Here is a 144,179-nt window from a genome sequence, read left to right on the forward strand (position 1 = left end):
AGTCCCCTCTCCCTTCCCGAACCAGATCTCACAGCAGTAACAGATGTGTCACTCCTGGGATGGGGCAGCCATCTGGGAGAAGTGCAGATCAGGGCACACTGGTGTCCAGCGGAGTTGAGGCTCCATATCAATTTGTTGGAGCTTTGAGCAATTCTCCTGGCATTGGAAGCTTTTCTTTCCTCTGTCAAGTGGAAGTTAGTGCAAGTATTACCGGATAACACCACCGGCATGTGGTACTGCAACAAGTGGGGTGGGGTGGTGGACTCTTTGTGAGGAGGCCCGAGTCTCTGGACATGGCTAGAACAGTAAGGCATAACCCTGGTTGTTCAATACCAGGCTGGTTCTCTGAATGCCAGGGCATACTAATTCAGCCATCAATGCCTAGCGGATCACAAATGGCGTTTCAATTAGGAGGTGACGCAAGCTCTCTTTCAGCAGTGGGGAGAGCCTTGGTTAGATCTGTTCACCTCCAAAGAGAACGCACAATGTCAGTAGTTTTGCACGACGGAGTTTAAGACAGCTATCATCATGGAGCTCTGGCTTCCTGTATGCTTTTCCGCCCATATCACTTCTGCCCAGAGTTCTCAAGAAGATCAAGAATGACCGAGCCCAAGTCATTCTTGTGGCTCTGGACTGGGCATGGAGAGTCTGGTATCTAGAGCTTCTACAGATGAGCATCGATCTTCAGATCAGGCTGCCCCTTCGGAAGGATCTTCTGCCGCATCAGGGGAGGGTCCTCCACCCGAAACTCTCTGCCTCATTGCGTGGAGATTTAATGGCAACAGTCAATACGTTTCGACCTTCCTCCAGAAGTATGTAATGTTATTTTGGCGGCCCTACACTAAGACGGTATACGGCTGCTGTTGGCAAACATTTACAACACTACTACTAACACTCTTTCTGCTTCGCGGGCTACTATTCTTCTCTTCATTCTTACCCATGCCCAGCAGGGCTCTGCTTTGGGTACTCTTAAGGGTTATCTTTCGGCTTAGTCTGCTTTCTTGCAGCTGCTGGATCAATCTTTTTCATTCAAGTATCCTATTGTAAATAGTTTCTTAAAAGGGCTTAAACATATGTTTCCACCTATGCCCTTTGTCATGCTGCAGTGGGGCCTTAGTTTGGTCTTCATATTTCCCATGTGTGCTCTCTTCGAGCCATAACATAATTGTCCCCTAAGCTGCTTACCATCAAGACCGCTTTTCTGGTGGCGATAACATCTGCCCGAAGGGTGAGTGAGTTGCAGGCTTTATCATGCAAGGCTCCTTACATGATGACTTTTGTGGATAAGGTGTTGCTTCGTACCTGTGCTTTATTCTTGACAAAAGTGGTGACCCTATCCGTCTGGGTCAATCAATCAAGCTGCCCACCTTTTTTGCTCACCCAAATCCCTCTAAAGAAGGAGAGCGTCTCCACCGTCTGGAACCCAAAAGAGCATTGCCATTTTACCTTGACTGCACAAAAGAGTTCTGGGTGGATGACCAAGTCTTTGTGGGTTACGTGGGAGGTAAAAAAAAAAAAGTCCGGGCACTGCAGAAATGGACCATTTCGTGCTGGATTGTTATCTGCATAAAGATCTGCTACACCCTGGCTAGGAAGCAGCCTTCTGAGGGCTTACGGCCCATTCTACCAGGAGAAAAGCTGCGACCACGGCGTTGGTTCTGATGTCCCAGTCCTGGACATCTGTCAGGCAGCAACGTGGTCGTCTTTGCACATGTTTGTCAAGCACTACTGCCTACACAGTCAGGTCGGCAGGAACGGGCATTTTTCCCATGCGGTTCTGCAGGACTTTTAAGTGTAGAAAATCTGCCGCAGTCCTTCGCCAGGATGGTATTGCTTGGGTATCTAATTCAAAGGTAAGGTGTAGGAAGGTGGATATCTGACTATGGTTACCCCCAACTTTTTGCCTAGTGTTTTGCTGGTTTTCAACATAGTTGGCCTGGGATCCTGCTATTCAGGACCCCAGGCTTCCTGCTCTCTCTGTAAAAATGGACTCCATGTACCTTAGGTACATATCTAATTGGCATTGGGTCACTCTTGTAAGTCCTTGTACAGTGTACCATAGGTACCCAGGGCATAAGGGCACCCAAGGCCTACCAGGGGCTGCAGCAGGTATTATGCCACCCCTGGCTGGCCATCCAAAACAGACACAACTGGCTGGTAACACAGCTGGGGCAAGGTGGTGTAATCACCCTTTGCTTGAGATATAGTATACCTATATCTAACCCCTAAAATGGACACATATACTACTATAAGTCACTCCTATGGCAGGCCTTAACAATCCTGGAGGCTGAGTGCTTGGAATTATGTGAGATGGTGCTCTGGCATGAGCTGAGCCTGTCTGCAGCTTTCGGAACCAAGATAACGCTATACCATATACTCTTAAGTGCATTTTAATCCTCGCGGTTATTGCTAACTTTGGCATAGCATTATCAAAACATGTCGAGTAGGGTTCATACAAATTGGAATACTACCGCCTCACCAGTTCTGGTGACGGGGGTAGCATTCCACCCTTTTAGAGGGACACGACATGTATGTAACTGTGAACCCCGGTTAAAGTTAACTCGAGCCTCAGCATCACAAAATGGATGCTGCCACCACTGACACAAGTCTGACCTCCTGCTGCTGGGAGTCTTTCCAGCGAGGGAGGCCTGGACAAAGGGTTTCCTGCCTTGGGAGATGCTAGCACCACCAAAGACAGGATTTTGTGTATTGGGTAGGACAGGCCTGAAAGGAATGAGACATGCCTGGGGCGCACAAGGTGTCCCTGTGCATACATCGGTTCAGACCAGTTGCTGGGGCACTCCAGCCCCAGCTCTGGCGCGAAACCGGACAAAGGATAGGGGGTGTAACCACCCCTCCTTCCTGGTCCCACCCATAGGAGGGACCTAGTGATAGTACAGCCCCCTTTAGGAGAATAAAGGTAGGAGCTGGTCCCATTCCAAATTAGATTATCCTGAATTGATTTTACAAGAAGAAACTCTGGACTTCGACGTTCTGCTCCACACAAGACTGAAGAAATCTCCCTTGTGGCCAAGGAGTGACCACCCTGCACAAGCAGGCACCATCAAGCGTTCCAGCGGTTCACTTTGTCATCTTCCCTGGTGGATCCATACTTCAGAACGCGACAAGACCCGGACTTCCAGACCTCTCCGAACTCAACTCACATCTGCAGCACAGCTGAGATCCATGGGTGCGACGAGACACGTGGGACCGGCCATCTTGAAGAAACTGCACTTCGCTTCAGAGGCATCATCGACAAAGTGCTTTGGGGATTGAGAAGCCCCAGCCCCGAGCAGCTCCTGCATCCACGAGATCTGCGTGGGGCCTTTTTGCTTGATTGCTGCTCGACGTGTTGTCTGGTCAATTGCCGGCTGGCTAGTGGCCTCCCAGACGAAGATCCTTGAAATCCACACCGCTGGTCTGGTTGCTCCAGACTGGCCCTTGCTTCCCTGCAAAGGAGAAGCACCCCGGACCCTCCTGGTCCGCACCAGACGCCTTTTCCATTCACCGCATGGGTTGCCTTTGCCAAGGCCTGTTGACGCCGAATCCGGAACCAACACCGCCGACAGTGAGAGCCTCCGTGGGACAGCTCGTGCCTCCATCCTGGTCGTCGAAGACACCTCCTGGTCCACGTGGCTGCAGAGTCAAGCGTCCACTCTTCACCTGATTGCGACGACAGCATCTGGTTCCTTCCTGGTTCCACCCCAGTCACTGGCTAGTGACTGTGAACATTGTCCCCTCTGCTTTCAGGTCTTCATCTTCCTTGATCCACCCCTTGGATCACTCCGGACAGCTTCCTCCTGGTCGCCTGCAGTATCTTTCTTCAAGGCTCCATAGACTTCAATGCGGAAACCCGACACACTTTGACATCTACGCACCCGCAGCCCGTGGGTGAGGTAACGGGAGCATTTCGGTGCTCAAGGGTAGATTGACTCTCCTAGTGTCCAGATTTCCAGTCGTTTTAGTCCTAGCTAGTCGGAACTGTCTATCACTTACCTTTTCGTAAATAGTACTGTCCATTGACTTTGTTCCGCATCTCGCGTGTGAGTTCACACTCTGCACACGCGTCCCGTGGGCCTCCTATTACTTACCTAAGATTAGGGTAGTGTAGTCCCTGCGATCCTACAGCCTCTGGACAGCTCCATTCCTTCCATCGATTTCCCTATACCACTTGTTTAGTATGTGGTTTCTCGTGCCCCTAGGGCACCATTGTAAATCGTGCAACTTAAACGTACTTTTCCTAAGAGACTTGTCATGTGCTTGGACCTCTGACCTCATAAAGAGTTCAGAAGTGTTTGTTATTAATAAATATATTGTTTGTTTTCATAACCTGTGTGGTGTCTTTTCACTTGGTATTTAAGGGGTTATATGTGGTAAAACAGCTGGCTTCACATGCCAAAAGAGTTTAGCCTAAGACTGCTTTGTCCATGCTACCATTAGGATAGCAGGTCTATAAGGTTGACCTACAACCAATCACCATAAGGGTTGTTTGGACTGATACAAGGTGATCACTAGAACTAGTGAGCATCATATATCAGGCCAACTTCTCACATAAGGAATCTGCAGCTAGAAGTCTATCAGATGAACAAGTTACTTACCTTCGGTAACGCATTATTTGTTAGAGACAATATCTAGCTGCAGATTCATTACAGACCCCAGCCACGACTCTCCGCTCAGCGGATTCATTTGATAGGGATAGGGTTGTTCCCTTTTCAGGGCCCTATTTGTGACATCCACACGTCAATTCACTTCATGGCTCTGAGCTTCAGGCATGGGGACATTCAAAAGTAAGGAATATACAGCTAGATATGGTCGCTGCCAGATAATGCATAACCAAAGGTAACTTGGTGCCCCAGGCTCAAAATGGGCCTCAGTGACCTGTCCTTTTTGGGAATCAGGAAGTAAATAGAATACGCCCCTGATGTTGTGAAGGCACTGGATGATGGTGCCTTTGCAGTAGAGCGATCATATCTCTTCTTGGAGCAGTTTTATGAGGTCCGAGTTTGTGACTGCGGGGCAGTGTAGTAGGGGGTGTGGAAGTTGCTCCAGGCAGTAACCATGATGTATAACACCAACTGATCAGAGGTGATGGTCCGTCAAGTGGGCAAGAACCCTTGTAGGTGCCCCTAGCAGGTGTTGTGTGATCGGGGGAGGAAGAGTATGCTTGGTGGTTGTGGCAGAGGCTTCCTTTGAAGAGGGACCTCTGCCTTTTCCTCTGGAATTATTGCCTCAATAGGATCCTCTGGAGGAACTTCTACCTGAGGGTGAAGCTGTCTGTGGGTGGATGTAGCCCATGGTGGTTTCTGTTGATGTTTGTTTTGAACCACCATGCTAGGGCGTATGGTGAAATGATCACTGAATGGTAGGCGTCTGAAGGGTGCCCAAGGTTTTAGCCATTTCAGTGACTTTTTTTTTCATGGATCTGGTTGAACTGTGGTCCGAAAAGATGTTGGCTGTCAAAAGGAAGGGGTAGCAAGTTTTGTTGTACCTCAAGTTTAAAACCTGAAATACGAAGCCATGTATAGTGTCTAAGTAGGAGGCTGGATTAACACCCCAAGCAGCAGTGTCAGCTGCATCAAAAGCACAATGTATTGTAGTATTGGCAATTCATTTCTCCTCTGAAACCATTTCAGGCCCTCTTTCTTCTGTGTGCCTCAGGGAGTTACTGAAGAAGTTCCCCCATCTTATCCCAGGTGGCTCTGCTGTATCTGCTCAAGAGTCCCATAGTTTTGGCAATGCACCAGTGATTTACAGACTGAGCTGCTACTCTTCCCCACTGAGTCAAATTGTTTACTTTTATTATCCAGCAGGGGTGCGGAAGGGAGTCTCCCAATTTTTGAGGAGTTGACCCCTTTTTGCGTCATATGGACTATTAGGGTATCTGGAAGAAGCTGTCCCTGAATATATACAGGGTCTGATGGCGACGCCTTATATTTTTGTCAACTCCGGGAGTAATTACCCGAGCCCAAACTGGATCCTGAAAAATGGCACATGTGTTGCAACATACCCTTTAGCATGGAGAAGTATTGAGTAGTGCATTGTGTGGAGGAAAGGGTTTAGAAGAGGAAATCCTCTTCAACTGGTTCTGAATGGAAGGATCTTTATGGTATGCTGCTGCCCTGTTGAGGCGTTCTTGGAATATGGAGGAATAGTCTGGGGGGAGGGGGGTTTGGATGAGTGATAAGTCATGGTCAGTATCCCCTTGAGGCCCTGCATCGTAGGTGTCCTAGGGATCTGGCTGTGGGAAAATGGGAATTGAGTCCTCCCCCTCTATGTCCACTCTGTATGGAAGAAGTGACCCTGTGGGGAGTGTACGTTTGCGGGTTTCCATGAGAGGAGGGCAGAGATGTATAGCAGTTCCAAGTGGTCATGTGATATCCGTCCAGTCTATAGGTGGATAGCCAAATGTTTCTGTTGAGCTACCTATTTCCTCTTGGAGCCGATGGAGGAGGGGCTTGACTGTTTCAGCACCAATGGTGGTGGGGATCGACTATGGTGCCAAGGGTTTCTGCACCGACGCGGTCTTCAATGCTGATGGTTTCTGCTACAATGATTTGTTCGGCGTAGAACCAGATGCGGACGGTGCCAGGCCGTCTGGCAAGGGATTTTTCTTTGGTGTCGAGCTGGGTGTATTGATTGAAATTGAAATTGTAGGTCGGTTCAGACCATGGCCTGAGCGCAGTGGTGGACCAGCGGCCTGCCCCTGGTGTTCCAGTATGGCTGAACGGACTGTGGGAGGCCTGCACTGCCTGCGAATGGTAACAATGAGAATAAGTCTGTACTCATGACATGATGGGTTGATGGAAGTTCTTCAAAATCCAGGTCAGAGCTATTCTCAGGTGGGAAGGCATCCTTGTCAGCTGCAGACGCCTCGGCATGATCTACTCCAGCCTCTTCCACGCCAAATGGGGTCCACCAGATTTGTCTCTGAACCACCAGAACATCTCCAAGCATAGGGCCCGACAGTTCCGGAGGGCCATCTTCGATCTGAAGTAGCGGCAAGTGTTGCACACAAGCTCGTTATACTCTGGCGAAAAGCAAAGGTTACAGACCTGATGAAGGTCGGTCCGTGGATATTTTGAGTGGCACCGAGGAGAATATGTAAAAGGCGCTCGCTCCATTACGATCGTGGCATGGCATAGAACCAATTTTAAGTCCTGAAAAAAAGGGTCCCACGTGGGGGCCGAGATCTAGCTGAAGATCGCCCGGGTGCAGCTGTATTCTTCGACCCGGAATGGGTGGAAAATGGGAGTCGTATTTTAAAACACAATAACGGTGGCTAAGAGTTTCCCGTGGGAACCGAGAAAGTACTGATGGCTGTCTGAAAAGGTAGCACATGTCTGAACCAGATGGCGGAAGAAAACAATCTAACAATGGACTTAATGCCCAAGCACATTACCAGCAAGAGGAGTAGTCACCAAATCCCGGGACTCTAAAGACTTCTTGAAGAAAAACAACTTGCACACATCCGATGTATGCACAAGATGTGCATCTACGGCCACACATGCCTCGAACATAGTGTTACTGAAGGGAAGCACCTTATTCTACTGCATTACGGTCATATTGTTGATTTGTGACCCAAAATACTCATTGCTGAGACGTGGTGTGGGCATGATGTATTACACATAGCAATTCCACCTAACTGCAAGATTGTCTTCTAGACTTCATGTTCTTAGAAGTGACTCTTCTGCAGGTTTCTCCTCTGAATGACAAATCCTCTTTGTAAGATATAACGACCTCTTACAGTTTCTCACTACTTTCTCACAGTTTATTGCCTCCATTCTAACTCAACATTCCATGACTATTTCAGTGACTTAATTGCATCAGTGGTTATCCTCACCACGCCTTAATCACCCTTGGCAACTTTAGTCTGTTTTGACCACCCAGAGCACAACACAGGGATATCAATATTATCTAACTGGAACACCTGGATGTCTCTGGAAACTTATCCACACATCTGGACATACCTTGGAAGCCACCTTAAGACAGAGCAGCACATCAAGCCTACTCTCTCCTCTAGACTGACCACTACAATATTTTTTCTCTTGCGAGATGAATACTAGAGAGATCTGTTTGGAATGCACTTATCACCTCCACCTAGCCCTAATGCAACCCATATTACTTCAGCCTAGAGGTCTCTTTATGTTCTTAGTCCCACCTACATCTTTGGTTAAATGGAACTTTCAATCTTGGCAACCAAACATAATATTGCTAAATCAACAGCTCAGTTGTCACCAATCCCAAAGCTCTATGTTGTAGGTACGCCACATAACTTTCTTTCCACTCTTCAATCAAATACTCTCAAAATAAAACACAAATGGAAACACAGTACCAGCCCCAATGGGCTATACAACCAACAATATATACATTAACGGTCACTAATACAGAAAAGTGATATACCTCCCATCTTGTAGACACCAACTCCCTTTCATAGAAACTCTTAAAGTGGGCAAATTCCACAAGCCCACCTCTCAACGTTTAGCAACACTCTGGTCCCTCACTTAATCAAAAAGCAAGAGACTACGAATTTGACCTTTCCATGGAAATGGCCACTTTAGACCAACTAATGATACTCACACCTCTATCCCATTCTGGCTGCTAGAAGACTTTAGAATGATCATATTATTCCAGTCAACCTTCATGGATTGAACCATTTCAAGAAGTAATGCACAAGTTACTATTTGTGTAACGATATATCTGTAAGAGACATTAGTACGTGATAGATTCCTTACCTTAGAATATCCCCAGGTGTCAGACTGGATCCGGAAAGTTTTTCGGCAAGAGTACTCCTGTACTTCGGTAGGTGGCGTAGTTCACCTCTGTGTCCGTCGATAGCGTCGTAAGCACCGAGATGACATCACGGAGACTACTTTGGCGCCACCCATGTGCTCGGACGTCAGTTCTGTACACTACTTTCCGCATCAGGAACGCCGAGCCATGCAAGAAACTACCACTGGTGCCATGAAACTAGGGCCCGGAAAGAGATGACCTTAACCCTAGAAATCAGTTTGCAGAACGGGAAGGATGGGTGGGGCGGTAAGGAATCTATCACTAACTAATGTCTCTTACAGATATATCGTTACACAAGTAGTAACTTGTGCATCTGAAAGAGACACGTTAGTGAAAGATTCCCTACCTTAGAATAGATACCCCATCAATACCAACCCCGGTGAAGGGTCTGCGAACAAGATTACACCAGAAAGTCACGGAGAACAAAACGGCCAAAGAAGCCATCTCTCTGGACTGGACTGTCAAGGAAGTAATGTTTGGTAAACGTGTGCAGCGAGGCCCCCGTAGCTGCCTGACAAATGTCCTGCAAGGGAACGCTGTGTCATAAGGCAGTAGTGGCTGCATTCGCCCTGGTAGAATGGGCACACAGCCCCACAGGAGGCTCAGTCTTAGCCAACAAGTAGCATGGTTTGATGCACAGAACGACCCACAGAGAGATGGTCCGTTTGTGCACGGCCCGACCTTTTTTGGCGCCCACGTAGCCAACAAAGAGCTGGTCATCCACGCGGAACTGTTTGCGCTTCAGATAGAAAGAGGTACAAAAGGGGGTGGTGATGGACGGAGCATCTGAATCAATCAAACACTCACACCCAGTCAAAAGATCTTGGTTTAATCCATCACCGTTCTTTAGTCCACTCTGCCACCCCAGTTCAGACATGGCTATATGCAAATCAGTCTGATCCTGTGCCTCATGGGAACAGTCCTTTTTTTAAGCAACAGTGGTCCCATGCATAGATGGGTACAGGAGAAATAAATATAGACACAATGGAGCTATATTGAGTAACGTGATTTGTCCAGCCGGACAGGGATCACAAATTTTTTACTATAAAATAAATTCAACAAGGAAATACCTTACATCCAAAAGAGTGAGACACAAGCCTGTGCCCTCACGCTTACAAATTGGCAAAGTGAAAGGATAGAAAAGGCAGAAGGGAGAGATTTTTAGGCAAAGAGTAAACGATTTCTGAAGAATAAAAAATGACAGAAATTCAATTACACCATTATACGCATATCACATACGGTATACATTCAAATATATGGTGTTTCAACAAGTCGACGGCGTTTCGATCCCTTAAACATAATACATGGGATCATCATCAGGACAAAAATTTAAGCCTAAAGAGTTTATTACACAACAGCCTAAGGAGAAGGAAGGAAAAAATGGAATTTATCAATAAGAGAGAATATCACAACAAAAAGTATTGAGTGACATCCAGTGAAAAGTGAGTGAAGATTCCTTAAGGGAACCAATGATCTAAACACATGTGCAACCCTGTCAGTGAAAGTCATACGAAAGTACGGCGAGTGTCTATGAGAGTATTTAAAATCCTGGCGTGCACAAGTCGTTACGAAGATGCGCGAGAATTTACAGTATTGGTGAAAGTGAACACTTATGATGGTCATTGCAAGTGCAGAAGCTAGGAGGAGCGTATTGAAAACATCACATGCAACACTGGTGTGCAGAAGTCGTTACGAAGATGCGCGAAAGTTTACAGTATTGGTGAAAGTGAACACTTATGGTGGTCATTGTAAGTGCAGAAGCTAGGAGGATGTGAAGAAAACTCACAGGATGTGAGCATAACACCCCAGTGAATATTGACGAAAGTAAAGGTCGGCATGGCTACCTGTTCCGTAGGGCCAGATAAGGAGCAGTTCCACTCCTGTTGTGGAAGGGGCAGATAAGCAGTTCATACAATGATGGAAGCTTACTACGCACGGACGGTGGCCGTGTGGGGTCCAGGGGTTGGTGCGTCACATTAATACGTGCACTACTGGAGGAAGAAGGGGGAAAGATTACTTATAACCCATGCAGGAACTGGGAAGGTTAATAAACACATGGATCTGTGGCACGCGTCTCACCCGAACACAGCCCGCAGTGGGCACTGGTTAAAGTTTTAACTTGTTCCGTGGCAGATCGGCAGTTCCACGAAGGGGCAAACAGTAAAACGTTCGGAATCCCACATTGGGGAGAATTCCAGATGCCAATGTGAGGCGTTAGTACATGAGCCTGGAGTAAGAAAAGTACATGGGACGTGAGATTAGGGGGTGCAGTAAGAAGGTAACAGCACACGGGGATACCGATGGTGACATAACTCACCAAGGAAAAAAAGCTTCGCGTGTAGACCTTTGTATCACAGGAAGCCTGCAATGGGGAAACAGTTTCAACCGCCAAAAGTAAGGCGCGAGTACACGAGCCTACAAGGGAAGGAGACAGGAGCCCGGCTGGTCAGAAGGGCAATCACATAGTGGCTGTACAATTAGCGTCCCCCAGCGTTTACAGGACTTACCAGTATTGAAGGCTTTGTGTATAGACCCCGGTGTGTTCGAGGTTTGCAGGGAAGCAGGAAGTTAACGTAGGGAGTGAGAGCTGATAGGTGGATGGAATCAGCCTTAATGGGCATAAAAATAAATAAGGGACTAGCGGTGGCCATCTTAAGTGAGTCTAAGTGAGTGAGAGCATGCAAAGAGAGCCTGCAGTTGAGCAGAGTGATTCAAATAATTTTATAAACACAGATACAGGTAAAGCAATCAGGATTTGGAATTACAATTGACCCAATTACAGTAGGCTGGTCCAGTCCTCCTGTAAATTAAGACCTGTATTTAGGCTGTCAGTTCTTAATATCCATTTAAGTTCTTCTTTGTTGAGCAACCTGGACAAATCACCTCCTCTGGGTGGTACAGTAACTTGGCTGATCACAGTCCATTTCATTTGGTTCTCCGAATGTCCTTTTTCTAAAAAAATGTTCACGCAGTGGAGCATTGGCAGTTTTGCACCTGATTCTGCTCCGATGTTGGGATATCCTGAGTTTGATCTTTTGCTTCGTTTGCCCCACATAAACCATGTTACAAGGGCACAGAATTGCATAAATTAGATTACAGCTGTTACAATTAGTGAAAGTGTTCAGAACATTTTTGACATCTTTAAAAACTAATTCTTTACTTTCAATGCAAAAGTCACACACCACACATGCGCCACATTTAGAGTGGCCCCTCAAAGGGGAAGTGACCAAAGATCATGTAAGGTAGTATTGGTCATTTTGGATGGGGGCAGGGCTGCTCTAACCAGCTGGTCCTTTAAGTTTTTATTGCGTTTGAAAGCAAATAAAGGTGTTTCCAGGGAGAGATTTCCAGAGTTAATGATATGCCAGTTTTTTTTGATACTTTTCTTTATCTTACTAGATACAGAGGAAAAGGTGGTAACACAAACCAGTTTATTGGATTCTTTTTTGGCTTTAGGTTCAAGTAGTCTCTCTCGGGGGCAGTACCATGCCCTCTTCATAGCATTCCTAACCAGACGTTTGGGGTATCCTCTGAGTCTAAGTTTATTAGCCAGGGTGTTAGCCTCCCGAAAGTAGTCAGTTTTTTGGAAACAGTTTCTTCTCAGTCTTAAAAACTGTGAATAAGGAAGACTGTCTCTAAGGGGTCGAGGATGACAGCTATCATAACTAAGTAGTGTATTTCTCTCAGTTGGTTTTTGGAACAAAGAGGTGAACAATAGGCCATCTTTGTGTTGGACACACAGATCCAGAATTGGGATACTGGTTTTACTATGATCTATAGTGAAAGTCAGTCCGTTGCAGTTGCTGTTCAGCCAATGAATAAAGGTAGGGAGGATTTCCACAGGGCCCCCCCATATCATAAAGACGTCGTCAATGTAGCGTTTCCACATGAGGACGCCCTGATGAAAAGGATTAGTGACTGGGAGAATGATGGTACATTCTAGCCAATCCATGTAAAGAACGGCTAGCGTGGGAACAAAAATTGCCCCCATCGAAGTTCCCTTGTTTTGTTGATAATACTCTTCTTCAAACATAAAGTAGTTACGGGTCAGGCAGCTTTCCAAAAGCTGAATTATGAACAGAGTCGGCACAGGGTGTGGACGGGGATGTTTATTCAATATTTCTTCCATTACCAATAGGGAGTCTCTTTGGGGAATGTTGGTGTAAAGTGACTCGACGTCTAACGTACACAGGGTTTCAGAATCAGGGTCAAAAGGATGATTTTCAATCAGGTTTATCATACTCATGCTATCCCTAACATAGCAAGTTGTAATGGGTACAAAATCTCTCAAGAAGAAGTTGGCATAGTGACCAAGCGGGTCTAACACCGAGCCCCATCCAGATACAATTGGACGGTCTGGTGGATCAAAGAGGCGTTTATGGATTTTCGGCAGTGTGTAAATGACCGGTATCTGGGGATGACTTACATTAAGAAAATTGAATTCATGTTTAGAGATAAAACCTGTTTATAAGGCCTCAGAAGTCACCTGTTTTATCAGGGTTTGCAGTTCTTTGGTAGGGTTGGTGGGGAGTCTACTGCAATGATCAGTGTTGGAAACTTGGCGAGATAGTTCTGTTTTGTAGCTATCTATATTTTGTAGTACAATGCCAACACCTGTGTCCGCCGGTTTAATAACCAATTCACTTGAATATTGACGAAAGTGAAGGTCGGCATGGCTACCTGTTCCGTTAGGCCAGATAAGGAGCAGTTCCACTCCTCCTGCCAATGCTCCACTCGTTGAACATTTTTTAGAAAACGGACATTCGGAGAACCAAATTAAATGGACTGTGATCAGCCAAGTTACTGTACCACCCAGAGGAGGTGATTTGTCCAGGTTGCTCAACAAAGAAGAACTTAAATGGATATTAAGAACTGACAGCCTAAATACAGGTCTTAATTTACAGGAGGACTGGACCAGCCTACTGTAATTGGGTCAATTGTAATTCCAAATCCTGATTGCTTTACCTGTATCTGTGTTTATAAAATTATTTTAATCACTCTGCTCAACTGCAGGCTCTCTTTGCATGCTCTCACTCACTTAGACTCACTTAAGATGGCCGCCGCTAGTCTCTTATTTATTTTTATGCCCAATAAGGCTGATTCCATCCACCTATCGGACAAACCGGGGTCTATACACGAAGCCTTCAATACTGGTAAGTCCTGTAAACGCTGGGGGACGCTTATTGTACAGCCACTATGTGATTGCCCTTCTGACCAGCGGCTCCTGTCTCCTTCCCTTGCAGGCTCGTGTACTCGCGCCTTACTTTTGGCGGTTGAAACAACTGTTTCCCCATTGCGGGCTTCCTGTGATACAACGGTCTACACGCGAAGCTTTTTTATCCTTGGTGAGTTATGTCACCATCGGTATCCCCGTGTGCAGTTACCTTCTTACTGCACCCCCTAATCTCACGTCCCATGTACTTCTCTTACTCCAGGCTCATGTACTAACGCCTCACATTGGCGTCTGGAATTCTCCCCAACGTGGGATTCCGAACGTTTTACTGTTTGCCCCTTCGTGGAACTGCCGATCTGCCACGGAACAAGTTAAAACTTTAACCAGTGCCCACTGCGGGCTGTGTTCGGGTAAGACGCGTGCCACAGAACCATGTGTTTATTAACGTTCCCAGTTCTTGCATGGGTTATAAGTAATCTTTCCCCCTTCTTCCTCCAGTAGTGCACGTATTAATGTGACGCATAAGCCCCTGGACCCCACACGGCCACCGTCCGTGATTAGTAAGCTTCCATTATTGTATGAACCGCTTATCTGCCCCTTCCACAACAGGAGTGGAACTGCTCCTTATCTGGCCCTACGGAACAGGTAGCCATGCCGACCTTCACTTTCGTCAATATTCACTGGGGTGTTATGCTGACATCCTGTTAATTTTCTTCACATCCTCCTAGCTTCTGCACTTACAATGACCACCATAAGTGTTCACTTTCACCAATACTGTAAATTCTCGCACATCTTCGTAACGACTTGTGCATGCCAGTGTTTTAAATACTCTCATAGACACTCGCCGTACTTTCGTATGACTTTCACTGACAGGGTTGCGCATGTGTTTAGATCCTTGGTTCCCTTAAGGAATCTTCACTCACTTTTCACTGGATGTCACTCAATACTTTTTGTTGTGATATTCTCTCTTATTGATAAATTCCATTTTTTCCTTCCTTCTCCTTAGGCTATTGTGTAATAAACTCTTTAGGCTTAAATTTTTGTCCTGATGATGATCCCATGTATTATGTTTAAGGGATCGAAACGCCGTCGACTTGTTGAAACACCATATATTTGAATGTATACCGTATGTGATATGCGTATAATGGTGTAATTGAATTTCTGTCATTTTTTATTCTTCAGAAATCGTTTACTCTTTGCCTAAAAATCTCTCCCTTCTGCCTTTTCTATCCTTTCACTTTGCCAATTTGTAAGCGTGAGGGCACAGGCTTGTGTCTCACTCTTTTGGATGCAAGGTATTTCCTTGTTGAATTTATTTTATAGTAAAAAATTTGTGATCCCTGTCCGGCTGGACAAATCACGTTACTCAATATAGCTCCATTGTGTCTATATTTATTTCTCCTGTACCTATCTATGCATGGGACCACTGTTGCTTGAAAAAATATGTTCCCCGAGGTCCTATGCTGACTCGTTTGGGTGCCCTAGTTGTTTTTGATATGTCATGGGAACAGTCCAGCCCGAACTGCCAAGCCATGTCTTCCCTGGACGGGAAACAAGCTTCCGAGGACCGGTTTCTGGTATTCCAGCCGTCTTAAGCCAGGCTTGCTTGAAACCAGTGGCAAAGTGAGCAAGGGACTCACGTCCGAGCATACCCTGCCCCCCTTATGGTGACCAAAAGCGGTACAAAAGGGGGTGGTGATGGACGGAGCATCTGAATCAATCAAACACTCACACCCAGTCAAAAGATCTGGGTTTAATCCATCACCGTTCTTTAGCCCACTCTGCCACCCCAGTTCAGACATGGCTATATGCAAATCAGTCTGATCCTGTGCCTCATGGGAACAGTCCAGCCCGAACTGCCAAGCCATGTCTTCCCTGGACCGGAAACAAGCTTCCGAGGACCAGTTTCTATCAGCTATCCAGGCCGAAGAAGGCTGATAGCAGAAACCGGTCCTTGGATGCTTGATTCCGGTCTAGGAAAGACATGGCTTGGTAGTTCGGGCTGGACTGTTCCCATGAGGCACAGGGTCAAGGCTGATTTGCATATAGCCAGTGTCTGACCTAGGGTGGTGTGGAGTGCAAAAAAACTTTGGATTTAGTCCCAGATCTTTGTACTGGGGTGAATGTATGACATTGTTCTGCATTCTGTCCATCAACTGTGTTTTTTGCAATCAGATAGAAAGAGAGCGCACGTTTTGGGTCCAGACGATGGAGCCTCTCTGCTTCTTTTGACAGAAGCGAAAAGAAGGTGGGCAAAGTGATGGTTTGCCCGATGTGGAAGGGCGTGACAACCTTTGGCAAGAAAGAAGGAAGGACGGGTCCTTAAAACCACTGTGACCGGATGAACAGAAAGGAAAGGAGGTTAAGAAGAAATAGCCTAGAGCTCACTCACTCACTCACTCTTCTGGCAGAGGTGATAGCTACCAGGAAAGCTGTCTTTAGAGTGAGAAGACGTAAAGGACAGTTATGAAGGGGCTCAAAGGGAGCGCATATCAGACAGGTCAAGACATGATTTAAGTCCCATTGAGGCATTATGAACGGCACGGGAGGAAACGTGTGTGTAATGCCTTTCAGGAAACAGCTAACAGGCAACTTAAAGAGAAAAGGCTGATCTGGAAGCCTTAAAAAGGCGGAGATGGCCGAAAGATAACCTTTGATAGTGCCCAGAGAAGAGCCCTGCTAGGCCAAGGATAGTAGGAGCAGAGGGACCTCAGAAAGGGGATCCACAGACTTCGCTGTGCACCATGCCACAAACTTGTTCCACCTGCAGGCATATACCGTCATTGTAGAGGGACGACTGGCTGCGAGAATGACATCACAGACTTCGGGAGGAAGATCGAAAGCTGTCAACGGTCGCCGCTCAATCTCTACGCATGGAGGTGGAGGCTGGACAGGTTTGGGTGGAGGACCGTGCCCTGCTGCTGCGACTGAAGATCCTCCCAAAAGGCAGTCGGATCGGGGGATCGATCGCCATGTTGAGTAGCTCGGGATACCAGTATCTTCGTGCCCAATCCGGAGCCACAAGGATGACTTGGGCCCGGTTGCGTCGAACCTTCTTCAGCACTCTGGGCAGACGTGGTATAGATGGAAAGGTGTACAACAGACCGCAATTCCACTCACGACGAAAAGCGACGCAGAGTGAGTGCCGCCTTGGAAATTCCAAAGCGCAGAATTGATGACATTGCGCGTTCTCTTCGGTGGCGAATAGATCTAACCAAGGCTCTCCCCACTGCAGAAAAAGACCTTGCCAGAGTTCCGACGCCATTCGTGATCCATCAAGCATCGACGGCTGAGTTAATCCGCCCTGGCATTCAGAGAACCTTTCATGTGCAAAGAAGAAGCAGTTGCACACCTGCTTGTCGCTTTCCTTTTCTTTTTATTCAAGATGGACTCCTTTTTGCGTGCAGACTGGGCCTGTGCCTCGCCTCAAGCACGGATATGTATAAGAAAATACTGATTGCAGCAAAACTGTGCTACATCCCCAATCGCACAGCTGTAACAAAATACGATGCAAACTGCTCTTGTTCAAGTTCATTTTATTTGGTGCTTTTCACTTTTCATCCAGCTCTACTTTCAACACGATTGAAACCATCCAAACGTCCCTTTGTTTCACATAAATTAGTTGTGCCCATCCAGGCCTCTTACTACATCACGCCAGGACATTAACTTCATGAATTACAGCAAAAATCTTTATCCCAATGCATTTCAGGCCTTTTAATTGCCCTTCGTCAGTTTTGCTGCAATCAGTGTTTTCTTATTCAGAGAATCTGCCAGGTGTTGAACCACCAAGGTAATGCCTTGATGTTTCAGCCATGTCCAGAGGCGCACAGCCTCCTGACACAGGGTCCAGGACCCCACCCCTCCCTGTTTGTTGCAATACCACATGGCGGTGGTGTTGTCCGTGAACACCTGCAGTACACTTCCCCAGACAGAGGGAAGGAATGCCTTCAGTGCAAGTCGGATCGCCCGAAGCTTCAAAAGATTGATATGGAGCCGGGACTCCATCGGAGACCAGAGGCCTCTGATCTCTGCCTCTCCCAAGTGGCCGCCCCATCTCAGGAGGAACGCATCCGTCACCACTGTGTGCTCCGGTTGGGGAAGGGAGAGGGATCTGCCATTAACCCAATCACAATTCATAAGCCACCACTGCAATTGTCGTACAGTGCGCTCCGAGATCTGGACATGATCGGACAGGTTGCCCTGATGCTGTGCCCGCTGGAACTTCAGGTCCCACTGCAGAGCCCGCATGTCCCACCTGGCATGTTGCACTAGTAGAAGGCCATCAGGCCCAAGAGCCGGAGGGTCATCCTGAAACCTGAAACTGCCTCAATTCCAGAACCGCTCCGATGAAGGGGAGTTTCTGAGAGGGACTCAGGTGAGACTACGGCACATTGATGGAGAACCCCAGCAAATGCAGGAGGTCGGTCAGCCATAGTCTGAAGGTGGGTGACGACTGCCTGGGGCGAGGTAGGAGAAGATGAGCTGCGGCCACCGCCATACCTTTCGTGAACACCCGAGGGGCACTGGTAAGGCCGAAGTGGAGCACGGCAAACTGAAAATGCTCCTGGCCTACCATGAACCGCAGGTAACGCCGGTGGGCCGGCAGGACGGGATGTGAAAATATGAGTCCTGCAAGTCCAACGCTACCATCCAGGCTCCAGTGTCTAGGGCAGCCAAGACCCGAGCCAGAGTCAACATCTTTAACTTATCCTTTTGGAGGAAGCGATTAACGTTCCTGAGATCCAAGATGGGGTGCAGGCCCCCTTTCTCCTTCTTGGGGACCAGAAAGTAGTATGAATAACAACCACGTCCTACTCCTGGCCCAGAAACGTGCTCGATGGCCCCCTTGGCCAAGAGGGCCGCGACTTCCTGTTGGAGAACCGCAAAGTGATCCCCTGACATGCGGTGGAACTGAGGTGGCATGGCAGGGGGGGTAGACTCGAAGGGAAGGAAGTAGCCCCTTCGGAAGATTTGCAGCACCCACCTGTCCGAAGTGAAGGGGGAGGTGATGTTGAATCCTGCCGCCCACCGGCGTGGGGTGGACCCCATTGCTTAGACTAGGAAGGCTTTGAGGCGGATGCTGCGGGAGCGGAGGTGGATTGACCCCACACGCTGGCCCCCTGTGCTGCCACGGCAGCCACCACGCCAGCGCCACGCTGAGGTTGGTTCTGCGCAGGCTTCTGGCTGAACGAATGTGTAGAGACGTCCCTTCTGTGGCCACGAAATGTAGACATGGCCGGGTGTGTGGTGGAGAGACCCAAGGACTTGGCCGTAACCTGAGAGTCCTTGAAACGCTCCAGCGCCCTGTCTGCCTTATCGCCAAACAGGCGAGTACCATCAAAAGGCATGTCTATGAGGGAACTCTGGACATCCCCCGAAAACCCTGTGGACCGCAGCCAGGCATGGCGATGCAGGGCCGCCGTCGTGGAGATGGCTCTCCTCAAAGAGTTTGCGGCGTCCAGCCGACACCGAATGGCGAACTTCGTGGCATCCTTCCCCTCCGCAACAGCTTGGGAAAGTACAGCCCCAACCTCCTCCGGTTACTGGGGCAGGGTTTGCGCCACCGTGTCCCACAGAGCATGAGAGTAGTGGCCCTAGAGGCATGCGGGGTTGACTGGCAGCAGCCCCAGGCTGGCAGAAGAAAACAACTTCTTGCCAAACTGCTCCAGCTTTTTTGATTCCTTATCCGGCGGAGCGGTAGGGAATGCACTTTGAGAAGTGGAGGCCTGAATGACCAAGCTCTCCGGGGGTCGGATGATTTGTTAAAAAGGCGGGGTCACCCGGTGCCGGGCGATGACGCCTGGCCAGGTTTTTATCCACAGGAACCCCTGTGGCTGGTCTAGACCAGGTGCCCATCAAAACATCCGTAAAGGCCTCATTGAACGGAAGCAGAGGTTCCATAGAACTTGCCGCCGGCTGAAGCACTTCAGTAAGGAGGTTAGTTTTAAGAGTAACAGTAGGCAGATGAAGGTCAAGAGCCTCAGCTGCTATACGGAACACCACAGTGTACGGAGTCAGGGCCAGAGCCGCCGGCGGCAAGCAAGGGCCCTCAATAGGGACCACAGGGACCGAAGGCATGCCGGCGGGAAGCCTAGGCCTGAAAAGGCGGTCCATGGCGGCAAGGAACTCTTGCACGTGGGCCGGAGTCGCCGACTGACCCGGGTAGGCCGTGGGATTTTCAGGCTCCAACGGAGCCCATGGGGAAGGACCCCTGGCCCCCTCGTCCGCATCTGGAGACCAACGGGGGGGAGGTCGGAGAGCGTACACGCTTCTTTGACTTTTTCTTGTGACGTGTCTTACCCGATTCCGAGGGTGAAGACTTGGGCCCCGAAGAGCGATGATGGCTCCGCGGTCAGACCCTCGAGCAACCCATGGACCTCGAACAGCGCGGAGACGACTGCCGGGCCTCCAGCAGCTTTTAGGACCACTCCCACAAAGCCTTCAGAGCCATGGCCAGACAGTGGGAACATGACAGGGAGTCATGGTCACGCTCCAGATAGTAGAGACAGATGCCATGGGGGTCGGCCGCCGACATCGTACGGCGGCAGGCCCTGCAGGATTTAAACCCAGGCATATCTATGTGGCACCAGGAGTCAAAGACTCAAAGAAGTAGAGCCAAAAGTCTCAAAAAAGTTAGTGAAAAAGTGATTAGGGTACGTGCTCTAACCGCATCTGCGCTTGCTGGCGCAGAAAAAGAAAGAACTGACGTCCGCCCGAATGAGTGGTGCGTAAGAAGTCTCTGTGACATCATCTCAGCGCTTACGGCACTGGCGACTGACGCAGAGCCGCACAACGCCACCTACCGATGCGCATGGGGTACTGCTGACGAAAAACTTTCCGCATCCAGTCTGACACCTTGGGATATTCTACTGTAAGGAATCTATCACTAACGTGTCTCTTTCAGATATTCCTGTATGGCTGACAGCCTAGCAAACAAGATCAACTACAAGTATATCCTTTCTGAGAATTCATTCACATAACTTAACTCATCAGTGCCCAGATTGGTTTTCACTCTTGAGTTGGGACAGACTCTTCCAACATCACCAGCAGATATGGCCTCAATAAATAAGTAAATACGAATAGGACTGCTGGCTTTTTGTACTTCCTTACTTTTTGGGTGAAACTGATAGTCTGTGACCATACCCTCCTTCAAGCCTCTGTGACATTGGAATTGAAACTCCTATTTTATTTCTGAAACTGAATAAAGAAGATCTTGCTCCTCTACATTTTTTCGCCTCTGCTCCGATCTGGTGTATTCAACAACTTGTACTTACTGTAACTCAGACAGCTTTCATACCTCTTTAAATCGTTTGACTTAATCTGCTGTTGGTATGTGAAAAATACAGAGTTCCTGCTCAAACTGGAAACTAATTCAGGCATTAATAGGCAATTTTTATCACCATTCATGACTGGATGACCCAAAACAAACTGATACACCAGCAAAACACAGATGACCTGTGATCACTGGCTTTCGATGACCCATGGTTTGGTGCCCCACCCATCCCAGCCCTGAAAGTGAAAATCTCGTTAGGCTCTGTCCCTGCTTCAAATTCTAAATCAACACAGTTGCTAAGATTTCTTGCCATTAGCTGAGAATGCACAACAGAATCTTCCTTTTCTTAGGCTGCCCTCAATGGGTCCAGACAACAACTGCTTTTGTGCTTACTGCAAGATTTTTCCTGCATCATAAGCCACAGGCACACATCTGGCCATCATCTGAGACAACTGCTCTCTCTCTCTCGATTCAATGAATTAGAACAATCTCTTTCAAAGACCTTTGCATTATTCACCACAGTCTATGTGGAATAAAATCCTCCTCTGTTCAAATGAAAGTATAGATAGACCCATCCACCCAGATGCTATGACCGGTCAAAGACCCAGCTCTAAACCTGGAATCAAGATAAACAAAGTTGCAGTTGCCGGGAGAAACAAGCACTATCAAAGGTGCCGGCGTTACGACTTAATCAGGGGTCTGGGTAATCGATTTGTGACAGACATTGGCCTTTAAAGCCTCATTCATTTTCAAGGCAGCTGTCTTGAACAGCAAAGACTGTCCTGCCAAACATGGGTCCTAGAGACCACTGCTCTAGTGCTTTTATGTTTAGAGTATGCCCTCTAACTCACAACTTCAAAATATCAGTTTCATAGACTCCATTCGATTCAGAACAGTATAGTTGAATAGAATAGAATTGAAGTAGCATTTGTAAAGCGCAAGGCTACCCATGGGCATCCCAGCGCTGGAAGTAAGGAGAGGCCTGTGGGGCTTATCTGGGGAAGAGCCAGTTCTTCAACAGCTTGCGAAAAATCAGATGATTGGTTTCTTTTCGTAGCTGGAGATGAAGAGAATTCCAAAGCTTGGCAGCATTGTAGGAAAAAAGCTGACCTCCACTTCTGGCTCTTCTAATCCTTGGGACACAGGCCAAGTGCAATTCATCCGATCTGAAAGGTCTGTATGCTTGATAGAATTTAGCTAAAAGGGGAGATAATCTTTGGTCCATTCCCTCCAAGCAGTCTGTGAGTAATACAAATAGCTTTGAAATGGATTCTCTCCCGGATGGGCAGCCAGTGTAGGGCTTTCAATGCAGGTTTAGCGGACTGTCGGTAGGGAGTTACCATGAGGGTTCCTGCTGCACAGTTCTGGATTATTTGGAGTTTAGAAAGCACTGCTTCTGGGGCACCCAAATAGAGTGCATTCCTAAAGTCCAGGCGTGATAGAATGAGCGCTTGGACTGCAAGTTTCCTAGCCTGAAAAGGAAGTAGAGGCAACACTTTACGGAGCTTTAAGGGTAAGGTCTGAGTCCAGCCAGAATCCCAAACTCTTTATATTTGCTTTGGGAACAGGTGCTGAGCCATTGCCGTCGGCCACATCTCAGTTGGTTTGAATAGTAAAGGATTACCAAGGAGCATAAGCTCAGTCTTATCCCCATTCAACTTCAGATGAGAATAATTAATCCATTTGGCCACTTCCTCAAGACAAGTACAAATGCGAGAAGTAGATGAGTCAGACTGGTTGAGTGAAACCACCAGCTGAGTATCATCAGCATATGTCACAATATTTACTCTATATGGCTGAATTATTTCTGCCAATGGGGCCATGTACGCATTAAAAAGCGTAGGGCTTAACGAAGAGCCCTGCCGAACTCCACATGAGAGGGGCCAAGACTTAGACAAGGTTCCACCCTCAAAAACTTGGAAGGAACGCCCTTCCAAGAAGGACCTCAACCAGGTTAATGCTGTTCCCGTCACCCCTAGATTTCTAACACTGTCAATCAAGATCCGGTGGTTCACCGTATCGAATGTCGCACTTAGATCAAGTAAAATAATGGCAGAAGTTCCTCCAGAGTCAAGAATTTTTCTTGATTCTTCTAGGACAGCTAAAAGAGCTGTCTCAGTGCCGTGACTGGGACGGAATCCTATTTGAGTTGGATGGAGAAGATTATTCGATTGTAAGTGGGCAGAGAGAGTAATATTTATATGTTTAAGATTTTGCTAGTTCCAGGAAGAAGAGAAATCGGACGGTAGTTAGTGAGACAGTAAGGATCCAAAGTAGGTTTCTTCAGCAAAGCCCTTACCATGGCTTTTTTCCAGGGCGGAAAAAATAGACACAATAGAAGAGTTAACCACTTCTAGAAGGACAGGACCAACTGTCTCTATTACCTGCTTAAGGATAGTAAGAGGTGCGGGGTCATTAGGTGATCCGCTTTTTACTCTGTCAACCATCGCTCGCAGACAGTTGTAATCCATTGTAGGGAAGGTCCCAAGACTTATTTCCTTGCCTTCTATGAAGAACTTATCGTGATGGATGGAATGAAGTTCTTCGGTGGATGAAAAACATTCGTAAATATTCTTAATTTTATTATGAAAAAATACCACCATTTCATCACAGCGCTGGTCTGATGAGGCCGAGAGATCAGAGGAGAAGGGGGAATTCATTAGATTCTTAAGAGTTTTGATGGTTTCTCGAGGTGAATTAGCACCCGAAGCAATGGTCTTCTCATAGTAGAGAGCTTGGGTGTTTCTGATTTCCATTTTGTAGATTTTAATGGTATTCTTATATTCCTGCTTCTTTTCTAAGGACAAATTCCTTCTCCAACTTCTTACAGCTTTCTTACACAATTGTTTCAGTTCTCGAAGCTTTGGGGTATACCAGACAGCTTTATTAGGAAATTTATGGAGATTAATAGTAGTTTTAGGGAGGGCTAAATCCAAAGAATTATTAATCCAATTGTCAAATTTCACATTGGCCACTATTGGATCTGATATATAAGTAGGTTTGGATTTCTCCAATGTTGCCATCCAAGAGTCCAATGGGAGTTTTGACCGGCATCGGGACTTAGTTTGAACTAATTGGGTTGGGGGAATGACATAGGCAGGGGACCATGAAAAAGGAATAAAAAGATGATCCGACCAAGGAATAGATAATGGCGATTGGCAGGATAGTTCCTTCAGACCAGAAAAAATGGGGTCTAAGAGGTGTCCTTTTGAATGAGTTGCTAGTCGAACTATTTGGGATAGCTGTATAGCCGATAGGTCAGAGATCAGTTCATTTGTGTGCTTACAATTCATATCATCAAAATGGATGTTAAAATCTCAGAGAATGGTAAAGTTAGTGGTGGAAATTGCTAATTTAGAGGCCGTGTCTATGAGTGAGTCACAGAATTGGCCTGCGGGTCCTGGAGGGCGGTAGACCAGAATCCCTGAAAAAGTTAGCGTAGGAGTAAGTCCAATTGAAAAATGAAGGTTTTCGTAATTCGAAAGAGGACACCCCAAGATTCGGCAAGTGAAATGATTCTTTAAGATAATGGCAATTCCACCCCCTTTACCATGGGTTCGATCAAGTCTGAATTGTGTAGCCAGGAGAGAGAGCTTGTACAATATCAGGGACAGGAGCTGTATTCAGCCACGTTTCCGTTAGGAACAGAACATCCGGACATTTCTCCATAAGGAGCAGAGATATTTCCACCGAATGTTTCGGTAGAGAATGACAATTCAATAGGAATAGCTTAAAATTTTGATACGATTTCACTACATATGAAGTGATATGACTGAGGTCCTGAAAACTATGTAAACCGTGCTTACACCTATGATTCCATTGGTCAGGGTCGATGGAATGAAGGCAAACCGGGTCTAAAGGCAAGTTAAAAGATTTAAGTAAGTTTGGGCTGTACCTTAGTTTTCCTGATGTGAAACTAACAGGGGGTCTGGCCCCTGGTCCCGCAGGGGCACAGACGGGCTTGCCTTTGGCGCGCCAGTGGCGCACCCGCGCAGTGACTGGAGCGCTAACTTGCAAGATGGCGGCAAGTTAGATTGCAGGAGTTCCCACCTCAATTCAATTCCCACTAGTACAGCAGTTTGTGCAGCAAGCGAAAAGCTATGGTATCAATTTTAAAATTCTATAAAACAATTTTAATTCAGTTTTCTAGTGCTATTCAAAACGCAGTTTTCTAGTGCTATTCAAAACGCGGTTCTCGCGCCAGCTAAGATTCAAGCAGCTTCTTACTTGCTGCGCGGTCTTGCCGTAGGGCTTAATATAGCCCTGGTGATGTGAGCGACTGGAGCGCTAACTTGCAAGATTGCGGCAAGATAGATTGCAGGAGTTCCCCCCTCAATTCAATTCCCACTAGTACAGCAGTTTGTGCAGCAAGCAAAAATCTATGGTAACAATTTTAAAATTCTAAAAAACAATTTTAATTCCGTTTTCTAGTGCTATTCAAAACGCGGTTTTCTAGTGCTAGAAGAGATGGGCCAGAAGAGATGGGAAACCCCTCTATTCCTGTAACGAAGGTTAAGAACCTGGGAGTACTGATCGATAACTATCTCTCCTTCAAACCCCAAGTAAATGCGTTGACCTCTTCCATCCACTGGGCTTTGAAAATCATTTGGAAATTCCTTCCCTTCCTACCGGATGGTTGCAAGAAAACAGTGGTGATGGCACTTGTGCTCTTCCGCCTTGACTATTGCAACAGTCTATTCCTGGAGGCCCAACAGGGGCTGCTTAACAAACTGCAGGTTCTGCAAAATGCGGCAGCCCGTCTTATTACGGGTCTATCCAAGTTCACATCCGTCTCTCGGGAGCTGAGGAAGCTACACTGGCTCCCAGTGCGTAAACGGATTATGTTTAAATAAATGTGCATAGTTTTTAGGGCGGTCCATGGTTTGGGCCCACTGTTTCTTCAGCAGCATTTCCAATGGTACAAACTGGGCAGACTGCTTAGGGCTAGTATAGAGCTGATTAAGACTTCCCGTATTAGGAAGGCACGCTGGGGGCAGAAGCTTCGTCAGAGGGGCGGGCAATGCCTGGAATGCCTTACCTTTGGTACTGAGACAAAGCATGGACCTGATGGCCTTTCGGAAAAATCTTAAAACATGGCTCTTTAATCACTAGACAGGAGGCTTGAAACAGACGGGAGCTATCACTACAGCGTCAGGACACCGGTTGGTAACAGCGCGCTCTACAAATGATATAATAAAATAAAATAGTGCTATTCAAAACGCGGTTCTTGCGCCAGCTCAGATTCAAGCAGCTTCGTATAGTAAGACTTCTCCTGAGCTACAAGACATACATCAGCCCACCACTCTGCCCAGATGCAATGTTCACTTAAAGAACTATCTGTGTATTAGAATCCAAATTAACAAGCTTCCAATTCCTTGCAGTGCAATCAAAGGTACTGATGTTTCCACCTGACCAGTACCCTGGATAATATATCTGTGATGGAACATTAGCCTTCAAAACAAATATTCTCTATGCCAGCTACTATGGCTTAGCTCAAACACTGGGTGTGTGTAGTAGATGTTCTGTACAACGCCATTTGTAAAGTACTACACCTAACCAGGACACGGTGTAATTTATCTGTGATGGAAAATTATCCTTCAAAGTCAGATTCACAATCGGGGTAGAGTCTCTACCTGAAAAAACTAACCTCAAAGAAAGTTGTAGGATTAATTATGTACTCATACTCAAGACAACAAGATTATCATAATTTTACTAAAGATGTAAATAACCTGCCAGGGTTGTTATTATACAACATTTAAAACCTATTTCAAAATATATACATACAGTAAGGATTAAAGACAGTAAAAAGCACATAAATCAAAAACACAATGGAAAGAATGCAGCAACCATATAGTAATAAACCAGGGCCTATGCGTATAAACACCATATATTGATCACAATCAGTAGCTGATTGCAAACACTTTTAAAATAGAACATCATGTAGAACTAATGAAGTTACAATAAAATATGTTAAGTTGTTCACAACCTGTTTCCAGTCATTACATCTTACTAAAGAAAATCGAGAATCACAATCCTCCCAAAACAATAACTATTGGTGTAGAGAGTATGCTCCTTATGCAAAGACACTCCAAAGTTACCAGAGTCGGACTTCTTTCTTGGGGAGAGCACTCTTTTGGTTGCAGGGGATAAGGACGTTTCTAGTATTTGTGTCCGCCTCCGGAATTAAGCCGTCTAACCTCAGAAGTCAGGAAAGCTCTTACGATTTCATTTGGATCACACACACACGCCTTCTACAAAGGTGGATATAATTTATGACCACAGTCTCCTGAGATCGGTCACCCTTTGGGTAGTTTATAAATCCTCCACAAAGGTACATTTCAGATTTCACAAAGATCAATAAAATCATTGCTCATGCCTTTAGCCCAGGGTATTGCTATACGAAGAGCAACGGTAAAAGTCAAGTACTACACTGCATTCTGGGTTGTAGTGCGATTCAGTTCACTCTGGGAATCCTTGTCAAATATGAAAAGTTTAAAGACTCATAGCACACAAGATTGACCCCAACATTCCTTCTACCTGTTGGTCCTGTGCTAGTTGATCCGCAGACCTCAATCATATGTTATTTACCTGTCCACTAATTCATACTTTTTGGACTCGTGTCTGGCAACATACTAACAATATTTTTCATACTCATATCCCATTTTCTTTCACTCATATTTTTCTTGGAAGCATTTCTGAAGATTGGTCATCCCAAACTATTGGGGTGCACATTTTTGATTTACTCCTTGCGGTTGCCTTTCAACAAATTACAAAATCATGGAAAGATACCTCTGTAGTCTCTTTTCAGGCATGGTGGTACAGAATCTGCTACAATCATAAAAGAGATAGAGCCTATGTATTTCCCATCTCACTTGCAATTTAAAGAGATTTACTTTTTAAATGTATCTGCCAAAAAAATGTCTTTGCATGAACCCTCTGTGGAAGAAGCACTCAAACCACCTTGACATCCAGTGTTTTTTAAATTTTGTATTTTATTGTTTATATGCTGCTATAATGCATTAGGAACAATTTATTGTAATACTGTTTTGCTTTTTCAATTAGTATATCTTCCCCCTTTTCCTACTCTTTTCTCTCTCCCCCCGCTTTCTTCTTCTTCTTTCCTTTTCTACTTTTCTCTTTTTTGATATAAAGTATCATCATCCTTTTCTAGTTTTAGGATATTAATCTTGCATTATCTGTATTGTGTTTTACTTATTTTTATCCATCAAATAAAATCTTTAAACTTAAGATAAGGGAGCTTTAAGTGTGAATAAACTATCACAAAAAGCCATCCTAGAACACAAATAGCAGCACAAGCAAATCCTTTATTTTACTGTATAAAATGAAACACCCCTAAACAGACATGCTGTTGACTTAACAAAACAAATTGTGCAAAACTCCTGCAGGTGGTGCCCCTCTTGTTATTTATGATTAAAAGAACACAAAGATATTTACAAACTATTGGGTCAGCAATCATAATCAGTCTTTTGAACTTCTTCATTCTCCCTCAAAAGACTTTCACATGTTCTATAAACCCAAATCCATACCCCACCACCCATAATCATAACTTCAGGAACTATATGTCCGACAATAAAAACGGATTCTCAGATGAGTCGAACAGAAAGCATTGCAGTCATCTCAGCATCAGGCGTGCAAAATTGAAGCGTGAGGTATTCCTTTCTACTGTGTGACAGTGGAAGGGAGCCAAGGGCGGACCTAGACAACTCCCTTTCAAACAAGCTTCATAAATACTTACCACATTCCAAAGTCATTCTCCCCAAACCATCAGTGTCCAGAGGAAAACAAAAATATGCCATTATGGTTCTGAGTGTCTGCCACAAGGGCTTGGGTCACTTTGATCACTTATTCTTGGCTTGGAAAAGTAGGAACTGCACACTCTAGGCCTTCTCCGCCGCTCTGTCTGCCTGTTGTACCCCCTCAAGCTGGGCATAGGTGGTACAAAGCAAGTGTGAAAGAAATGCATTGCTTTACCATGTGAAAATAATATTGGAGTTCAACAGAGGGGAATAAACGCATATATTGTCCTCTGAAAAATGTGTTCCCACTCCACAGCACCCCACAGGGTGCTTGGTAAATAAATACAGTCCTGGCTTCATATCGGCTTGTACAGCAGTGTGGTGACATACTTCTTCTTGTATCGGTGGGTGGCACTGAGGACCATTACTCCATCCTATGAAAGAATTAAGACATCTTAGTGCATGGATGAGGTAACACATGAAGAATCCAAACACGCCTTTTTTACACTTACTTTGATTGAAAGTGCATATAGATGATTCAGCATGACATGGTTGGGCTCTGGCAGGAGTGCAGGATCACACTGAAAAAAGTGAGAGTTTATTTAGTGTGCAATTTACTTAGTCAAAACAGCAGTGCAATGTAATTTAGGGCAGGCAGCTAAAAACGTGCATTAAGGTATGTGCTTAAGAATCATACTTTATCCACTTAATGTTATTAGATCCATTATTTTTCAAGGTCCCTATGGTAATATTTTTCTTTATTTGAAAAACAAAACAAAAAATGGAGGGGCCTACTTGTGAGGCTGTTTGTGTCGCTCTTGCACCACACAACGCGGTAAAAGAGCGAATACCTTAAGACAGGTTTTTGAAACTGCACAAAGCCCCTTTGCATGGCTCGGAGTGGCTTCACAAATCTGGAGTAACGTAACACAGCGCAAATCGCTGTGTTGCGTTACTCTGCCCTGGGAAGGCGTTCCATGGGCGCTGAATGGGTGTTCCCATGTAACTCCCATGGTTTTTGACACATTTCCAGATTTAAAAGTACCTCTTAACCTGATAATGCACGAACATCTTACACCTTCCCAGGGGAGGTGTAACAGGGAGAAATATATCTATTTCTCGTTTATTCCTTTTTAGGTCTCGCCTGTCGATGCGCATGCGCATCGAGCAAGCGAGACTATAGGGGCTCATCGACTCTTTATCCAACTTGCAAGGAATCGTGGCGATTCCTTGCAGTGCACGAGAAATTTAAGCTCAATGCGCATGCGCATTGAGCTTAAATGCGCGTGCACATGCCCCCAGCCGCCTGCCTTGCCTACTCTCTCTCACAGCCTCCCCCAGCTCCGCCCCCTCACTACTTGATTGCACGGCCGCTAGGCCGTGCCTCCCCTACTCTCCTCCCCCCTCCTCCTCTCCTCCCCTGCCTGCCTGCCGCTAGGCCGTGCCTCCCCTACTCTCCTCCCCCCTCCTCCTCCTACTCTCCTCCCCTGCCTGCCTGCCGTGTCGCACCTCTCCCCTCTCCGCCCCCTCCCCTGCCCGCCGTGTTACGGTGAAAGGCTTGTTTAAAGTACAAGTGTATGCATATGGGAAAACAGGAGATACTATTTTTATGTTAATATCATTGCCATCCCCATGCAACTAAAAGTAAGGAGGGCCAGCATCTCAAACAAAGCAACGTAATGCCATTGATTATTACAGCATTGGACACTCCCCTTGCCCCCACCCTCGAGACGTTGCTCTGGAGTTACAAGTCTTCATTGAGACTCATGCGACTATCAGCCCACTTGCTGAGTCGTCGGGGGTAGTAAACGCAATACCAATGAAACCATACACAGCAAAACAAGAACGTTTTTGTCTTGTGCTTATCTGTCCTGCGTCTAAAGTATTTTGTTTCCTTAAAGGCAATAGGGATGGAACGTTCGGCGCCTGGAATGCTTGGATTGGCGCTATTTTGGCTCGTCAGTTCCCATGAGAAAATGGCTGAGCCAGAGCTAGACATCGGGCCTGAGCCAGCCGCGAGACCTGCTTTTCTTGCCCACCTTTACTTCCAAGCACGACAAGCCCTGCTAGATAAGTTGCTCTGAAAGTGAACCTGGTGTCGATGGGTACAGAGAGGTGAAGTGCATTCTTATGCAACGATTTCCATTGCATGACCTGTTTTGTAATAGCCGTTCGTCAGAGTGCATGAGTCATTAAAATATTCGTTCTTAGGAATATAGGCCTAATCAATCAATCAATCAATCAAAGACATTTATAGAGCGCGCTACATACCCGTAGGGTCTCAAGGCGCTGGGGGGGGGGGGGGGGGGGGGGGGGGGGGTGGTGCCGCTACTGCTCGAACAGCCAGGTCTTCAGCTTCTTCCTGAAGGAGAGGTGGTCTTGGGTCAGGCGCAGGTCGGTCGGGAGGGAGTTCCAGGTCTTGGCGGCCAGGTAGGAGAAGGACCTTCCTCCTGTAGTCGCTCTTCGGATGCGGGGGACGGCGGCGAGGGCGTGGCTGGCAGATCGGAGGTGGCGTTTGGGAGCGTAGAAGTTGACTCGGCTGTTGAGGTAGCTCGGGCCTTGGTCGTGTAGGGCTTTGTGTGCGTGGGTGAGGAGGCGGAAGGTGACTCTCTTGCTGACGGGGAGCCAGTGGAGGTCTCTCAGATGTCCGGAGATGTGGCTGGTTCGTGGGATGTCGAGGATGAGTCTGGCTGAGGCGTTTTGGATCCGCTGGAGTCTCTTCTGGAGCTTGGCGGTGGTGCCGGCGTAGAGGGCGTTGCCGTAGTCCAGTCGGCTGGTGACGAGGGCCTGGGTGACGGTCTTCCTGGTCTCTGTGGGGATCCACCAGAAGATCTTCCGTAGCATGCGTAGGATGTTGAAGCATGACGAGGAGACGGCGTTGACTTGCCTGGTCATGGAGAGGGAGGAGTCCAGGATGAAGCCCAGGTTGCGTGCATGGTCTGTCGGTTTGGGTGCGGTGCCCAGGGCGGGAGGCCACCAGGAGTCGTCCCAGGCGGAGGGTGAGGAGCCCAGGATGAGGACCTCCGTCTTGTCTGAGTTCAGCTTCAGGCGGCTGGTCGTCATCCACTCGGCTACCTCTTTCATCCCTTCTTGTAGGTTGGCTTTGGCGGCGGCGGGGTCGTTGGTCAGGGAGAGGATCAGCTGGGTGTCGTCGGCGTAGGAGATTATGCTGAGGTTGTGTTTGCGTACGATGGCCGCGAGGGGGCTCATGTAGACGTTGAAGAGGGTGGGGCTCAGAGAAGATCCTTGGGGGACGCCGCAGATGACTTCGGAGGCCTCTGACTTGTATGGTGGTAGGCGGACTCTCTGTGTTCTACCGCCGAGGAAGGAGATGATCCATTCTAGCGCCTTGTCCTGGATTCCGACGTTGCTGAGGCGCCGTATTAGGGTGCGGTGGCAGACCGTGTCGAAAGCCGCGGAGAGGTCTAGGAGGATGAGGGCCGCTGTTTCTCCATTGTCCATCAGGGCTCGGATGTCATCGGTGGCGGCGATGAGGGCGGTCTCGGTGCTGTGATTGGCTCGGAAGCCGGACTGTGAGGGGTCGAGGGATCCGTTTGTCTCGAGGAAGGCGGCCATCTGCTTGTTGACGGTCTTCTCGATGACTTTGGCTGGAAACGGGAGAAGCGAGATGGGGCGGTAATTCTTGAGGTCGGTGGGGTCCGCTGTTGGTTTCTTGAGTAGGGCGCTGAGTTCGGCGTGCTTCCAGCTCTCCGGGAAGGTGGCGGTGTTGAAGGATGTGTTGATGATGTCTCGCAGGTGGGGTGCGATGACAGCGTCGGCCTTGTTGAAGACGTGGTGAGGGCAGGGGTCAGTCGGTGATCCGGAGTGGATGGAGTTCATCGTGCGGATGGTGTCTTCGGTACTGATCGGGGTCCAGGCGTGGAGGGTGGTGGTGGGGGGTGGTTGTTCGGTCATGCTGTGCGTTGGTTGGTTGTCGAAGCTGCTGTGTATGTCTGTGATCTTGTTGTGGAAGTATGAGGCGAGGGAGTTGCAGAGGTCTTGCGATGGGGTGATGTCGTTGTTTCCTGCGCTGGGGTTGGAAAGCTCTTTCACGATGTTGAAGAGTTCCTTGCAGTTGTGTGCGTTGTTGTCCAACCGGTCCTTGAATGCTGTTTTCTTGGCGGCGCGGATCAGCTGGTGGTGCTTCCGGGTAGCAAGCTTGAGGGAGGTCCTGTTGTCCGGTGTCGGTTCCCTTTTCCAGACTTTCTCGAGGGCTCGGCAGTTCTTCTTGGAGCTCTTGAGTTCGTCGGTGAACCATGGGGCCTTCTTGCTGCCGGGTCTGCTGGGCGCGGTCCTCAGTGGGGCGAGTTCGTCCGCGCAGTTGCTGATCCACTTCGTGAGGTTGTCGGCGGCCTGGCTGGGGTTCGCTGAGCTGGCAGGAGGGTGCTGGCTCAGGGAGGTGGCGAGCTGGTCTGCTGTGATCTTGTTCCAGCTTCTGCGGGCGGCCTGTTGTTGGTGATGGTGGGTCGGCGTTCTCTTGAAGGTGAAGTGGACGCAGCTGTGGTCCGTCCAGTGAAGCTCTGTGGCGTGGCTGAAGTCGATGTCTGTGCTGGATGAGAAGATGGCGTCGAGAGTGTGTCCGGCAAGGTGGGTGGGGGTGGACACCAGTTGCTTGAGTCCCAGGTTGGCGAGGTTGTCGAGCAGGGTGCTGGTGTTGCGGTCGTTGTTGTTCTCCAGGTGGAAGTTGAGGTCTCCCAGGAGGATGTAGTCAGCGGAGGGGAGGGCAAGCGGGCTGACGAAGTCGGCGATGTCCTCGCTGAATTGGGTGCGTGGTCCAGGGGGGTCGGTAGATCAGGGTGCCTCTGAGGGTGGTGGTCGGGTTGGTGTGGATCTGGAAGTGCAGGTGTTCGGCGCTGGTCAGGGTGTTGTCGGTGCTGGTCGTGAGACGGATGGTGTTCTTGTGGATGATGGCGATGCCTCCTCCCATCTGGTTGGCGTTTCGGTCCCTCCGGACGATCTTGTAGCCCTCTGGGATGGCGATGGCGATGTCGGGAGCTGAAGAGGCGTTCATCCAGGTCTCCGTGAGGAAGGCAACGTCAGGGGCTGTGGCGTCGAGGAGGTTCCAGAGTTCGATGGCGTGTCTGTGGACGGAGCGGGTGTTGAGCAGGATGCACTTGAGGTGGGTGCTGCTGGTGTTCGGCTTGGTGGGTGCGGGGCAGGATCGGATGCATGAGAACTTGCAGGCGTGGCAGCTGAAAGGTCCGTTGGTACGTCCAGGAGTGGCTTGATGGCATTCTGGGTGTCGGCCGGTGTTGAGAGCGCTGAGGGTGGCGGCTGAGTACGTCAGGCGTGTAGGTCGGGGTCTTCGTGGTCCAGGGGTCCTGGCGCTGGTCGCGATCCGGTCGCGGACGGGCGTAGACGGGCTTACATTTGGCGCGCCTTCGGCGCACAATCGGCGCGCCCGCTGCGCGTGACCGCTGCGCGTTCGCACGGTCGCCATATAAGGCGAAGTGCGCGGGTGGGCGGGGCAGCTGGGAGGCGGGAGCGGGGAGGGAACAGAAAGAAAAAAGGGGCGTGGTCAGCGGTGGTGGCGGGAAGCGGGGAGCGGGGAGGGAAGACGGCGAGGTAGGCGGGCAGGCAGGCAGGAGGGCGCGAAGGGCTGAAATAGACTCGAACAAAATGCAGGCACAAATGTCAGGAGAAAAAATAAACAGTTGACACGGGGAGAAAAGCAGTTTAAGCAAGCACAAATTTTTGACAAAACGAGCGAGAACAGACGCAACGAAAAAAAACAGTTAACACGGGGAGAAGAGCAGTTAAGCAAGCACAAATTTTCGACAAAACAGGCGAAAACAGACGCCAGCGGCGTCAGCCGGCAGCGAGGCAGAGGGCAGGCAAGGGGGCACACACAGCAGTTGGTGGCCGTGCGGCGCGGGGGTGTCCCACAAGTGGGTCACACTCACCTGCGTCGCACGGTCGCCATATAAGGCCAAGTGCGCGGGTGGGCGGGCAGCTGGGAGGCGGGAGCGGGGAGGGAACAGAAAGAAAAAAGGGGCGTGGTCAGCGGTGGTGGCGGGAAGCGGGGAGCGGGGAGGGAAGACGGCGAGGTAGGCGGGCAGGCAGGCAGGAGGGCGCGAAGGGCTGAAATAGACTCGAACAAAATGCAGGCACAAATGTCAGGAGAAAAAATAAACAGTTGACACGGGGAGAAAAGCAGTTTAAGCAAGCACAAATTTTTGACAAAACGAGCGAGAACAGACGCAACGAAAAAAAACAGTTAGCACGGGGAGAAGAGCAGTTAAGCAAGCACAAATTTTCGACAAAACAGGCGAAAACAGACGCCAGCGGCGTCAGCCGGCAGCGAGGCAGAGGGCAGGCAAGGGGGCACACACAGCAGTTGGTGGCCGTGCGGCGCGGGGGTGTCCCACTAATGGCTATCTATTTCCAGTGCCAGGTGTTGTCATGATCATAAAGCCACGGTTTTTTATTTAATACACATGTTTACATGGGCATTCCATGACAGCATTGCCACCGCATAATTAACAATACGAAGGACCCTCATTAACGTGGCAGGAGGTAGCTTGGGTACTAATATGATGCTATTTGGCTGCTGGATGGGGGTTGGTTAGTGGGAGTTGAGGGGCATTGTTTTATCCATTTGCAAAACTCGTGCTTTATGCCATATTTGTGTGCTGCACCCGAGTAACCCTTTCTGAGTTAATGTGCTGAGCATGATGTATAGCTAAGCTGTGCTGTTCTATTTTACGTAGGCCACTAACTTACATTATTGCTCCAATAAAAATATTTTTTTTTAACGTGGCAAGAGGTTTATATTTAGTTAAAGTTATGTTTTCGAGTACCACAGTCGTGCGCGCTGCTTCCTGTACTCTCACAAACAAAGCCACGTTAACCCCGCGAGCAGACTTTTAGAGACGGCAGCCAAGGAATGAGTGAAGCTGCAGCAGAGCGTCTCCAGCCTCCCTCGCAGCTCTGGTAGGGATATTCCAAGAACTTCCGCCCACCGCTCTCGTAAAGGAAGTTTCTAAATTTACCCCGCGCCTGTCATGGATTCTCGCTTCACTCGGGCATGCGCACACAGCCGCTCGCGTCATCTTCCAGGAATAGTTGAGGTGCTTTTTCCCCTGCTGAAAAGTTACAGCCGTGTTCTAGTAATTTCATGTTTTACAGAAAGCGTCTGTTTTTCTCGGATGCGTTTAACTCTTGAAGATGAAACCTGGGTTGTTTGTTAACGGGAAGCTGGATTGAGCGAAGACTACATGGAAACGTTTTTTTTTTAATTTAGCACATTAGGAACTTATTTTGCTAGAATGTTTTTCTTGAATCTGGGATCTAAGAGTACAGCTACGCGCGAGGCTCGCGGCCTATACATCAAAACAAAATGGCGAGCGGATGATGCACCGGCGGTGCGGTCTTCTCCAGACAGCGTCCCGTGCCAGGGTCGAAACAGGCATTTATTTAAGCGCCAGTATGCAGGCAAGTTTTTTGCAGTGGTCTCCCTCATGTACTGCTCTTCCCCCTCCGTCATGCTCTGTGTTGCTCTCCCGCATGTACTTCTCGTCCCCCTCCACCATGCTCGGTGTTGCTCTCCCGCATGTACTTCTCTTCCCCCTCTGCCATGCGACATGTTGCTCACCCATGTGCTTCTCCCTCACCGGCCTCAGTGATGCGCTGCTTGACCTGGGCTTTGCCTGCTCCCGTTCCTCACCTGCCTCAGTAATGCGCTGCCTGACATGTGCTTCACCCTTATCTGCCTCAGTAATGCGCTGCTGGAACTCCTGTGCCTCACCTCCTCCAGGTTGCTTTCTTGCCAGTAGTATTCCTTGCCTGCTTCATGTTTCGCTCGTCAGTTTCCTTTATTCCACCCCTCACTGCTCGGTCACCCGTTTGCTTTACAACACCCCCCAGCCCTGCTATGTTGCTTCTGTCCCAGTGGTCTCTCCTGCCAAACCAGTGTTACATTCCCTCACCCACTTAAAAAAATTCACACTTCAACCAATTCAATTCCAATCAGCTCCGCCCCCTCCCCTTCCCGCCGTGTCGCATTTCTCCTCCCCCCTCCCCTCTCTTCCCTCCGTCTTCAGTAGAAATCGTGGCTGTAGAATCAAATAAGCTTTATTGCAAAAAGACTTCCCGTGTCCAAACAATGTTACAATCACTTGAGGTATTGAGGCGGGGATTTGCAAATTGATGCTAACAGCCGAAGAGTCAGTCTTGAAGGATCTGACTGGTACAGGTATTCAGTCTGCACGGCACCCCACCCCCGCATTGTCCAAAGTTGCCAAGTTTTCAGTCTTAAGTGTGACATTTGCACGTTTTCAGTGTGCTCCTGTGTGATATTTCATTGCCTTATAGTCTGTGTCACTTTCTAATGGCGAGTAAAGCGGTTATGTCCGTGTAGAGAAACGTTGCACAGTTATGGTATAGAAATAGTCTTGAAACAATTGCAAACTCTTTAAACGCTTATGCTGTAACACAAATTACTTTCCTTTACGGACATGATCGCCATGAAACAATAGTGGTGTTATTTATAATAATATAGATGTATTTTATTGGTATATCTCCAGTTTGTTTAAACTGTGTGTTATTTTCATAAGCTACATCAGTTCTATTCAGTGATGAAAAATTATCATTCTCAGTATTCATCTGGACATGAAATGCAGCTGTGCAAACTTAAAATAACTCTGTGGGGGTGTGTTCTTGAAGGGGAAGGGGCTCATGCTAAGTATTGCCTGAGAGGCACTTATGCACACATCAAGCCTCTTAACATTCACCCCCAAAATCTTGCTAAACCCTACGATCGTCAGGTTTTTAGGTCTCGCCTCAACCCCTCACCCTCAACCCCTCACTCACCCTCACTCTCACTCATCCTCACTCACCCTCAACCCCTCACCCTCACTCTCACTCATCCTCACTCACCCTCAACCCCTCACCCTCACTCACTCACCCTCAACCCCTCACTCACCCTCACTCTCACTCACCCTCACTCAGCCTCAACTACTCCCCCTCACCCTCACTCACCCTCACCCTCACTCACCCTCAACACCTCACTCACCCTCACCCACCTTCAACACCTCACCCTCACTCACCCTCACTCACCCTCACTCACCCTCACTCACCCTCACTCAGCCTCAACTACTCCCCCTCACCCTCACTCACCCTCAACACCTCACTCGCCCTCACCCTCACTCACCCTCAACACCTCACCCTCAACGCCTCACCCTCACTCACCCTCACTCACCCTCACTCTCACTCACCCTCACTCTCACTCACCCTCACTCTCACTCACCCTCACTCACCCTCACTCTCACTCACCCTCACTCTCACTCACCCTCACTCTCACTCACCCTCACTCTCACTCTCACCCTCACCCTCACTCACCCTCACTCACCCTCAACACCTCACCCTCACCCTCACTCACCCTCAACACCTCACCCTCACACAGTGCAATAGGTCTCAGACCATTTCAGTTAGAGCTTTTAGAAATGTTTATGGCTTTTTTTATGTGTAATTCTTTAGCATTGGCTACAGGAAACAAAAATGCTAAACATTTACCAAAAAAACCCATAAACAATTCTAAAAGCACTAACTCTAATGGTGCGAGACCTATTGCATTTCCAATGCTTGTTTATGTGTGTTGCATTCTGCAGTGCACATTGCAAGAGGAATATCCTCCCAGGGATACCTTCCTGCACAAAAACAATCCTGCATGGAAGGCAGGCACCCTTGCACCAGGGTGCAAGGGCGCTTAGCTAGGCTAGGCTACCAAAAGGATGCCACACCAGGGGAAAGGACAGGAATAAGTTGTATTGCCTTAAATAAGGTGCATTCCTGCCCTTTCCCTGTCACGCAACACAGCAAGCTGAATTATAGCACTGTAGGACTTCCCCAAAAATAGGCCTCTTAGTTTTTATTTTTCAATGAAAATTGCAATAATGTAAGACAACGCTACTAAGGGGCCGATTACGATGTTGTGCGGAAACTTTCTGCCCGACACTATCTCGGAATCGGGACCAACTGACTAGCGTTCGGCAGGTCCGCCTGACCGATTACGATGTGACTGAACACTGATCGGTCGGAGTCCCATCCTTTCCTATGGGAGCTTGTTTTCCGCCCGACAACACAGGCTCCTATGGTGAAATGGGGTGCGTGTGTGTAAAACCCTGCAGTTGTCACAGGCACCTCATGGTGCCTGCCACACAGTACAGGGTTTTACAGGGGGGTCTCCTGGGTACGTCCTTGGCCCCCAACAAAAGGCCTCTGGATGAAGGGGGCCCTTCTAGGGGCTCCTAAAGTCACCCTCTGACAGCCTTTCCGTGTCGGACAGGCCGACTTGGAAAGGTTGTTTGAAACTGGCACCGTAATCGTGAGGTTGGAAACTATCTATAGAGGTGTACGATGTGGTTCTGACCGACACAAATTCTCCTGGAGCCAGTCGGAACCGATTTGGCATGACCGAGTGGTTGACAATTGGACCACGAATATCGTAATCGGTCGGCGGATTGTAAACCGACTGAGTCGTGGAAGGGTTCCGACATGGTCGAGGAAAGTCCGACTGTCGGGAGGAGGCTTTCCACCTGACATCGTAATCGCCTCCTTAGGCTGTAAGTATCCGTTTGTAGCATATAGTGCTGCCGATTTGTATGCTCTGCATACTCCTGTCATCTAGTCTTAGGGTCAGACATTACAACTTGTTTTTGGGCTGTGTTCCTATTCCTCCCTTAAGCCACGATGCGCATTGGCACTGACTACACCTTAGATTGTTTTTCACTCAGCAGGAAGAAGTGGAGTATAGAGTAAGACTACTAAGATGTGCAGTGTAAGTTTGTGAATATAATGAAAAAAGCATGCACCATCATTAATTAATGCAATGGTACCTAGGAAAGTCATGGTGGCTCCTTTCTTAGATGTACAGCATGTCCTGGGAGGTGCACCGAGTACATGTTTAGCTTTGACACAGCTCGTTTAGATGAATCTGACAATCCACCATGAAATGCATGCCTCAGAAATTGTGTTACCTTTGTCAAAATTTTCCAAATAATGTTTATTTCAGGTACAAATCCATCTAATATGCATACAATATATAGAATAATAAGATGCAAGTTATGAAATGAATATACAGCCCAGCTTGTGAGTAGAACAATAATGCATTGTTGTTCACATTCTCTAGAAAAATCCACAGGACCTATATCTTCTACGCCAGGCTGTGTACAAAAACATCGATATCCTAAATGTAATGGAACCTTTAGTATTCAATTTGTACATCTTCATAGCAACTTGATATGGTCCGATGCCCATATTGGGGCAATCCATTTCCTCCTTAGGAGCCAATATCTGTTGCAAAAAATAATAGTCTGGATTTGGCGTCAGGAACTTGATCACACTGGATAAAGGTTGGACATAAACTTAGAGTTTAACCACTTCTTACCAAAATCAGCAAGCAGTAAGATACCAAATCTAAATCTGAGCTAAAGATTTTTGGCTAGCACATGAAGTAATAATGTATATAAAAACTCACATTTTTAGAGCACACTTAAAACCTAAAAATAATGAAATCAATCCTTCTCTAGGTAACTTGACAAGCCACAGTTTCCATAACAAAACCCCAATATTTGTGTTAGTCATTTCACATATAGACTCCAGCTTGTCTCAAAGTCCATCAGTCCTAGTGAATAAAACCATGTCCTTACAAATCGAAGTCATGAGATAGCAGAAGCATTGCTCAGGATCTTTAACCTTGAGTAGCGCTTTCCTATACAAGGCATCTAGCCCCCCAATATGCAGCCTGAATAGAAGAGGCTTAAGGTAAGCAACATGAGCGATACATTTTAAACCTAGATGCAGATGGCACGGTGTGGCAATTTTAATGAAGATTTTAAGAATTTTTAGTTTCTGCTAAACTATCAATATTGCAGTGACCCCAAGCCTCAGCACCATATAGGACTTTGTACAGTTGAATAGTTATAAATACATGTATAAATCTCAATTTCTTCCATTTATTATTATTTTTTTCAAGAACAGCAGTGTCTCCTTGTTGTAGGGTTAACTGATTTATCAACATTTTAAGGAACCAGGAAAGAGGTTTAGCCAATCTAACTCCCACGTAATAGAAATATCTTACCAATTTCAATTGGGTGTCACTCATTTTTAATGAACCCTTGAAGGACCAAAAGGGATTAAAAGGAATGTATTTCATACTAGTAGTGTTCATTTCTAGGCCGTGAAGTTTGTATAAGATAGAAAGCTTGCTCACTAGAATTTGAGCTATCCGCAATGTATCATTTAAAAGTAACTATGGTATCTTTTGGATTACTAATTTCGCGGAGTAATTTTTGTAACTAAGCAAATGTTCAATTACCTCATTAATAAAGGCTGTGAACGGGATAGGTGCTGATGCACACCCATCGCACACAACTCTATTAAGCTAGAAGGCAGGGTTACCTCCTCACTCGCCCCCAGTGGACCCGAGCATAGTTATTGGAATACAGTTGCATTTTTAACAATTTGACAGCACTTCTAATAGCTCTGCTGTCAGAACAGAGTCAAAGGATGCTTGTAAGTTAACAAACGCTGCATATAAGTGTTTAGCTTCATTACTATTGGTTTTCCACAGAAGGAGTGCAAAGCAGGAAACCTGATCAACTGTACTAATACATAGGCAAAATCTAGCTTATAAATAGGATGAAACTTTTGATTCGGTCATCCAAAGTTGCAATTTATCCAGTACTTGCTTCCTGAAGACTTTTTGTAAGCTGTCAGATTAATTGGGCCATAATTCCCAGGAGAGGTGGAACATGCTTTCTTGTAAATGGGTACACTTTCCATTCCCTGCCAGGACTCTGTGGCAAGAGCACCTGCTCAAATAGTGTTGGATACAATATTAATATAAAGGGACCAAATAGATGGTCAGACTAGAAAAGGTTCACAGGAACCTTGTCCAGTCTGGGAGCCTTTCCAGTTTTCTGGTTGTCAATTGCTTTCTGTGTGTCCAAGAGCAAGAACTCAGTGGCAGTAATAGGTTGATTATTAAGAAGATTTGCACTTTATAAAATAGTGTATGATGCAGGGTCACTTAGGGGAAGGGACTGAAGATACATTTGAAAAATTGAAACCAGTCTTTTGGTTGAACGCAAGACACCCATTTTATTTAACTTCCCCAAACCTCCTGTGGACTATAGGTTTCAAGTTTATTTGTTTTTGCACAGTTAATAAAAGCCATTACACAATTTGATAAGACCTTAAAACATATCATAAAAACATGATTCAGAACAATTTAAAAACTATTGTTCTAGATTCATGACACATAAAAAAGCGTGTTTACATACAATAAAAAAACGATGTTGAAAAATGATTTGGAAACCAATTTTAAATCTATTACAAAAGCTGTTGACTTTTAAATGTATTAATAGGAATACATATTTGATGAAGAAAATTCTACATATAAGACTGATAATCGAACCATCATTAAATGAGTAGACTTATTTGATTACCAGTGGATCAATAATTCATGTGTTCATGGAAAAAAGTATAAGTCGTTACGTATTAAAGGGCATTCAATCAAAATTTAGGTACCAAAGCACATATGGGAAAAGGATGGGAGGTGGCAATCATACTCCGCAAGTGTCTGGCAAATTAGCAGCTCTTACCAACTTTTTTGTTTCTGTAGGAATTGAATCAAATTAGAAATGGCCTGTGGGTGAGCGTCATCGAGCAGGAAATCTACTACTGTTTGAATTGTGCGCAAACCTTGTGAAATCCATAACTGGCGAAGAAATTTCCTGCTGTTGTTGATTAAAGCCGGACAGGTATAGAGAAGATGAGAGGTTGTCTTGGGACTGAGCACATAGCAGACACATAGTTGATACTGGACCTATCGACCATAGGGGTAAAATTTCACATCCTAATAAGATAGAACTTAATTTTATAGTGCACAGCAGAAGTATTTTTGAATACGTCTTTTGTTGTAGCTTCTTTATATCAGATGTGCATGCTTTCGAGCCATAAGAATCCAATGATCTTGTACAAATTATGCCTTTTGTGTTAATCTGTTTAGCACTTCTGATGAGGAAGATTCAGATTCCATAATCTTGCAGTTGTTTTAAGTTTCAGGGCTTCATGAAGGGAAATTGCCCAAGAATTTTGAGCTACGGTATGATTAATTGAAGATACTTCTTTCCAAACCACACTTTTCAGCGTCCCTCCTTTGGCAGCACGTATAGCATGTAAATATTTAAGAGTGTAGGCCTTTTGGGCTAAAACTTGTTGCACATTGCAAATTCTAATCTAATTTGAGCAGCTGCAGAATGATTTGAGAGTTTAAATAGGAATTTAAAAACTGTGCTCTGGGATTTGTTCAAAAAGGGGCCCAGTTTCCCAGGAAAGGCTTCCTAACCGTATGCTAACGTGGGTATTAGCTTGGACTATTTTCATTAACGGATCTAAGGATGGTTGTTTGGTATGTTTGAAAATGGATTGGAATGCGAATAGTAGTGACACACGCTTTGGTTTAAAGGAGTTCTCGGGAGTTAAATGCCCACCCTTATCATCTGACCAACAGCCGAGGTACTTCTATATGGAAGCAGTAGACAGACGTTGATTGTTGAAGTACCATATACCTAGTTTTTTTTTTTCCATCCAAAGATCACAACATTGATTTTCTCTAGATTTACTGTCATACAGTTTATATTGCTATGTGAAGATAAAACATCAAGTAGTCTTTGTAGCCCCCTGGCTGTTTGACTCAGAAGAACTAAGTCATTGGCGTAGAGAAGAGAGGAAATGTGAGTTTAATCCAACAGCATTCAAAGTAGGAGCCAAGTTTCTAATCAATAAATGAAACAGAGTTGGAGCCAAAACACACCCTTGCTTTACTCCTTGCTCTATTCAATTTTTTTGGGGACCGTTAGTTTGTTGTAGAGTGAACAATATTGTGCCCTGTTATCTTTCAACTTCAAGTAGATTGTGCCAAAATGATTCTTCTCACCTTTTCTAACTCGCTGCCAGGGCAGACTTATAGGCCCTTTTTGCTTCTAAAATGAGTTTCTTTTCTTCCTACTATTAGGGCTTTTGAGAGCAGTTAGCAGATCAGCTTTGGCTGTTTTGCAAGTCATGTCATATCAAGAAGATTGTTTACAAGGAAATAGAACAGCCTCAAGTTTACTGTTGAAAGGTTGCCTTACAGACTTTAATAAACAATTGTGAATGTCTAACACTGTGATCTGTCAAGGAGAAAAATTCAAACTGTTCCATCGCTGCCACAACTTTTGTAGATGTCCACAACTACATCAGGTTTTACCGAAATTCTGATCCATTTAAAAGGACCGATTGCTTATTAAAGTAGTAGAGTCCGCAGCACTGTTTTGTGGAAGGGCCAGGTCTGTTATAAAATTGATTTTCAAAGACAAAGAAAGGGTGTCATGATCACGATCAATTCTAGCCACAACTTCCATATCATGCTATAAATGTAGACAGAGTAAAATATAGTCAATGTTACTGGTGCTATTCTTGTCTTTTAAATGTGCATCTACCAGTCCTGTCTGACTCAGTGCAGAAATTGCAGGAAAAAAAGACTATATGTCAGGGTAAAGGACGCCAACTGAAGAGCTGCGGCTGATCAATTTTTCATGGAAGGAGTTGTTAGAGCGGATATACCGAAGAGCGAATCTTCTTACTCAAGGACAGCACTCGTAAGACTCAGTGGCTCAAAGGTTACATTAAAATCACCTAACAGTAATACATAACTATGCTCGGCACAAGATTTCAAGTCAATAATACTCTGTAAGATGCATAGTTGAGGATTTGCGGTTCTTGAAGGTGCCTCTGTTATAAATGTTAAATAGCTTCGCAGATAACGTCTGCAAGGAACTTGTACATAAAGTCATTACATCCAAAAGCCTTAAATCAATCAGCTTTGATGAACAGTTAAGCAAGGTTTCTACTTAAGTATGTACTGTGAGGCCTCAAGGCAGTTGCCCTACTACTGAATGGCCTGTACACTATAACTGTTATAACCGGATCAAATTATGAGGGATGTGGCTCAGGTTTCCTGAAAAAGACAGATATGATCATTATCAAACGTCCCCCACTCTGGATCTTTTAGCTTTGCACTTATACCCACCTCATGCCATTTTTGCAATCTGAGCAAGGGCAGTACAGTAGGCCCTCAAGGGTTGGACTTAACATGAGGTGCACTTCCCAAATGGTGATCAGGGGAGGGAGTGGTGAGTAAATCTGAATTGTGTATATTGTCATCAAGACAGCACTCATCACATCTTGGGTTTTGAAAAGGCTACATCAAGCGGATTAGTTTTGCGAAAGGACTTAATTCTGTCAATGTATTCATGATTGCCCGCTTGGAGACTGAGGTGTGTAACTTCCTTTCCACTTTGGAATCTGGATAATGTGAAAAAAGGGAGACCGCCTTGGGCAGGAACATTGGATTTGGCTTAAGGACTACCTTGCCCATGTGCATCTAAATAAATGGGGCCTGAATGGTGAGTGCCCGTAATGAGTTGATGTGCCTGAACTTGGTTTATGGCTATTAGAAAGGCCACCTACCAGGAAAGAAACTGTAGGTTGCAGAAGTGGAGATGTTCAAAAGGAGGCTTCATAAGCCATATGAGAGCTACGTTCCACACCAAGGCATCGAGCCTAATTTTCCTCACCAAGGAAGGGGTGACTGGAAATGGAAGAAAAGTGCAAGCAAATATCTTGCACCAGTTCATGCATACAGCATTGCCTACAGTGTTGGCATGGGTAACATGAAACTTTGGCATGTCTTCTGGGGTAGCTACGAGGTTGAAGACTAAGGTTCCCCACCACTGGAAGTACCTGTGGCAGACTTGCAAGTGGTGTTCCCACTCTTGGACTTGTTAATGCATCTTTCTTCATAGGGCCACAAAGTTGTTGTCCCTCCACTCGTGAGACTATGTAACTGTGGATGAATGTTTAATTTGCCATGTAGCACAATTGCTTTGCAGGATGCAATCATACCTAAGAGCTTTACTACAGTTCTTAGAGATAGAGAACTTGAAAAGAGGCAGCAGCTACAGTAATGCCATCATTCTATGCCGGCTAGGATATGTTTTCCCTTTAACAGCGTTTAACATTGAGCTGAGGAAGAGCTGGATCTTTTAGGGTCGGAGAACTAACTTCTTTGCATGAATGGTGAACCGCAGAGTTGTGAGGCATTGTTAGAGCTGCTTTAGTGTGTGCTAAGCATTGTTGCCAGTTGTCTAGGTATGGGAAGACATTGATGCCCGCTCTGCAAAGATGAGCAGCTACCACCGTCATACACTTGGTAAAAATCCTGGGAGCTGTAGTGACTCCAAAGGGTAAAACTGTAAATTGGCAGTATTGTCCATTTAACACGAACCGAAGATACTGGTGATGGGTGGGGTGGATCAGGATGTTGAAGGAGGTGTCCTTGAGGTCTAAAGCCGGCTTGAAATCCCCTTGGCAGAGCAGTGGGATATAGTGCTGCAAAGCTGTCAAATAAAAGTGCCCCTACAGGATGGATTGATTCACTGGCCTAAATCGGCCTAGAGAGAGCTGTACTGTGCTTTTTGGAGGAGTGTCTGGACCTCCTCCTTTAGGAGAGTGAAGTGATGTTGGGTGGGGATGTGGCAGCATCGTGATACCATGGTGGGGTGGAATTCTTAGCAGTAGCCCTGCTGAACTACTGCAAACACCCCCCCATATAAGGTGATTTCCTCAAAGCAAGGGTGGAAATACTTTAGTCTCCCCTTGACAGGTGTTGTGTGATCATGGGCGAGTCCGTGCTTTTGAGCGGAGGCTCCTTTACTAGAGCCAACTTTGTCCCTGCTATTACGGTTAACCCCGTAACCACCCGCCGAGTATAGTCTGCCTACCTGGGACTCGTGAAAGGCCTGCTGATTGCGCAGGTAGGTTTGGACGGGGGCATGGGGCAGTCGGGGAGGGGGGTGCCTCAGGGGGGTCTGAGAGAGGCCAGGTATGACACCCTTAACTGGGAGCTAGCTTGACACAGAGAGTGCTCATCTTCATGATCTTCTGGGGAGTCCCTACAGGACAATGCCTCAGAGCTGGGCACCAATGTGGCTGCTGTGATCATGGAGAGACTCACCTCTTCCTCCTTGATGCAGATTTTCCCTTTGGTACATCAAGGTTTTCCTACATTGAAAAGTGCGGCAGAACTCACAAGTCTTGTTGTGATACGGAAGAGGGAAAGGTTAAAAACACCATGCTGGTCCACCCACGGGTACTTTGTGTTGCATACTGGGCAATATTGGAAGGGTGTGGGTGTTCCATTACCCACTTTTTGCAAGCATTCTCCAGAGCTAGAACCAAAGAAATCAAAGAAGACTCAACTGAGTCGAAGAACAGAGCAACATCCATTATGGCATGAAGTAGAGTAGCGTTCCTATCAGGAGAACCGTCAAGTTGAGGTTAAAACGTGGACTATTTAGGCCCGAAAAAGTCACAAGGATCTTTAAGTTCTCTGAGCCACCGACGAACCTGATGGTGGAGGGGAAAAAATAATTATCAGTCTATGTTGGAGTTGCTGCCCATGCGCATCGTGGAAAAACAAGTTGTAATGTCATTGCCCAACACTAGACGGCATAAGCATGCATCTCCATGGGCACACATGCTATAAACACAGTTATTTGTAGATCCCCCACCTTTTTTCAGAAATCTCTAAAGATTTAACCCTTTGTAGCACAAGGATTCTCCACAGGCCCTTCTGTTTTAGAATAACAAGTGTAGACTATTGTTGGAGTTGGCCCTTTCTGCAGGGTGATCCCCAAACCTTTTTGCCTTCACCCTCCTATTTCCAAGCCCAATTTTGTTAGCTTTTAGGCCTCTGTGCATTTCAACACAGCTAACCAGTGATAAAGTGCTTGTGCTCTCTCTTAAAATATGGAAAGATTAGCTTACACCCATCTGGCCTATTTAATATGCTGGTAAGTCTCTAGTAAAGTGGCACTACCTGTGCCCAGGGCCTGTACATTAAATGCTACCTCCCTAGTGCTGTCGTCGGCCAACGGCCGACGCTGCCCCGCCCACCTAATAGAACGCCCACACCGCGGCCGAAAAAAGGCAGCGGTTAAGGCATTAATGGTAATGTCGGGTTAACAACAATTGTGGAAATGCCAAATGAAGAGGCGATCAGTGAGAATGGTGTATCAATACATTTCAGATTGTAGAAACCGCCTACCCTCAGTGGAGAGTCTACCCTGTCCATCAAATGTAACCCTGGAATTAGATTTATTAATATCCAAAGAAGAATAACAGTTGTTTTGATTAAGTAGGACCTAGATCATGAGTGAATGCCAAGCCTTTTCGAGCAAGACTGGACACGTGGGGTTTGGATATCTTAAAAGGTCTATCGAGGAGTACATTGAATAAGTGTTCATGACGTATGGATGAAAAAGAAACTAGGTTAGTCATGTGGTGCTTACATCACTCTGGATTCAGTAAACCCTCCTATTTTGATTGATTGATTGGAGATTATATCTATAACGTTCTTTTCAGTTCATGTCAGTTCGTGTCCGTTCTGATGAGAACCTTTAAGCGTGAAGGGTTCGAAACTTGTCGTATTCTCAGCCAAAAGTGCAGGATATTACTGAGCGCTGGAACGCCAGTGGGATAGTGCTAAATAGTGATAAGGTCACTCCCATGTTTAGAATCAGCTAGGCACCGCATGATTGAGCAAGCCCATTCAGGAGGAAATTATTTGGTAGTATTATTAGGGGGAGAAAAAGAACATTTCCTCTTGGGGCATTCAAATTTGTAACTGTTTAAATTTTTGTTGTGTGTTGGTATGTAGTAAAGTGTATTCTTTTTTTTGTTTGTGTGGGCTGGGTAACAATATATTGCACTGAGTAGTGATGAGATGTTTACATTGTATGACCTGTATTTCAATGTGTTATGTACAAATTAGTATATTGTTAAAATTGTCATACATTAAAAGAAATTAAAAAGGTGCTCACTGTTATTAAATATAGTAATCATAAACAAAAATGAAAGTTTGTAGTTCCATAGTCCGTATTAACAGATTTTATGTTGGTTTGAATTTATAGTGGCCTATAGTGGCCTAGCCTTGCTGACTGCTGAAAGCCCAATTCACAAGTATAGGTATTGAGCTTTTAGAAAGTTGTCATTTTCTTGTCCTAACCATTTGGTGCCTGCAGCCTGATCCTAGGTCACATGACTCGGTGTAGCTGGCAGCCGTTCTTTGTGTATTGCTCCCAGACAGCGAAGATAGCTGTTAGCAGGATGTCCACTTTTGAGTTAAGGAGGGGGAGGAGCTGTCACCTACCACACTTGCCCAGCACAAGGCTAGTCTTTTGAGACCCTAGACAAGCTGGATCCAAGAGAAGGAGGAAGGAGATGCCGGACATCTCAGGGGGGTGGAAACCTCAAGAAGCTTATCTTGCTTCAAAGTGGGCACCAGATATAAATATTGGACCTTTCAGTACACTTCTGGGCCTGTGAATTATGCCAGGAAGAAGTATTACTGTGCTGCTGAAAGGATTGCCACTCTGTTGGACTGCTGCCCTTTTGCCTAGGTGAGAAGGACTGGACCTGCAACTCTAAACCCAGAACACCAGAGTGACCCAAGGACTAGTTTGCTGGATTCCTCATCAGAAGCCTCAGGGACAGAATAGGCTTCCCACAACCTTGAACCCAACACCTGGAATCTGCTATCTGGGAGTACTGCCCTCCCAAGTGGTGCCTTACCAGTCGTATGGCTGGAGGTGCTCTGCCAGCCCATCTGTGAATTCAGCAGAACCAATGCCTCTCCAACGGCGCATCTGACACAGCCGGCGCATCGTCTTTGCAGATTGACGCATTGCCCTCAGAACTCAAGCTTTGCCTCTGCTGCGCAGACTTACCCAACTTAAGGACTTCCTATCGCCCATTGGAACAGCTGCTGCACGTTGCATCTACACACAAGGACATTGCGTTGCCATCTCCACTGCTGGGACATTGCATTTCACTTTAGAACTCCATGGAACCGCCACTGTGCGACGCATCTCATCGCCCGGATCTCGCATTGCCTCTGCTGTGAGAAGCATCCTCTATAAGGACTACCTATCTCTTCGCAACCAGAATTTAAAGTACTCCTGTCAGCGCACCTAACTGGGCCATTGTAGCCGGCGCACGCTCCATCATGGTCCGCCTGGACTTGAGACTTTCCGGCGCAACCAGATCACCACAGTAGGCGCTTTGTGCTTTTGGCACTAGTTTCAAAGACATCTGTAAACTTGTACATATCCTATTCTATGGTATTAATTAATTTAAATGTACTCTTTTTCTAAACGGGTGTGGGATGTTTCTCATTTTGTGTTTTCACTTTATTACTGTTTAAAGTACAGCACAAATACTTTACACGTTGCCTCTAAGTCAAGCATGACTGCTTTGTGTCACGCTACCAGAGGGTTGAGCACAGGTTAATTTGAGGCTTGCTTTTTTTACTTCACCCTTACAAGGAGTTTGGATGTTGCTTGAGAAGGGTTTCATACCCTTATCCAGTAATCCAATTTCTTAAAACTATCTAAACCATCTGGAAGGCCATGTTTAGCGAGATCCTAAACATAAATCCAAACCCTCACATGGATCAGTTTTTTACATATCTACATAACTATACACAAATCCCTATCTTACCTGTCCATTTTTGCATTATCATAATATTTTGATAAAAGTCAACTAAAATTAAAAAAAAGTACAAATCCTAAAGCCTTCTTTAGCAGATCTCCTCAGATAAGGATGATTTAAGTTGGGAGGGGGAGGGGATGTAAAATAATAGCCAAGACAGAATCTTCATTTTTGTTTCTCTTCTACGATTTCATTACCACGAGCAGGTACATCAAACATGCATTCGAGTCATTTAATTCCACATATGCTTAATATTTTGAAGGGTTATTCGATTAGATCATGCAAATGGAAAGAGATGGTGACTCAGTGATATGTTGGATTGGGTGAGCTCCCCACCCCTTTTTTCCAATGAACTATTTAACGACCACTGTGTGAGTGTTTGATTGATTCAGATGCTCCATCCATCACCACCCCCTTTTGTACCGCTTTTGGCCGCCATAAGTGTGGCAGGGTATGCTCAGACGTGAGTCCCTTGCTCACTTTGCCGCTTGATTCAAGCAAGTCGGGCTGAAGACGGCTGGAATGCCAGAAACCGGTCTTCAAAAGCTTGTTTCCGGTCCAGGGAAGACTTGGCTTGGCAGTTCGGGCTGGACTGTTCCCATGAGGCACAGGGTCAGACTGGTTTGCATATAGCCATGTCTGAACTGGGGTGGCAGAGGGGGCTAAAGAACGGTGATGGATTAACCCAGATCTTTTGACTGGGTGTGAGTGTTTGATTGATTCAGATGCTCCGTCCATCACCACCCCCTTTTGTACCACAGATGTACAATATATCCTCATACAAAGCTTGAAACTGATAATTCTCTTTCCAATACTAGCTAGTACTGCAAAGATAACGATTTACAAGGATCCAAAATATCCAGTTTGATCCAATAGGAGGAAAGCCCATCCCACCCCCCACCCCAATCCCAAAAATCTGCCAAGCAAATCTCCCTCCTCCAACCCTCATTCTCAAGCAAGTGAATCCTCCACTTTTTGTATGCCCACCCATTTAATATGATATGAATAACATAGCCCAAGCTCTGGTACTTGCCGAAATGCCGGTGTCCTTGTTCAGGATGACTTGAAGGAGATGTGGAGGTAGTATGGGTGGTGATTTGAAGCGTTCCTCTAATTTACAAGTATAAGGATCTTGGTGGTAAGGCCCGGGTGGTGAACTGGACAGCTCTGAGGAAAAAGCAAAAATTGTTGATTAAATCATTAAAAAAAATCTAAGACTTCAGCTTGTTTGCTGGTTCCATCTGTTTCCTGGCCAGCATCTTAAAAGCTTTGCTCTCACTAACGAAGGTAGATTCTGGAACTTGAAATGAATCGATATAGGAATATAACAGAAACATTAGAATTAGGAACAAGTGTCTATCCTTCATTGTAATGTGGCAAATTTTAAAGTATACTATTTTATAAATGGAGAAAATGTCACAATGGAGGAATTTTGCTGTTAACCATAGAGAATAAAACGCTCCAGGATGCACTCATACTCCAGTCCCTCTTTGTAAGACTGTTTTGGGTCCAGTCATTTTTAGGTCTCGCCATAGGACAGAGACCTGTAGCCATCGGCACAGCTTTCCCTGCAAAGACATGCACGGGTTGCATTGCTTGCAATGGCAACGCATGCACGACTGGCGATTTCCTTGCGGGAGCGCGCAGCGCCATTTGGTGGCGCCATATGGTCGCACACTCCCGCAAGGAAATCTCCCCTGTTGCCGCGCAATGCTCGCGCTTCTTTAATGTGCCTTGCTTTTTGACAGAGCGAGTGTGTTTACTTCGAGGCAAGCGTGTGATATTGACAGAAGTTTGATCTCGTGGCAAGTTAGTTTCCCCGAAACCGATAATTTTATTTACTTTGAGGCAAGGGCACAAGTATAATTTTTTTTAACGTTTTAAGTTAAAGTATTTGCTAATAATTGCATCCGTTTGTTCATTTTAAGTATTTGCTAATAATTGCGCTGAGCTAAAGACAAGGCTCGAACACTGGTCCGCAGCTCCTGAGTCGGCAGCTCTCACCGTTGAACCATAATTTCTCCTTCCGAGAGCAGCATACAGTTCTCTCTACATGATCGATCCATTGATACCTGGCTGTTGGCTTTAATTGCTTTGCACCATGAAGAAGTCTTAACCTTCCTTCCTAATACACACATCAGCCCAATGGCATCTGATGCAGTTTTTCAAGAGCCATGCTTTGCCATAACCCCCCAGTACTATTGTGTGGGGTGCAATACAGGCATGCTTGTAGAACGAAAGTGGGCGGGACCTATACCCCTCTCTCAGAGTGGGCGCCCTTGGAGCTGGAGAAGCAGGTTCGAGTCTCGGAGAGACACTCAAGCATCCTGTGATTTCGGGCAAATCATGTCATCTCCTCATGCCTAACACAATAATGTGCCTGTCTGTGATGCAACTGGTGCTCAACATCTTCGTGTCAAGATCGTGCTAGATAAAAGAGAAAAAAACAGCTATTTGCTAATAATTGTATCCGTTTCTTTGAATTTAAAGTGTTTTGCGTAGGTGGAGCCAACAACAAGGATCTAACACTGGTCCGCAGCTCCCGAGTCGGCAGCTCTCACCGCTGAACCTCAACCTCTCCCTCATAGTACATCATACAGTTCTCTCTACATGCTTGATAACGGAGAAACGTTCTGCTCTTTTCAAAACTTTTGTACTGTGGAGACAGACATGTATTTATTTTTCAACTTTAAAAACAAGCACCTGAACCAAAAGATGACAGAGCACTGTACTTATTTGTGCTAGACACAGCATTTTAACCCTTTCGCTGCTGATGACGAGCTCAGCTCGTCATCACCCACGGGTGTCGTGTGCTGATGACGAGCTGAGCTCGTCATGAAGAAGGGGAATCTGAATATTTCAGCACAGCGCAAAAATCCCCACAGCAGCCATGTGGTTAAAGAGAGGGATAGCAATTGGCACAATAATAATCACATATTATACAAATATATTATATTTTTTGAGATTCAGTCGGGTGGAGGATGTCATATTAATTATATGAAGAGTGGCCCCAGCAGAACATATTTCATAGTATTCGGTGGCAATAGTTGTGTTGTTAAATGACACATCGCTGATGAACAGAGATCCCTGTGCAATTCATATAGAAATAGTGACACCGTGCTATCTAGGGTTTTCACGTAACTCAGTGTCTTCATTACACCGCGTTTCCAGTCCAGGTATTTAAAGGATAAATTGTTGCCCTCGGTTTGTAAGTTAAAATTGTTCCATTGAAGCAAAGCAAAACTACGAGTCCCAGAATGCATTTGGTTGTGAAACAAAAGTCCAGGACTGGGAACCTGGTGTTGTCACTAATGCATACAAGAAAGATGTGCAGTTTTTCGGTTTCCTGTGGTCCCTTTCGCCCCACAGAATGCCTTACAGAAAAGCACCAGCAGCTTCGTCCTGACAGACAAGAACTTCCATGAGGAATATCCTAATTTGAATTGAGAACCGAGAACAAACTCTATTCGAAAACATCTCCATTTGAAAACAAAGTAATAGTGATTGCCCCCTTTTTAGGTCTCGCAGAGAGACCTATTGCGGTGAAACCAGAAAATTACCTAACCGAGGCAGATTCCTAACAGTTCACGTGACCACAAGCACATGCATTTTCAAAGCCTCATCAGACCCGACCTTACCATTTGCTCCTGTGCTTCCCAGCCCACTGCTTCACATTTGCCTTGAAGGCAATCTGCTTCTCCGCTCTTCAAAGGCTCTGCTCCCCACCCCCCTCCCGCTCTGCTCCCTCTACAAGTAAGTGCATGTGTTTGAACTCAGTCTCCTGTGTTTTTTCTTCACTTTAATATAACGCAAACTCGGCTTGATGGTATAGGAGCGCTTTACATGATGAGCCAGTTGCAGTGCACACACACACAGATTCTTTTTTTTATGCATGGAGAGATTAAGTGATTTGCCCAGATTCACAGGATCTTGACCCTCCCGCCGAGACTCTGTTCCCCAGCTTCAAAAGCGACCGCTCTAGTTGTTATGCCACATCCTGTCTTGGCGGCCGTATCTCACATTTCCCCTCCCCCTCTCCACAGCAATGCCAAGAGCATGTTATGCTACCACATTCTCGCCTTCATTCTCTGCCACACGTGGTTGGTGTCTGTTGGCTGTACTCCATGTAAGCTAAATATGGACCGACCTGTACATATGTAGGAAGCGAGTTTGACCAGGTTGTTTCAGATTTGGAATTGTTATACACTTTTAGACTTATTTTTGACTATATAGTTAAAATGTTGTGTGGCACAAACGCTCGCTCCTATTATCTTCCACTGCATACAGTATCATATGTAAGTTAAGTTTTTCCACCGAGCTAAAATAATGTGTCCAACACTTGTTTTTTGCTGTTCTGGAAAATGTTTTCCCTGTTCATTTCATGCTGGTGTGGTGCAGCCTCCCCGTGTAGTAAAGCCTGCGAAACCCTTTCTCACTTGCTGGTCCTAACAACTCATTCCTTGGCGGCCCTGGGAGCTTAGAGTCATTCTACAGTTATGTGAGCTCGGATGGACCTTTGCCAACTGTTCATCTGTTATACTTTGACTGTGGGTAATTATTTCTGTCCTCTGGCACGACGCTGCAAACCCTACAGTTGTCCAACACAGGATATTGTTTTATGTTTATAAACATTGGAACTGCACCGTCTCTGATCCCATTTTAATAGCGAATATTTTTGAAATAACTAAAGACGCAGACACGACATTAAGCTCGGGTGCTGGACGCATTTTTTCAGCACCACCACATGATCACTCAGCACCACCACATTATCACTCAGCACCACCACATTATCACTCAGCACCACCACAGCACCACTCAGCACCACCACAGCACCACTCAGCACCACCACAGCACCACCACTCAGCACCACCACAGCACCACCACTCAGCACCACCAAAGCACCACCACTCAGCACCACCAGAGCACCACCACTCAGCACCACCAGAGCACCACCACTCAGCACCACCAGAGCACCACCACTCAGCGCCACCACATTATGTTATGTTAACATTATTTATACAGCGCACAGCTGCCCCAGCAAAGGGGCGTCCTGGCGCTTAGACAGATACTATAACATAACACGCAGGAAGAGAGGAGAAAAGGGGGGGCAACTACTTAACAGGAAACAAAAAAGTTTTAATAGCACGCCTGAAGGTGGACAGGTCATTCAAAGCTCGAATGTGCACCGGGAGCGAGTTCCACAACCCCGCGGCAAGCACCCGGTAGGAGCGGCCACCCATTCTGCTGAGTTTGAAACGGGGGAAGACCGCAAGATGAAGAACCTCCGATCTCAAAGATCTCGAAGGGATGTAGGGGATGAGCAAGTTGGCAAGAGCCGGCGGCGAGGAGAGCTTCAGGATTTTAAAGGCCAGACAGAGCGCTTTAAACTTAATCCTCTGTCTGACTGGCAACCAGTGAAGGGCAGAGATAGTGCTGGAAACAGAGCAATGTCTGGGAAGACCAACAATGGCCCGCGCCGCAGCATTCTGTACCCTTTGAAGCCTGGATGCCTCAGCCTGATTTACCCCTAACATCAGCGCACTTCCGTAGTCCAGCCGAGATCGAACCGAGGCTTGGACCACAAGCTGCCGGGTGGGAGGGTCGAAGAACTTAAGGACCGGTCTTAAGCCTCGCAAAATACCGTAACAGGTGGCTGCAACCTTCTTCGTGTGACCTGTGAAGGTGAGCGCTGAATCCAGCCAGATCCCTACGTTTTTCACTTCGGAAGCTGGGATGGAAGAGATTGCCCAACTCTGGAGGCCACCACTGGTCTCCCCATAGCTCAGCATGTTTCCCCAAGACCAAAACTTCAGTTTTTGTGGCATTCAATTGTAAGCAATTGGTTCGCAACCAACTTGCTACTGCCACAAGTCCAGCTCGGAATCTGGGGGCCTCTCAGAATCTCTCAGCACCACCACATTATCACTCAGCACCGCCACAGCACCACTCAGCACCGCCACAGCACCACTCAGCACCGCCACCACAGCACCACTCAGCACCGCCACAGCACCACTCAGCGCCACCACAGCACCACTCAGCACCACCACAGCACCACTCAGCACCACCACAGCACCACTCAGCGCCACCACAGCACCACTCAGCGCCACCACAGCACCACTCAGCGCCACCACAGCACCACTCAGCGCCACCACAGCACCACTCAGCGCCACCACAGCACCACTCAGCGCCACCACAGCACCACTCAGCGCCACCACAGCACCAACTCAGCGCCACCACAGCACCAACTCAGCACCACCACAGCACCACTCAGCACCACCTCAGCACGACCACAGCACCACCACCACTGCACCACCACCACTGCACCACCACCACTGCACCACCACCACTGCACCACCACCACTGCACCACCACCACTGCACCACCACCACTGCACCACCACCACTGCACCACCACCACAGCACCACCACCACAGCACCACCACCACTGCACCACCACCACTGCACCACCACCACAGCACCACCACAGCACCACCACAGCACCACCACAGCACCACCACAGCACCACTCCAGCACCACCACAGCACCACTCAGCACCACCCCAGCATCACTCAGCGCTACCCCAGCATCACTCAGCGCTACCCCAGCATCACTCAGCGCTACCCCAGCATCACTCAGCACCACCACAGCACCACCACAGCACCACCACAGCACCACCACAGCACCACCACAGCACCACCACAGCACCACCACAGCACCACCACAGCACCACCACAGCACCACACCAGCACCACTCAGCACCACCACAGCACCACCACAGCACCACTCAGCACCACTACAGCACCACTCAGCACACCACCACATTATCACTCAGCACCACCACATTATCACTCAGCACCACCACATTATCACTCAGCACCGCCACAGCACCACTCAGCACCGCCACCACAGCACCACTCAGCGCCACCACAGCACCACTCAGCGCCACCACAGCACCACTCAGCGCCACCACAGCACCACTCAGCACCACCACAGCACCACTCAGCACCACCCCAGCATCACTCAGCGCTACCCCAGCATCACTCAGCGCTACCCCAGCATCACTCAGCGCTACCCCAGCATCACTCAGCACCACCACAGCACCACCACAGCACCACCACAGCACCACCACAGCACCACCACAGCACCACCACAGCACCACCACAGCACCACCACAGCACCACACCAGCACCACTCAGCACCACCACAGCACCACCACAGCACCACTCAGCACCACTACAGCACCACTCAGCACACCACCACATTATCACTCAGCACCACCACATTATCACTCAGCACCACCACATTATCACTCAGCACCGCCACAGCACCACTCAGCACCGCCACCACAGCACCACTCAGCGCCACCACAGCACCACTCAGCGCCACCACAGCACCACTCAGCGCCACCACAGCACCACTCAGCGCCACCACAGCACCACTCAGCGCCACCACAGCACCACTCAGCGCCACCACAGCACCACTCAGCGCCACCACAGCACCAACTCAGCACCAACTCAGCACCACCACAGCACCAACTCAGCACGACCACAGCACCAACTCAGCACCACCACAGCACCACCACCACTGCACCACCACCACTGCACCACTCAGCGCCACCACAGCACCACTCAGCGCCACCACAGCACCACCACAGCACCACCACAGCACCACTCCGCACCACCACAGCACCACCACAGCACCACCACAGCACCACCACAGCACCACCACAGCACCACTCAGCACCACCACAGCACCACTCAGCACCACCACATCACCACCACATCACCACTCAGCACCACCACATCACCACTCAGCACCACCACAGCACCACTCAGCACCACCACAGCACCACTCAGCACCACTACAGCACCACTCAGCACTACCACAGCACTACCACAGCACCACTCAGCACCACCACAGCACCACCACAGCATCACTCAGCACTACCACAGCATCACTCAGCGCAACCCCAGGTTATAGGTGTCACATTTGCGAAAGTTATAACTATTGGCATTGTAAATAACAAAGCTATTAATTTAGCTATTTTCAAAACCAACACATAAATAAAAGGATTGTCATTTACAAGACCAATAGCTCAAACTTTCCTAATGCGAGACCTATTGCATTGCAAATGCTTTGTTTTTGATTCCATGTTTACGCATTTGCTTATTTAATGTTTTTGCTTTTGCCTCATCTTCTTTGCATTTCCCTCCATGTTTTATTTTTGATCTCATATTTACACATTTGCTTGCATGCTCTCTTTCCGAATTTGCTGCCTTTTTTTAACCCCAAAACATTTTAATTGGAGTCGCTTATCTAAATTAAAACTAAAACACCCCACAGGCTGTATGCTTATAGACCATAAAATATTTTAGACAGTGATTAAATACTTTCATAGTGTTTCCTCATTTCACTTGCTGTTTCTAGAATATATTTCTAATGGAAATAATACCAAATACATATAAAGGCCAGTGTGCAATACTATCCGTCTCCCTTAGTAACCACCAGACCAACTCAGGTTCCTTCAACGTTCTTTGTTTAACAATGAGACAAACTAAGTCGATGCTGGGCCATCTGTGACTCTCCAGAACTGACACGATCACTGGCATATGAAATGTAAGTGGAAGTTGTAGTGTAACTAGTAATTTTACACACAGGCATCTGCTACAAAGAAAAGACAAACTACAAAGAAATAACTTAAACAGAACAAAGGTAAGGGGTTTATACTGGTACTAAATTAGTACACAAGTGCTTCACTAGACCGCAACTGAAGCATGGGTATGTCCTGATCTGCCGAAGTACAATATACTACAACAGAATGATTACCCATTTTCATTAATTTGCAAGGGCTTGTCCACTGCAGAGTTGTTAGAACTGGCTATTTCTGGTTGGCTAAGGCTGACGCCAAAGCTAGGCAGAAACCACCATTCTAGTCAGGGCAAGGGAGTCACATGCCAAGATAACCCCTGCTCACCCACTTGGTAGCTTGGCACGAGCAGACAGGCTTATCCCGGAAGCAATGTGTAAAGCATTTGCGCACGCACACAACAGCAACAACATCCTAGGCACACCACAAAAGGAACTCCACACAAGGTTATATAAAAATAACTTTTGTATTGTCAAAACACATCCAATAGTAATCACACAATATACATTGTGCCAACTGGCACGGGCAATATTCACAAGGGATTATTTACAGGACAGGGCCACATGGGCCACTGTCAGAATCAGAACTTAGTAGAAATAGAAATACTGTTAGAAATAGCAGTTTTGAACATATAACAATCAGAAGTTTCACACATGATGCATAGAGCATTCAGAGGTGCAGGAAAGACACATGATGTATAAACATACATTCAGCGGTGTAGGAACAAGGCATATGGCGCATCAAAACACATTCAGAGGTGCGGCACAAGAAAAACACATGATGCATAAAAACATTCAGAGGTGTAGGTAAGAAACATAATGCATAAAACACATTCAGAGGTGTCACAGGCATAACGGCATAGCACATTACGCATAACTCACATTTGGGCCTAACCAGTAAAAACTACAGTAGGCAATCTCTCACTAGTCTAAACACATTAGACTCTCCCCCTAAGCATAATTCACATTTAGGGGCGTAACTCACATAGTGAAATAAACTCTCACTAGCATAAACCTACATAGGTAAAATAACCTCATAATCATATTGCGCAAACATCACCTTAGGCAATTACTATCATAAACATAGCGAAATCACCTTGCGCAAAAATCACATACCAGCCCACTGGAGGCCATCCAACAAGGGGACTCAAAAAGCCCTGTGTCCAGAATGTCAGGGCGCACTGCCAATGCAGCGAGTCAGGGGTGCGCCACCGGCGCTAACCTAAACGTTACAGCTGCCCACTAATTGCTGGGCAGCTGGGAACAGTCACAAGGCCTAAACGTTGCAGCTGGCACTAAGTGCTGAGCAGCTGTAGAAGGCCTGGCACCTCTGTGCCATCTCTGTCCCACACAGGGACTCTCTCCATTGCGCCTAAAAGGTGCAGCTGCCCACTAATTGCTGGGCAGCTGGGAGACAACATAACTGCAACAAGCTGAGCCATCTGGCTCTGAAATACACCTTGCGCACTTTTGGAGCCCTCTAGGCCCGAAAATCAACTGTGCCCAGGAGCCATCTAGGCTCTGAAAATAATGTGGGCATGGGAGCACTCTGGCTCCTTAAAGAGAGAAATGCCCCCATCGTTGGAGCCACGGGGCTCAGTATGGGCTCCTCTGGCCCTTTACACCACTGTTGTGGGGCAGGGGGGGGGGGGGGGGACATCTAGGCTCCTTAAGCAAACATGCCCCATATAACGACCTGGCACCACGGTACCTGGGGGACCCCCTTCGTTGTATCCCGCCGGGCTCGGGAGATAGCTCACCAACCGTTGGGGCGGCCCACTGCCATCCGGGACCGCCCTTAATGCCCCCCTAGCACAAGCAAGCACCCACGGGGTGCTTCGGGGGCCTCCACAACAATGACGGAAACCATCACTCACCGGACTCGGGATACTCGCTGGACTCCTCGTGCTCCGGTCTCGGCTCTTTGTCATGCGACGGGGCAGCAGCTTCGCGCTGCATTTTCTCTTGGTGCGGTGCTGGCGGGGTTCTCTCTCCTCATGGGAGCCCCGCCGTCCCCATGCGCCTGGCTTCTCCCGGTCCTCCCTCACCTCGGGGACCGGGACCTCGACGACTGAGCCCGCGAGGCTCCGGACATGATGCCGGCGCTGGCCCCGCCCACCACCTTCACTTCCGGGTCGCGCTAGGCAGTGGCCCGGCAACCCTTTTCGACAAACAGCCTGGGCAGCAGCGGTAAACTCTTGGGGGCCACAACGAGGGGTAGGCTCCCTCGGGACAAGAAATAAACAGCGGTGCGGGCACCCGCTATAATTTAAATTAAAGCCAAAGGCTCAGGGTGGCACCTGCATAATAAAATCTTAAGCAGGACAGAGAGCAGCTCCGCGCTGCAGAGCCCAAATAAAGCGCTAGGGAGCAGGCAGACCCCAAGCCCCCCACCCCCAAGAAGGGCTCCCATAGCAAAGGGGCCTCAGCTACCAAAAGCAAAAGCACAGCGCTCTCCTCTGGCAAAAGGTCCTGGGAAAGGTTATAAGGGGAAAAGTCCAAAATAAGTCCTCCAGGGCATCCAGGGGCTGGGCAGGGCCCAGGGAGGCAAGCCTTCCCCTGAGCCCAAGCAGCAGCACGCCCCTGGCAGGATTCAAGTCAGAAACAAGAACATTTTGTAAGGGGACACAGCCCCTTTTTATACAGAGAAATCCTTTGTCTAGCAGGGTGTAGGCAATGTGAGAACCAGCTACAACTGGTTATAGGGAACTCCTTTCACAGGCATCAGAGGCAATACAGGGGGTGGAGCCAGCATTGTGTGGGGAAAACCCAGCCCCATTCACTCCCAGGTGCTATCTCCTCCCACCACTCTAGTTGCAGATGCAGTCATTCAACCAAGGGCTGACTCAGACAACCTCCTGGGGGCTCCCCAGCCCCTGTCACCCTCAAACGAGACAGTCAATCCACAAGCAGGCCGAGGCATCCTCCTGGAGCCAGGCTCCAGCCAATCACACGCCAGGCAAAAATTACACAAACATGCCAACTTCTAGAAGTGGCACTTCTACACTAGACAAAATCATGCCGCATATATCATTGCGCAGCATTCAATCTCACAAGTTCGCACATACCAAACTCGAACCTGCACTCCCCACGCATCAGGAACTACTATGGGCATACATATTCCCCATGCATTCCTATGGGAGGGCAGGTCACTCACCACACATACACTGAGAGCCCAAGCACTTTACACTGTACCACAGTGAAAAAGTGCGCAGAGGCCTAAAATCACCAACACCAGGTCACAGAAACAGGCTAGGAAAAAGCAAAAAGTTTCGGGGTGAACCTGCCAAAAAGGGTCAGGTCCAACAAGAGTCAGTTATTCAGGAAAGTAAGACAATATAGAATGCAAGCATGTCTCACTTTAAGCACTAACTCCTGTTAAATGTGGAAAGGGTAGCTGTTAGTGGGAAAACACGTTAAATGCAATTGTACACTTTATTTTACAAGATATTCCCAGTTTAAGAGCTTTGGTCTGGCCTGGGAACAGTGTGATCTCTCACACTTCTGGCTGCTGCAGGACACAGCACACAATCGGCACCAAGCATGCACAAGCAGGGCCAAGCCACAGGAACACTTTTTTGTGTGTGGAAGAATCTTAATCTGACGGCCACATGGCAAGAAGACAAATTAGTGCCTACTTTGTACTAACGGGAAGAAATTCAAGGCCCATATAGAAGTCCCCACCAGAAATCTAAATAAAGTGCCAATACAGCAAGCAACAACAAATCAGAGGCACGGACTCCATACCCATATGACAGAGACCAACATTTAGTGCCCCAAAAAATTATTTGATCATTTATTAGGTGCTTCATACCCAGATGTGGCACGTTACGCTGTGCCAGAGGGAGTGCAAGGTTGGCAGAGTGTTATATTTGTTGTGATTCAATATGGAACAGATTTTCAACAGCCATAACCAGAGATTCAGTGATAACTTGAGAGCAACCATCAGAGATTCAATGCCAGCGAGACACAAATATATTCAGTGCAATCAAGGTAACTGCGCCTGGAAGCAAAGACTCCATGCAGAGATGGCTGCAAATAACAAAAGCTCCAATACAGCAGCAACATCCAGCAGCACAGATAATGTCAACGTGGCAGACAGAGACAGCTACTTAGCGCAAACACAGCAGCAGAGAGACTCTTCGCCAACATGTTAGCAACAGTCACTGGCAGACTTGCTACTAACATGGCACCCAGAAGCCTGATTCATAGTTAGGTGGATAGGTTACTCAATCACATCAGATAGGATTTCCTGTCTGGTTTATTACAAGTGAATTATATAGCCTACATCACTTGTAAAAAAGGTGGCTAGGATATCCGTCAATTTTGTGACGGGGTATCTATCTGCCAAACTCTAAATCAGGCCCTCAATGCGAATGTCGATTTAACAGCACAAACCATCGTTTCAGTAACAATACAGAAGTAATGATCCGAGGCAAGATAGTGCCTGAAATTGTGAGTTATTCACGGTGAAAATGCGCTTTAACATTTCCTGACCGCAGCGACTTTCCTCGCCCTAGCATGCAATTAGTCCTTCGTGCACGATCAAAGCCTTCCTTCAACAACAATTTCATAAACAAGACTCCTTGACCATATACTTTTAAGATTTTAAACCTTCAGAAAGGCCTTAGCCTACCGGCCACACGGGAGAAACATGTGCCGGATGTTCGTTTTTATTTATTTCTGGCAGCAAATAAATACAGAATGTCATATTGAAAACGTACATCTGACTTTGGGATTCCTTACCCCAGGAACTTACAGACACATATTAGGCACAAACCTTTCATATGTTTGTTATAGTGTGATTTCTTCTCTTACTTTGCATTGATATTCTCCCTTCTGTTCAGCCTGAGTGACAGTAGAATGCATGACGATTTCATGGAATGCTTCAGTGCTTGGTCTTGGTTTGAGTGTCAGTTGAAGATTGGAGGCGAAGCAGCAGTGTTCATATCAATTTCCCTCAGTTTGATAGCTCTTGGGTGAAGCCCCTTGATAGGAACATGCTACATTAAGAATTGGGACCTGTCCCAATGTGCGTGAACCTGCGCAGCACCCACCCTTCAATGAGTTTAACAAAAAGACAGTCACAGTAAGAAGCTGTTGCATGGTTCTGAGGGATAGAACTCTATAATGCCCCTGCAGCCTCACCAGTCCCTCCAGCTAAGACAAACTAGGCTATTCCCTCTCTCACTTCAACAGCATTATCAACATTGCCACATTTGCAGAGAAACTAAGACAAACATAAAAACAGTCATAATAACTCAGCACAGGTCTTTTCTGCGGGATCACCAATACAAACCAAAGCACAAGATTAATCTGCAGCAATGTGAACTACCATGTAGAGACCCAGAGTTGGTTTCCTTTCTCGTAAAAAATCAAACAAAAATGTAACCACCCACATGGCAAACACCAATACCATCTCAGAGAGCCATACCAAGGCGGCAGGGGCAGACCACCTGCAAAAATTACAAATTCTGATGAGGTCCCCAACTACGTAACCAGAACCAGAGTTTAATCCAAACCACCTATAGCCACAGGTATATCCAACACAACATGCAAAATAAGCGTAAATTAATCCAGGCACAAACGACAAAAAGCAAACAATAACTCTCAACTAATTACAAACACCAAACAAATGCAGTGTCTCCAAAGGACAGCAAGTAGTTTGAAGGCACATAAAGTCAAAGCTGAAACATCTAACCATACAAAAGTCGCCTCGAATCACACTCTGCAGAGAAAGCTTAAACTGTAAAGTAAAAATTAACATTAACATGATGGAAGGCAGTCAGATAGTTCTCATTTGTAAGAACGAAAAATCTGAAACATAGTCAATTTCCATGTAGTAAATTACGTGATACCATGAAAAAAAAACATTTGTCCAACAGAAATTGTGCATACCCCTGATCAAAAGAACATTTTCAAACAAACTTGAAAACAAAATATATTCCTACCTGATAAGTCGGAGCCCTTTTGTGAATCTACCATTAAAGCATCAAACACTTCAAAGTCGGTTTTTTGCACCTGAATGATGTTGTTCACAGTGCCTAGTTGACTTGTTACTACGGGCTGAAAAAATGAAAGAATAACGTCTTAAGGATGCTGTGATGGACTAGGTTCATGAATTCGATACATGGGGAGGAAAGACATTTCAAAATCAAGGGTAGAGAGAGTTCTCCTGTGCCGTATAGCATGAGATCAGAAACAAATAGGGATGACAATAAAAAAAACAGGGGATGCCCACAAGTTCCACTACAGTTAAATAGTGGCACAGTACTGCAAAAAAGTTCACAGAAATAGTACCTCAGCTGGATCGTGCGTCCATTGGCCATCTACATAAAACTTGTACTGGTGCTCTCCCTCCGGCAGATCCAAGATAGCTACAAAGTTATTTTGGCTTAAGAAAAGAAGAAAAGACTGATAAAGACATGGTTCACAATCGTTTTTATAACAATATTTATTGTCCCAAGACCAAACAATAAAGTTGTTTATACAAACATTACATTTTAATCATACCCCATGCTCTTTTCATGCTTAAATGGTCTACCACATCCATTCTCATCTAAGAGTGATCTGTTACAATTTCTTTACTGAGCCTATAAAGTAATTTACAATCTTTAGCCCAATGCATCTAAGTGTATGCAACTAATACTATGGGACAGACTCAGGTACTTTGTCTTTTGAAAGAGGTCTGTAACTTTGATCTGCTCGAATAACAAAAAAGGATGCAGACCATCGTACACATTAGGATACATGCTACATATTGCCCTATGCAAACTGGGGTGGTTGGAATACAGTTTTTAGTGCAGCCCCCTCTTTACTGCTGCATGTGAAACCTAAACTTGGTCCAGACCACCAAACGCATCCTTGGACAATTTGCAATAGTCTTTCTGTTACCTCTTTGTGTCTCCTCTAGCTTTCACGTTTGTACTTCTCAAAATCTTAATTTTACCACACTGCATGTGATCTGCAACACCTCATTACTTGACTTTCTATAAGTATCTCCCCTTTAGTTGCAATTTCCATTTCTCCCAATCTTTATTGAATTCCTTTCTTTCTGAGTATATCATATATATATATAACCTATTATTAATTCAATAACTTAATTCTGCCTACTGCATTCATAACATGCACAAGCTGACAGTTTGAGAGGAGTGGGTGGACAGAAGAGGAGCGGACACAGGTTACATTATATGGTATGAAGTCATGCAAACCAGTGATTAGTAATCATGAGGAGCAAATGGACAGAGTGCACCAGGGTGCTGCACATTCAATAGATAAAAGAACAACACTCCATACATAACAGTTTTAGGTACTGATGTCTTACGTTTATCTGAGCAATACGGTCTTACCTTCGTATGAGAGGGATTTTGCTCCAGTTGTTGAAAGATCCAGAAAGATAAATCTCCTTGCCTCCACCTGTCCAACGGAAGACAGTTGGACGTGCTTGAGTAGGAGTTTTGTCATTCACTTCCATATCGTGCTGCCAAGCCAGGAATTCCTCCTTATCCGAAGATGGCTAGAATCCACCAACAATATTCATAAATGAAGGGTTCAGTATGCATTGATCTTTAAGTAAGAAAACGAGAACTCAAAGCGACTTTACATTTAAATTATGGACTGACTGAATAGGTTTACGGGCAAGGAACAAAGTGGCTGCTGTGAAAAAGTCATCTTTACTCATAATACTTTTGGGGTAACAGATGGGCGTTAACATGTACGGATCATTATCAGATTCTTTTTCTTTTTTAAAGTAGCAACAAGCTACTCATATAATTGACATTTCTGCACAAAAAAAGATTCCTCCGATGTTTAATAAAAGGGCAGCGAAAGGGTGGGTGACTGTTAGAGGTACGTTTTTGTAGGCTGAATAACTTGTCAGCTAGTAGATGCTAGAGATCTGCCTTTGCCGTTTAACAAATATCACTCAATATTGATTTCTACATAAAACAGCTGCCTTACAGTCTAGGGCAAATTCCATAGTACTTTCCCTGCACAGTAGGAGAACAGAGGGGCATATTATCAAGGGGGTTTATCTCCGCTTTTTGGCTTTAAAAGCCAAGAAAGCGGAGATAAAATTATCTCCCTATTACCTAGCTGTCGCTAACACCAGTTAGCGACAGCTAGTAGGAGATAGCGACCATCTTGGGCCCCACTTTGCATGTCAGTGATATTTATCACTAATGATATGCAAAGTGGGCGTGCCAAGATGTTAGAGACTGAAAACAGTCGCTAACATCGCTATCTCCTATTACCAACTTTTGGAGATATTCGCGCTAAGCGCGAATATCTCCAAAAGCTAACACCTGCCCTGAGCAGTTCTTAGCCATGTTATCCAATGGGAGGTGGATAACATGGCTAAGAGCATTAGCTCGGTAATGCATGAATATCGCTGACTTTTCAGCGATATTCATGCATTGCGGCGATTTTTATCGCATTTGAGATAAACCTTGGTAATACCAAGGTATATTTGCGGTAAAAATCGCCGCAGCTCAGCGGTAAATTTTTGTCTCTAACCAAGCAATAGCGATAATTATCGCTATTGCTTGGTAATATGCCCTAGAGTCCTCTTCTATATGGTAAAAGGCCATGGAGGAACAAGTAAGTCATAACCTAGGCAAACATTGCCTGTACTTCTCTTTCCCAGCTTCTTCTCGGTGCCTACAAGGGCCATTCGGTGAATGATTTCACAATTAGCCTCAAATTCTAAGCTGACAACAACCTAAGCAACATTCTAGAAGGCTTACTGTTAGTGATTTTTATAATGCTGGACCGGTTAAGGGAACTGTTCTTTTCTCTTCTCTTTAAAGGCAGGGCCCATTTATGGGCTAACCAGTGAGGCGAGCACAAATGTCAGCAATCCTCAAATGTGACTTATATTTTCTGATCTCCAAGTAGACCGGGTTTCTGAGATGAACATCCCTCCCACCATGAGCAAGGAGCAGGCATAATCCTCACTCCAAGTACATGTAATGCATTGCAACTCACAGAAGCTGTGGATAGATGAGACCTAAAAATGAAGAGGCAGTCTAAAGCACATCATTAATATGGCAGGTCATTCAAAACTCTTCTCCAATCGAATTTTGCTTCTTTAACACTCTTCTAGCTGTAAAGTAAATACAATTGCATATGACAGAAAATCATACCTTTTTAAGAAAAGGGGCATCCGAGAAAATGACCTGCCTCAGCAGAGCAGACTACAAAAAACTAGGGGTGGGCAATAAAAGCTGCTCTGCTGGTGGAGTTCATAAAGTTTTGGCCACATCTTGTTTCGCTTGTAACGAAGAGTTGCAGTCAAACTCTGCCAACCCACGCATGGCCAAGTTTTTACTCGTATGCGGCTCACCAACGGTAATTGGGCGTGAGCGAGATCTGAAATCTACTAGTGCCATTTTTGGGTGCTGGGTGGGTACCCGGCGAGATTTTATCAACAAGGGCAGCTGCAACAATTCACGGTGAGAAAGCTACTGCTCAAGTAAAAAATGTAGGTTTCAAAGAGGGGGGAGGCGAGAGGACACTATTTACCACTCAAGATGGTGGAAGGTCCAGTAGCAGCTTAGTGTCCGTACTGAGTACTAGAGAGTCAAATCAAAAAATGGGGTTGCTGCACTGTTCCTAGAGGAAAAAGAGGTGGGGGGATTTTAGCTGGCGTGACCAAGGGGGGGAATTTAAATGATACCCTGGGGCATCCATTATGTTGGATGTATTTGCCTCACACACCCCGAGGAGTGTCATGCTTCATCATCGGCGGTTGCTCCTCGTCGGGGAGGCGGTGCAATCCCCGACCGGCACACCTCAGAGAGGGGCTCTTTGGCGGAGATCTTTTTCCAACTGCCTTTTGGTGAAGTGGGGGTATGTGGGCAGGGTAGTGTATTCCTATGATGAGGCGGCTAAAATGTAACAAGGGGTGCCGGAATGGACTTTATTCTGGGGGTCCCCTGGCTACAGTTAAAAGGTGAAGCTAGTTGCCTAGGTGTCAACCTATTATGTTGTGTGATCCTCCTATGCCTAGTGAGCTCGAGCTCGGCGGGGATGGGTAGGTCACAACGCCCGGACGCAGAAGACTTCAGCCACACCTCGAGGGCTTAGCACTGCAATTCAGCCCTGCCGAACACTCATGTGGCCTCTAATATATGACCACTAGGCATAGGAGGATCCACTAAGGTAACAATACAACACATATGATACTAGCATGTTGTTGTCTTCACTTTGGTCCTGAAGAATCGCGGTTAATATACCATTAGCGAGAAACATGTTGACCACATGCACTGCTAGTTTCTACTAGGGGTCACACAACATAATAGGTTGACACCTAGGCAACTAGCTTCACCTTTTAACTGTAGCCAGGGGACCCCCAGAATAAAGTCCATTCCGGTACCCCTTGTTACATTTTAGCCGCCTCATCATAGGAATACACTACCCTGCCCACATACCCCCACTTCACCAAAAGGCAGTTGGAAAAAGATCTCCGCCAAAGAGCCCCTCTCTGAGGTGTGCCCGTCGGGGATTGCACCGCCTCCCCGACGAGGAGCAACCGCCGATGATGAAGCATGACACTCCTCGGGGTGTGTGAGGCAAATACATCCAACATAATGGATGCCCCAGGGTATCATTTAAATCCCCCCCTTGGTCAAGTAAAAAATGTACCAGAGCGGCAGCAAAGAAGCAGTGCCCTCTGGCGCGCTGTGTGGTGCCACAAAGAGCCCTCTGGCTTGCTGCCATTCGGTCTGATTTAGCAGCGCGAGACAAGCCCCCAGTGCTAAAATTCAGCGCGGCGTGTCAATTTCCACCCACTTGCGGAACTTCACAGAATCTTGCATCGTTTTCATGTAACTCCCTGGAATTCCACAGATTGAAACTCTGCAAGTTCCACCCATCGCTACAAATGTGGCAAGTTCCACCCATCGCTACAAATGTGGTAATGTGTGAACAGTACCTCTGAACAATTTGACTCCTTCTATTCGAACCATCAAAACCAGTTGACATTCGTTCAGGGTTACAGGTGCAGGGAGGAGGGAGTTTAGGGGTTTGTAGTAACATTAGGTGTAGAGACTGATCAAGACGCAGATGTGGGGAGTAGGGAACAGGAGATGCGACAAGTAATGAGAGTCTTATTGACATTCATGGACACCCAGAAGAGGCCGGTGGGGGCCGGGGGGGGGGGGGGGGGGAATGGTATCTAGTCTAGTTAGCAATGCAGGACCAATGTCAACTTGTTGTGGAATGTAAATGGCTTAGGCTCCAAAATAAAGTGTACATTGGTACTTCAATTCCTCAAGAGACATAAGCCAGACGTGGTCCCACTGCAGGAGACCCACCTGCACGGGTGTCACTACAAAGCATTAAAAAAGTGGGGTATAGAAGTTAATAGCTCATGCAGGATACACATCGGGATCGCAAGGGATGGGCATCCTTCTCAGAGTCACAGCAACATATGTCCCAGAAAAGACATGGAGGGACCCGTTAGGCAGAATGGTGTTGGGAAAACGCTAAGCCTGGGCTCAGTCTATGTCCCACCAATGATGCAAAGTGAAACGAGGATAGCACCAGGGGCGTAATTATTAGAGCTACCATTGGACACACTAATTTTAGGGGGAGAAATTAATGAGGTGATGTCCCTAACGGATGATCTTTGGCCAGGAAGGGAAGCCTCCACCACTGAGACTCCTTTAAGAGGACTAGCAGGAGCATTGGGATGGGCAGACCTCTGGAGAGCCCATAATGGGGTGACGTGCCGATACATGCACCAGTCGGCAAGACATGGGAGCCTTTCTCTGTTTGTTTACTTTAAAAAGAGATGTGGGGAGCTCCAGAGACACACATCAACTAGCAAGAGGGATTTCAGACCACTCACCGGTGGTTACCTAGTTCAGAGAGCAGACAGCAAGGGCTCTTGTGCCTCCAAGGCTAGAACTTTGGCATCTGAATGATAAAGAGTTGGTAGGTAAATTACGGGAGGGCACAGAAAATTATTTTCGGCAAAACGAGGGATCAGTTAAATTCCGCTGTGTACTCTAGGAGGCATATAAGACAGTGGTGAGAGGGCAATACCAAGCTTTAGTAAGGTTAAAAAAGAAAGCGGATAGGCAGAAATACCAAGAGATTGAACAGAAAAGTACAAGCATGGAAACGGAATTGACTGGAAAAGTTGAACACAACGAGGCCCTGACGCACCGCCTAAAGTTGGCACAGCAGGAGTTACTGAAGGTATCAAAGGGGGCAGCCAGGGCCCATGCATTGGCAGTGCAGCACAGGGTTCATGAGGTCGGGAACAAGGCTACAAAGTTAATTGCCTGGCTGGAGAAAAGGCATAGGGAAAGAAATTGGGTCATGGAGATCCTTGACCGGGATGGAGTGGGGCTAACTGGGGACAAGGCCACAGGGGTTGCGTTTGTGGATTTTTATGAGGTATATACAGCAAGATCCACTAGGTCAGTGGAGGAGTGTGTATAACTACTCACAACTATGAACGTCAATACTCTAACTAAAGAGGATTCAGATCTGTTGAAAGGCGAAATTACCGTGGAAGAAATAGCAGGACTGATAAGTGATCTGCAGGACCAATAAGTGATCAGGGAAGACCTCGGACCCTAACAGGTTGCCCGTAGAGATCAGCTCAGATTCGGCACCACAATTGTTAAAAATGTTTCTAGAGGCTAGAGAGGTAGGAATCTTACCAGAAGATCAGAGAACGACCACTATAGTGGTAATCCCAAACAAGCACTGGCGTTGCCAATAGGTCTTGCAGTAGGAAAGTTGGAGCTATTGGTTTTGTCAATGACAAAGCCCTTTATGTTTTTAAAATGAAAAGAAAAATAGAAGGCATTGTTATTTGCAATTGTAATAGCTCCAACTTTCCTACTGCGAGACCTATTGGCAACGCCAGTGCTGGTTTTTTCTGCCCCTTTTCCCCGGCGAGCCTGTCTGGAGGAGATGGGGAGAGTTACATGCCGTGCCCCGGTGAGGAAGGGACATGTGCTGTGCAGCAGCCGTCCCAGGGCAGGGCGACGATGCAGCAGTTTCTGAAGGGGACCTCTAGACCTCACTGCTTGGCTGGCATTTTGTGGTGTGACAGGGGGAAGATGCCATGCTGATCACCTCTAGACTTCGTGTGCCCTGCGCATGCTGTTGGGGATGGATGACTACTTGACCAGCTCACATTTGTTACCTCCCGCCGCTTATTCTCAAGTCTCTTTGGTTTTGCCCGTCTACACCGTATACATTTGAAATGCTTTGCAAATACATCTGACTTCATGGTTAATGGAGATGGCACGGCGTTTCCCACTGCTCCAGCAAATTGAAACACTGTATTTAATTGGGTCCTCACCAAAAATTCATGCGGTGAAGTGTGTTTCATTCTGACTACGCCTCTGCCAGCAAGAGCTTGTTTATTTATAAGTACAGTGTCCCTACTGTACACAGCACACGCTTTCTATATTGGGTGCAGCTTGCAGATGTATTCTCGGCCTCTCGGAAGCTGCAGGAAAATGCTCTGCACAAAGGCACCGTGCCATTGTCGGGCACAATTCGTGTTTGTACTGCGTGGGAGGATTGTAGATATGCTTGTCAATTAAGCACATTGGACTGACGATATCACAGCACACATTTTGACAGCGATTTACGTAGAAGTTCAACCGAATGAAAGGCTTTAGGATTGACCGTATTGTTGAATAATTTGATTTGCTTGGTAGATATGGTCCTATGATTCTTTCTGCATTTACAGTTTGAATTTCAAGCCAGTGACGCCGATCTTGCCTTTCTTCATTCTTGAATAATCTGATGAGATGCTGCCTTTCAGACGATTAATGGGTAGAAGTCTACATTGCACAAAAAGTGCAAGATAGATGTGATACCAAATAAAAATAGTCTGCCTTTGTTGCAATGTCTTTTTTTCCTTGAGACACTAATAACGAATGCCTTTCTGTGTCGGTGGTTGTGCGCCAATAAAGTTAAGCATTGTAATCGGAACGGAGCAGCAGGGAAGGAGGTGCGGGCAGGAGAAGGAGGAATAAGGGAGGAGCAGGCGTCGGCCGAGGAGGCGAAAGCTCTAGGTGGGAGATTTAGTGAACGGCTGAGGGAGTGAAATGGAAAAGAAGCCAACAGTGAAAACGTAAAGAGACTCAAAGGAGAGAACGAGGAAGGAGTAGGAAGATGCCAGAATGTAAAAGATGCGGTATGGAGGAGGAAGGAGATGTAGTGATAAAAAAAATATTTAAAAAACAAGCGAGAAGATGAGCGGCCGGGAAACTGAAAGTACGGCCGGCCAGCCACGAATAATTAGGGGAGGAGAAGCCGCACAGCACACGCTGGGAGAAGCCCTTTGATGTGCTGTGCGGCCATGAAAAAATGCAATTGGGAGGGAGTGAGGCTGATGCGCGTGCTTGTTTGGTCACGTGATTCACGTGAACTTAAAGAAAACCGCACGAACAAAACCCTTAGTTTGACGAGCATTTTGAGCACTTGAATTCTCGGTCCGCTCAATGCGCTTGCGCGCATTGATAGGTCGCGAGACCTCAAAAAGGTAAGCCACCAAAAGAGTGCACATCGTACAGGCCCATCTCATTATTAAACGTGGAGCCCAAAGTCTTGGCCCCTGTCCTTGCGAATAGACTGGCTGGAGTTTTGCCCTCAGTGATCCATCCGGATCAGTGAGGTTTGGTCCCAAGGCAGTATGTGCCTAAATTTAAGAAGATTATACAGGATATTACACTTGCCCAAGGTATATGGGGCATCAAATGTAGCGGTTCTATTCCTTGACGCCAGAATGGCCTTTGTTAGTGTGGAGTGGGGCTACCTCTTTGCCCTCACTGCTTGGCCACGATTAGGCTTTGGGTTGGAGTTCTGTGCATGGGTGCATTTGTTATATCAAGGTCCAACGGTGAGGGTAAATGGCTGATTGTCACATACTAGAGAATTAATGAAGGGTACGAGACAGGGTTGCAACTTGTCCCCTATGATTTTTGCCCTGGCTTTGGAACTGCTGGCGTTCGGGGGGATCCACTAATCCGGGGACAGGCAGTGGAGGACAATTGGGAAGAGAAAATATCGCTGTATGCTGACGATATTCTGTTATATGTTAGCAAACCCTGTATGTGCATTCCACGAATCTTGCCTATTTTTAATCTATTTGGCAGCTATGCGGGTTACCAAATTAACTGGGACAAGTCTTTGATTTTTCCGTTGTCCCAGGGTCCTCTGTCCCTGCGGAGAAGTTGCCCAGCACCGGTATCTATGGATGGATTTAAATATCTGGGCACTGAAATAATAAGGTCAGAAGCCCAGTTTCTAGAGTGCAACATTGTCCCCCAAATAGATTGCTTCCAGACGGACGTGAGCCACTGGCACGCACTCCCTCTTTCGCTGATGGGGAGAGCCGACCACTTCAAAATGATGACGCTCCCGGGATTCTTGTACGTTTTCCAAAATACGCCATTTAAGATCCCTGAGCCATATTTACGAAGAATAGATGGTATCCTTAGAACTCGGTTGTGGGATGGGCGGGCAGCGTGAATCTCGCTCACAAAACTCCAGCGAGGGGTGTATGACGGGGACTTACCCGTTCCAAACCTCAAAGCCTACTATTGGGCAGCCCAAATGGTGGTGATAAACAACTGTGTGCTTGGGGAAAGGCATGAACCAGCATATCGAGTCGACCGACTGGCCATGGGAGGCAAAGATTATCTGGCACTCCTATATAAAGGGAGGGGCGGTGTTTTTCGGCCACCGCCACATATGATGGCGGTCCTGCAGGCCTGGAAGGCAGCTAACAGGTGCATAGGATGGGATAGGAAGCTTACGGCTGAAACCCCATTATGGGATAGTGACTTATTAAGTGTGGTCGGGAAACTGAGAATGTATACGAAATGACATGTAAGTGGTATTGAGAAACTAGGAGATATATGGCGGTCAGGGGCACTTGCTACGTTTGAGACATTAGTAAATTAATTTGGGCTGGCACAGACAGAGATATTACGGTATAGACAAATACAACACGCTCTGAAAGAACACTTGCCTGACGGGGAGATGGTACCTAACTACTCCCCTTTAGACGATAGGTTCTTGTTAGATCCAATGCCTAGTAAAGCAGTGTCACTGACAGATAGGAAAATTATGAACAATATGCCTGACAGTCTTGGTGGGCTACGCGAAGAATGGACTGTTGACTTGGGGGACATAGACGACTGGGGATTGGAGTGAAGCGATTCAGAGCCCACGAGAAATAAGATAAGGACTAGATTCCAACTGGTGCAGCTACATATACTTCATAGGTCGTACCTGTCCAAGACAAGGATGTTTAAAATCGGGCCGGCGGAGTCGGCCAGCTGTCCTAGAGGTTGTGGGGAGCTGGGAACATTTGTTCATGTGCTAGGGACCTGTCCAGTCATACAGAACTATTGGCCCAAAATCAAAAAGGTGCTGAAAAAGGTGACGGGCATACCAATACCACTAGATGCTAAGTGTCTGCTACTTGGAATGTCAGTAGAAGAAAAATGGCCGAGGAAGGTGGGTATCTGGATGGGTGTGGCAGAAGTAGTAGCAAAACGTAATATTGTGCGACTCTGGGGAGCAAGTAGGCCCCCAAAGTTACAGGACTGGGAGGAAGACTTGGACTGGTGCCAAAAGGTGGAACAGACAATTTATAACAGGTGCGATGCGGACATTTGAAAAAATATGGGGCCACTGGATGCAATTTAGGGGTAAATTAGATTTGTTAGAGGTGGGCAGGAGGGATGCCTGAGGCTTTTGGAGGGAGGTAAAGATAGGAGGGAAAGCTAGACTTATCCTTGCTCTTCATAAGGGTGGAACTAGTTAAAATTGATTATGTATCAAAGAATTGGTCTCCTGCGTGAGGCCTAACTACGGAAACGTGACCTATGCAACTACTGTGTATCTTGATCACTGTATAATAATTAAAAATTAAATTTAAAAAAAAAACATTTGACATTTAAAAAGGGTAACAAAATGTGGTCTTTTATGGTGTTTGACAAAGTTGGTGTGTCCTTTTTTTTTCTTTCCTCTCTCCCTCCGTTTTCTTTCATTCCTCACTCAAGACCTCAGCACCGAAGCTATTTCAGCTAACAGAAATAGAGAAACACACCTCTTCAAATATATGGAAATGTAAAGTGTTGGAGAACAAGCGTTCAGAAGCAATGCTTTGAAACAAGCATACGATCTGCAGTTGAACAGCAAAGGGTACTCATTTGGAGTTTGCTTAAAGCAGGATTGGTACCACCAATATCTAAAGAGTAGTTCAGCATAAATTACTTCCACTGCGAGTCAAAGACATTAAACAACAGAAGGCTATAGTCTGATCTCTCAGCACTCCTTAGTGCTGAAAAAAAAGGTTGCTGACCAACTCGGTTACCTTGACGTCTTCAGACTGGAACATGTCGGCATCTTCGGGGCTATCCATTAGGATTTTTGGTCTATCCCCTTTTGTGGTTATGGCTCCCCCACCACTGTCACGCCGGGGGGTCTTCTGCCCACCTGGCCGCTCCATTCCACCGCGTTCACTGCTTGTGTTCCCCATCTCTTCTTTTGAGGTCTGAAAGAAAAAAAAAGAAAACAAGTTGCAGCTGGTGGCTTGAAAACGAGAACATGTGACCAGAAAGAATTCTGCACAGTTTGACAACATGCCTCTCAAACAACAAATGCAGGGCAGAAATAGTACCAAAAATGGGGCACTACAGGGGATTGAGCACATCAGGCGCCAACCAACAAGTGTGCTTTTATAACTTCCAATCACCATTTGTACTTAATTTTCTGACAGATGAACCTAAGTGCAATTTTACTGTGAAGGTATTTAACCTACCACATGCAGATGCGTACCAACGTGACTTACAATGGCCCAAATTAGCAAGAGTCAAACTTATTGTGAAAAGATAAATAAATGGACAGACCTACATTTGTTTTTAAGGCCCCTGTAGGCCTTTCAAATTAACAGCATTAACAAACATGTTGGCCAAGCCCATTCAGGAGATGTGGGAACCAGGACTACCATTTCTACAACATTAACTGAATTCAAGTTGATCGCCTGCAATTGGAGTGGTACTCAAAATACCTCTTACACTGGGGAAAAAGGCACCAATCTACACATTTTAGAAAATTGCAAACTACAAGTTACGTCGACAGTTGCTGGCCTGTTACAGAACGAAGAGCTTGCATTGGCAGAAGTATTTTACTTGACAGTGCAGATTCTGCAGGTCATGGATCAAGGTCAGTGGCAGATGATAAAAGCAAATACCCGCAAGTGGGTGCCGAGGGAGAAAAAGCACAAGGGAGACAGCTGGAAAACACATGCACTCTCCTGGAGTGCTTTACAAAAAGTAGTTTCCTCAAAGACAGCAGTGGAAGCACAGAAAGAAGACAGCTAATCAAATATGGCAAGGAGGCCATGTTTAATGGGACAGAACATCACACTTGGATAGGCAGAAACAAGCAAGTCCATGAACACAAAACAAGCAAATAAGAGAGACAACAAAACAAGCCAGTGGTAAGCAATGGGTGGGCTCTAAGCACTGCTTCGTTTTTTGGAAGGCCGCAATATGGGCGAGCGGTGTGTCGCAGCGCCCAGTGCTGCTGACTCCAGACCACGAGGCTCGAGGTTCGATCCCTGGCGCTGGGTGCAGCTCAACTCAACACAAATGTGACTCTGGGCAATAGCTCACTTAATTCCCCCAGACGGCCCCCAGTGCCTTGAAACTCTTAATGGGTGACATGCTTGCGCTGTATAAATTATTATTATTGTGTTAAGCTTGACCTAAAAAACACAAAAGGGGAAAGAGAAGGACAGGTAAAAGTGACAAAAGGAAAACGCAGGGATGAAAAAGAACATTCAAGCGTATGATAAAAAAAGCACGGAGTGCCTGGTGGTGAATTAAAGAAGCACGAGGTGGCGTCATACCTATGCATCCTTATTATTCTGCACCACACCTTTGGATAGCGCTGGCCGCGTGCTTCTGAGCAATACTCAGAAGTCCGACCTGTCTGGGAAAAAGCAGCAATATGCAACATCATATTTAGTAACTACGCAAAGGAAACTCCCCCCTCTCAAACCCCACCCCCTCCCTCCTGAGCCCCTCCCCCACCAGCCCCTGTCCAGTGCTCAGAACATCTCCCAGCTGACTGAATACCTAGGCCGGTGAAGTCCTGCCAGTGGCGAGTGTCTTAAGGGTCTGTGGTCGTTGGCTCAGTAAGACGCAATAAACGAAGGTAACGGGGACATGTGATTTCTGTGAATTCCGTAAGCAGCAGGGATCGAAATAGCTGCCAAAGTTCTTCAAATTGGTCTCTATCCCCAGCCAAAGTGAGGGACAATTTTTCCATACCCAGCACGTGCCACATCCTGTGAAGCCAACCTGTGGTGGAGGGAATTGTGGTGGTGCGCCTATGTGTGAGGATGTTTTGCAGCACCTAATGCAATGGCTATTTGGCATCCCCTACGAGAACGCAATGGATATGTCAATGCGTTTGGGAAACCCAGCAGAACGTATGCGGGGAAGCGTGGTATGCCAGTTTTGAAATGGTTATCTACTTCGTCAAGTATGTGCGTCCAATATGATTGGAGGTGCAGGTATTCCCATAATAAGTGTACCAGGTTGCCTACTTGGCCGCAACCTCTCCAACAGAGCCTATCCATGGTGTGATCCATCTCGTGCAATCGCCCCGGGGTGTAATACCAGTATGTGGTGATTTTCGTGAATGTCTCAGTGAGCCCCGTATGATACGCAGAATGACGCGCTCTGTAAGAAATCCCTCCCCATTCTTTGTGGTTGAGGGCCATGCCCAGCTCGCTCTCACAACGTTCTCGGCCTGGATTGTGGGTGTGTGTAGGTGGTGTCTGGATCATCTTATCGATGTCCAAGATAAGTTTGGCGTCTGAGGTGCGTGATTTTAGCCACCGTTCATATGGTGTGAGACGTCTCTCCGCGGTCTCCTGGACTTGTGGTTGTAGCGCCCAGTGCCTCACCTGGAGGTATCGCATGCGTTCTGACTCGGGGAAGCCGTATTCCTGTCTGAAGAGTGGAAAAGGGAGCACCCCGTCCGGGCCGTAGACATGATATAAGAACCGGCAGCCCGCTGGGCGCCAGTGCGCAAAAGTCCCTTTCTCCATACCCAGGGTAAAGTCCGGGTTGCCCACCAGTGGCGTAAGCGGGGAGGGAAACGTGGTCAGTTCATGGGTGCTATTGGTAGCATCCCAGACCTCCAGGGCCACCCGGGTAACGTGGGAAGCGTAGAGGTTTGCCGGCCTGTGCATCTTCGGAAGGAAGGGGATCGCCTGTAGTGGATGTCCTGCCACCGCCTGATCCTGAAAATGCCAGTGCTTTTCAGATTTCCACCTGCTCCACTCTACTAAATAACGTAGCTGCACCGCCTGGTAATGTTTATGCAGATCAGGGATGCCCAGCCCTCCGGCCTCCGGGGCCAGCATGGCAATCGTCCTCTTCAATCTGGGCCTCCTGCCTTGCCAGATAAACTGGGCTAGGTCCGCCTCTGTTTGCCGAATCCATCCAGTGGGAGGTCGCAGCGGCAGGGCCCGGAAAAGGTAGAGGATTTGTGGCAGGATGGTCATTTTGACCGCAGCTATTCTTCCCAACCAGGAGAGAGGAAGATGTCTCCAGCGGTTCAGTACCTCCCGGATCCGCTTGCGGAGGGTAGCGTAGTTTGCCACCTCCATGCTGGCAAGTGTAGGGGCGAGCAGAATCCCCAAATAGGGAACAGTATCAGACGCCCACTGAATGGAGAGGAGGTTCTGCAGGAAAGCCCTGGTGGAAGTGGAGTGGGACAAGTCCAACGCAGTGGACTTATCTGTGTTAATTTTAAACCCAGCCACCGCAGCAAAGGCGTCAAGCTCGGCAATGCAGGCCGGAAGAGCAGTGTGTGTGATCTAGGGAGATCAGTATGTCATCAGCCTAGAGACTGATGGTATGTGTGTTGCTGCCAAACTTTATTCCGGTTTCGTCCTGGTTTTGACGTATCCTTTGAGCGAATGGTTCCATGTATAGGGCAAATAGAAGGGGCGACAGCAGGCATCCCTGCCTCGTCCCTCTCCCAATCGCAAAACCGGTCGAGCTGTAGCCATTAACCCGCACCACTGCGGTGGGGGATCTATAACAATTAAAGATAAGGGTACGGAACTTCTCCCCAATCCCACCCTTGGCCAGAACCAGTTCTAGATAGGGCCAGTGTACTCGGTCGAACGCTTTCTCAGCGTCGACTGCCAGCATCATACGCTCCCCCGGTATGCGGGAGGCTTTTCGATCAAGTGGACCACCCGCTTGGTGTTATCCTCTGTCTGCCGTTCAGGGATAAAGCCCGCCTGATCTGGGTCAACGAGGCCTGGTAGATGGGGGCTAGACGTGCCGCTAGAATGCCAGTATATAGTTTGAGGTCGAGGTTGAGGAGCGAGATCGGCCTGTAGGCTCCGCATTTAGTCCTGTCCTTCCCAGGTTGAAGGTATTAAAAAGGCGGGTGAGGAGTGGGGCCAGAGTGGTGCAGAAGGTCTTATAAAAAATGGAGGAAAAACTGTCCGGCCCTGGTGCTTTCCCTACTTTGAGCCGGGCAATAGCGGCAACCATCTCCTCAACGCGGATATCCCTCTCCAGATACTCCTTCTGTACCGGGGCGAGGGAAGGGAGCGTGCCCGAGGCGAAGTAAAGCTCTGCGGCCAGCACATTCGGGGGGTGGGGGGTGGCCCCCGGAGTATAGCTTGGCATAGAAATTGCAGAATGTCTCCGCAATCTGCGCATCGTCTGACACTTTGGACCCCCCTGACCGGTATATCTCCTTCACTTTCTGTTGTTGCCGCGCCACCCGCAACCGATTGGCCAGCAGGCGGCCGCATCTATCTCCACCGGTATAATAGGCGTGTTTGAGTCTCAGCGCAGCGTATTCTGCGCGGTCCATATCAGAGCTGCTAGAAGTTGCCATGCCACCTTAAGTGGTTTCCATATTCTGGGGGCCCCAGTCCGTTGGTGCATTTGTTCTAATTTATGCACCCTTTGAGTAAGCTCGTCCCGCTTGTCTTGCCTAGCTCGGTTTTCCGCGGAGGAGAAAGCAATAAATTACCCGCGGAGTACTGCCTTCAAGGCAGCCCATTGAGTCGCGAGAGTGGTGTCGGAGTTGGCATTGTGGGTCAGGTAATCTTGTATAGCGGTCTGAATAGGTTTTACTACGTCTTTTCTGTGTAGTAGTGTATCGCGGAGTTGCCACACTCTAGGGGGGTATGATGCAGGTGATAGGGCGAGTGTTGTGGTGAATGGTGCGTGGTCCGACAGCGAAATGACCCCTATGTCTGTAGATGTAGCAAGAGTGCACACCGGTCCTGTAGCTAAAAAGTGATCTAATCGGGCATAGGTTTTGTGTGCGTTGGAATAGTAGGAGCACTCCCTCTTGTATGGATGGCTTAGGTGCCACAGATCATGAAGGTCGAGGTTTTTCAGTCTCTCTGTACAAGTGGAGGATAGTGTCCATGCCTGGTGAGTGTGTTGGCCTGACCTGTCAAGGACCGAGTCAAAGACCATATTCATGTCTCCTCCCAGTATGATATGCCTATCTGATGTAGCTGTGACGTCGGTGAGGGCTGAGTGAAGGAAATGTTCCTGGCCCTCGTTGGGGCAGTACAAGGAGACAATCGTGAACTTGAGGCCGCCCAAAGCAACGCAGTAGGTCAGCAGTCTGCCTCGCAGTTTCGCACTCTTATGAAGGACTTCTCCCTTGAAGTGTCGTGCCACCAGAATCGCCACCCCTGCAGTTTTAGTAGGGCCAGAAGAGAAGTATTGTCCCTGTAATTTGCGTGAACGGAGTCTATGGCAATCTCGAGCCAACAGGTGTGTCTCCTGAAGCAGACAAATGTCTGCTTGCGCGTTGTCCAAGTAGGAAAGGACCGCCCGTCTCTTGACCAGGTAATTAAGACCCCGCACATTTCGGGTCAGTATCTTAAGGGTTTTGGGCGTCATGATGTGTAGTGGAATAGGGCATGGTTGCGTCGTCTGTCAGGTGACCTCTGGCAGAGAGAAGGAAAAGGGTTCCCCAGATGACGCCTATCGGCCTGTGCGGGAATGAGACCTAGAGTAAAGAGACAAAAATGGAGCACTGGACTACCCACCCTCCCCGCCTCCCCCACCCCTCCTTATCCCCTCCCCCATTCCTCGTCCCCTCCCCTCCCTTCCCAGATCCCCCAACTGCAATTCCCCTCCCTATCTGCCCCCATTTCCCACCCCTCGTCGCAGCATCTATCCCAACTTGTCCCAACCCTCCCCTACTCCCCCCACCCGAAACCCAACTCCATGTCCCAGAAAAACGGCATTGTTCCAGTCCTGCCCATCCGCAGCGCAGGGCTGTGGTAAAGTACTTACAAAACATGCAGTCACATTGCTGCCCATCGCCCCTCCATCCGCCCCCTGGACCCATGCTAGAACAAAGCTGTAACAAGCTCCCCCTTTGAAGATGCTCAATCTGCAGATGCAGTGTCCTTGACAATTTCTTGAATGGTATTGACCCGCTCTCTCTCTTAATGGTCAGTGCGTCTGGCTTCAAATTCGGCGGTGATGACCGTCGCCTGGTGACTTGCTGCTATCCATCCCTGGTGGGTTTCCGGGAGGCTTTAAGTGGTGGGCACTCCTCCTTCTGGTCGATGCCAAGCAAGGTGCACGTCTCCTGAAGGGAGCGCCGTTGGTGCTGAGCGCCGTCCCATTTAAAGATGAGGCGGAATGGGTGACCCCAGGAGTAGGGAACCTCTTTACTTCTCAAGAAGTCCGTGACGACTTTAAAAGCTTTGCGTTTTTGAAGCGTGATTGCTGACAAATCTTGATAGAGCGCCACCGGGTGATCGCGGAACCTCAGGGGCTGCTGCTTTCGAGCTTCTGTAAGGATACGCTCCTTGAGGGGAAAGTCTGGCAGAAAAGCTAAAATGTCCGGGGGAGGGCAGGTTGACCGGCGCGCCGGTCCCACTCTATGCGTGCATCAATTCTAATTTCAAAGTTGGTTGATTCCCTTAGGATCTCCTGGAAGAGGGTCTGCAGGTAACTGGCCGCGACCGACCCTTCTTCTTATGATGGCACCCATCTGACCCTTATGTTGTTCCGCGCACCCCTCTGACCCTTATGTTGTTCCGCCTGGACCTGTTCTCCAAATCTTCCGCATGGGCTTGGAGGTCTATGTGCTACTCCTTCAGGCGCAATACCTCCTGCTGTAGCTGCTCCACTTCTTCACTACGAGTGTGGTCCGTTTCCTCTATGGCGGCCACCCGTTCTCCTAGGCCATCCACCTCCCTTCTGATCTCACGAACTTCCCCGGCGACTTCTTGTTTTAGTGCGTGAAATTCATCCCGGAGAGAGTTAAAAAGAGCCTTAAGGAAGGATTTAGTTATGGGCACCTCGCCCTCTGTGGAGTCAGTAGACTGACGACCCCGGGGATGCCAGTCCCCTGTCTACCTTGGTCTGTCCTTTGTTCAGCATCTCCGGGAGCATGCGCTCCCCCTTCTTGCGTTGGCCCGCCATGGGGCACTTCCCGAGGGGGCACAGCTCACTCCGGTGTTAGAGCTCCGGCCCTGGTTCTGGATCGGTCCCCTGTGACCACCAGTCTCTCCACTGTGTGTGATGGGGTCTTTGCGGCCGCTATTGTCAGTCTCTACCGGGGTATCCGGCGCTTGGTCCCCCCGGGGCGTCTGGTGTTGCTGGCGGGGGTGTGGGGCCCCCCAGTGTTTGCAGGTGGGCACCCCCTGGTCTCCGGCCCGTGTCGTCGATGTAGGGTCTGTCACCCAAGCTGTTGCTCCCCCCGCTGCGCCTCACCTCAACTTTGCTCCGAGCCCGTGAATAATAGGATAATAGGGCTCTTAGCGTGTCCGGTCGGAGGGTGCTGCCCTCTCTCCATGTGGCGTAGGTCTCTCGGGTCGGCGTCTGTTTCCGGCTTCCCCCTTCGGTGATCGCTGGACCTCTGGAGCGCCCCAGACGCTGACGGCTGTACGGCGTGGGTCTGCTGTTGAGTTACTGCAGAGGTCGGGCGGTCTGTAGTTGCCGCAGGGCCCGGATCTCTCCCTCCGGGCGCCGCTAAAGTCTCCCCTGGGGTGTGCTGCTTGGGGTGGGTAGGCTGCTGCAGGGCCCCGCTCAGCCGACTGGCCGTGCGCCCCGGAGCCCCCGTTGACGTATCGCAGGCCCGCCCGTGGAGCCACTCGTTATGGGCCGGCCCGATCTCACCTGGCACTAGGCCAGACTGCTAAAATTCAACTCACATTTCGTAATGGCGCAACAGAAAGGGAGGGTGGTTTGTGATTGGCCGGGTAGCAGTTACATGGCAGGGTGGGACACAAGATGGGTTCTCTCTAAAGCAGCTTTGACCACTATATGGCGACCTGGTCCGCCTTTCTATGAGCGAAAAAATAGCTGAGCAATTTGAACATTTCATCATTCCTGGGATTTCGTTTGAAACTCTGGGTTGATAATGCAGTATGGAGGCAGCCAAGGCCTTCCTAGCTCGCATCAAGGGTGAAACTGAGACAGATACTGCTCCTTCAAAGTCAAATGTGTGAAGTGCCTCGGATCAGGTGGAGGCTCCCCAACTTTGGTGTTTTGGAAACAGCCTAGTCAGCGGGACTGGGCGGGGGGGGGGGGGGGGGGGGGGGGTATGGGGACTTGTGTGACGGGAGCAGGTTCCTCATTGAGCTAATCTGGTGCTTTTTCATGGTGTTTTTTTCACTTTCTATGTTCCTTTCTTCCAACGTGCTCCACAAGCTGACTTTAGAGAATTACGTTATTTTTGATCCTTACGTGCATGAACAAAATGATAAATATTTTGAAGCCTCGCCTTGATGGTATTGAACTATTTCTGTGTGGTAAAATTGTTTTATTGTGGGTACTACACTAATGGTATTTTCAATAACCTGAATTTACCAAAAAAGCAATTGCCCCCTGGAGCTGGTTGATTTGTACAAGGTTTCAAATAAGGACAGTAATTGGTAAGAACTTCGATAACAGGCAGATATAAGTAACAGTTGGCTTCGTGCAAGTCTGAGCAACGGGAAATGTGTCTTCAGCGTCAGACTAAACTAACAAGAATGAATAATTGGCAGTTTCAATTGAGAATTCTCTTGCTTCAGAATTCCCTTATAAATGGGAATCTGTAAGTGAGATCTGCTATGTCGGAGTATAGTGACAGCTAATAACGCAAGCCTGTTATTCAGACTTCTCCGAGACCTATAAGGCTTCCCTCATAAGCAAATGATAACATACTTTCAGTAAGGCTTACTCACAGCATTGCTGTTTGACCAAAACTAGTTTTCTTTTGTTTATTTTACTTGTGTTTCAACATAGTTGTACGTCCAAAGATATAATTTATAGCTCACCAAACACACAAAAGGCGATGGGAGGATGCTTGCAATAAGTCTAACCATTGGCAAACATCACGGGTAGCAAGCCAACTCATCATGCTTTTGCCCACCATGCTACCTCAGATTAGACCCAGCCAAACGCAAAGCAGTCTTGGTCCTGCTCCAATGGGAACAGTCCAGCCCAAATTGTTAAGCCAGGCCCTCTCGGAACGGAACACAAGCAACAAAGGACGGTTTTCGCTCCGTTTGGGGCTCTTCAGTCAGATGTAGCTTAATTCCAATGGCACAGCGAGCAAAGGACCCACGTCTGGGCATACCATGGTCACTTAAGGTGGTACATCGAACACACAAAAGGTGAAGGGAGGATGTTTGCAATAAGTGTAACTCCTGCCAATCCGTTTTTTTGCCCACCTTGCCACCTCAGATTAGACCTAGCCATATGCAAGTCAGTCTTGGTCCTACTCCAACGGGAACAGTTCAGACCGACAGCCAAGCCAAAGTCCTTTCTGAGCGATTTTGAGTGGTTAGACTTATTGCAAGCATCCTCCCATCACCTTTTGTGTGTCTCCTTAGCTGCCAAATCAATTACGCAAAATAATTTATTTTTGCTAGTCTAATATATTTAAAATATACATACATATACAAATTGTGGGAGTCAAAGGAGAAATAGTTTTCACCTTTTGCTATTGGTTGTTTACAAATCCTTCCGACTCCTGTGGAGTGCTTCCATTACAATGCATTAAGGACATTTTTAATATGAAACACATAATGAAGCATCACAATTTCTGTCAGATTCAACCCTTCTGCCCGCACACATACAATCTAAACAGAAGGCTGTGTTATTGCATTTTTTTCCACACCCCACGAGGGACGCCCCATTGTCTCATAAAGATCAACAATATAATCTGCAGTCTCACAAGACTTTGGCAGGCAGTCATCTTGTGGTCAGGCTGTCCCTGATCTCAGAACACTGGATGTCTTGGTGTCACTTTATTTCTTACAATCAGCCATGTTGTCTGTCTGCTTCTCAAAGGCTAACTGGGTGTCAATCTATTTATCAAGGATAGCCTTGTTGGCATTCAACTTCTCACAGAATCGTCACACACCAACTACAAACTTCACACAATCCTTTGGTATGTCCATGTCCCTAGGTATTTCATGTCAACACAATCTTCTTGACAATCTTACTCCAATTTTGTTCTGTATGCCCAAAAGCAGTGAGATGCTTAGGGCTATGCCCCAAAGACATTTTACACACAACGTGAAGACAACTTGAGCTTCTGGTTTACTCCAGTTCTTACACACATCTTGCCCTGAATCTAACTGCTAAATCTCCATCGCTCTAGAAATAAACATCCAACGCTTTAATTTCAGACTATTTAATCCTTGCATTGGTACAGATCACAAATCTTAATCCAATGTTTTCTAGTTTGCTCATTTTTATTTTACATTTTAGAAAATGCTCTCGGTTATTCATTCAGTGCAACTAGATCTGCTACTTACACTCAGGTTTGGCTTTCAACTGGAGACAAAGAAATACTGTTCTTCTGAAGGTGAGAGTTGGTCTGGGGTTAGTGGGAGAGATTCAGCTATCTGCAAGCATTGCTTCCCTCATACAGAAATCCTGCATGAATACTAAGGGCATGGCGATGGATACCCATAGCAGAAGCTCCCAATAATATTTATTTATTAATAGAGCACATGGTTACACCGCCGGTGTGTCCCCGCGCTAGTAGCCGACTTTCAGATAGCAAAAGATTGAGAGTAAAGCAATTAAACACTCGGCTCATGGGCAAGTATCAGGAGTCTCGGGAGAGTATTCATATTTACTGGTGGGAAAGGCCAAGTCTTCAGCTTTTTATGAAAGGTCGTTTCACAGGGTTGGTTCTTATATCAACTAGTAATATATTACAATGCTTAGCTGCCAAGTATCTAAAAGACCAAACACCGATCCTAGCCTTCCTTATTCTTGGAACACTTGTGAGCGCTTTACCGACGGATCTCAGGTTTCTGCTGGGTGTGTAGGCTGTTATCATAGTTTGTAGGTACTGTGGACCTTTTTTTAGCCAAGATTCGGTGGCAGTAGCACATTGTTTAGAAAAATAATCTTTTCTCCACAGGTAGCCAGTGCAGTTTGTCTAGGGCTTTTGTTATAGGTATTCTTTTAGGGAGATTCAACACCAGGCGGGCTGCTGCTTTTTTTATCGATTGCAGCTTCATTAGCCTTTTTAGGTCTCGCCTAGACGAGACAACTTATGCAATTACTTTTGGGGGAATGTGGACAGCAGACTGTCACGAGCTTCTCCTGCCGGAGATTGTAGCTCGTGAGCGCGCACGTCGCCGTGCCTCATATTCCCATGCAAAGAAAGGCTCACGCATGCGCACATACACACACTGCATACACACACACGCACCCCCCCCTTAAACAGACGCACGCACAGACACACTCCAACAGACGCACGCGCGTACACCCCACCCCCACTCACCCCTCCTCTCCCTCAACACACTCACCTGTTCTGGCGGTGCTCGGCGGCGGTTCTGCCGCTCGGGCGGCGGTAGCGCTTTGCGGGGCTCTCTCACCACACGAGAGCCCCGCCTTCCCCATGCGCCCGGCTGCTCTTCACCCGGTCCCCCATCTCGGGACCGGGACTCGATCAGGAGCCCTCTGGGCTCCTCGGACAGTGGATTCCCTCTCGCGCCGCGATGGGGCGGGACTTCCGGTTGGGGCTGCGCTGCGATTGGCCGGCTGCCCAGTGAGCAAAGGAACTCCTCCCTGCATACAGAGACCTCCCTATTCTTTTTGCGTATCATCATCACCCCTGCTTTCATGACAGAAGGTGTAATTGAGATACCTATTGTGATAGGGTGATAAAATTCGACACGTAAACAACAATGGAGTATGAAATCCCAGTAAGGGCAGGGATTCGGAGCCTATGAGAAAAGGGCTTACCTGAGCGCGCGTCGAGCACGTGATCTGCTGGGGTGTTAATACGTCTGTTGTGATGTGCTGGGAGAAGTGAGGAGAGATGCGTTTAAGGCTGGCCGAGTCTGCAGTCGGAGTCGGGCGTAGCAAATATACATGCAGCCGAAGTATATTTGTAGCAGGACGTCGTGTGGAAACGTTCACAGTTTATTTAATTTAGCATGTGTTCGTTTCTCTGATTTGTATAGCACTGGCTTATGGCAAAAAGCCGCGTTGTAGCGCCAAGTCTCTCAAACGCCAGCAGTTTGCTTTTTCGGGACTTCGAAGCCTAGTTAACGGGTGTCTAATAAAAGGCTTTGGAACATCACAGGGTGCGGGTGTTTCTCGAGGGAACATCACAGGCGCTGTAATGCTCTTCGTGGGGACCCTGTTCTCTAATGAAAGGGAGGGACTGTCCCTGTGGGACACAGAGAGGCAGAGGAAACCCCAAGAGACACGCGCAGCTCGCTTTCTGGAACTGAGGCCTCCAACCAGGGGCAGGGACGCTAGTCTTTTCTCTCAGCAGGCACGCCATCAGCAGCGGTTCGTGTTCCGCCGCTGGATTCTTGTCAGCAACCAGGCGGCCAGCAGGTGCAGTAGCACCGGGCCCTGCAGCCACAGAGGCCAACAGGGCCCCAGTTGTAGCTGTCGTTTAGTGCTCAACAGGGAATGAGTGGCAGGGGGTAACGCAAACCCCTGCAGTGCGGGGGCGGAGGGGTTTAACCCTTCTGGGGGCCCCAGTCTTCCTCGTGGCCAAGGTATATCTGAGAGACTCGGGTCCCTCGTCACAGTCTAGGGGAGGGGGGCGTCATTTTACGTTATGCCACTGACGGAAGGGGGGGACCAGAACTCGTAGCTTTCTTTCTTCCCCTCCTTTCACTTATCTTTAGGGGCTGTAGATGCGTTACCAAGTCGAGCATTACCCACGGCTGAATGGCGAAGGATGAACAGCTCGCGAGGCTAAACGTTGGCGCTCCAGTTAACGCGGCCCTATAGTTTGTACTGCATCCTTCACAGGCCCCTAAAAAGGCTCGTCCAGTACTCCACGCATCTTTCTAATTTCACACCATGGTGGTTTTAGCCACAATAAACAGTTGCAGATGTACAAAAAAATGCAGTCACTACAGGGCGTGTGCGCCCGTCCTGTTCCGACCAGGACACTTTTAATCAGAACAGTCACGATATAATTAAAAGGGAGGCCGTGTTGCTTTAATGTGGTGCCTTAAAGTTAGCTCGATCTTCACGCATTGCAGCGGACATTCTAAATGGTCGCTACAAATTTGAGCGCGGCGATCGCTTCTGAGCCCCTCTCTTTGACATGCTCACCCATTAGGCCACAAGCATGCCAGTTTGATTAGCGAAGGCACGTCGCCATGTTCACTGCGGCAACTGGATAATCGGTGCAGCATGAATCCATGAACAACTCACACCACTAGCATGCTCACAAAAGTTGCGAGCATTCACAGTTTTTAATTGTTCATTTTACTGCTCAACACTTTGGTTTGATGCATGTTTTGACCACAAGCTCCTACAAATCGGCATAAGCACTGATCCCTTACCAATATTGACCGACCTATAGTTAAAAATAGCCACTTGTGGTAACTTGGCATAATGGGTTTTATCGACAGGTGGCATTTCCCCTCTCCGTAAAGGGTTGAACTTACACCTGTAGTGCTGCTCACTATTATGGTCAGCAGCGCTGATACTGCCCACTCCTTAATACGGGCACTGATGTTTAGAAAATAGGGGATGTACACTCAAATGAACATGCCCATTGCTCTTGGGTACCAGGCTGGACTACCTTCTCAGGCATGACCCCTGCTACTAGTTCTCTCCATAGGGCAGTGGTTCCCAAACTTTTTTGACCCGTGGCTCCCTTGCCCTAATTCGCAGTTGGCCGTGGCTCCCCCCCCATTTTTTTACCGGTGGACGGGTGGGTGGGGATGTAAGCCCGACCTCGGGAGTACTTCCTGTTGCACTCTGACTGCCCCCTCTGTCCATGCCTGTCCCCACGCCCTCAGACTGCCCCTTCCCTCCATGCCTCCTTTCTTCGTGCCCTGAGACTCCCCCTTCTATCCATGCCTCCTCCCTTTGTGCCCTGAGACAGCCCCTTCCCTCCACGCCTTCTCCCTTTGTGCCCTGAGACTGCCCCTTCCCTCCATGCCTGCTCCCTTCGCGCCCTGAGACTGCTATATACATTTACTCCTGCGTATAGGTGAATATACCAACCTCGCCCCTCCCCAAGTAACATCAGTCCATTTTTTTTAATGTCAATGGGTACCCCACACTGTACAATGGTTCTGTTCATCAATTCGTGCCACGGGCATAGCTATCAGTAGTGCAGCAGATGAAGTGGCACCAGGGCTCATGTATGTTATACTTAGGTGTGGAATGAAAAGCTGGTAATGCACCAAGGATTTGGAACAATATCCCCATATCCATCTGGACAGCCCGCACACTACATCGTCATGCAGTAACAGACCACCAGCCATCTACCCCACCTATCAAATGTTGACTGAGTCTTTGGCTTTGGCCCTGTACAGAGGTCTGCAGACATTTGGCTAAGTTTGTGCTGTATTAATACCACATACATACAGGCATAATACACTAATCAAACAAAATTGGGGAATTTTCTTAAATATAGAAGACTTGGAGAGACCTTGGCCAAACCCTTCTGCCCACTCTGTGTATAATGAAGTATTTCCTCTAAATAGAACTTCAAAATATATGTACCTATTTTATCAAGGTTATGATTTAGACTTTTTATGTTTTTCTACTATCTTCATCAATAAGGTTGCTTCTTGCAAAGGAGCTTCGGCAATCGTTAATCGCTGGCACCTCCTGTGATGTCATTGTCTGTGATGTCACAATGTAAGTAAATCAGAGGAGCTTCACTCATTTCCCCCCAGAAGCCTTGGGCCCTTCAGCCGTGACTGGATCCTGGGGTCCCAGGCCAGAGAGGCTTCCTCCTTGATGCTTGAGGGGATATTATTAGAAATACAGCAGAAGGAGAAGCTGAATTACCAAGATTATATTAGACAGAACAGCCTGAAGCAGACTCCAGGTGTCAGTGGGGGCAAACCATTTTTTCTTATTCAGATAATCAAGTAGACATGTCCATGAAAGAAAAAAAGCCTCTGCTTGGATTTATGGTTGAATATAGGCACTGGGATATTCTATTCGAAGGACTATAGAAGATTAGCAGACAAATCACTTGGGAAAACCTGCTTCAAAAATGTGCAGCTAACCACTCTGGACAGCATGTTAAGCATCTAATTGCACGAGCTGTGCACCCTACAGCAGTTGTACCTCACTACATATACCAGCATACAGCTCTTCAAAGCAGCTGTGATTCAGACAGTCATCAGCATCTCCTTCTGAGGACCGACCTCGTTCCTTTCACAGCTGGTGCTGCAAGCACAGCCAGCCACCGATGTGGCGACCAGTAAGGGGACAAAGCTGACCCTCAGCAGCCCCTCAGCTCCTTACACGTCAAGAGAGGTCTGTGCTCGCGAAGCAGTGAGGGGACCTGGCGTGTGCTCCACCAGCACAATGGTTCCTGGTTGTCCGGAGACAGACGGCTGTCCGCTCGGGTCTGTGATTTCAGGCGGCGCACAGCTGAGGCAGGAGACCACACTTCACTGTGAGGGGCACGTTCTTCAAACACATGCCAGATAAATGCGCATGCCTACATCTTCTCAGACAGCAGTAGTGAGCAGAACCAAGTAGCATTTATCCACTGTGATGGTGAAAGGAATGTGCTGTAACAGTGCACTAGACATGCACTCTGAAGAGCATGCATCCTGGTGTGAGACTGAATGCATCGTGCACACCGGTAACGGTGCACACACACTGTTCTTCTTGTTAGAGCGCACACACAGCCACACCCCAGCACTTCACAGGTCGTTAAAAGACCATTTGCATGTTAATGAGGGCTTGCTGTTGTTTCACCCCTTCCAAGAGCCCCTGCAGCTCACCCTTTCTTTTCATCCCTGTTTCCTTAAAGCAGCTGGTTTGACACTATTATGCAGGTGTCATTTCTAAATTGCTAGCGCTGCCACTGCAATTTCACACATCGTGCCGCGGCGCCCCTGGCAATTGATAACGGCGCACCGGGGCGCCGCGTTTGGGAACCACGGCCATAGGGTGTTGTGTGGTTCTGCAGTGTGGCATACTTGTGTGGATGGAGAAGGCTCCAATACCTTCGGGTCATGTTCGGCCTATATAAAACTACAGAAAACATTGGTTGAATTGGTATGTAGATCAGTTAGTTATGGGAAATCATGGGCTCTTGTGCTCCTTGAAAGGGATGCACGGTGGGCGTTAGTGCACTCCTGTAGTGGCTGCTCCGGTTTCACTCCGTTCCCCCCTCCCCTTTGGCTGCAGACGGTCACACCTCATGTATTCCTCAGCAGCAGCGTTTCGGTGATAGAAGCTAACTCATCACTTGCTGTGCCCACACTGTTCTTTGCCCTGTAATGAGTGCTAAACACGATCTCTTCGGGCACTCGGCGAACTATACTGCAGTTCAAATTGAGTAACATTTATTTGCATTCAAGACATAGATTGTCATTTAAGAGATGGTAACACCGGTTTACAGGTTCTCATTATTAACTTACAAATCACTAATTCTTGACTTGTGTGTGTGGGTCTCTCTGTGTGTGCGTTTCGGACTCTGTGTGTGTGTCGCTCTGTGTGTGTGTCGCTCTGTGTGTGTGTGTGTGTGTGTGGGGGGGGGCTCTCTGTTGGTGCAAATGCAATAGGTCTCGCGTTTGAGCGAGATTAAGGTATTGACATTAAAAATGACAAAGCCATTTATTTATCTGTTTTCAAAACCAATACATAAATAAACATTGTCATTTACAATGCCAATAGCTCTAACTTTGGCAAAGGCGAGACCGTTGCATTGTAAATGCTTGTTTTAGATGAACCTAAATATAGGACATTTCCGTAGTCGATCTGAGAGGTGACCCTGGCATGTACTATAGTTTTCCTGGCGTTGACAGGTAATAGGTCGAGGACCTTCCTCAAGACCTCAAAATTCCATTTGGAGTCAAGCCACACTCCAAGATTTTTTACTTCTGTTTTAGGAGTTGGTAGTTGGCCAAGCGTCTCAGGCCACCATGCTGATGACCAGACAGATGGAGCCCTTCCCACTATCATCACCTCAGTTTTGCTGCCTGTAAGAACTGGGACCACCAGTTCTCCGGGGGGGTAGCTTGGCTCAAGCAGGAAGGCAGCCAGGGGCTTGCGTGTAAAGCAGCTACTTAACACACTCATCCACTGAGACACGAAGTGGGCGCAATGATGGAGACCACACCAGTTGTGTTTGAAAATTAAGTGCTTTTATGTAGGCTTCAGATCAAAGCAATTAATGTATTAGCAAATCATTAGCATTTCATTAAAGTACCTCTTTAAAAAATTTCATGAACGCTCTTTTCAAAATACATTTCCAGTAAAAATGACAAACCATTTCATTAAATACTTTCAGTAAAGCAGAAAACTCCAAATAACACAGCCCGTCACGTTATACTATTCAGCAGGCTAAAAGGGTACTTTCATAAACCAGGGCCGACCATTTCAAGAAGCAGTTATAAACATTACCCCTTGTAAATATCAACAGTTCAGTACCAGAACTCGGGTCATCAAAATAGTACTGGAATGAATCAATAAGTATCAGAGTTCGGCCCCTTCAGGAACTGTAGAAGCCCGCCCCGCAAGACATTCAGTACAGTGAAAAAGATCACTATTCCATTAACGGGCTTGAAAACATTTGAACAGGCATGAGCTGCATGGGCAGCCCTAAGGCTGCCACCAGGCACCAACAGTCAAGGGAGTGGAAAGATCTTGTCCCCTGGGCCGGCAACAGTTCATGTAGTATAGCCTGATCTTCAGGCATCCACAGTCACTGGGCCCGAGTCACCTAGACTCTCAATTAAGGCCTCCCGTTCTCTCAAAGCTCATGCGGGGCCAACGGGGCCCAGTTACCACTGTTCCCGGGGGAGGGGCGAACTCGGGGCCAAAACCGGCCTTCCGCCCTCCTCCCCGGGTTACCTGTTGTCTTCGGCTCCTTCAGGAGCCCTTGCGATGGTTCGTTGCGGGAGGGGGAGGGCTTCAGCCCTCTGGCAGGCCGAGCAGACTAGTGCGGCACTCGCTGTCACAAGGGAGAGCTCCCTCGACCCACGGAGCCCTCTGGCAGTGGTTACAAGCCCCAGGGGGTGTGGTAGGCAGTGTGGGGAGACCCGTGCCACACTCGCGCTCTTCCTGGGTCTCCCTCCCGCCCCCAGGGCAGTCCCGGCTTCTTCTCGGGGATGATGAAGGCCCGGGACCAATCCGGTGGCGTTCTCGGGGGGCGGGAGAGTCAGCAACCAATCGCGGCGCGGCCAGGGACCGGGCCGGTCCGCAGGCCCAATGGCAGCGCAGGAAAGGCGGGGCGCGGCCAATGACTAGGTCCGGCGCCCCCGTCACGTGGTGGAGGTGGTGACGGCTTCACAGCCTGGCAGGCCCAGCGTCGCCCGACAGGAATCCCGGCGCGGCCTCCCCAAGGCTCCAGGGGCCTCCGCGGGGGAGCTGCACACAGTCGGCCCGGCATGGCCCTCAGGGAACACAGCGGCAGCCCTCTCCTGGCACCGAGGGCTGCCGGGGGCAGACAGCAGCGCCTCAAGGCTAGCGCTTACCACGGGTTGTGGGGGTGAGTACTTCAGGGAGCACTGCGTAGGCGCAGCAGCGCTCCGGGGCACAGCGCTTCACAGTCGATGTGGGCAACAGCGCGACGATCATTCAGCGCCTCAGGACAGCGCGTTGGGGAAATAGCGCTTCAGGAGATGCACGTTGGGGGGCCCCCCGGCGGTTCTGACAGGGAAGGCAGTCTCTGACACCGCGCTGGTTAGGGGACAAGTTACAGCGCTCCCAAATCATGCAGCAAATAGGCAGGCAGAATGTAAGGCAGAAAGAGTCAGTCAGAGGGGAGACAGGCAGGGCAAATTAGGCCCCTATGGAGGCAGGGGTTGCGCAGGGCAGCACCAGTCCAGTACCTGGTCGATCCCCCAGCAGTCTCTGGTCAAAGCAAGTCGTCTTCTTGGCGCTTGGATGGTTCTGCGACCTTAGATGTTGGTTTCTTGAAGTTGAAGGGGGGTGGGGGGTGAGTTGGAGGCTGGATGAATTTTTCCTCAGTCACTGCAGATGGAGCCTGGGGTTCCCTACCGCTGGGCAAGATCAGGGGGCTAGTCTAGGACATCTCACCCAGCTTAAGAGGCAGCACCTAAATCCTGTCACTCCCAGTTGCATAGGTTCCTAACTAGGTCCTCCCGCCTAAAACTCCTGCATGGGTTACCCAGGTCAGTGATGCCCCAACTGACTAGAAAAAGTTCCCTCCCTTGCTTAAGTATGCCCAGGTCAGGTGACCACTCTCTAAGGCGGCAAAAATAGGCTCCGCCTTTCTTCTGGAAAGAATGGCAGCAGCGGAACAACGCATTAGCGACGTCGAATACACAAACCAAGACACAAGGAAAGAAGTCAAGGCTGTTACCATAACAACGGGAACACTCCAAAAACACACAGCGGAGATAGAGGATAGGAATCGCAGAGGGAACATACGTATACTGGGTATTCCGGAAGGAGCAGAGGACGCTGCCAGATCATGTGCCAATTTCCTGGAAGACCTAATCCCGAAGATCACAAATCTAAAATTTGCCCGCCAATTCGAGCTGGATAAAGCGTTCAGAGTACCAGCATCCAAACAACCGTCAGTGCAACTCTCCAGACCCATCATTTGAAAACCCCTGAGATCGCAGCACACGGAAGAGATCTTCAACTATGCAAGGAAGAACAAGAAAATCAGCTGGAAAGGCCACAAAATCATTCTAACACAAGACTACTCAAAGCCCACGGTAGATGGCTCAACGGGAACACAGAGACACAGCGGAGTATCCTTTCCCTTGTTTAACAATATGCTAGCATGTGTAGCTGAGTAAATCTAGACGTGCTCCTCTCAGGGAATGTCGATCAATCACCTATGAGACATATCATGTCTTCCAACAAAGCCTAGATTAGGCAGCAAATTTGGAATCGAAAATGCTTATACTATATAGTCGAAGCTCCGGAAGGCGCAATGGCGATCCTGTCGTCGCACCTTCTGCATTCTAATTGTTGGGGAGGGAGAGGGAGACGTGAGGGAGAGTGGGAGGCACAGGACGCGTGGGGAGAGACAATGGTAGGATCCTTTTCTAAACTCATCTCTACTTTCTCCATGCTTTACTTATTCCAAACCTCATATCTTGAAGCTTGAAACCACACATTGCAGTAGTTCTTTGAGTATCGGGCACAAGAAGTAAGCGACCCAAAACCTAGATAATGGCTAACAATAACCCTGGCTAACAATAACCCGGCCTCGCTCACCGAAGACCTCAAAATAACCTCGCTAAATGTTAAAGGCCTGAATGACCCCATCAAACTCAAGAAAATCATAGACTACCTAGCAAAATCAAAAAGCGACATTGTACTATTGCAGGAAACCAACCTAGATGAGGAAGGCTACAAATTAGTTAGAGCTAACTGGATAGCACACTCCGCGTGCTCGCCCTCCACCAAGAAGAGGGGAGGTGTCATGGCCCTCCTCTCCAAAAAAAATCCAAGGTGCTGTTAAACTCGCACACACACACAACAAAGTGGGTAGAATGCTGATCACGAATATCTCAAGAGGGGAGGACCAATTCCACGTAGTGAATCTATACGGTCTAAACTCAGACGACCTTCCATACTGGGAAGAAGTAACAGAAGCTCTATCAAAACTACCACAAGATGTGCCACTCCAGTGAAGGACGCTGCTTTTGGACTTTGGGCTAAGGTGTTAAGCAGCGGGACTGCGAGGACCAGCAGCCCGTGGGGTGAACGCTGTGTGCTCTTTCCCCCCCCCCCCCCCACGCTGGATAAAAATACAGCGCCTCGCGCCCCCCGCTCCGCATGTGCTGCTTGAGTGAAGGATGCTGATTTTGGACTTTGGGCTAAGGTGTTAAGCAGCGGGACTGCGAGGACATGCAACCCATGGGGTGAACGCGGTGTGCTCTTCCCGCCCCCCCTCCACGCCAGATACAAATACAGCACCTCGCGGACCTCGCTCCGCGAGTGCCGCTCGAGTGAATGACTCTGATTTTGGCTTTGGGCTAAGGTGTTAAGCAGCGGGACTGCGAGGACCAGCAGCCCGTGGGGTGAACGCTGTGTGTTCTTCCCACCCCCTCTCCACATGTTCTATATCTGTACGCACATTTTCCGCTAGGCGGAACGCGCGCGGGCGAATCCCGGGCCAAGGGCGGGCCCGTTTAAGACCGGGAGAGACTGGACCGGGCCACCCCTCTAATTTGCTGCATTGATTCTTGGACAGTTATAATTACTTAAACGTAAAGGTTTCTCCCAGGATTAGTTTCAGAAGCATGGCGGGTCGGGAAACAAGGAGTAAATCAACTCTGACGGCTGGCTCTACAGTAGATACAATGGAAAAATGTATTGTTAGAGCTAATTTCCTTTTATCCCATGAAATTACCATACTGGAACGGCGGCTATCTCGGGAGATAACAACTGCTAAGAGGTCATCACTGGGCGGTATAGCGAATGCTAAAACACCCGAGAGGCGTGTGGACACAACCATAAACGAACTCCCGGGGCTTGGTGACAGCCTAATAGTAAATGAGCCTTCTACAGGGGACAATGTTATACTGTGTAATGATATTACTCCATTGGATCTGCCGGAGAGCAACTTGCTTCTTAATTTTCCTGTTAATCGACCAAATGATAGTCAAGGAAGCTTAAATAACATGCAGCCACGTGGGAACCGGGAGGGGGCGGTACCAAAAAGGTAACGGGCGGCACAAAAACCTGATGGGAGAAAGTCAAAACTAGCCAAGCAATCGAGTTGCCTGATTCCCGAATGTAGGGCCGCTGTGGATATAGGTGAGTCCATCGCTCCCCTAATGGTGAGGTCACCGACTCCCATCCAAGGGGACCGAAATATTAACAACTTCGCACCATTGGGCACTGATCTGACAATTGTAACTCGGAGTGCTTTATTTAAGATCCTTCTCAAACCCCTAGAAGCTAGCCTCCTTAAGATTGAAGTAAGATTATCTAGCATTGAGAAGGCTACAGCCGGGGCTGTTGATAGCCTGGCCACGGTTAAAAAGAGGCTGGATGGGGACGGAAAGCAGAAAAGCCAGAAGGGGGTGCAGTCAGTCAGCACCAACCCCATAGTTAGTTCACCGCAGGTACAACCGTGCCCTCCTGGTAGGATTCCCTGTTCCCTGCCACAAGTTAATCCCCTATTGGTAGCTAAGAAGTCTGCTATACTAGCAGAACACAAAGAGTAAGAGTGTAAAATCAATGGGAACAAACTAAGACCTGACTTGCCCCCTTGTAGTTGTTCTAGCGGGAGTTCCAGCACTAGAGGCGGGGGCCAGAGAACATTTTATATCACTCAAAAATAAGGTTGCCAGCTGGTTGAACAAGAATAGGCCACTCTCCCCCCTCCCAAACCTCGAGTGAGATTTTGATGGTAAGAAGGGTCCGTTGGGTAGGTAACAATACCAAAACGGTGAAGGGCGATTGCGTGCTAGTGAATTTTAGGGATCCTAGAACTGTTTCGCATATTTGTGCATGGCTGAACCGTGAATCAGATACTACCATCCAGTCCCTCCCATTGTCCATTTTCTACCCACCAGTCCAACCGGGTGAAAATTGGGGGGATGGACGAGGGATGGGTAAGAGTGGAACCCAGAGGGGGGAGCAGGGGGAACCTGGCCGGGGCAGGCTCTACGTATGTGCCCGACACCTTCTGCAATTACAACCGCTATAGCTGCCTTGACGGGGTGGATTGACTACATTCTAAGTATGCGGGGCTGGTGAATGTGTGGAAATGGAGGGTAGCAGAGGCACGCTCCCAAAGTTTAGTGGGGGGCTAGTTCGCGTTCAAGCGGAAAAATTACTAGGTAGCGGCCTGGTAGTGGGCAATAATCCTGGGCACCCGGCATGTCCATCCCCTGTTCTATTGACCAGCTTAGTATGGGTGATGACACAAACCGTGTATCTTTTGAGCAGGGTACGCAGGATTTGCTGAAGTCTAACACTACGGATCCCATAGTTTTCAGGGGGGGGGGCGATAATGACATAAATTCCGGCTCCCTACTTATACTGTCCTGGAACCTGGCAGGGTTGGCTAACAAGTTGGATTGTCCAGAGTGGGGATCATTTATTGATGGAAACAACGTTTGTTTTTTCCAGGAAACCTGGGCTAGAGAGGAAAAAACACGTGCCGGTTATGCTTCTTTTTTTGTTCCGGCACGCTGGGGCGGGCAAGGGACGACCGTCAGGGGGCCTTGTAGTCTGGGTGGGTGTACATCTGGGCTGCAAGGCCAAATACCTGAATACACTATCAGAGGATGTCCAGTGTGTTCTTCTGGAGTGGCCCAGTGTATCTAGGCTTGCACTGGCATTCCATCCCATCTCTTGAACATTCTAATATGGCTCCACCAGGAGAACTTCGCACGGGTAAGGTGTGGGAGGAATGGACTGTTGTCTGCCAAGTTCCCCGTTGGCAGGGGAGTAAGACAGGTGTGCGTTTTAGCACCTACCCTGTTTTGCCTCTACGTCAACTGGGTAATTGATCACTTAAACGGGACAACCAACAACGATGCCCCTAAGCTTGCCGGCAGCAGGGTGCCTGCAATCATGTTTGCAGACGACACCCTACTGCTGTCGAAATCCACAATGGGGATTCAACAGGTGTTGGATGGCTTTGAGTCATTTTGCAAGGACCGGGGGGCTAGAAATTAACACCCTTAAAACAAAATTCATGATTTTTAATGCCCCAGCAACCTCTCGTCCAAATCAGAGCATAGGTGACAAAAGGTTGGAAAGGGTCCAGATTTTTGAATACCTGGGGGTGACCTTAAATGAAAATATGACCTGGGCCCCCCATCAAATTAAATCCAGACTCAAACTGGCCCAACTATCATGAGGCATTTTTAAGCTCCCCAATACTTCAACAATTAAACCTGTCCGCCCACCGACTGAGATTTACAAAACACAGGCCAGGGGGGCAGTTGTATATGGTGGTGAACTTTGGGGACCTGAGTGCAGACCCGAGATTATTGTCACAGAAAATAAATTTCTGAGGCAACTTTTAGCCTTGCCTTCTAGCACTCCTTTGTTGCCACTGAGGCTTGATATGGCCCTTAGACCAATAGATGAAGTCCTGGGACTTAAACCCCTAACATTCTGGCGAAGGCTCTGGAGTACACCTGAGCTCCTCAAATATAGGCAGGAATTACTACAAATTTTAAGCCTAGCACAAGCGGGCAAAATTCCTTGGCTCAACTACATAAAAAATGAGCTGGGAAAGCTGGGGATTTTGCATTTGTGGATGACCCAAAGGTAGCCTGTACTAGGGTCTCACGAAAGCACCTAGTTAAACTCTATGATGATAGCAAATAAGGGCTTCCATACAGAGTGTGCAAAGTAGAACCCTAATTGATTTTTTTTTAAAGAAAAAGATTTTTATGCATTGGAGTTTGTGCTGGGTGATATTTTTCCTATTTTAACTAGAAAGCTGTACTTGCAGTGGAGATATGGTACTCTGCTAATTAGAGCTTTTACTAGCAAATGGAGCACCTCCACTGCAAAATGTTGTCCGGGCTGTAATTATGACTTGGAAAATTACCTGCATATTATGTTTTTCTGTCCGACTTACAAAAAAGCAAGACGGTATGGGCTCCTGCCATTGTGCAGAAATTAGGGTTTTAACCAATGTATGCAGGCATATAGAATTCTAAAAACGGATTTATCCGCTATTATAGTTATTTGCGGTAGCAACATTTTTGGCAGCATTTTGGATCAAGCGTAGGAATTTTGTAACCAATGATTAATTCTCAGGTTCTTGTATATGCTTTATTGTATCAAATTTTCAAAACCATTATATCAGATTTTTAATGATGATTTGCAAAATGAATTAATTTTGAATGTGTTACTGTTGAATGGGAATTTTTACCATCTGGTATTGCGTAGATTCTTGTTTTTATGATTATGTATGTATCTTTTCTGGCTAAGTCAACCGAAATAAAGAGAACAAAAAAAAAAAAAGCTACTGATAGTAGCAGGCGAAAACAACATGCCACTAGACCCACTGCTAGATAGACAAGCCCATTGCCAATTTCACCCCAATAATTCCCATGCAGCACTCCACAGCATATGCACAAAATTTAACCTCAAAGACGCATGGAGATTGCTACACCCGACTACACCTTTTACTCAAACTCACACAAATCGCACACAAGAATAGATTACATACTATTGTCAGGGAGCCACACACACACATGATTGAAGAGGCTACAATTGAACCAAGACTAGTCTCAGACCATTCTGCAATCAGCCTAAAATTGGCGGGTTCCCATAACGAGGCCACCCCCAGAAGATGGCGATTCAGAAGTAACACCGTCACAGACACTAGCCACAAAAAAGAAGTTGAGGAAGCCCTAGCTGAATACTTAGCCAATAACGACTCTAATGAAGTCAGTACGAACACACTGAGGGACACACTAAAAGCCACACTCAGAGGGAAATTAAATGGAATCTCCGCTAGACTCAATAAGAGATCGAACCTAAGACTAACAGTACTAGAGGGAGAAATTAAAATCCTAGAGACCGAGCTCATAAACGATAAACGCGACAATGCGATCCTACATAACCTTACAAACCGAAAGTATGGGTACAACAAAATCATCAGCAAGAGAGCAGGGTTGTGGTTTAACAAATGCAAAGCTTTAAACCTATGCGAATCAAACAGAGCAGAGAAACTCCTAGCATCATACCTCAAACACAAGCGCAACCAGATGTCAATCTCGTCGATCACCGACGCGGATAACATAACACAACAAACACAGGGACATACTTAGAACATTTAGACAATATTACTCAGACCTATGCAGGAACGGTAAGAAGCTAGACAAGGAAAGATGCAAAAAATATCTAGAAAGACTGGGCTTACCGAAACTAGACCACACAGACAGCACTTATCTAGGACTAGAGATCAGTGACACAGAGGTAGAAATGGTAGTCAAGTCACTGAAAAAGAACAAGGCCCCTGGCCCAGACGGATACACGGCAGACTTCTAGAAAACCTTCCTTCCCCAACTGGCCCCGATCATAAAAAGAGTATTCAACCAAACAGCTACTGTGGGGAAGATACCCACATCCATGACAGTAGCGACAATAACAGTTATGCCTAAAGAAGGTAAGGACCCCCAACTACCGCAAAATTACAGGCCAATTTCACTTATCAATGTGGATTGCAAAATCTACGCAAAAATCTTAGCTGTGAGACTAAACAAGATATTGCCCAAACTAATAAGTAAGACCCAGGTAGGCTTCATGCGCGGCAAAATGGCCAGCGACAACACGCATCTTCTATGCCACGTTTTAGAACAAACCTCTGAGAGCCCATCCCAAGAGGTAGCCATTGCACTAGAGGCAGAGAAAGCCTTTGATAAAGTATCTTGAGCCTTCCTAGAGCAATGTATGCACACATATAACCTAGGTGAGGGGTTCATCAAGATGACAATGTCCCTATACCAGAATCCAAATGCGAATATCACGATAAACGGCTCGCTCTCAGAACCGTTCACACTCCAACAAGGAACAAGACAAGGGTGCCCGCTCTCACCGGCACTCTCTCCTAGCCACTAATCCAAGATATAAAACTAAATGAAAACATAAAGGGGGTGGTTATCAACCAAACGACAGTAAAAGTAGCGGCTTATGCCGACGACATATGGATAATGACACAACAACCAAAGACCTCCATAGAAGCACTCATGTCCACAATCAGAGAATATGCCGAGCTATCAGGGTACTAACTGAATAATGATAAGTCAGAGTGCAAACCACTACATATTCACTGCTCAAAAGAAGTGCAAGGAAGCTATGGACTCACGTGGCAGACAAAACACATCAAATATCTCAGTATTTATTTTGGCTCTGACCTGGTCTCCTCTTTAAAACACAACAAGAAAGTCCTACTAGACAAAATCAAGAAACAGCTGGAAGCCTGGTCACCTAAATTTATGACATGGTGGGGAAGAATCGAAACAATAAAAATGATGATCACTCCACTAATAAACTACCTTACAAGCATGCTACCACTCTTCTTAACAGACGAGTTCCATCAGAAAGTAGATAAAATGTGCACCAAATTCCTCTGGAGGGATAAAAAAGCAAGGATAAGTCTGAAGAAACTTAGACGACCTAAAAATCAAGGGAGAGTGAACCTAGCTGACTTTAAAGTCTTCCAACTGGCTCTTCTAACCAAACAGGGCACACAATGGATTGAGCAGACACCAGGATACTCACCGGTGTGGCTACAGGTAGAAAAGGCGATACTGAACAACCTGGAACCACTAGCCCTACTCACGGCCAATGCACACCCACTCGCAAACAACACAATACTGAAAAACACTAAGATAGCCCTTCTAAAACTAGACAAAAATATGGAGGTCAGTATCAAAGGGTCTAAATCGGAATCTCTAAGGGCCAATAGCACCATAAAATACAAGGTGAAAAGCCTCAACTTCAATACTTGGATAGAAAATGGCATCTCATACCCCTCGCAACTAGAAAATGGCACCTCACCCCTGACATTTGCAGAACTAAAAACTTCCCACCATCTGGAAGACATTGATCTCTACAGGTTTCTAAATATTAAGGCAGCCATAACAAAGCCCAGAATAACAAGCGCTCTCCCAATCTTCCAATATGTAACTGGTATAAACAAACTGGGACACCAAGCTTCACTCTTATATAAAACCCTCAACCCACAAAAATCCAAAATCAACAACAAAGTGAAGGAATACTCTGACAGCCGCACACAGCCCCCCTTAAGCGATCGGGAGTGGAGCACACTATGGACCTCCTCCACCCGTAATCGGATCATCCCAGTTTTGGCCCCCACTAAACTTTGGTGTTACACAAAACATTCTGGCCCCCAGACAGACTATACAAACTGGGCCTCAGAGACAACCCTACATGTTGGAACTGTAACACAGGCAAGGGAGACCTAGAACACCTCATCTGGCTGTGCCCGGTACTCAAAAGGTTTTGGGGGAGGTATTTGACTTCATAGACAAAGCACTCTACTGTAAAATAACAAGAGACTTTGCCTCGCTCACCACGGCATTCATCCAAATAGACCTCCCCTCAGAGGGAGAAAGAGAACGAATGGACCTACTAATAACTGCTGCAGTCAAGCTAATACTTACGAACTGAAAAGAAACCTCTAAAACGTCATACAGAGGGTGGCTCAGCTGGATCGCCTATCTAAGAGGGGCAGACACCCTGGCACTAAGCTACTCGCCCTGGAAGGCCTCCTCCAGGAACATGTGGCAAACTTTGGACAAAATTCTGCCCCAGACGACTCATCATAAATATATGACTCAATGTTCTGGGAACCATCGTACTACATGCAACCTTCGGAATGTTTGTTAGTTAAGCTGCCTCAGTACTATCCCTCTTCTATAGGGGTTGCCTTCCGATATGTATACCATAACCACTTACCCTGTAACAGACTGGCAATCCAGATAAAAATTCTCTTCTATATTGTTTTTAATTTTATAAATACCAATAAAAAACTTTTTTAAAAATGTGTGCTATATTTTTTGTTCTATTTTATACTCCTCCTAAATTTTGGTACATTATCTTACACCATCTGCGTTTGAACTGTTTACACTTTTGGTTGGCTTTTATTAATGTCTCAATGAACCATGATGCTGATGCCTTCGCCCTCTTAGTATTTATTGTGGTCCATGGCGCTACTTCATTCAGTGCTTCTGTCATCCATGCTCCCACTAACTGAGAAGCACCGTCCGTGAGAAAATAACTTTACTTTTAAATGGTGCTTCATACCACAGTTTTGAACTCCCAGAGCACTATAAACACTAGGTTGTTCTATTACACAATGTAATGGTACTCAACTTGTCAATCTTGCAAAGATGTAAAGCAGATTTGGCCTTGTCCTCGTTCCAACTTGTGACCTGCAGATGTCAACAGTTAGCACTTAACTGGAGATAAGATTGACTTGCAAACAAAGAAATAAACGAGCATTTGCAATGCAATAGGTCTCGCATTAGGAAAGTTTGAGCTATTGGTATTGTAAATGACAAATTTTGTGTGTTGGTTTTGAAAATAGCTAATTTAATAGCTTTGTCATTTACAATGCCAATAGTTTTACCTTTCGAAAATGTGACACCTATAGCATTTGTAATGCAATATATGTTGTATTTACGTGATTTAGATGTATTGATATTACAAATAACAATGGCTTTTATTTTTTATAATAATGTATACTTATATGAAGGTTATTGTAATTTATAATGGCAATAGCTTAAACTTTTGTAAATATCTTTTGTGAAGATTATGTTCAGTGTATTTTTTTGTGACGAACATCCAAGAACAGAAGTGAAATATTAACATCTTTTTGTGACATTTGTAATCAAGCTTGAAACATTGAGAGAACATATTTGAACCAGTTGTTGTTGAAATGGTTGCACAGATTGATGCTGTGGTGGCGACGAGTGATGCTGTGGTGGCGACGAGTGATGTTGTGGTGGCGACGAGTGATGCTGTGGTGGCGACGAGTGATGCTGTGGCGGCGACGAGTGATGCTGTGGCGGCGACGAGTGACGCTGTGGCGGCGACGAGTGACGCTGTGGCGGCGACGAGTGACGCTGTATGTTATGCTAGGTTTATTTTTGCTATCCTATGTTTTGTTTTGTTATGCTAGGTTATGTTTTGCTATCCTATGCTTTGATATGTTATGCTATTTTGTTATGCTATGTTTTGTTATGCTATGCTCTTTTGCTATGCTATGCTTTATTATGCTATGCTATGTTTTGTTATGCTATGCTGTTTTGTTGTGTTTTATTATGCTATGCTTTGTTTTGCTATGCTATGTTTTGTTATGCTATGCTTTGTTGTGTTTGGTATGCTATGTTTTGCTATGCTATTATATGTTTTGTTATACTATGTTTTGTTGTGTTGTGTTTTGTTAAGCTATGCTATGTTTTGTTGTCTTTTGCTATGCTATGTGCTGTTGTGTTTTGTTATGCTATGTGTTGTTGTGTTTTGTTATGCTATGTGTTGTTGTGTTTTGTTATGCTATGTTTTGCTATCCTATTCTTTGTTTTGTTATGCTATGCTAAGTTTAGTTTTGCTATCCTATGCTTTGTTTTGTTATGCTATGTTTTGATATGCTAAGCTTTGTTTTGTTATGCTATGTTGTGTTTTGTTATGCTACGCTACGCTTTGCTATGCTTTGCAATGCTATATTTTGTTATGTATGCTATGTTGTGTTTTGTTATGTTGTGTTGTGTTTTGCTATGCTATGTTTTGTTGTGTTTTGCTATGTTTTGTTATTCTATGCTTTGTTTTGTTATGCTATATTTTGTTATGTTCTGCTATGTTTTGTTATGTTCTGCTATGTTTTGTTATACTATGCTGTTTTGATATGCTATGTTTTGTTTTGCTATGCTATGTTTTGTTATGCTATGCTTTGTTGTGTTTGGTATGCTATGTTTTGCTATGCTATTATATGTTTTGTTATACTATGTTTTGTTGTGTTTTGTTAAGCTGTGCTATGTTTTGTTGTGTTTTGCTATGCTATGTGTTGTTGTGTTTTGTTATGCTATGTGTTGTTGTGTTTTGTTATGCTATGTGTTGTTGTGTTTTGTTATGCTATGTTTTGCTATCCTATTCTTTGTTTTGTTATGCTATGCTAAGTTTAGTTTTGTTATCCTATGCTTTGTTTTGTTATGCTATGTTTTGATATGCTAAGCTTTGTTTTGTTATGCTATGTTGTGTTTTGTTATGCTACGCTACGCTATGCTATGCTTTGCAATGCTATATTTTGTTATGTATGCTATGTTGTGTTGTGTTTTGTTATGCTATGTTGTGTTGTGTTGTGCTATGCTATGTTTTGTTGTGTTTTGCTGTTTTGTTATGCTATGCTTTGTTTTGTTATGCTATATTTTGTTATGTTCTGCTATGTTTTGTTCTGCTATGTTTTGTTATACTATGCGGTTTTGATATGCTATGCTTTTTTTGGTTATGCTATGTTTTGTTTTGCTATGCTAGGTTTTGTTTTGCATTCCTATGCTTTGTTTTTTATGATATGCTAGGTTTTGCTATCCTATGCTTTTTTTGTTATGTTATGCTGGTGAGGGTGTGAGGCAGAGGGGGGTGAGGCAGAGGGGGTGTGAGGCAGAGGGGGTGTAAGGCAGAGGGGGTGTAAGGCAGAGGGGGTGTAAGGCAGAGGGGGTGTGAGGCAGAGGGGGTGTGAGGCAGAGGGGGTGTGAGGCAGAGGGGGTGTGAGGCAGAGGGGGTGTGAGGCAGAGGGGGGGTGAGGCAGAGGGGGGGTGAGGCAGAGGGGGGGTGAGGCAGAGGGGGGGTGAGGCAGAGGGGGGGTGAGGCAGAGGGGGGGTGATGGGGTGTGAGGGGTGATGGGGTGTGAGGGGTGATGGGGTGTGAGGGGTGATGGGGTGTGAGGATGGGTGAGGGGGGCGTGAGGGTGAGAGGGGGTATGAGGGTGAGAGGGGGTATGAGGGTGAGAGGGGGTATGAGGGTGAGAGGGGGTATGAGGGTGAGAGGGGGTATGAGGGTGAGAGGGGGTATGAGGGTGAGAGGGGGTATGAGGGTGAGAGGGGGTATGAGGGTGAGAGGGGGTATGAGGGTGAGAGGGGGTATGAGGGTGAGGGTTTTGTGTGAGGGTGGGTGAGAGGGTGGGTGTGGGTGAGAGGGTGGGTGAGAGGGTGGGTGAGGGTAAGGGTGTGAGGGTGTGACAGTGTAAGGGTGTGTGGGTGTGTGAGAGTGTGTGGACGTGTGAGGAGGGTGGCCGGAAGGCAGCTAGACTAGGTCGTGCTGACCTGTGGTCCTTCCCATGTGCACCGTTCGCAAACAACAGTGACTTCTCTTTGCCCCTTTAGTGCGTCAGCACGCCTTAGATCGATCAGACAGCCTGCAGCCACAAGACAGCCACTACCCAGAAAATACCTGCTACTCTTCGTGCGAGCCATCAACTACCAGCAGCCAGCTGCACCTAGCAACTACCAACTACATCCACGATTAATCCAGGAAACCACAGCTAACCTATCAGCCGGATCTAGTAGGACTCAACAGAGGGCGCAGTCACACCATCGGCGCAAAACTCTAACTACGACCATAACTCCTGTTAGGGTCACATAAAAGCATAAGCAGATAAGGATAAAACTGAGAGGCGACAAACAACTAGAAGAATGAGATCAGGTAGAGTCAGGTTACAACTAAAGCCTAAATCAAATGACAAGCAGAAAGCACGAAAAAGGAAACTTGGAAGTCCAGAACCAACGTCCCCACTAAATCTAAATAACTCTCAGGCCGTTAATCAATAACTAACACAATAAAAACACCCAGGAGGATCCAACTGTTTCTGCTATGGAAACACCACCCTCAAATCAAATGCTAACTCCAGTTCCAATTTCAATTCAGATGACAAATAAAAAAAGGACCCCTAAATTAACCCTTGCTCCCCAAACACACCCTAAAATTAACCCTGGCACCCCAAAACCCAAACACACCCTGAACACCCAAAATAACCCTTGCACCCCAAACCCAAACACACCCTAAACCCTAAAATTAACCCTGGCACCCCAAAACCCAAACACACTCTGAACCCCCAAATTAACCCTTGCACACCAAACACACTCTAAACCCTAATATTAACCCTTGTACCCTAAAACCCAAACACACCCTAAACCCTAAAATTAACTCTCGCACCCCAAACCCAAACATGCTCTAAACCCTTAAATTACACCTGGCCCCCCAAAACACAAACCCACCCTCAACCCTAAAATGACCATGTACGCCCTAAAATCCAAAAGCCCTACAAACCATAAACTGTTTATGAATGCGGAATGCCGGGAGGCGCTGCTGTGATTGCAAATGATACTTTCTGTACCCCTAGGCTGCACTTCCTTCATAGAGTATTTCCATAAACACATAGGGGCAGATTTACAAGCCCCTTGCGCCACTTTTGCGTCACTTTAAACATGGGGAAAAGTGACGCAAAAGTAGCGCAAGGTTCTTGTAAATCTGCCTCATAGTTTAGTGGAATCCGATTGTTAGACTCATTAAACAACTGCGGACAGACCTGCTCATGGCCCGAGGAATAGGTCTTGCAAAGGAAAACAAGCGTTGTCGTCATGGTGACTGCCGAATTCAATCCATCACAAAACTAAAATACATTTTAAAAAAGCACAGCTGCCTCGAACACAATGCCAAAATCACCTACTGTAAACCAACAGTCTGCCGGCTGGCTGGGACTCGAACCGCAGGTCCTCAATGAGGAGCAGCTCTCTCACCTTTGCATATACCGGAAGCCGGAGGATTCCTCTTGCAAAAGCCTACGTACATCCGTGAGCGCCGGAAGTGACGTCAATGTTCTGCGGCAAGATCGAAGACCGCCGTGAGTGCAATAGCCATAAAAGATGGATTGGCATCGGCCTCTTTATATTTCCAACTCCTCTTCCTTTATCCATTCCAGCGTATACTCGGATAAGTGCTGCAGCTGCTATCAGGGGGTAGATGTTAGTCTATCGGGGCAAGTTCCACGTTTTATCTGCACGCAAAGCCCCCATGCATAGCGCTGCCCTTTAAAATAAAGAGCAGCATCGATCCTCCTCTCTCGGTCCCAGCTGCTCAATTTCCGTCCCAGACCAGCTTCCGCATTTTTCGGAAAGCACGAGTTTTCATTAAGGGGCCAAATTCAGACGCAGCTCCCTGCATGTGTGTGCTTCGTACGTGTTATAATGAATGCCTATGTTGCAATGTGTGTGCATTATGTGCGTTTGATGTTTGTCTGTATCAGCCTGCCTGCTTGTTTTATGCCCCTTTTGTGTTTGAGCATGTGTATTTTTGTGTATGTGTGACGTAGTGCGTGCCTGTGTAAGTTGTGGAAAATTGCAAAAGCCTAAAAAAGTGTTTATTGGAAGTTCTTCGCCGTAAGGAAAAATAAATTACTGCCCGTGTAATGTAGGTCCCATGTTGGTTCCAAGTACACCTGCGTGTATTCTAGATTCTCGACCAAATGGAACAGTTTTCGATCTACTGAAAAGTTGTCAATCAAAGAAGGCTAATCGTATTTATTTATGTGAATACTGTATATTGATGAGCATTACTTGTGTCCTTGCAACTTGTAGTGAGCTTTCATTACTAAATTAATGTGTGCTCTATTGTTTAATCATGGTCACGTTCCCCAAGTTGTGTAGTGTGCAGAGCAGCACATCTTCTAAAACACTGGCAGGTTTCATGGATGCGTTTCAAAGCATAAGGATAAATGCTTCAAATAACTTAGCCGTTGTAATGCTGGTTCCTTATTTCGTTTGCTATTTGTGTAATTGAAAGGGCTGGTTGCCTGTGGCGATTGAGGTTTACCCCCTATTAGGAAACATAGTCCGACGCATTCCAACATCTTGCAATATCTACTTTCGCAAAACTGGCTATCATTCTGGTTTCGTTCTCTGTGCATGCAATGTTTTTAACTCGTTTGTATATATTATTGAGACAGTGCCAATTACGCATTCCCTGTTTGCGCTAATTTACCTTGACCGCTAAGATCTCTGTAAAAATGAAGCCGGTCTTGTTACATCTGTGCACTATCGATCCCAGCCATATATTGTCCAGTTATGATCTACTGCTAAAGTATTGAGGCAGAGGGCTCGAGCCCTAAGATAAATTGCATTAATATTTCCTATTAATTCCAGCCCATTGGGTTTCAATCCGGGCCAAGCGGCACTTGGCCCCAGGAGCCTGCGTGTCCTGGTGGCGGTGTTTACACAGCGGCTGAGACGCAGTAAATCATCTACCTGCCTTAATGGAGGATTATGTATTACCTCGAGCTGGGGTCTCGACAGGAGTTGCGCAGGCAGCATTTCCAACCAAGCATCCTGGCCCAATCTTTCTCTCTCTCTCTCTCTCTCTCTCTCTCTCTCTCTCTCTCTCTCTCTCTCTCTCTCTCTCTCTCTCTCAGCCTATTGGCTATGCTTTTGCTTTATGTATTTGCCATTGTAATGCCTTTTTGTTTCATTATAAAGCCATTACATATTGCACAATTAATGTACAATACTACTAGCAAAGCTAATACCTTTAGCTTAATAAAAGGTGAAACCTATTGCATTTTTAACACTTGTCCTTTCATGTTGGGGGTGCCGGTGGGCAGAGGGTAGCAGGCATCTGACTCCCTATGCATCTGTGGGGATAGGTAACTTGATTTCCCGTCCCAAACCCCGTGTGAAAGTTCACTTATTGATAGTTCTTCTATTTCTCTCATAATGCCTCTACTTTGCTATTACTATTTGCCCTGAGCAGCAAGACCTAAGCATACACTCTGGCTCTCCAAAAATAAAGTTGATTATTAGGTAATTTCCTCAATGGCCTTCAGTGCATGCCCAAACACTTCTTTGTAGTCCAAAATCTAGGCATATTAGATAGAAAGTGCACCAGGTCAGTGTACTTTTTGGGGTGCTTTTCTCCAATTAAATCTGTTAATCAGTTTGATATGCTTTGTATTTTACCTCTGAAACTTAAACCACACACAAACTAATTCCTGATTTTTATATCTAGCAGGACATAATCATGGTTTCATTCAACGTCCTGTTTTTCAGAGACCGAGAGAGATAGATAGAGGGAGGAAGACAGAGAGAGATAGAGGGAGGAAGACAGTGAGAGATGGAGGGAGACGGTGAGAGGGAGACAGAGAGAGATGGAGGGAGACGTGCAAGGCTTTGTGGGTGATACAGGCAGTCTTGTAGATAGATCTTGCCTCAATGAGAAGCCAACAGAGGGTGGATAAAATGGGTGTGATGTGGCCACTTCTTTTGGCCCCATATATGAAACGAGCTGCTGAATGGAGAACAGATTTAAGGGGTGACAGGTGGGATTTGGGGAGGCCAGTAAGAAGAGAATTTCAGTAGTCCAGTCTGGAGAGACCCAGTGATTGGACCAGGGTTTTAAGGTCTTGCTCTGGGAAGAAGAGTCAAATCCCCCAAAGAAGACGCAGTTGTAATCGAGCAGACTTTACAATGGAATTGATGTGGGGGAGTAGATTGAGTTTTTTGGTGAGTATGACACCAAGGGATTTTGCGCTGTCAACAATGATGGGTTTATTGTTAAGCAGATACATCTGATCCATCCATGATTGAACCGGGGGAGGAGAAAGTGAGGAGGAGAGAAGGAGGAATTCAGTTTTGGAGGGATTCAGAATCAGTTGATGAGTTGACATCCAGTTTTGAATGGAGTCGAGAGTAGAGCTTAGGATAGAGAGATCATGAGTGGAGGCCACCGTAAGGTAGATTTGAGTGTCATCTGCATAGAGATGATAGTGGATCCCTGATTTACTTAGATTTCCTAATGGTTCAAAATAGAGATTGAACGATGTGGGTGCAAGCATAGAGCCTTGAAGAACACCTTGACCTACCGCCAAAGGAGATGAAAGACTGTTCGCTATTTTGATCATTTGGGATCTGTTAGAGAGGAAGAGCGAAACCATTTAAGAATATAGCCAATTCCGCTGCTTTCTTTGTAGAATCCTCCAACTTGGAGGTTGGTGGAGAGCAGTTTGGATTCTTGATGAGATCGAATAGTTTTTTGGGTCTATTTTTGGCTGAGTCGAGGAGGGTTCTGAAGTGCGACACTTTTCCAAGGAAGATGTGCTTGTGATACTTGGATCTTGCTGAACGAAGCGTGGCCAAATTATTGGTGGAGGGCGCGTGTCTCCATAGTTTTTCCAGGAATCTTAGGTACTGCCTTTCTTCATAGAGGGATTTGTGAACCAAGCTGCTGAGGGAGCAGGCCTTTTCTTTTTGCTTCAGAGTGGAGCGACGTTATTTATTTCGACTGCAAGGACTGTGAGGCATTGGGCATTGGTGAGTTCATTAACATCTAGATTCGGGTCTAGCCTTGAAAGTGATAGCAAAGCTGATTCCAGAGGGTACTGAGGTCAATATATTTAGTGTCACGGAACCAGGAGGTAGCCCTCTTAGGTTGGCAGAGAGTTAGAGAGTGTGATAGGTGAAGAGAGAATGGGATGATGAAGTGATCAGACCAGTATACATGAATAGGGAGTGTGATAGTAAGCATGGCTGCTTTAGAAATAACAAGGTCCAGGCTTTAGCCCTTAGTGTGTTTTTTCTGTGCAGTGTTGGATAAGATCGTTTGCAGAGAGGAAGTTAGCCAGCAAATTCGCAGAAGAGTCTTGAGACGAGCCCCAGTGGAGATTGAAATCACCAACGAAGATCAGATTGTCACTTTGCGAGTGTTGGTTGCTAATGAAGACAGTGAGTTCCTCCATAAACAAAGGGCCGCTACAAGGCAGGCGGGAAAAGGCATGGAATCTGAGGGGTGAGAGGTGGTGCAATTGAAGCTCAAGAGATAGGCATTCAAAAGTGCGGAAGAAGCTGTTAGGGAAAAGCCTTAAGTTAAAGGGAGTTTCTAAAGATGACTGCAACACCTCCCCAACTTTGTCAGTTCTGTAATTTCTAAATATATAATAACCTGTGGGTAATAAAAGATCAAACATAGAGTGAGAGGTATCGTTGAACCAGGTCTCCGTGAGGAAGAGCATGTCAATATTGTGAAGGATGATGGTATCGGAGATTTCAAGTTTGTGTTTTTATTGCAGATCTGCAGTTGTGGAGCAGACAGCGCAGCACTGTCGAGACTGTTTTGGTGACGGGGCACTTGGGCTATGAGGGGCGATGGGGATATTGTACTTTATACAAGGGTGCTTGGGTGGGTTTAGATGGATGAGCAACTGACAGAGGAGATGGTTGGAATAGTGTAGATAGTAGAGTTACTTGGAGATGAAAGTGGATGAAGGGTGGCGTTTGAGGGATTGTGTGAGTTTGCGATGTTTGCAGACGACATGTCATGCTTGGCTATTATGGGGTGTGGGGGCAAGGTGCATCTCGTGGGAAGGTGAGTGTTTTCCAAAGGAATTGAGGTGTATGGAAAAGTGGAAATCTTGGTGTTTAAAAGTGAAATGGTAGCTTCAAGTTGGGAGATGGATGTGATAAGAGAGCCTAGCTTATTTTCCAGAGAGAGTAGGGCAGAGCACGGCATGTTGGGTGGCTCGATGGAAACCGGGATGCAATTGGCGGTGGAAGGTAGCGAGAGGTGGGGGGACGGGAGGGGAGTTGGAGTATAGGGTTCAGAGGTGGACAAAGGTGGTGGTTGAGAGAGGGTGTTGGTGCATTAGAGGCGAAAGAAGAGTTATCTTTGTTGGCGTTGCAAGAAGGATAGGAATTAAGGGCAAAATTAGGGGGAGGTAGGTGTAGGAGAGTAGGGTCTGCTTCCTATGGTCACCCACATTTTTTGCTGGGATTCTGTGGTTTTTCGACTTTAGTGTGGCATTCTAATCAGACCCACAGCTCAGTGTTCTCTCTCTAAATTGATACCATGTACTTTAGGTACATACCTGATTGGGTATTGGGTCACCTTTATGAGCCTCTGTATAGTGTACCGTAGGTACCCAGGGCATAGGTGCATGCAAGGTCTACCAGGGGCTGCAGCATATATTATGCCACCCCTGGCTGGCCATCCAAACTGACACCACATGCTGACCACTCAGCTTGGGTAAGGTGGTGTAATCACCCCTTACTTAGATATAATATATCTATATATGGACCGATCCTGCTGGGGCTTCATTTCCCTCTAAGACTGTTTTAAAAGACATTTTTTGGGAATATGTCGCCAATAGGAGTTTGCTTAATACTAATAGTGGGACCATGACCACTAGTTACCTAGAAGTTAAAATGTACCCCATTTATGAAAAGTATTGGGATTACATAACGAACCCCTTGGACAGGAAATTGCTATTCCAATTGAGGGTAGGCTCGCTCCCCCTTCGTAATTTAACAACTAAATGGAAATCTGGGGGGGGTAGCATTTTGTCCAGCCTGTGGGGTAGGAAAAGAAACTCTAGGTCACTTTTTGTTTTGTTGCCCAGTATATTTTGCCCCAAGGCGAGCCTGGTTGGCTCCTATGTGTAGGAATTTAGGTACAAAAAGTAGCATGGTGGCACTGCGTATTGTAAAATCCACTACTGAAGAATGGATCAATATTGCAACTGCAAAGTACTTGGGGTGGGCGTGGGTTTTAAGGCAGAGACTGCTGGTAAGTTAATTACTTGCCATCAAGCTGATCAGAGACTGCTAGACAGTTGTCTATTCTCTGTAACTGCTTAGTAATAGCCAGAGACTGCTAAACTAATGTTTATTCCCTGTAAATCTTTTAGCTGACCAGAGACTGCTAGACTTTTGTCTATTCTCTGTTTATGCTTACTCAATGTGTCATCGGCTTGAAATTTTAACTTTCAATGGAATGAATTCTTGAGGATTTTTACATTGCCATTATGAATATCATCCCTCTGGTATTTTTTTTAACAGTAATGATTTTTGCACCTGTATATATGATGTGTCATTGTTTTTAACTGTCTAAATTGTGGAATAGTTTTTAATTGCTTAAATTGTGTAATGTGCTTTGTCTGACTGACTATGTAAATTTAATTGCTTTTTATTATATGTTTGTATGTCTTGCTTTTATGAGTAATACTCGAATAAAGCACTTTTTGAATTGAATATCTATATCTACCTTATATATAGACACATATGCACCTATAAGTCACTCCTGAGGTAGGCCTCCACAATCCTGGAGGCACAGTGCTTGGTTTTATGTGAGAGGGTGCCCTAGCATGAGCTGAGCCCCTCTGCAGCTTTCGGAACCATCTCATTATAGCTGTTCTATGATATAGCCATACCATATACTCTTAAGTGCGTTATAATCCTCGCATTTAATGCTAACTTTGGTTTGGCTTTATCAAAACATGTTGTGTAAGGTGTTAAACACTTTGGAATACTACCCCCCCCCCCCCCCCCACCACCACCACCACCACCACCACCACCAATTCTGGCGGCGGGGGTAGCATTCCACCCTTCTAGAGGGAAAAGACCTGTATGTTCCTGCTTTACCCGGTTAAAGTTAAACAGAGCCTCAGCATCACAAAATGGATGCTGCTGCCACAGACATGAGTCTGACCTCCTGCTGCTGGGGGAAACTCCAGCAAGGGAGGCCTGGACAATAGGTTTCCTGTCGAGGGAGCCCAGACAGCCTGTAGTGTATTGGGGCAGGGTGGGTTAAATGGAAAGATGCTTTTCCAGACACTGCCTGGGGCACACAAGGTGCTCCATGCATAGCCAGGTTCAAACCAGTTACTGGGGCACTCCAACCCCGCTCTGTCATGAAACTGGACAAAGGGAAAGGGGTGTAACTACCCCCTTCCCAGGTCCACCCATAGGAGGGACCTAGCAGGTAATCCAGCCCCTAAAATCTGTATAAAGATAGGAGCTGTGTCCACGGACTTTAGATGATCCTGGAATGAAACTCTGATACGAAACTCTTGGACCTTCGACATTCTATTCTGACTAGAAGACTGAAGACATCTCCCTTGTGGTCAAGGAGTGACCACCCTGTGCAAACAGGCACCACCAGTAATTTGCCAGTCTGCATTGTCGATGCTCCAGCCGGAACCTGAAGACTCAGCGACACAGGAACTGGACTCAGATTTCTCTGACTCCGACCCACATCAACAGCAAAGCGGAGACCCCTGGCAGACACGAGAGACGTGGGACCCGACACCCTGGACATCCTGCATTTTGCTAACAGTTCTACTACCGAGGTACCCTCGCAGTTGTGCATTGGGGTACGAGAAGACCCAGACCGGAGCGCCATTTGCACCAAAGCTCAGCCCTCCACACTCCACGAGTGCCGTGTGGGGCCCGCTCTTGCATTTCAGCTCAACGCGTCTTCCTGGTTGCTAGCCCGCTAGCTAGTGAGCCCCTGAAGACAAACCTTTGACACTAAACTGCTTTCCTGGTTGCTCCAGGCTTGCTACAGCTTCCCTGCAAAGGAGATGCTCCTCAGACCTTGCTGGTCGGACCCGATGCCAATCTTCACATGGATTGCATTTGCCAAGGCTTGTTGGATCCTGTCCGGATACCGACACCGCAGTCAACTAGATCCTTTGTGGGACAGCTTGAATCCAGCTCCTGGCAATTGTCGACACCTCCTGGTCCTCGTGGCTGCAGAGACAAGCCTCACGTCTTCACCTGAGATCATCGCAACATCGACTGGTTCCTTCCTGGTCACTGGCTAGTGACCCAGACTCTGTCTCCTCTGCTTTCAGGTTCTTCACTTCTTCGATCCATCCGGACGCTTTTCCTTTTGTCGCCTGCATCACTTCTTTGCAGATCTCCATAGAAAACGATGACGAAACCCGACACGAAAAGACACCTATGCACCCGGCTTCCCTGGGTGGGGTAACACGAGTACTCTGGTGCTCCCGTGGGTCTTGACTCTCGAAGTGTCCTAGTCTAAAGGGGTTTTACTGTAGTCCATCCGGAAGTGTCATTAAACAGTAACTTTGTAACTTCTTCGTTCTCCATTATAACTCAATGGTAACTCGCGACTGTGTTTAGTCACTGCACGCATCTCCCGTGGGTCTCCTACTTCCTAACCTTTGGTTGTTTAGTGTAGGCCCAGCGATTCCCTAGGCCTATTCACTATTTCTGAAGTGGTTCTTATACCACTTACTTAGTATTTGGTTTGTGAGGCCATAACTGTATTTGTGCAACTTATCATATGCTAATAGGACTAGGACGCGGCGTCGGATATTCGGATTGTTGTTGGCGTCTGAAATAGCATATAACAATGCCACGCATAGCTCTACCAAGGCTTCCCCTTTCTATTGCAACTACGGACATCACCCCAGGTTCCTCCCTTTTGTTCACCCTCTCAAGGAAGACAAGATGCCTGAAACATCCAAGAGAGTAGCTAACATCAAGGAAACCCTGATTCGATCCAGGCAGTTCTTGGACAAGGCCAAGGCGGAGTATAAGTCCGTGGCAGATAAGAGGAGGAGGCCTGGGCTGCTGTACAGAATGGGAGACTACGTTTGGGTTTCTACTCGGAACATGCGGTTTCGCAAACGCAGCTTGTTTCATCCCAAGTATGTTGGCCCTTACCGTATCACCAAGTGCATCAGCCCAGTGAAGGTGCGTTTACCTCCGAATCTGCGTATACATCCTGTTTTTCATGTTTCTTTGCTCAAACCGGCAACTGAAAAGGCAAGACCTTTCCCGGCCCCGGTAGCAGTTGATTCCGAGGAGGAATACGAGGTTGCTGGCACCAAGGGATCCAAATGGGGACGGGGCAAGCTATGGTACCTGGTAGCCTGGAAAGGCTATGGCCCGGAAGAACAATCCTGGGAGCCGGCTGCTGGGATCCACGCACCCCGCTTGGTCTCCATGTTCCACAAGAAACACCCAACAAGTGCGAGACCGGCTGGGAGGGGCTGATGGAGGGAGGATGTACTGTCATGATCCCTCTCGCCCTGACCCGAACTGAGCGGCACCGAGGGAACTACGTCTACCAGCATGCTTAGCAGGGAATCGCAAAACGGGATGTCGGTAAAAAATTGCAATTAATTAGCGATTACCAAAAATTCGCAGAATTATTGTGGGATTACTCAAATATTGATTCCTTATTAGTGAATTCGCTAATAAAGAATTGCAAAACCGGGAAAGAGCAATTCAGGTACAGAATGATGACATCACAACCAGGTGTGACTTCCCATGTTGCACCTGATTGCCTGCACTTGTTCCAGAGTCAGTTGCTGGCTGAGAGACAGTGAGGAGGGAGTGTGGAATTGTCTCTGAAAACAAAGTTGCTGAAATGGAATCCCAGGGTTCTGTAAAGCAGGGTGGGGACAAGCAGGCTGATAAACACAGCAGGAAAAGAAAACAAAAATTCTCAGAGAGGGAGCTGGAGGTATTGACTGGGGAGGTAGTGAGGCAACATGACCTCCTGTTTGGGAAAGCCTCACTTCGTGTTCCTGAGGCAAGGAAAAGAAAAATATGGTCTGACATTCCAGAAAAGGTAAACTCCACAGGCATCACCCACGTACCACCGAGGACTTAAGGAAGAGGTGGTACGACATGAGGCAGAGATCGAAGGAGAGGGTGGCCACCAGATTGGCAGAGGCAACTGCAACTGGAGGTGGGACCTCCACTACACCAGATCCGACGCCCCTGGAGGAGTTGGTGGAGGGCACCTTCATTCCTGAGGCAGCGACGGGCGTGGCTGACCTCGACAGCTCCGACACCAGAGACACCACAGAAGGTAATATGCATGCCAATATCTCCAAAACATACCCATCCCACTCATACCCCAACATCCCCATGCATGAATAGGAATCACATCCATGTTTTGAGGGTCACCCAGTGAGGCATTACGGGAAATGTAGTCCCATGCTTCGAAAGTTGATCCAGAGACACATACAAAGGGTACATAGGGAACAGTCACACTAGCAATGTGCAAAATAGCCAAAATAGACAAGTTGGCATGTCATTTGTAGTATCGAGAACTTTATTGTAATGAAAAAAAACTTACACTCAACTCGTGTGCTATTATTTGGCAGATGGACCAACATAGGACACTGTGGCTGCAGTGGGGGAGACAGGTACAGCACAGGACCAGGTAGCGCAGGAGAGCCACACGGGACACACCATCAGCGCAAAGCAAACAGAGCAGAATTGTACCTGCACTGATACCAATGCCATTCGGGTCTATGGATGCCGAAGAGGACACACAGGCTGCAGCTACTCTGAACACAATTCAGGGCCGATCACAAACCTGCGCATCAAACACAACTGGCAGTGGTGCAAGACAGAGGGCACGGGCCAACACCAGCAATGTCGGAGCTGAGACTTGGGGTGACAGCAATTGCACAAGCCTCAGAGGCAAATCTGAGTGAAGCTAGAAGTGATAGGCAGGCCCGGCGCAGGGAACAACGTCGGCTACACACCCGCCTGGACCAGTTTGCAAGGGCTGTCAGCCGGCAATCCACAGCTATATCCATGCTAGCATGAAGAACATTGAGCATGCAACATGAGATGGCACACTGCTGCCAGGACGTTGGCAAGAGCCTGGTGCAGGTGACCCATGCACTAGACCAACCGTCGGCTATTGTCACTGGGGGAATTGTAACGCCAGGGAGCTTAGACACAGATGGGCAATCCAGCAGGAGCACACCTAATCCACCTATTCCTGCAGAAAGGTATAGGAGTGGCCGTCAGGGCAGAGCTGTGGATGACAACAGCGAGGCAACTGCACAGGCTAAAGTAGGTGCATCAGGGCGTGCACACCAGAGGTGAAGGGGCGGCATGCACAATGGCATGTTGTGAGGTTACACATGCCATGAGGACTACCTAACTCACTGATATTATGGCACAGTGAGGACATTAACATGTGCTAACTACAAAGTTACAGTCAACACTGTGTGACTTTTCACATCCGGCATTTAAGGGAATAAACATATTTTTTTTACATCAACATTGGTCATTGTGGTCTATTATCTCACCTAGAAGTAGTTTTGTGTGATGCCATCACGTCTCAGGCGCCTGGCAGCTGCCCCGGCTCGACCTGCATATCTGCGTTGGGGGACTGGATCCTCCTCATCGGATGTGTTGGACTCTGTCAGATCCACTGGGGTGCACTTCTTGGTAGCAATGTTGTGTAGCATTGCGCAGGCCACCACAATCTTGCAACACGTCACCGGGCTGTACTGTAAGTACCTCAACTCTTATGGAGGCACCGGAAACGGCTTTTAAGGATTCCAAAGGTCCTCTCAATGGTGGCTCTTGTGGCTCTGTGGGCAGTAATGTATCTCCGCTCAGCAGCTGTTGTTGGATTGAGGTCTGGTGTGAGGATGTAGTCCCGCACAGCATATGCACTGTCTCCTGCAGGGATAAAGTATGTAGATGTTTAGTGAGATACTGCAAGTTGAAACATTTCATACTACTGTTTGTGTGTGCCATAGAATTACCTAGCAGGTATCCCTCTCCAAAATCGCCATTTGTAAGTCTGCGATGTAAACCACAGTGTCTAAAAATGAAGGAATCATGAGTGCTTCCAGGACATTTTGCTACTATGTCTGTGATTTGATGTTTGGCATTGCAGTCTACCTGGATGTTTAACGAATGGTATGATTTTCTGTTTCTAAAAACATATTCATTGTGTGATGGGGGACAGTGCGACATGTGTACCGTCTACGCAGCTAATCACGTGAGGGAATTGCGCAATTTGGTATAAATCCAGTTTGGTTTGGTCCTATTCCTTCTGTGTGTCTGGGAATTTGATGTGGTGATGCATCCTCTGCATTATAGCATTGAGGAAAGCATGGAAAAAGCGCGAAAGTGCGCTCTGGGACACCCCTCCTACTGTGGCTATTACCCCCTGAAAACTCCCTGACGTTAGGAGGTGCAGTGAGCACAACACCTGTATGTATGTGGGAATGGTGTGGGCCCTGTATGTGGGGTGCTGCTCCAGGATACTTTCTGGATGCAGCCTGTAGTGCACATGGATGTCCTCCTCAGTGCGTTGGAAGAGGGTGATGCGTGTCCTGTAGATCCTCTCCTGGCGTCTCCTTCTTTCTTCAGCCTCTCGGATATGCAGCCTCCTGGCTATAACATAAAGCTCAGCCATTGTGAGAAGCCACTGTTGCATTATGGGCCACTTTAAATAGGTTGCCCCTGATTACCACCTGGCCAGAGTTGGTGGTAATTGAGAAGTGCAAATTTGCGATTTTCGAGTATTCACTATTTGCGACTTTTACCTACATAGGAAATTGCGAATTTGCATATTGCGTGACGGTATTAGCGATTTTCGCAAATACTGAGATGCAGTTTGCGAATTCGCAAATTTATTCGCAGAATCCATTACACGGAAAATTGGTAATTGCAAATTTTGCGATTAGCAATTTTGCATGGGACATTACTTACCTACATCTCATCACACACTTTTGCGAATGCAAACACCCAGAATTCTGTGAATTTCGGGGTTTGCGAACGCAAAGACCTACCTACATATGGCCCCCTATGTACTAGTGCAAGTTGCAGAGGTACATTTCAACTGCATACATCAAAGGCCTGTTACCATAAATATGTATGAAAAACTAAAGCTTCTCCTTACAATATATTATTCACCTATGGATTGCTTTATACATGCTGAGATTAAAGATTTGTCATGCAGTGCTATAGACAATTTCTATATGCACTGAAGATTTATACGGTTCTGTTAGACCTGACAGCCTTATGGTGGTCTTCCCTCCAATTTGTTGCCTTCCTCCACAACTTTTTCTGACCTAGTTGGTATTAGGACTCAACACACTTTACCACTGCTAACCAGTGGTAAAGGGTTCACTGAAAAAATATTGATGTAAAAATATATAGATGTGAAATCTATAGATAAACAAATATAGAATGCAAAAATATCGACTCCCAATAATTAAAGAGGTAAGTACAAGAATATCTGGAAAAATATCGCTGTTAAAAATATACGTGTACAAAATATATATTTTCTATATATATGTAAAATACAATTATACATTTTAAATGTATTAAATAATCAAATTAATTTTATAAAGATAAAGTAGATTTAATATACATTTTAACAAATATAACAAACGTAATTAAAAAAGTTAAACTGACATACATAATACTAAATATATATATATTTATTTCAAAATAATTATTAAACTATTAATTGTGACTTATTTTATAATTTTAAAATCATATACAAAAAATGTATATATGTGTATGTATATATATATATATATATATATATATATATATAATATACCAATATCATAAAATCTATTAAAACATTCTATTATAAATTAAAACATTAAACGATTTAAAAATCTTTAAATTTAAATTTACCGCTACAGTCAGTGTAACAGTAGGGAAAGTGTAGAATAGCGGAGGGGTAAAAATTACTATTTCCTCTCCAGTGAGTGCAACAATAGGGAAAGTGTTGGATAGCGGAGGGGTAGAAATTACTATTCCCATTCCAGTCAGTGTAACAGTAGAGAAAGTGTTGGATAGCGGATGGGTAAAAATGACTATTTCCACTCCAATGAGTGCAACAGTAGGGAAAGTGTTGGATAGCGCAGGGGTAAAACGTACTATTCCCACTCCAGTGAGTGCAACAATAGGGAAAGTGTTGGATAGCAGAGGAGTAAAACTTACTATTCCCACTCCAATCAGTGCAACAGTAGGGAAAGTTTTGGATAGCAGAGGAATCCAACTTACTATTCCCTTTCCAGTCAGTGCATCAGTAGGCAAAGTGTTATATAGCATAGGGGTAAAAATCCTATACCCATCCCAGTGAATGCAACAGTAGGGAAAGTGTTGAGTAGCAGAAAGGTAAGAATTACTATTCCCACACCAGTGAGTGCAACAGTAGGGAAAGTGTTGGATAGCGGAGGGATAAAATGTTCTATTCCCGCTCCAGTCAGTGCAACAGTAGGGAAAGTGTCAGATAGCTGTGGGGTAAAAATTACTATTCCCACTCCAGTGAGTGCTACAACAGGGAAAGTGTTGGATAGCGAAGGGATAACATTTACTATTCCCACTCCAGTTAGTGCAACAGTAGGGAATGTGTTAAATAGTGGAGGGGTAAAAATTACTATTCCCACTACAGTGAGTGCAACAATAAGGAAAGTGTTGGATAGCTGATGGATAAAAATGACTATTTCCATTCCAATAAGTGTAACAGCAGGAAAAGTGTTGGATAGCGGAGGGGAAAAAATTACTATTCACACTCCGGTGAGTGCAACAGTAGAGAAATTGTTGGATTGCGGAGAAATAAAATGTACCATTCCCAATCCAATAATTGTAACAGTATGGAAAGTATTGGATAGGGGAGGAGTAAAAATTACTATAACAACTCCAATGAGTACAACAGTTGGGAATGTGTTGGATAGCGAGGGGTAAAAATTATTATTCCAACTCCAGTGAGTGCAACAGCACGGAAAGTGTTGGATAGTGGCGGGGTAAAATTTACCATTCCCACTCCAATCAGTGAAACAGTAGTAGGGAAAGTGTTGAATTGCGGAGGGGTAACAATTAATATTCTCACTTCAGTCAGTTGAAAATTAAAAACAAACAAAATATTAACAACAACAAAAATATGTAAAAAGCAAAATACATAAAAAAATATAAATATGTTAAAATTTAAAATACAAATATATTTAATATAAATTAAAAAACATAATTAATTAATACTAATTAACTTATTAATTAATTAATAAATTACTTCCAACCCTTTACCCCTATAAACCCCACATCCCCACCTAGAAAAATTACACAATTACCATAATGAATTAGATATCAATTAATTAATATTGATCAACAACCAATTATTAATTAATTATTAAATTACTTCCCACAATTACCACTATAAAATCTCAATTAAATAAATATTAATTAATAAAAAATAATCATTATTTATTATAATTAAATTATTTCCCACCCTATTCCCCTATAAACCCACAACCCGCAATGGAACTAAAAAACGCACAATTTAATTAAAAAAATTGATAACTGCAAAAAAAGTAAGACATATATTAAAAACATAAAAAATTCATAAACCAAAAAAATACATCACATACATTTACAATTTATACTAAAATACATAACACTAATTTAAACAACTATATTTTTGCAAACGATATTAATGACTTCTGTATTTTAAAAAACAATATTTCTTACCTTAAAATAGATATTCTTGACCACGATATTCTTGCTGTCAATATTTCTAACTCACAATATTTAGGACTCAATATTTCTGTAGTTTGACATTTCCAACTCGATATTCTGTCTGCACACCACGCTAAAGTAATTGCCTCTCACCCTTAAAACATAGTAACATTGGCTTATCCCCAATTGGCATACTTAATTAACTTCCTAGTAAAGTGCACTACATGTGCCCAAGGCCTGTAAATTAAATGCTACTAGTAGCCCTGCAGCACTGATTGTGCCACCCACTTAAGTAGCCTCTGTAATAATGTCTCAGGCCTGCCATTGCAGAGCCTTTCTATGCATTTTCACTGCCGTTTCTGTTAGGATATTTCGTGGTTGTGCCTGCCTAACGTCTAATGAACTACGATTCCCATGATCCTTTTCTTAAGGAAGTATATCAACGGCCTGCGTGATTGGCCGGTGCGTGTAATTCTATTTCCTGTTTGGTGGTGGATTGCTGAGGTTCGTGTTCCGGAGTTCCAGCCTTGGATCCTTGTTCGTTGTACCCCGTTGGAGTTGCCCCTCTTGTGTTTCACCGGAGAGAAGGGACAGTGGAAGCACGGAGGATATGAGTTAAGTGCCGATTCTCGCCTGTTATTACGGGGCGCCGAGTGTTGTCTTGACTCGCGCTGCCGTTAACCTTTTTTGCCGAGTCTGAAACTCTTTAGCGGAACGCGGAGGTGGTCTGCCTCGTGCTACCTTTTATCAATCTTGGGGGTTGTTGTTGTATTTAGAAGCAGCGGAGCGTCATGGTTGATCCGTGTGCTTATGTGAAGCTAAAAGTGATTATGATACTTCCGGAACGATAGTGATGGTCGCAACCACCCGTTGCCGGTATTTCTTTGCTTTCTTGGATCTATGGTGAGCAGAGCATGGTGGTATCACAACCACATGTTGCTATTTCATATAATCGGAATATGTTTATACTTTAACAATGGAGTGTAGTAGTGGTCGCAACTACACACCACCGTTTGGTTTCCTTTCTTGTCTTTATTTGTACTTAAGACACTCTGACTAATTTATGCCTTTTTGAATTTAATTTCTCGGTGGAGTGCTCAGGACTCATTAGTCCCATAACTTGCCAAGACTTTCATTTGAGGTTTTTGGGGTAATCAGTGGTTACCATTCAGTAGGGACAAGAAGCTATCTACTCTGAATTGAATGGTGTGTGGTTTACTCAGTATTTCTGTTTATACATGACACTCATGAATCATGGTTACTAATATGGTATGTTTGTTTACAGGAGAGAAATGACCGATCTTAAGCATATGGAAAGCAGAATGAATTATTACAGCTCCTATAAGGTATTCAGGGTTTAGTGAGAATTCATGAGAGTCGTAGTGTCTGTTGGCTTTGTTTATATATGTCTGTTCTTCTGTCATTTCAGGTACTTGTCCCTGCTGACACTTCCCCTTTCCTATCCCTCGCCTGATAGTCCGAACACCCTGTGTTACACATTCAGGGTGTTGGTAACATCAGGAGGTGGACCCTTATTTGCAGCATCCGGATCCTTCGGAGCAACCTTGACAGTTTCGGCCTGGCAAAATAAACCTATTGCCAGGCACAAGCCTTCCCGTTTTAGACATATAAGTCACCCCTAAGTTAGGCCCTGAAAAACCCTGAGGGTGGAGTGAAATGTATTTAAAAGGCAGCACATGGGGGGGGGGGGCGTGGCCGGGCAAGATGGCCGAGCGGACATAGTTCATCTCGGCTCCCAGTCCACGCGTGCTCTTGGTGCTGGAAAGTGTGGCTGCGGGCACCTAGAAGCTCCACAAACGGAGCCACCGCCATGTGAAAATGTGAGGCACTCGCAGAGGTTACTTTTACACTTTGACCGCCGTTGGAAGTATCTCGGTTGGCATTGCCATTGCGGAGGAGGGAAGAACTACAAACGAGGCTTCTGTGGTAAAGGGAACCTTTACAGACTTCTCAGTGGCAGCGCGGAAACAGAAGCCCATCTGAGTAGCTCCTCAACCCCGAAGGTAGAGCCTGTATCTGGGGCGATAGCAGCAACAAGTGCAACTCTATCATTTGTCCGAACGCTGCACAATCTGCTTCTGCCTGACCTCAACATGGTGGCCGCGCTTCTCCAAATGGCGGCGATCTTCAATCCTCACAACTTGTGTCCCGAGGGCGCCTGCTGTTCCCACGTCGGAGGGCTCATCTAATGCAGTGCTTAGCGTTCCCACACCTGCAAACCCTGCTGGCAAATGATTGCAAATAGCCTGACTGCTTGGAAACTGTCACCCATTACTGCATTGATGTTACCCTGCTCATACTCCTTCCCCCAAGTATGAGCCCTCTCAGTGCAAACTCACCAAGGCTACAGAACCTCATGTAGGCGACCCTGCCCCCACTGAAGTCTCTTTTTAATAGGGCTCTTTCAGACGGAGGAACAGATCCTAAGGGCTCTCTTTACTTCCAAGAGCACTGGAACACACCTGGTATCAAGCCCACATGTGGCAACAGTGGCCTTTTCTAAGCACTGGATGATTAGGGGCACTTCAAAACTGCTGCGCTAGTTTTGAAGTGCAAACTCTTCACAGCACATAGATCAGCGCTTCAGACACCATCTCATGACGCTCCCCAGCCGGAACACTGCTCACTCTATTCCTGATTTGCCTGCGCAACGTTGAAGGTCTCAGCCTTATGCCGCCTAAGAAAACAAAGAGCAAGCCACCAAATAAGCTCTCTGATTTCTTTTCCACCGCAGAAAAACGTTCAACACTATGAGGGGACGCAGGCACGACAACAATGTCTCTCACGAAGGCTGATCTCTTGACCATGTTTAAAGACTTCAAATCTGAACTACGCAGTGACATTAGTCAGGATATCAAATCTTCTATAGATCAGCTGCGATCAGATCTGATGGATCGCTTGTCCTGCTTGCAGCAAGATGTTGACTCCGTGGGCATGAGAGTCCTTGATCTCGAAACACAACACCAGGAACAAGAACAACTTTCTACTGAGCTCCGGGAAGATGTCCCTTCCCTCAAGGACCAGCTTCACCAAGCACAACTTAAGGCAGAGGACCTCGAGAACAGAACACAGAGGGAGAACATGCGCATAAGGGTCCTGGAGGAGGGCGCAGAAGGGCCTGACCTGGAGGCCTTCATGGTAGGTCTCTTCTCGGAGAGCCTGTCCCCACAGACCCTTAAAATAAAATTGGATAGAGTTCATCGAGTAGGGACTCTACAAGACGGCGAGAAGAACCGGCCCGCGACATCCTAGCAAAATTCCACTCCTATAAATTCAAGGATGCAGTTCTCCAGGCTGCTAGGGCAAAGGACGCCATCTCCTTTCAGAGCCATTCCTGCACCGTTTACCAGGATGTATCATATCACCATCCACTCTTGCACAAAGATAACTATTTAGGCCTGTTACCACTAAACTGCGATACGACAAGAGCAGGTATAGATGGACCTATCCATTTGGGCTGCAGGAAAGAATAGATCTGCTGGGCCTCCCTTCTGAAGAGGATATTCCTTCAGAAGGTAAAAATGGAGAATCTTCCCGAGGTTCTACGTCAGCTTCAGTATGGACTGTTGGATCACGCAGGGGGTGTCGATAATCGCTCCCAATCTGCACTATGGGCTGCTCTTTACAAACCCCTGCGTAGTGACCAAGACGCTCGACGTGTCTAGCAGCATCTGGAGACACGCACCAGGGGCCGACTCCTACTTGGAGTGCCACATTTGTTTTGCATTCAAGCCCAACTGCTGTTCCCGCAACTCAAGCTTCGGACACATACTCAAGACGAGGGGAGATCATGGACATTGAGGACTTTATATGTAAGACCAATGTTGCTTCCTTTTTTCTACAGTAAATTGTGGCTGTCAGGTGAGATTCGTACTGACTGTAGGTACGGGCAGAAATGTAAAATATTGTTTCATGTATCATTCGTCAATGCAGGGAACTTACTGATGCGTTGGTCTAGGCATGGACTTGTATCTAGGATTGCCTTTCGTAGTTTTCCACTTAGCCGCACAAATATGCTCTCGATTCAGCTTTTCACTGAGGCGGGCGTGGACGGGGTCCTCGGAGCTGCTATTCCCCCCGGTCTAGGAGTGATCTTTCCAGCCCCACATTTTCCATTAATTTACAGGTCCTCAGCCCACATGAAACACAGGGGGGTGGCCATCATGTTTCGCCCTTCCATACAATTTCAGCCACTGGGAGTTCAGAGTGATAAGGAGGGTCGCTGCGTTATGATTAAAGGGCGCTTAAGGGGAAAAATCTGCACCTTCGCAGTAGTATACGCCCCCAATACTGGGCAGACGGCCTTTTGCACACATTTCTGGGGAAATTAACAGACTTCATAGAGGATCCACTAATCCGTATTGGTGATTTCAACTTGATATGGCAGAAAGATTTGGACAGTACACACACACAGAGCTCGGACATGGGCTCTTTTTCGGGGACAACACAACAACGCTTACATGACTTAGGCCTCCTAGACGCCTGGCGCACTCTTTACCCACAGACACGAGACTCCACCTTCTAATCACATGTCCACTGTACATACTCACGGCTCGATTATATCCTTATTAGTCAGTCCCTACAGGGTGCCTTACAAGATGCCAAGATCTTCTCCCTCGCAGTGTCTGAACATAGCCTCCTGTCTATAAGTCTCACTTGGTATGGGAAAGCCCCGACTACTTCCAAGTGGTACTTTCCCCCGTTGCTTCTCCAAGATAGGGATTCCTGTACCAAACTGAGCGAAACCATCACTGATTTCTTTGCGACTAACAGGCCAGAGGACACTTCGGAGTTTACTACCTGGGATACCTTTAAAGCTGTTACTAGGGGGGAATGTATTGCCCTTAATGGGGCATTGAACAGACAACGGGCTAGCGAGAGAGAATTGCTGGAAAATGAGTTGACTACTATTGAACGCTCCCATAAACTCAATCCCACAAGGCAAACACTACGCACCTTCACGGCACTACGAGGCAAACTTAGGGCTATATATAATAATAGGGCAGAATTTGCAATCCTCAAGTTATGACACCTTTATTACACCCAGGGCAATAAAATTGGTAAACATCTTGCCAGTCAATTGAAAGATAAACAAGAAAGAGAATATATAGGTGGTATTAGGGGACCGAAGGGGGAAATCACATATAAAGACAAAGACAAAGCTGAGCTCTTTGGCTCTTTCTATAAAAATCTTTACACTGGGGAAACCTTAGACCCAGATGCCCAACGGGATTACCTCCAGTCACTGCCCCTATCCCAGGTGTCTGACGAATGGAATGACTTACTCACAGCTCCTATAATAGAAGAGGATTTCATCGCGGCCATTAAAGCCTTGAAGCCCCACAAGGCCCCCTGGACCGGATGGCTACACTGTACTTTTTTTATAAGATGTTTGCCCCGGACATTAGCTCCCACCTTGCACGTCTTTTTAACACTATGGCGGGGGAAGGTACAACCTCCGGCACCATGTCCGAGGCTGTAATCTCGGTGATACCCAAACTGGGGAAGGACCCCTAGCGCTGCGCATCTTATAGGCCGATTGCCCTATTAAATCTAGATGCAGAACATTATTCCTCGATTATAGCCAAACGCCTGAATGACCTCACGCCCGACCTCATACACCCAGACCAGTCTTGTTTTATCAAAGGTTTTATCAAAGGACGTCAAACACACGATAATACCAGTCGAATTAAACACCTGATAGAAAAGGCCAATAGACGCCAAATCCCTGCGGTTCTCGTAGGGTTAGATGCTGAAAAAACCTTTGACAGGGTTGACTGGCCATACCTTTTCCAAACACTTACTGCATTCGGATTTCCGCCTAAATTTCTCACAATGATTAGAGCCAATTATCTCCACCCCGCTCCAAAGTAGTGGTCAGCGGGGTGCAATCGTCCTCATTTCACCACTCCAGAGGTACCCGGCAGGGGTGTCATAGAACCCTTAGCATTAGCGATTAGAACCAATCCCGGAATTATGGGGTTGCCTTTCACTGAGGAGTCCCACAAAATTTCCCTGTTCGCGGACGATGTCCTACAGCAGGGGTACTCATAGTACGGCCCGCGGGCCTCTGGCGGCCCGGCAAGCCTTCTCTTGCGGCCCGCGGACCTTTCAGACATCTACCCGAGTTTTTTATTTTATTTTAAAAGGCTATCTGCAACCAGAGCTCGACTCGGAGACTCTGCTGCCTGTGGGGGCCGGGCGATTTCCGCCGTAGTCAGAGTGGGGCTGCAGGGGCGCTGAGAGGTGAAAATAGCCTCATTAACATGCTAATGGTCTGAACATTAGCATGTTAATGAGGCTATTTTCAGAGTCAGAGTGAGTGAGACAGAGGGAGAGATGGAGAGATGTCGAGAGATGGAGAGAGAGAGAGAGAGTCAGAGGGAGACAGAGAGTCAGAGGTAGACAGAGAGTCAGAGGGAGGGAGAGGGAGAGGGCGAGGGAAAGGGAGAGGGAGGGAGAGAGGGAGGGAGAGAGGGAGAGGGGGAGAGAGGGAGAGAGAGAGAGGGAGAGAGAGGGGGAGAGAGGGGAGAGAGGGAGAGGGAGAGAGATGTGTGTCTATGCCGAGTCTGGTGGCTCAGTGGACGAAGGCGTCCGCTGCAGGGACCTATGATCAACCTCATGGTCACAGTTTTTTTTGTTGCTCTAGCCCCGCCCCTTCCCCACTGACCCCGCCCCCACCGGTGCGGCCCTCGGACACAAACCACACTTTAAATTTGGCCCCCGAGAGAAAGTTTGTGAGTACCCATGTCCTACAGTGTCCCCGTCTGAGTCTGCTTAAATAAACAATGGAGGGTCCCTGAAAGCTTAAATACCGGGAGAGGAGGCAGGGGAGCAACAAGGACATGAACACAATACCTCTCCCAGGCAGTAATTTAATACGTAGGTATTACCTCATTCATTAAATGAACATCAATATTGTCCCAAACCAGAATTACATAAACATAGGTTCCTTTTATTATATCATAGGTTTCATCACTCTATTTATAACATTTACAAATTTACTCTCTAAACAACCTAAATATTTACACAAAACCCCACACAAGCGTACATACAAAACGGTCATTCATGCCCTTCTAGTTCCACACATACCCAGACACATCAATCACATTAAACACAACAAAAATATGTAAGACTAAAGTAAATAGAACCTCACAATGTTCTCAAGAAATACAGTTATTACAAACACCAGAAGACAATAACAAAAGATAAAGCGCCGATGCACGTTTCGGAGTAGGACAAGGGTACAAATTTCCTTAGTCAGGGCGCAGGGGATGCAATACTTTCCAAGTACAGTATTCCTCAGTGGAGTTTGGAATAATAATATGCGATACCACCAAGCGGGGCTCAGATTCAATATCAATCAATGGGGTAGTAATCGTCTTCTTTTTTTTTTAAACTCTTTTTATTAATTAACCAAGTAACAAACAGAAATAACACTCAGGTGGAAGCCAGCAATAGTTACATACGTTAGGTCCATTTGGTACAGGAGTTGTCACATTACAATAACTGTTAGAAATCAAGGGGATCCTGGTGCGTCCAAATCCAGACTCGGTGTAGGTGCCCCGCAGATATCCCTGCGATGAGCATTCCACGCACCCCATATCTTCCCCCATTTACACGGGCAGCCCCTGGCCAGGTACACCGCACGCTCTCTAAACATGCACCAGTCAAGATCATCCGCCCACTTCCCGATCCAGAGCGGCTGACGCACCCCCCATAACTGCAATATTGCGTTTAGCCACTATACACGCCAGCGTAACCCACTGCTTCTGATATTCATTGAGGTCCGTCGGCTCCCACACATTCAACAAACATCTCCGTGCCTCAAGGCCCACTTCCTGTCCCAGGACCGCCCTCAATTCCTCGTGTACTGCCCTCCAGTATGTCTGTACATAGGAGCAATTCCAAATGATGTGCATCAGGGTACCCTCCTCGACGCATTCTCTCCTGCACTCTCCACTCTCAGCCCGTCCCATTCGCACCATAAGTCCTATGCAGGATTTTCAGCGGAACCAGGCGCAATCTCATTTGTATCGCCACGACCTTGGGAGAGGACACAGCCTCAGTCCAGTCCTCATCATCAAGTTCCAACCCGTCTGCTGTCCACTTCACCCTAAGCTTCACAAGTGGGTCCCCGATATTATTAATCAGTTTTCGGTAAATGAGGGATGTAGTCTTCTCAGGCAGGTGGCCGTCCAGAACCCGGTCCTCAAGGGGGGAAGCCTCTGGGAGTTCAGCACCCTTCGGGACATGTGTGACCAAGGCGTGTTTCACTTGCAAGTACCGAAAGTACTAGTTTTTATGCAGACTATACCGGGCCGCCAAGGTCTCGAACGGCAGAATAGAATGTTTCCCCCAGACGACTTTAATCTGGGAGATTCCGAGAAGGTCCCATTTATCAAACCCCTTCGACTTCCACAGGCTCCCCAGCTTCTCCGAGTTAAACAAAGGGGTGGAAAGCGTGAGCCTCCCAGCTCATACGAGACTCCTGGTGGCCACATGCCAAACCCTCACCGCATGAGCAGTCGGACCAATCAATGGATACTTGCTCATCCTCACATACAGCGCCCTGTCGATCTCCCTACCAGGGGAAAGACTCCGATCCATGGCGTAACCGGGGTCGCTCGGCATGCCATACACAATATGGTTGATGGCAGCTAGATGTGAGGCCCAATAATATTTGCACAGATCCGGGAGACCGATGCCCCCGTCGTACCATGCCAAGGTCAATTTGTTAAAGGCTATGCAAGCTCCACCATCCCATAGGAGGTGTCTCTGCAAAGACTCCCCTTGAAATAGGAAGCGGGCACCGGGTCCATCGAGTTTTGTAGGGCGTAGAGAAATCTCGGCAAGGCCATCATTTTGAAGAGAGTGGCTCTACCAATCAAGGATAGCGGGAGGGCGCACCAGCGTTCCACGTCTGTCTTATACCGCACCAGCGGGATGGCCAGATTACGATCAAAGCGTTGCTTCGGATCAAGTGTGACAAAAATCCATAGATATTTAAAGCCCTCTGTCTCTACTCTAATGGGACAAGACCGCGGAAGTTCAGGGGGGCCACCGGCTAGGGTAAATATCACCGACTTGTCCCAGTTAATCACCAGTCCCGAGTACCTCCGAAAGACCTCAAGAAGAGGGGTCTTAGGTCTCGTGAGGTAGAGCAGGACATCATCCGCGTAAAGGGAGATCTTGTCCTCCCACTCAGGCGTCCACCTTATGCCCCGTATCGAGGGGTCCCATCTCACCCAAGTCGCCAGTGGCTCCATAGCTAGCGCGAAAAGCAACGGAGACAATGGACACCCCTGTCTGGTGCCCGTACCCAGGGCGAAGTCCTCCGACTTACAGTTGTTGACCACCACTCTAGCCAGCGGGGATGCGTAAAGCACCGCACCCAAGCTATGAAGTTCACGCCAAATCCCATCTTTGCCAACACCGCGAATAGGTAAGGCCACTCCACTCTGTCGAAAGCCATGGAGGCGGCCAGGGAAATCATGATCGCCTGTTCCTGCAGCTGACCGGCCAACCCCAATATAGTATGGAGTGTGCGCAAATTCAGCGCGGTGCTGCGCCGCGGCATTAACCCTGACTGATTCGGGTGTACCAGTGAGGAGATCACTTTCACCAGTCTGGTGGCCAACAATTTGGCCAGGATCTTGGGTACGGCATTCAGGAGGGAAATGGGCCTGTAGGGAGAACATACTTCCGCAGGTTTGCCAGGCTTGTGAATGAGCACGATATTGGCCACCCTTTGGTCGTATGGGAGTACACCCCTGTCTGCACTGAGTTTGTATAGTTCGACCGGAATGCCGTTCGGGCCAGTGGCTTTGCTGGACTTGACCTGTCGGATAGCCTGTGCAACGTTGTCATCCTTGAACGCCGAATCGAGGAAATCACGGTCTTCTTCAGATAAACTCGGCATAATTATATCTCTAATCATTTCCCCATTATCGACTTCTGTAAACCTGTCTCCCGCGGCATAAATCTCTTGAAAGAATTTCGCAAGTTCGTAAGCCTACCCGAGGACCGACTCTCCAATTCAGGCACTTGTCGGGACGGACGTTCTCCCCGCTCGAGCTAGGCAATAAGCTTGCCCGCATTGTCTCCGTGCTCATACACACGGCACTGTGTTGCATTGTGATGCGCTAAGGCTACTTCCTTAGCAAGATTCCTATATTCCTTCTCACAGAGCCTCAAGAGTTGGAGGCCGGCCTCCGTGGGAGACTCAGCCACCCGCCTCTCCTGGGAGAGAACTTGCTCCTCCTTCCCGAGCAGCACAGCCAACCCTTCTTTCTTCTTCTTAGAGACCATGGATAAAATCTCCCCTCTGGCCACCGCCTTAAATGCTTCCCACAGCGAACTGGAGGAATCGACCGATCCGACATTCTCAGAGAAGTACCGATCAGACATGTGGCGCACCTCCTTTGCAATGACCGGGCTTTTCAGCCGCCAAGCTCCTATGGGAGCTATCCTGCCACAGCCGGAAGCTCCAGTGCAAGGCACAACCGGAGCGGAGAGTGATCAGAGACACCCCTCCCCAAATGCCTGACCTCCGACACATACAATGCCATCGCCGCTGGGAGGAGGACGTAGTCCAAGCGTGAGAGAGTGCTGTGTGCAGCTGAAACATGAGTGTAGTGTGTCATGCTAGGATTACGGACGCACCAGCAATCAATCAGTCCCAACGTACTCATAAAGTCAGACAACCATCTCTGCGCCTGTGGCAGCACCCGCTGGGGGCCCTATCAATCACACCATCCACCCCCGAATTAAAATCGCCTCCCAACACCAGATGACCAAGGGGAAGGGTAAGAAAGATGGCCCCCAAATTTTGGAACGTCTTGGCCTGGAGAGCAGGGGAACATAAATCGATAAAAATGTGACTGTATGGCCCCCAACAAGTCCCGACACTCCAGCATAACGACCTCTCTGATCCACCCAGGTTGCCTGCACAGAAATGGGGAAGGGTGTTTTTGAACAGTATCCCCACACCCCTAGAACCAGTCGTGTAGCCAGCGTGTACCACTAGTTTGTAACCTCCTCTGTGCATGGCCTTACACTTGTTCCCCACTAAATGAGTCTCTTGGAGCAGAACTACGTCTGGGGAGTTCCTTTGGACTGGATGTATGACGGAACAACGCTAACTATTACAACGCGTGCCATTACATCACAGTCGTTACAATGACTGCGATGTTACCACGCTATGCCATTACAACGCAAGTCTTTACATCGACTTGCGCTAGATGGCGTGCTAACATTAAAAAAATGTAATGTACTATTCCAACTCCAGTCCACTTAACAGTAGGGAAGGTGTTGGGATAGTAAACTACACTATTTGTAATGTTAGCATGCCATCTAGCGCAAGTCGATGTAAAGACTTGCGTTGTAATGGCATAAAGCGGTTACATCGCGGTCGTTGTAACGACTGTGTTGTAACAGCATTGCGGTGTAGTGACCGCGTTGTTAACAATGTTTTCCCTTTGGACTAGCTGACTGACCATCCCCCTCTTGATCTTATCACCCAACCCGTTGACGTTCCAGCTTAGCACCTTGATCCCCGATCCACTGAACTCCTGTCTCCCCGAACCCATGTACTTCAAATAGCAAAACTATGTTTCCACCTGAGCAAAGAGAAGACCCAGAACCAACAAAAATACACTTACACCCACCTCCCCTCCCCCCACCCTGCACCCCTGCATTTGGCTACCGCCCCCCAACTCGCAGTGTGCCTGTCGCCCATAATAAAACTAAAGACTGTCTAAAAATAGATCGGAGGAGGATATCGGTGCCCCGCTTCCCCCCCTACCCCATGAATCTGAAGCTAGCTCTTAGATATGCAACTATAACAGTGGGATCTATCTGAAAGCCTTTCCCACCCCGCTGTTAACGCCATGTCCAAATAAAGTTCTGCGTCACCCGGAGTCTCCGCCATCACAGAGCTTTTTCTTCTCCACCGTCCTGATCCCGGGGGGTCTTGCGGGCCGAGCTCTCAACCCAGTCAGATGCTATCTCAGGATTGTCAAAGAATCAGACCTTCTCGTCTGCCTCAACTCGTAGCTTGGCCGGATACAGCATGGCATACTTGATGTCCAAGTCTCGAAGTTTCCGCTTGACCGCACCGAAGCTCTGTCTCTGTACCATTTGCGTGAAATCGGGAAAGAAATTCACGGTTGAGTTCTCAAACTTCAGGGGCCCATCGGTCCTCGACGTCTGCAGGATAGCGTCCCTGTCCCTGAAGTTCAGGACCCTGACGATCATAGGCCGAGGCGGAGCCCCCGGTCGTGGTCTACCTCCGGGGATCCTATGAGCCCGCTCCACCGTGATGAAATTACTGAGTCCCTTCGGCTTTAAATGGTTCATGATTAAATCCTCCATAAACAAATCCGGGGCAGGCACTTCGGCTTTCTCCGGTATCCCGATTACTCGCACGTTGTTCCATCGGGCCCGTCCTTTGTAATCGTCCAGCTTGCGGGTCGCCATCTCGCCAAAGGCCTTGAGGCCCCTCACTTCCCTCTGAAGCTCAGCCACATCATCAGTCAAGCTCGCCGTCTTAATATCGAGCGATTTAACCTGCTCTCTGACCCTAGTGAGATAATTTCTAATGAGGTTAACCTCGATGGTCACGGTATCTAGGTTGTGATCCAGTGACTCCATAGGTTTCGACCCCTGGTATAACCGCCATTAGGTCAGACATTGTCGGTTCCGTAGTCTGACTCGATGACTCCCCTCCACCGTCCTGCTACTTCCTGAGGGTGACAGAGGAGTTCCTCGGCTGCGCATAACGGTCCATCTTATTGACCTGGACAGTTCGGGAACCTCTGGTGTTCTTCGACTGCTATTTATCGAGGTCCAGCTTGTTCGCCATCTCAGGACGGACACAGGAGGGACCCCAGACCACAGGGGTACACGATACTCAGATACGTCCCAGTACGCCAGTGCCAGGTATAATGGCCCGAACTCCAGCGGCCACGACCCGATCGCAGTCACTTCACTCCACTTCTAACGATCGTGATCCGAGCGAAGCGCCTCAAGTCCAGGCACGAGGAGCACGATCAAACCAAGAGGTGCGACTGAAGGTGCCCACGTACGGGCATGTACCCTCTCCACTGGCGAGGGAAGCGCCAACAATTCCCGTAGATGGAGTTACGGACCGGCGACTTCCGGTGGCAGACCCCTCTGTTGTTGCACTAGAGCCCGGACCGCCCCCAACTCCAGGTCCCGGGCCCCAGTTCTGAAGGACGCAAAGTTTTCAGACGATGTTTCTCGGGCTCCCAGGGGTCTCCAGGAAAACTGAAAACGGCAGTCGTGTCCTCACGCGTTTAGCAACATTTCCCCGTCAATTATTCTCAGGATCTCGGACAGGATAGATATCGGGTGGCGGGGTGCATGGGAGCCCTGAGCTCACGCGGCCATCTTGGGCGCTGCGAAGCTCCTCCCACCAATCGTCTTCTTAACTAGTATTTAAGGGGGCTGGAGCAGCGGAGGTCCTTAATGTAAATGGAATCAAGCCGTCCAACAGAAGTAATGCATGACGCCCTATTGAACTGCTGGAGCGGCAGACTTCGACTAAAGATTTTCATAAATCCTGAATCAAGGAGGCCGAGTATGGATATATCCTGCAAACACCCGCTATCCAGGTGTATATGTCAATGGGGATCGCAATCTCAAGGATGGAGTGCTGGCAGGTTACGGGTAAAATTTGCTGCTGAAATCCATATTTCCTCAAATTCGCAAAAGTCGTCCTCGGATACCGGTCTCCCTGTCGGTTGGAGGAAGTGCTGAGCCTGCTACTTCCCTCCCTCACTTACAATCGGAACTTGAACATTTTGAAGCTGTGTCAGGGTTTAAAATAAATGTAGATAAATCATATGTACTCAACCTCACCCTCCCACCGGCAGAAGTCCTCAGACTTCGGGCCCTTACTCCCCTACCCTGGGCTACATCTTCCATTCAATATTTAGGGGTTCAGCTAACGCCAAGACTTGATGGACTCTATGCTGCCAATTTCCCTCCTGTCCTTGCACGCATCCAAACAGAACTCACAAAATGGAAACCTCTTTTCCTATCATGGCTAGGTCGCATTCATGCTGTAAAAATGACTCTTCTGCCTAAGCTCCTTTACAACACAGAACCCGCATACCTGAATAGCCCCCTCCCCTTCTATGCCCCCAAAAGACACCTCCGATAAGCCCAGCATTCTCTGGCTACCGTCTGACGTATCAGCAAGACTAGAACAGGAGGAAAGTACTTCTCCTACCTCGCAGCCAAAGTCTGGAACACTCTCCCCCTCCACATTCAACTATCTCCCACACTGCCCCAGTTCAGGAAGGACCCCAAGACCTAGCTTTTCAGGTGACCCCAACACTCAATGGAGCTGCCCCTCCAGCACCTTGAGACCCACACGGGTGAGTAGTTGAACTTTACCAACCCCTGATTGATTAAATGATTGAATAATAGTAGTAGGCCTTATCATGTGGGTGGTAATGACACCAGAGTTCTACCAGGTTAAAGTCAGTAATAACTTCAGTCAGTGTTGTTTCTATAACAGGTTCCATACAAGGCTTGGGGGTGGAATTTTTCCATTCTGCAATCCAAGACATAATTAAAATTGCTTTCCCATATTGCCCTGCTATTCAAATATAGGCCTTCTATTACTGTAATTTCAGGGAAGAAAGTGTTATTGTCCACATTAGGGGTTGAGTGTTAGGCAGGTGTCCTAACCCTCAAGGAGCCCCACCACTATAAAATATTTACCCATTGGGTCTGTCATCGTCTCACAAGGCTTAAAGGCCCGTTGCTATGCATGTAATCACATCCCCTGGCATAACTGGAATAAGTAGCCACAAACATATTTTCCCTCCCTCTTTAAGCCAAGTTTTCTGTAAATCCGAAAATACGCTTGCTGTAACATTGCTACTTGGACTTTATATCGCTTGAGATTGAAGCACATCTATATCATTTAGGGCAGCTGTTAAGCTCCCTTAAGTTTTTAAGATTCTTTGCATTAAGTGGACCTGTTCAGCGGGTGTGGTCCATCACAAAATCTACCTCCAGTATCATCCACATTCACCATAATGTCCCTACTGTGTTGAAATTCTATCACTTATCATTCTCCATCTGTGTGGCCCATTCAACTGCTCCTATTGTGTAACTAAGTTTATAATTATATAACTCAAAAAGCAAAGTCCCATTCCTGCCCATCCCTTTGACAGACTCATAAAACCCCAGCTAGTGGTCCACCCAAATGCTTCACCAAAGGCCAGATGTGCAAAGCTTTTTTTTAGTTCATAAACTGTCCGCCTTGAAATAAAAACCAACATTGCTTTATTTGAAAGCAATCACAGACATGTTGGTCTGCTGACCCCAGCAGGCCACCATCCCTGTGATTTATGCGATTCCCAATGGCTCGCAAACTAAGACCTACGTCATGAATATTGTTGGAAGCCGGAGTCCCAGTCACGCACCACTGTCACAAATGCGCGATCTGGGACTCCTCACTCAACGTTAGGCCAAGTAAGGACACCGTTTTAGATAGCCCTGCTCACCCCCTTAGTAGCTTGGCATAGGCAGCCAGGCCTATCTCTAAGGCACAAGTGTACAGTATGTGTAACCATGCCCACAGCAACCCACTGGTGACACCAAAAATGGACTCCACACAAGTTTGATAAAACAAGTATAAACTTCATATAAAAAGATATACGCTCAGACCACACAATACAAAAATCAACATATAATAAAGGGTAATATTATTTCCGGCTGCTTGGTAGGTTAAAATCCCAATCACCACTTTCAAAATGCTCTGCTGGTCATAATGCTAGAATCAGACACTTTTCAATGGACAGACAATAGTGCACTGCCTAACGATACAATCCTGTGCTGATCAAAGGAGAAATAATACAATGCATAAAGATACACCCCGGTACCTTGCAATGGGAGAAATAATGCAACATGTACCGTTATAATCATGTACTGCGCAATGAAGGAATAAGGCAATGCGTCATACCACAATCACGTACTTTGCAATGAAGAATTAATGCAATGTGCGCTGCTACAATCATGTACTTTGCAATTAAGGAATAATGCAATGCGTAGCTACAATCGTGTACTTTGCAATGAAAAAATAATGCAATGCGGGCCGATGCAATCCTGTACTTTGCAATGGAGAAATAATGCAATGCGTAGCGCTAAAATTATGTACTTCGTTATGCAGAAATAAAGTCCGGCGTCATAAGACAGTCCGGCAGTTTGTTAGCAGCAAAATTGGCAAAGTCAGCCTCTTCAATAACAGTTTAACCCCCACACGTATCAACGATGACATGAAGTGTAGCTTCTCCCTCTGGCCCCAGTACTCGCCAGAAGGTCTGAGAGGCCGAGAGAGTGTCCCTCTGAGCCCCCTCTCCGCCCAGGTAGTAATCCACGTTACCTGGGGGAACCACCCTACTCTCCTCTCCTCCTTCAGCGAACCGGGCTCTCTCTGCAGGACTTTATCAATGAGCCTCAGCGGCTCGGCCTGGCAGCCAGCTCCTCCGGGGCTGCCGGTCTGGGCAGTGACTGTTAGGAAGGTCTCAGGCAGCCTGGGGATACACGTGCCCCACGCCTCTGAGATTACGTTACTCCGGGTGCACGTTCACCACAGCACCCTCCGGGTCTACTCAGGCACGTCGAAGCCAGGCACACAACGCGGATGGGATTTCAAGTCGACTCCAAGTGCACATTCACCAGGCACTCCTTCCTGCAGTCTCAGTTGTCACCAAGACACTCACACTGCGCTGCAGAGACTCACTTTCTTCTGGGGCATACAATGATCAGCCGATCACCTCCACAGTCCCAGGTTGCACCAAAGCACGCACACTGCTTCACTGAGTTACTCCAACTCCAGTGCACCGATATCCAGGCGCTCTTCACCAACGCCTTCGGCCACACCACTACATGCTCACCTTGTCCGAGCCTCACTTATCCTCCGGTGCACTCGATGACCAGGAGATCTTCACCAATGCCTCCTGGGCAGCATGACATGCACCCAGCACGTCCGAGACTCACTTCACCTCCGATGCACACGCCGACCAGGCGCTGTTCACCTGCGCCTGCTGTGCACCACAACACGCTCCCAATACGCCCGAGACTCACTTCACCTCCGATGCACACACCAACCATGCACTCTTCACCAGCGCCTGCGGTGCGCCACGACACGCACCCTGCACGTCCGAGTCTCACTTCACCACCGATGCACACGCTTCATTGTCATTTACAATGCTAATAGCTTAATCTCTCGCAAATGCCACACACAAACACACACACACGCACACACACACACAGCCCCCCACACACACACACACACACAAAGAGCCCCCCCACACACACAGAGCCACACACACACACACAGAGCCACACACACACAGAGAGCCACACACACACAGAGAGCCATACACACACAGAGACACACACAGAGACACACACACACAGAGACACACACACACAGAGCCACACACAGAGAGCCACACACAAAGAACCACACACAAAGAGCCACACACACACACAGAGCCACACACACACACAGAGCCACACACACACAGAGCCACACACACACATAGCCACACAGTCACACACACAAAGAGCCACACACACAGAGCCACACACACACAGAGACCCCCCCACACACAGAGCCCCCATACACACAGAGCCCCCCAAACACACAGAGTCCCACACACACACAGAGCCCCCCACACACACACAGAGCCACACACACAGAGACACACACAGAGCCTCACACACACACAGAGACACACACACAGCTAGCTAAGCCACTGCATACTTTCAGCAGGATTCACAGGCTGGGGATGGGTGGGAACCTGCTGATTTGATTTCGCCACGACCAGCTAATGTGAAGCGTAGCCTGACTTTTGCCAACATACCCACGCGCCTTTAAAAAACAAGCAGTGCATGAAACTCACTCCTTTCACCCTCAGCTCTAGAGCCCTCTTTTGTGGCCCATCATAAACATCCAACAACATCGTGAACTTACCCAAACAGGCAGCAATTCAGTTCACTGCACACTAGTGTTAATTTGCATGAAAGAGACTACAGTAGCATCTGGATACAACCAATACTCGAGGTATACAAGATAATGTAAAACAGGTAAAAAATTAAAACAAGACTGCTAACGTGTATTACAAGAAGGGGCTTTACAGTCTTTGTTGAGTAACCGATCAGTGTTTTTGCCTGCAAGTGGGGGACGGGAACATAGGGCCCGGTTCCGAATCAAGATCAGTTTTTTTGTCTTAAAATTAGAGCTCGGTCAGAGCCCCAACAGGTCCGTCCCTATTTCAAGCCTATCCCCATTTAACAGATAACACAGTGACACGTATAATTATTCAAGACGACGAAATGACCCTCAAATGCCTGCACTGGGTCTTTATAATACAGTCATATGACCACCCCCAAAATGGAGGCTTAAAATTAGCATTTCCACTTTGTCCTCAAAAATAACTAGCACAGAAACAGCCCCTTGGTAGAACCCACGTAAAATCCAGAGCTAACCCCCTCACGGGCACGAGTAATACCACAGACCATACCCAATAAAATACGTCGGTAACACAGCACATAAGGTCCCAGTTATAACATGATAAAACCGGCCTGGGAGCCTATTTACACCCTAGACTCGCGCACAAAAGGGCAACCAGTTCGACCTCTTACAAGTCCCGCCCAGAGAGGTGGCCTTTATAGCCACTGTCCTCATGCAGTCCTGTCGCGTGCTGCGCCTTCCATCAAGTCCTATGACGATAACGGGCTCTGCGAGCTTGCGCCACCTCACCACTCACAAAAGAGCATGTGCCGCGCGAGCTCCCTTACCTGATGAGGGCAGCCACAGATGGGCAGTGGGAAACGCTGGTCTTCGCTATCAGACCCCAACCGGTTTGCCACA

General features: G+C 47.1%; 1 protein-coding gene across 3 annotated transcripts; it reads right to left on the reverse strand.

The window, feature by feature from the left end:
- Positions 1–28,208: 28,208 nt before the first annotated feature.
- On the reverse strand, positions 28,209–110,066 carry PRKAB1 (protein kinase AMP-activated non-catalytic subunit beta 1). Of its 3 annotated transcripts, none has more exons than XM_086942880.1 (8): positions 109,946–110,066; positions 76,598–76,777; positions 66,585–66,751; positions 65,536–65,629; positions 65,187–65,301; positions 51,624–51,757; positions 29,506–29,574; positions 28,209–29,427 (listed from the first exon to the last, which is right to left on the reverse strand). In XM_086942880.1, the coding sequence occupies exons 2-8, from the start codon at positions 76,760–76,762 to the stop codon at positions 29,350–29,352; spliced, it is 822 nt and encodes a 273-aa protein (XP_086799006.1). In that variant the 5' UTR covers positions 76,763–76,777; positions 109,946–110,066; the 3' UTR covers positions 28,209–29,349. The 3 variants fall into 3 exon arrangements, with proteins under 3 accessions (XP_086799006.1, XP_086799005.1, XP_086799007.1); XM_086942879.1 differs by having other exon boundaries at positions 109,876–109,988; XM_086942881.1 differs by having other exon boundaries at positions 109,872–109,961.
- Positions 110,067–144,179: the final 34,113 nt, after the last annotated feature.

This window comes from Lissotriton vulgaris, chromosome 11 (genome assembly GCF_964263255.1).
Source record: "Lissotriton vulgaris chromosome 11, aLisVul1.2, whole genome shotgun sequence".
In the NCBI taxonomy this organism is placed as follows: Eukaryota; Metazoa; Chordata; class Amphibia; order Caudata; family Salamandridae; genus Lissotriton; species Lissotriton vulgaris.

Excerpts from the sequence above, each read along its gene's own strand:
- PRKAB1 (XM_086942880.1), bottom strand. The coding sequence starts at position 76,762 with ATGGGGAACACAAGCAGTGAACGCGGTGGAATGGAGCGGCCAGGTGGG. Across the intron at positions 65,630-66,584 it reads AAAATCCCTCTCATACGAAG|CCAAAATAACTTTGTAGCTA; the intron begins GTAAGACCGTAT and ends TCTTTTCTTAAG. Across the intron at positions 51,758-65,186 it reads AAAGGGCTCCGACTTATCAG|AGCTGTCCAGTTCACCACCC; the intron begins GTAGGAATATAT and ends CTTTTTCCTCAG.